The sequence below is a fragment of the Dromaius novaehollandiae genome, chromosome Z (genome assembly GCF_036370855.1).
Source record: "Dromaius novaehollandiae isolate bDroNov1 chromosome Z, bDroNov1.hap1, whole genome shotgun sequence".
In the NCBI taxonomy this organism is placed as follows: Eukaryota; Metazoa; Chordata; class Aves; order Casuariiformes; family Dromaiidae; genus Dromaius; species Dromaius novaehollandiae.
The window spans coordinates 40,984,304-41,128,482 of NC_088132.1; the positions used below are offsets into that span (position 1 = coordinate 40,984,304).

At 42.4% G+C, this 144,179-nt stretch overlaps 1 protein-coding gene across 6 annotated transcripts; it reads left to right on the top strand.

The window, feature by feature from the left end:
• Positions 1-1,575: 1,575 nt before the first annotated feature.
• SEMA6A (semaphorin 6A) lies at positions 1,576-119,940 on the top strand. 6 transcript variants are annotated; one of them, XM_064502336.1, is made up of 21 exons: positions 1,576-2,158; positions 13,517-13,617; positions 53,505-53,642; positions 56,328-56,445; positions 62,009-62,069; positions 63,643-63,705; positions 64,560-64,661; positions 67,468-67,558; positions 70,505-70,624; positions 71,701-71,789; positions 72,694-72,911; positions 76,147-76,278; positions 79,138-79,293; positions 81,091-81,267; positions 81,980-82,120; positions 82,224-82,304; positions 84,059-84,117; positions 85,949-85,969; positions 86,101-86,151; positions 93,372-93,536; positions 115,871-119,940. In XM_064502336.1, exons 3-21 carry the CDS (start codon positions 53,543-53,545, stop codon positions 117,058-117,060), a joined length of 3,135 nt encoding a protein of 1,044 aa, XP_064358406.1. In that variant the 5' UTR covers positions 1,576-2,158; positions 13,517-13,617; positions 53,505-53,542; the 3' UTR covers positions 117,061-119,940. The 6 variants fall into 6 exon arrangements, with proteins under 6 accessions (XP_064358406.1, XP_064358407.1, XP_064358410.1 ...); XM_064502337.1 differs by lacking the exon at positions 13,517-13,617 and having other exon boundaries at positions 1,576-1,885; positions 2,014-2,158; XM_064502338.1 differs by lacking the exon at positions 1,576-2,158 and adding an exon at positions 3,708-3,971.
• The last annotated feature ends 24,239 nt before the right edge of the window (positions 119,941-144,179 follow it).

A 144,179-nucleotide genomic window follows, 5' to 3' on the forward strand; every position in this document is an offset into this window, starting at 1 on the left:
AGAGGGCCGCAGCCGGGGGATTAGCGGCAGCGGAGTGCCTCAGCGCGGGGCTGGGAGGAGGGGGATTAATTTATTAGCGCGGCCCCTGCTCCTGGCCGGACTGATTGGCTCCGAGACAGCGACGGATTAACCCAGCGAGCAACGATCGAAGTGGGATTTGGGTGGAGGAAGTGGGGGGCGGACCTTTAGGGGGGAAAAAGAGAAAAGCAGACGGCTGCGCCCGGCTGCAGCCCGGCGCCCGTTTCCCCGCGGGGACGAAGGATTGCTGCCCCGGGGCCTCGGATTAGTGCGCTCTGCCAGCGCACGGCACCGCTGAAACGCGATTAGCAGGTTACACAATATACTCTTTTTTTTCCTTTCTTTCTTTCCCCCCGTATGAAACGCAAGCTGGGAGCTGCGTGCGGGGCGGCGCCGCCGCGGAGCCCTCGGCAAGTTCGGCCAGCCGGTGCGCGGTGGTGGTGCGTGGATGCGAGCTGGCGCAGCGGCCCCTTCCGGCACCGAGCAGCGGGAGGCACCTCCAGGACAGCCGGGCGGTGCGGTGGCGGCCCGCCCTGAGCACCGCGCCCCCGCCGCCGCCCGGCCCCCGGCACGCCTCCCTCGGTGCCTCCTGCGCCTCCCTGCCGCAGATCTGCGATGCCCCAAACCGCGTCCCTGCGCTTCGAAGCCGCGCTCTCCCGTTTGCTGCTTCCCCGTTTTAAACGAAACGCTGCTACTTCTAAGATAAACCCTATTTTTTTTCTTAGTGGACGCGGAACCATCGCGATGGTTTAAAATGCCATTGCCGGCGCTCCGTATTTATGGCTGCCTCAGCATTAAATCTGATGGAGACATACGGATCCACAGATGGAGCAGGAATAAGGTTATGTCTCTTGGATGGAGAGGTGCAAAAATTTATTGGCCTTTGGCAAGTTTCCACAGTTGGAGGACTTGGAGCGGAAGGACTCCTCCCCTCTTACTCGTTTGCACCTGCTCAAAATAAACCTGATAACATTTAAAAATAGTCCGGTGCCGGTAGCGCACTGGGGTGCTTTTTTTTGGCAGCACGTTCGTTGCCAATAAAAAACATTTAAATAAAAAACCCTCCCCTTGCGTGTAAATACAAAAATCCAAACATAACGTTCAGACTATCACGGCGGATCTGTCGGTAACGTCGTCGGCATAGCCTGTCCTTTGCAGATCATCTGTACGCTGTATTTACATACTTGGGGGAGAGTGTTTTGTGCGGAGGCTATTTTTACCCCGCATACTTTCCAGGCCGTGTGGGCCCTGGGTGCGGTGCTGCCCGCGCCGCCGCTGGGGCAGGGGCGCTCAGAAAGTCTGAGGAATTCGCTTACCGTCGTTCTTTAAAACTTCTCCATTTAAGAAAATCGATGAGCGAACCCGTGCCGGTACCTCGCCTGCCGGAGCGCGGCCGGCCCTATCTGATGCCCCCCCCCCCCCCCCCCCCCGCAAGCCGGGGGCGCCGGGCGGCTCCCCCTCCTTCCCACCCCCGCGGCCCCCGGCGCGGCGGGCGGGGCGGGGCGGGGAGCGGGGCGCGCCCGTCCGGCGCGATCCAGTCCGGGATTTGGCTCCGCCTCCGGCGGCGGAGCGCGTCCCAGTGACAGGGCGCGGGAGCCCGGCAGTGGAGGGAGGCAGGGCACGGCACGGCGCAGCCCGCTCCCATCCGCGCCCGGCGCCGCTCAATGACCGCGAGCCGAGGGCTGGCAGCGACTCCGCTCTCCCGCCGCGGCGCGCAGCGTGCCTCCAGCCTAGGAGTTTTCCTGAAGCAGCCTTCCCACCAGGAGCACTTTTGGTAGAAAGGGAGCAGGACGAGACCCTGAAATGACTTACCTCCTAAGACACGACTGAAGGGGACTTACTGGAGTGGAACCGTAGTGGAATTTGGGTTTGCAGAGGAGTTGCTAACGCTTTTTTTCCCCCCCCTCTTCCCTCCCCCTTTTCTCCCATCATTGGAAATGAACAAATTGCATTTGCAATTCAGAAAGTAGAAATATTAAATTTTCCATCCCTCAGGAAGCACACATGTAGTAATGACAAAGGATTGCAAAGGAGAGAGTGGCACCAGTTTCCCAGAGAGATCCCCTTAAATGGATTACTAAATGGGACACTACAGCAGCTAGTTCTGTCCTCTAGCTGCCTAGATACATGCACCGAAAAGGTACAGTACTCCCCTGTCCTATCTGTATCTGATGCTTCGGGGTTGCTCGGAAGGAAGGCTCCTGGGTCGCCTCGGCAGGCTCGGGAGGAGTGAGGATGGTGTGGTTTAAGGTTGGCTGCTGCTTTCTGTCTCCACAGCGTTTGCAGCGCCTAGGGGAGGAGGAGAAGAGCCGCCTGCAAGTGCATACGCTGCGCTTGCTGTTGCCACTTCCCAGGCATTTCGTGGCTTCGCCTTTCTTTTCTTTTTTCGTCTTTTTCCTCCGCCCGGCCGCTGAATGCGCTGGCGTTTCTCGCGGGCCGGGCGCGCAGGCTGGAGCGGAGCGGGCTGCATGCGCGGCGCGGCGCTGCGCTCCGCCGGCCCCGCGCCCGGCCGGCGGAGGGGCCGCGGCTGCCAGCCCCGCTGCGCGGCGGCGGGCCGGGCCGCTGCGGCCGCCGCACCCGCGGGAGGGCCGGGCCGGGCCCGCGTCGGAGCGGGGAGAGTCTTTGTTGCGGGGACAATGTGGGCGCCCCGCACGTCCGCGGGCTCCGCCGTGTTACGCGGGGGGGCCGGGCCGTGTGTATTGTTCCAGGCTGGCGGCGCGTCCGGAGCAGAGGGGCCGGAGCCTCGGAAAGCCGCGCTGAGCGGAGCCCCGGGCGCGGCGGCGGCAGGGGCAGCGCCGCTGCCGCGGGCTTTGTTCGCCAGCGCGGGGCCGGGGTCGGGGCCGCGGCGCGCCCCCCCCCGCCCGGGCGCCGTCCCCCGCCGGCCGCGGCAGCGCCGCCGCCTCGACCCCGCTGCGCCGCGGGGCGTGCGGGACGGGGCTGCCCTCCGGGCTGCGCGGGAGAAGGGTGGCTCTCCGGCACGGCTGCTCCCCGCCCCTTTCTGCCGGGCGCTGTCAGCCGCTCCCCGGCGGGGCGATGGCGATGGCGGGGCGGGCAGCGCCGCCGGCCCCGGCTCCGGCCGGCAGCGGCGAGAGGGCACCCCGCGGGCCGGCCGCCCGCGCAGCGCCGAGCCGCGCCGCGACGGCCGGGAGCGCCGCGGGGCAGCCGGACTGCTCGGCCCTTGCCCGCCGCCCCTGCCCTGTCGCCGCCTCCCTCCTCGCTCCAGCCCCGGGGGAACCGGCCGAAACGGCGGAAAAAAGAAAGTTTCTCTAACGGGGAGTAACAGGGACACAATGGTGCTCTCGTTCGGCGCGGCCCTCCCCCGAGCGCTGCCGGGCTGACCGGCACCGCGCACCCCCACCGGGCGCTGCCCTTGGCGGGGGCCGCGGCGGGGCGCCTCCTCGCCGGGGAGCCTGCCGAGGGGAGGGACATCCCCTCCCCCCGGTTTCCCCGTGTGTGCACGAGCATGGAAAGCCCCCACTTGAGAGGAACGTGCGCTTAGTGCTCTGGCCGCGAATTTGCATGAGCCGGCGCGGGAGCCTGCAGATCCCCCCGCGCTGTCTCCCTGCCCGCCGGTGCCGCGGGGGCGCGGGGCCGAGCCGGGGGGAGGGGCGGCGGGGCCGCCGGCGCGCGGAGCCCTCGCCGCCGGCCAACGGTCGCCGCCGGCCAACGGTCGCCGCCGCCGCGGGCGGCCCGGCCCGGCCCGGGGAGGGCAGGGAAAGTTTGGGTCTCGGCGTGTGGAGAACGTACCTGCTGCTTGGTGGGGACTGGCTGTCACATCGCCGTGCTGCCCGGGGCAGCTGTTTCCCGGGGAGGTGGGGGGAAACCCGCGGCTCTGGCGGGCATCCAGGTGGCGGGTTAAAGGAGAAAGCAAGCACGGATGGACCCGGGCTGCTTTAGTGGAGATGTCCGCGTAACCGTGACCGCAGCGTTTTTCGTGTATGGCTATTCTGAGGGTGAGTCGTAATGCAGTAATTGCTGGGTTTTCCTTAGGCTGGGTTTTTCTCTTCCTGCTCTTGCCCGCTTGTTTAGAGGGAAATTTGCTCGCTTTTTTCCTCTCCTGTGCTAATTGCTGCTTCTGAAGTTTGTAAACCTGTGCGCTGGTGCCAGCGTCTGTGTAGTGTGCGTCTTCAGTTGCTCTGTACACAGAATTGTTTTGCTAACAGAACTGCAAAAATACAGGCTTTAGCTGTGCTTTAATTGTTGAAAAAAAAGCTAGTTCCTGACTCTGCAAGGTGAATGCTTGCTCCTCCAGGGGGGCACACACAGACTGCAGGTGTTGGTATAATGAAGAGCTAAATCTCCCCAACCGTTTTCTGTCACAGGGCTTCTTGCAGTAGCTTATTACTTGACATACATTCTGCTAACTTGTATTTAGTATCAGCCAGCACTAATATTAATTACTAATTTTATCTCAAATATAGTGAGAAAATCACATATCTAGCTACTCTGCCTTTGCAAAAGTAATTTCAGTGACTGTGTTTGGTTTGCATTCGTTTAATCTAAGTGTCATTCAGTGACCCTTTCTCGTGTGAGTAGTCTTGGCAGGTAAATCCTTTGGCATCAACGTGAGAAAGTCCAGCAGAGTCAGGCTCCTTTAATCACATAACTCATGGAGATTTTGAGGAGTGTGTGGCATCTCTCTGTAAGATTTATGCAACTGTTATCATGTTCAGGGTTTCCTTTGCTGTTTGTTTTCAGACTGGAAAAGCAAAAGGGTCTTGCTCTGGTTAACTTCTCTTTTTTTAATAAGACTAATCTAGTGTATTGTGAGGAAAATTGGGTCTGTTCCAGCAAACCCCTTTCTTCATGGAATAGTTTCATTCATGTTTGAATGGAAATACTAACTTCAGTAAGATCAGGAAGGTTTGTCACCCTTCAAAAAAGTACAGTTGCCAAGGCATTTCACTGTCTATGCTATAATTTTATCCAAAAGGAACTCGTTTTTAATATATAACTTCTCATAAAATATAATACAAAGAGAAAACATCCTAACTCTTTTTAAACTCAGACAATTTCCTATGCATAAAAATGCTGATCTCAGTTTTCCAACAGTCATTATTGAAGAAAATCTCCTTCTGACTTTATGGAAGTTTAGTTCGGGAGCAGACTGCCCAGCTGAGGTTTTTGTCTGAATGCAAAATGGATTTTAACGATAATAATTAATAGCATTAAGTATACTTGCAATGTTTACTTTTCATGTAGTAGGAATCGAATGCCTGAAGCATGGGTGAATATTCTGAGGGAGAATGAATTACATGGTCACAGATGTTCTGTATATTCTCAATTAGTCTACATTAAAACTGTATATATTTACTTCCAATGGCAAAATCAATCTTATCAGCTAAACAGTACTACTTGAAGCAAAAAATAATTGGGCAGTAACATCTACGAGAAACATTTAGTTGACACCTCTAGCTACTTGAAGATGAAAGTAGAGATTAGCAATAGTCCCCTCTTAATGTTTGTAAATTGAGGATTGCAGTTATTGCAGTTTGAGGCTGAAGGAGGTAGGTCAGGCTAAAGATAAATAAGGAGTTGCCTTCATTAAACTGGGGGGGGGGGAGAGGGAGAAAAGGAGAAAGATCAAATTAATGACCTGTGATAAATCCAGAATAGAACTGTTTGCATTAAAAAGGAAGTAGGTGATTGTGAACTTGTTTGTGCATGTTTTGTGAAGGGAAGGGGAAATTTGTCATCTTGTTTTGAAGAGCCATACATAAATACACATGAAAGGAGTTCACATAGTTTACAGCAGGGAAGACATAAAATGTTTTAGGGTTAAATTGACCTGAGCTAATACATGCCTCGCATCTAACTTGTGTTCAGGAATACATTGTTACGCTATGCAAACAAATGTTTTTTGTATAGTACCTGATTCCCATCCGCTATAGCAGAGTGCTGAAAGCAAACAAGAGAGTAAATCCTGGAAAATAGCATTCTACTATATTATACCAGTATATGCAAGAAGGAAGTTGAACCATACAAAAACAGAAGTTCTCACTATCCTCATTTGATACAGATCCTGCAATATTTTAGCCACTACTATTCCCTCATTAAGGAGGTACATTCTTAGTCCTTACTTGCTTAGTTTTACTCAAATTAAAGTCTTGCGAAAGTAACCGTGTTCCCTTCCCTTCCCCCCCCCCCCTTCCCCAGGTAATTTTATGAGAGTAAAGGCAGTTGCTCAAGTATTTTTCAAATAGGGAAGGTTTTTTATGTTTAGGTCCTAGTCTGAAAATACTGTTCTCCAGTAAGAATCAGTCTTTACAGAGGACCTGAAACTATGGTGCAAGTACTTTTGCTGTGGATCAGACCTTTAATGTTAATTCAGACCTAGATCTGAGTGTTCTGGAGTAAGTGGTATCTGACTCAGGTCTACAACAAATTGTGGCAAACTTCCTGTCACCCTTTTGCATGACAGTGATGGGAAAATGGGAGGAAAAAGCAATGCTTTCCACTGGTGATCCTTTCAGTATTATATCATCGTTAATTCTGTTTATCAGCATTACTCTGAGGTGGATGAGGCATATATGGAGATAATCTTGGCAGTAAAATACAGCCAGTATTAGTATGGAGTCCAGTTGGTGACCAACAACATACAGCAAAAATGAACAGTGATTAGAGACAAGGTCAGGCAGCTGGGGGAAACTCCAGGCGTGAGCCTGAAAGCTCTCTATAGCAATATTTTTATTATCAGCCTTGCCAAACAGCTTATATGTGTGTAGGGTCTGGGGAAGCAGAAGTGAACCTCCTAGTTCAGGTGCAACATTGGCAGAACAGCATTTGCGTGTCTTTTTTTTTTATCTTTTTTCCTTATATGCTTTCTTCTGATATAACTGAACCATTATTCATTACGGTGGAAGTAACCGAATGTTAGCATTTATACAGTGTTCCGGGATCTTTAATTGTCCACAGTGAACAAGACCTTGGGTTTAAGTCTTGCCTGTAACATGGCAAGTATGGCAGCACAGCATCAAGGCATTGCTTAAGGATTTAAAGGGAAGAGTGCCACCTACTGTGTCGCAATTATACATACTGCATGTCTTCTGGAGTTCCCAAGCTACTCACTTGCCTATCCCATTTTAGCCACTGGAAGATGTAAAAGGATTTAAAATTTAAAGTGAGAACTGAACAGGAACTGAGAAAAAAAACTTTAGAAGAAAAGAGGTGTGCACCCACCACATTGGAATAATCAGAAGGTCTTGGAAGTGGTCCATTTAAAAGATATGCGTAGAGGCATTTGCTATTTTGTCACTTCAGACTCATAAAAGCTGCTAATGGTTAATTATGGGGCCACAGGAAATCGGAAAGGGAATGAGATGTCTGTGCCTTTCCCCATAAAATAATCATATTCTCAGCTTTTGTGCACCAGATGAACCTAAATGACGCTGCCAGACTTATGACCTCCAAAATCTAAAGTTTAGCTCCAGCTATAGTTTTTAAAAAATGGAAGATACCACTTTTAAAACAGGAAGACGAAAATGAGAAAAACCCTACATGCATTATCCCATAATTTGCTGCAAAATCTTTTGATAGTGAAGTCTTCCATAGTATGGAATTGCAGTTATTTATCAGCCAAAAGGAGGGGAATACTATGCTGTGTGGGAATACAGAGACATTTTTGTATGAAAGGAATGTTTCCCCGATCCCCAAAGTGTTTCTGTAGTGGCTGAAATAGAGATGTAAAATGAAGTAGATAAACCAGCTATTAACAGAACTGCCAGTTGCTGTATCTCTAAAGTGAAGACATATGGTAATTCACTGCATTCAGTGATGACCTTTCCTTTAAAACTATTGTTAATAATAGCCATTTCTATATACAGTATTTACACCAGATACTTGAAATTCACATGTCATGGACTACCCCATGCCTTTTTTTTTTTTTTTTAAATTAAGCTACTGACCAAACTGCTACTGAGGAACTCCCAACAAAAATACGGTTTTACAACATTCATGCCGTGCTGAAGTTAAAGAGAGTTTCCGGGGACAGATGCACAGCATTGCAGCATATTACGTGACACGGAAGCATGTGCACTATCCTCAGTAAAGGAAGCCCTTGGCTCCTTCTCCCTCACCCTCCCCAGGTAAAGCTCTGCCTCAGCATGCCTTCACTGAACGGTTATACCCTTACTGCTAGGGGTTTAAGAAAGAAAAGTTCCTATATCTTTATAGTGGCTGGAGCCAGTTGCCTTCAGTGAAAAATCTCATGTTTATGGAAGTGGAAAAAAATACAGAATATTTTTTATTATGTCATTTCACCTTAGTCTGAGACCACCTAGTGGATGAAGACCACAATACTAGTATTTTTTACTGGAGATAATAATGGAAATTTGATTATGCACTTTTAAAAAAAAGTATTCCTAACCTCTCATCGATTTTGCAATGGCTCTGACAGACTCACGGGGCCTTCTAGTAGTGCAAATGACTGTGTCCCGGTTCAGCAAGTGAAGAAGTACTCACTGATATGAATCCCCAACACATTGGGAAAATTGCGTCCAAATATATTCTGACTGCAGCATTGTTTTGACTTTATCTCTGGCTCCTCAGATTCACTCAGATGTTCTAGATACTGAGTGTTCTTACATAGCCATTCTTACAAAGCCATTCTTATGTATGGCTTTGATACAGTCAGATGGGAAATTTGCTGTATTGGTTCCTTCATCATTGTTAGTGAATGTTTATCCATTACTTGCATTGGAGGCAGCTGATCACTGTAATGTTAATAGGAATTTGAAGTTTATAGTTCCGTAGAATATTTCTTTCAGAAGAAAAAAAATGCCGTTTTGTTGATGCTTTTTGAAATCTACTTTTTATTGGTAGATTGAGATGAATTCTATGCTAATTCCTCTTGCATTCTTGAATTATGGCCTAGCTCAGCACTGTCGCTGGGATCTTCATCTATTAATCATGGAAGCTGCTTTCTTATTCGGTTGCCATAGTTTCAGTGCCTCAGATAGTGTTGGGGTGCCTTGGGAAAGGCTTGAGATATACTCGGACTTGCAAGCCTTGCAGTTATTTTGGCAGTAGTAGTGCTCTGAAAGAACAGAAAACAGCATCCAACATTATTCAGAGTTGGATTAAAAGAGAGAACTTCTGGTTATGTCTCTCTGGACCTTGTTATGTGAACATCCAGCTGATATTTACTCCCTAGATTTGCTTCTTGTTTTGTCTTGCTGGTAAAAATGTACAGTTCAGAGACTAATGGCTACCTTTATCTATTGCAAGAAAGGCTTTTCATTAGTACTTCTGAAAAATGGTTGGGTAAATTAGGGCATGTAGGGTTTCCTAAGCAATCCAGGTAATTTGTTTTACATTCTCTTTTAACCTAGCTACATGCAACATGACATCATATTTGAGACTGAGTGAATGTTTATTGTTTCCATTGTTACCTTAAATTTAGCCTTTTTCCTCCGTGTCCAATGACAATAACTACCCTTTTGTTAGCTGCAGAGCTACAAAGAAGAAAAGGGGAAGTAAACTTTTGTCAGACCGAACTAGCGCTCTTTCAGCACTGTGTTGGCATTGGTAGTATTTTTTTTTAATAATGTTTCAATATCTTTTCACAAATTTAGCATTAAAACTTGCATACTTTTAGAAATGCAAAGCTGTAAGCAGTCAGGAGTAGCTTGTTTGACAATTGAGAGAAGTGGTAAAGTAGTAAATGGGTCAAATAAGAAAGTAGCTGGAAGACTGACTTTTCCATGTAGTGTTGAATATTAATTGTTTTCTGTTAGTTGTACACAATATAAAATAACGCACAGACATCTTTCACTAAGCATATCATCGTCCTTCTTTCCCCATTGAAAAAAAAATTTTCATTGCTTCCCTGTGAGCTGGAGTAAGCAGATATTTAAATCCCATTTCTTTTGCAGTTTATTTTCCAGTATCTCAAGAATTAAGTGATTCCCTCCAGTTTTAACAAAGCAATTTGGTTCTTGCATAGATAAGCTTGATAGGTATTTTCTGATCACAAAAAAAGCCTTTAAAATTCACATAAAGCAGAGAATCATGTTAAAAGCTGTGCAGTTTAGGTTAAAGAAATCAATATAATTGGAACTAATCTGGAAAATTAGCTACTTTTTAACTTTCAAATAGTTAGCTCTCATTCAAAGATGAGCTTGAAAGCTTCAGTTTGGGATTTTTTTACCCAGTCTTGTCATTTTTCCAACGGGATCAATAAGCAGATTGGGAATGTGTGCTTGCTATTTGTAATTGACATCCAGGAGTCCGACCAAAGGAACAATTTCAAAGTACAAGAATTTCATATGAATTTTAAACATAACAAAGCTTTGCCTGCTGGTAGATACACAGAATATCCCTATTTGTAATTTTGCACTCTCACATAGTATGAGGTTTCTATTTTATGGTCTGACTTTTTTATAGTCTATTGTATGTGCGTATTGTATATGAAGTTAAGCCAAAACATTTTCCTGCTAAACCCACAACATATATGTATATACACTGTGCTAGTTTGACAGTCTGATAGGGCAAATAATATGCCCCGGTCAATTTGCAGTTCCCTTTGGAAGGGAATATCTTGGGTCAAAAGCTGTAGCAGTACAAATTCAGTTGTATATTTTTCTCAGAATTTGTAGTACTCTAGTTTCAGGTTAGATGTAGGATCATTCTGTTTAGAAATGAATTTAAGCAGTTCTGTAAGGTATCTTTGTACTTTCAATTAACATTAATGTTTTTTATTACTTATCATTTTTTATGTCCAGGATACTGAGGTGTGTAAGGGTAAGTGTATAGTCAGTATAGAGGCCCAATCTTGTCCCTGTTGGAGAGAAAAGTAGTGTGTCTGCTGACATCTCAGCAGCAAACCCTTATTCCATTCACAGTTCAATATAGTTCATTCAGTTTATTTATGGTTGGTCATAAGAGTTCATCTGCATCCCCAGGCAGCTGAATTTTAGCAACAGGTCTTCTGAGCTCATCAAGAAAAGACAAAAATTATTTCTGGGAGAGTAACTATTACATTTTTATCTGTTTTGCGAAGCTTACACACGTTGAATAGCATCTTGCCGCCTGAATATTCCTGGAAAGCTGAAAATTGACTTGGACTTCATGGGTATGGAGGGGCATGAGAGGGAAGAAGGGTCTCCCTCCCTCTGCCACAGAGCGCCCCTGTAGACGCATCCCGTCACTTGGGTGCACGCAGCATTAACGCCTGAGCCCTGCACGTTTGTTTCTGTTGCTTTGGGGCCAGTGGACGGGGAGGACTGAGGGGAAAGGAAGCTGAAGCCTTTGCCTTGGCTCTGCTTCTCCAGTGCTTTCGCCAGTGCGGCTTGAGTCTGCTTGGGAAGTACTGCAGTTGTAACTGGCACAGGCCAAAGCAGGAAACTACTACATCCTATCCTTAAATGCCAGAGCAAGAAAAAAGGTGGGACACCTTTGTGCCTTCTAGAGGTGCCATTTTTCACTTGCCCTGCGTACAGAGTACAGCTGCATGCCTGTTGCTTGATTGCTGTTCTGTGGCAAAGCAGAGGCTGAGTCCAACAGGGTTATCTTTCTTGAGTAGTATTGCACTCCATGAGCGTGGCTAAATGTAGCCTGATAATTGATTCAGAATGCTTTTTTTATTATACAGAGAGAATCACAAACTTTAACTGCCATCTTGAAGCTCAGGTCATTCTTTATACTACCGGCTTTTCATCATAATTCTAATCTTTGCTAATGAAAGCAGGGCATAGAGCATTAAAATCAACTTCTGAATTTGGTTTTCTGTATGAACAAAAACTTGGTTCTGTCTCTATAAACTTCTAATAGCATTCAACCCTTCAGCTTCCAAATAATTTGTATTTAATTATGAGTGTTCAGCTTTTGCAATTATTACTTAGTGATTTTAACTATCTTAATTAAAAGTTACAGAAGTTAAATTTATTTTTAATATTTGCTGTCATCTGCTATAGGAAGGTGATTATATAACATCATTTTCCAGAACTGTGTCCACCCAGTCAGATTTTTTTAAAATAAAAATACATTGTGCAGAAGATTTTTCTTCTTGGAAAAGAATTAGAGAGGCGAGTCATTTCAGATTTTGCGAAGAAGTGAGACAAAAAACTTTTTATAGTGATTCTTTGGGATCTAAATGCTTTTCTTTCCTGGTAAAATGATTCCTGAATAGGAATTTTGTTTTCCTTTACAAAGAAATTAAGAATCAAATCTTTAAAGAGCTGTTGTGGGAAAAGGAAAGGTTTTGCATGAGCTACTACACTTTTTCATTATTATCTGCAAGGTGTTTCCTTTTATTTCTGTTGCAGGGAAGTTCAGCATGTTCAGATACGCTGATTAATTCCGTCACGAGAGGCATATGTTGTAGGGTGGTGTCTTCTTTTTTTGCTTTATCCTGTTCTGAGCATAAGACCTAGAGATACTGCCAGAACACTTCCTTTCCCAAGATGTACAAGAAAAAAAGGGGGGGGGGGGGGGTCCTGTTCTTGCTCATGTGTGTGTAGTCCGAAGGCATATTTAGCCAACCTGGAGCTAATAGCCTGAAGGTGTGAAATGAAGGCTGCTGACTGACTGGCTGACTGTGAGAATAATACTATTTTCATCTGTCAGAACATTTTTCTTAGTGTACTGCATATACACATAAAAGTATCAGGAAAAAAAATTTTAAAAAGCAAAGTGTCTGTAATGCAGTGAGTTCTCTGACACAAATTCTGAGTCCATTTCAGCACACCCTTTATGTTTTTGTCTGTTTTTTTTGGGGGGGGGGGGTTTGTTCATCTATGTTTATGTGGTAAGCTGTCTTGTGTAGCTGAAATCCTGGAGGTGACATCATTTGCAAAAAACACATATAGCACCCAACTCAAGTGTTGTTTATGTGAGAAAGGCAGTTAGCTTGACCCTTTCTGGTAACATGGTGTTGCAACTAAATGCTGCTGATGTGCCGAAGAGGGGTGGAAAATGTAGGTCGCATAACGACTGCTAATGTCAGAGAAGGGATTTGTAAGAATGCTTGCGCTGATTTACCTTGAACAGCAAATCAGTTCCTTAGGCTTTTTTTTTTTTTCTTTCCATAAGTGGTCACTACTCAGTTTTAGTGTAAAACGGTTCAATGAATTCATTGTTGTCACAGTCAAAGAACCTAAAGAGCTTTTCAAAACCTGGAACACCTACAAGGGTACTCACACCACTGTTTTTTCAGGACTAATTCTGACCACCTCCTTTGTGCCAGACTCCTAAGATCTGAATACTGGGGTTCCCTGCTATAAAATTCTATTCAAACAAATTGCTTTAACTTACATGAGTATTGTCATCAGAACCAATTACATCACTCATGTAAGTAAGTGCAGAGCTGCTGGGCTGAGGCATGAAAATATGGGTTAGCAGGATCTAACATTTGATCTCTTAACATCAAACAGACAAAATGAGGGCACAGTTTTGCTTCAGATTACACATCCATATTTATTTCACCCAGCATGGGATTTGTCTAAAAAGGCCCAATGTAACTCATTCGTATCAGTGACAGAACTCTTTCTGACTTCAACAGTTGCTGTTAATTCCTGAAATCTAACATATTTGGAAGAAATCAGCTCATGAGCAAATGAATATCAAAACCGTCAAGAAGGCGTTGTTCTGCAGAACACAAGGGTATGTTGATGAACTGGTATTTTAGCTTGAAGAGTTTAGGACTGGAACTTTTTCAAAAGTAAAACATCAGAAAACATATTATAGTAGCAAGACTGGAATGCCACTCCACAATTTTGTTTTCCTTTTCTAGACAAACATCTTGTAATAACCTGTTGTAATAATTAATTGGATTTAAAAAAGGGTTCCATAGGAATGAACCAAATATATTTACATAAATACATTTAGTGTGTGGTAGTGTGTGTGTGTGGGGGGGGGGTCTTAAAGGTTTCTACAAGCAGAATTTACTTAGAGTTCATTGCCTTTTTCATTAGTTGTATTGCAGAATCTGGAAAAGGGAGCAAGTAACTTTTCTTACTCTTCTATAATGGCATTAGAAATTGCTAAAGATTTCAAGAGGAGAAAAAAAAAAACTATCACCTTATGATAAAGTTCATAAATCCAGTGGTAAAGCTACAACTCATAATATACTGTGTAAATAAACAGAAGAAGGGCTTGGTCACATTTTTGTGCTGAAAGTGAGTCTCTTTAACTGTTTTTACAGTTTTGTGTACTGGGCTGTTTACATTGTCAAAGCTAATAGGAAAATACACTTTTCTTTTTCTTTTACATGTAGCCTGCCCTCTTGTGTTTATAAATCTCAGTGCAGACGCTTCAGGTAGCCAGATGATTCCTAGGGTAGTGAAAACAGTGGGGAAAAAAAACAGGAAATGATAGACGCAAGCCATACTCTTCAAAGACCCTGAAATGCATTGTCTTGCTGTTTACAGTATAAGAAGCAATATAGTTTACAGTTTTCTTCTGTAAAGACATTTGAAAGTGGGTTAGCCAAATGGACGTGCAGAAAAGCTCTAGGAGCCAATTCACAGCAATGGGTAAAGGCCATAAAGCATATAATTAAAGTGAGACATGCTGCCTACATGAGGAATTGCTAATAAGATTCTTTTACAGTTTTCATGTCTCAGTCCTGCTTTTACAGAAAATAAATTCATGTTTAGTTTCAGTAGTTGCACAATTTTGCTCAGCCCTACAGGATAGAGAAGAAAATCAAACTATGCAAGTGCAACCAGTTGAACACAAAATAATACAATTTGCACTGAGAAGAAACCATGTCTGTGCATATTAGCAAAGCAGTTTCTCAGGTTGACATTCTCTCAGTCTGTCTTGAGCTCTGGTTCTTTTTTATGATTATTAAAAAACTAAGTAGTAAAAGGGAGTCTAAAAGCATAGATGGAGACAAATTAGTTAGATTTTTTGAGAAAGAAGGAAAGATAGAGATTCCAGGTCCTTTAAACAATTCTTTTTTTTCTGTTCAAACAAGAGTTTCAAAATTGCTCCAAGCTATTAAATAGTTTCTGGCAGTAGTCCTAGCACTTGCCCTTACTCAGATGAAGTAAGATTTCTCTAGCTCAAAAGAGTATTTATTTACTCTTATGTGTAAAGAGCTTCTAGAATTTTGAAAAATATATAAAGTTTTTGTAAAATGCAGAAGAGTAGACTGCAGCAGCTGTATATTGTGCAAGTGTTTAGTAGAATAAAGAAATGGTAACTCCTGTAATTCTTCATTTTAAATGTAATTTAGAATTCAGCTAGAGATGGGTTTGACCCACATATTCAGGGCCATTTTAATTTTCATTTTTCCAATCCAGGTTTTAACTACATGAGAAACAGCATTTGGATTTGGGTTTTGCCTCAAGTCAATCCTATGTGAACTCGGTTATTTTTAAACATTTCATTTGTGTCTTGCTGAGATGCAAAATCTTTCAGCCTACATGTAGTTCATTTTCTTAAATACAGTCATATTTTGGATGCAGAATAAGAAAATGGAGGTTAAGGTAGTGGTTCTTTTAGCTATCCTGTAGTGACTTTAAGCATTTAGGACTCAAGCCCAAGCTCAAGTCCTAACAAAAATGACTTGGAGGGGTTAGCAATTTTTTGTTGTTGTTGTTCTTTTACTTCAAAACAAGATCCCCACAGAGAGAAGCTTATGTTTTGGTGTAATTCTGCTCCAACTCCTGCTGATCTCTTGATCTGCCCAGGCTCGTAAGAAATCTGCAGAAGGGCACAGCGGAATACTCACAATGTCTATGGTCATGTGTTGATTCTGCACCCCTTTATTTGCCCTTTGGCTTTAGCGCTGTGCCTCCACTGAATCCCTTTTTCCAGGGTGCAGTCTTCTGGGCACTGCTGCAAACTGTCCCACAGAAGTGGATTCCCAGTTGGAGGAGACATTTTAGAGAAGGTGAGGTGTCTGTATTTGTGTCCTGCGATTGCTCTAGGGGCAGATCATTTAGGAGCTTTTTCTTGCTTATGACCCTGGTTCACACCTTCGCATTCCACTCAGTCCACACCTCAGTCACACATCTGTAAGCCTGCAGGTGGTTTTAGACCACATCTTCGGGAGAAGGCTGCTGGCAAGCAGCCGGCCTTTTGTGTGAAAGGAAGGGGATACATTCACAAAGGAGTCTCTCTGTTCTTTAGTCTCATTGCTCAGGTCTCACTTTTTTTTTTTTAATAAAATACATCGTGTGTGTTTAGAATGTGCCATAGCTAAAGTGTTGAGAGACTCGGAACAGAAACAGCTCAGATGCGTGCATAAGTCAAATGTGCCAAAGGAATTATGAAAACCTCCAAGCTTTCTTTTTCTGGGTACGCCATGAAGGTGATGCATTAGGGCAGGGAAATCCATCTGTGAATATGGATGTTGCCGGATTACTACACTTGCACCTGTTACCTGCGGGTAAGCCAGGCCTTTCAGTCCAGGCATTTGTTTATTTAGATTTATACTTTGTTCTAGCTATGGGTTTGGAGAAGTTAAGACTGAAACAGCCTCCATTTTTTTTCTCAATACAAACCGCAGACTTTCTAGGGAGGTTGTATATTGGAAAGGTCGTTGGATTTTCAGTGTGACCAACAGAAGGTGAGAAGAGGTGGAGAATGTGTTACAGCATCAGGCTTCCTATGGAGGGCTGCTGGAGCAGCCCCAGTGCTGCAGCCACGGCATTAGCTCCTGCCCTGCTGTTTGGGTCTCGCAGGCCCTGATGATGAGGAAAGGTGGTTTCTGTGACCATGCAGCACAGTTAGGAAGAAATGGAGGAGACACTGAGTGAAAAGGAAACTCATGTTCATAGGCAGATTATCTTTTAAGAAATAGGTGGGATACTCCATAAAATACTGTGTTACGCTGTTGTGATGGAACCCGTGATTTCTTAGGAGCATGTGCAGTATTTCTATTGACATCAACAGATGTGAAACAAGGACACTGTCTTTGGCCATGGCTTTAACTTAGAAAAACTAGGACATCTTAAAGGCAATGCTGTCTTTCTCTGCTTTAAACTCGATTGTACCTTTATGTTAGAGTACGTGATATAAAAAGATAAAACATCATTCTGGAACCTGCAAGACTAAGTGGAAAATTAAGGACAAAATGGTTCTGTTAACTGCAGAAAAATCCTTTTTATCAGTGTAAATTAAACCCTTTTCTAGAACTGAGTATTTCATACCTAGTGCATATTTTCAGCATTAACTATGAGCAGGCTCAGAGGTGGGAAACTGTTGTCTTGCTGAAGGATACACTGGAGGAGAAGAAGTAATACAGAGTTTATCCACATCAATATTCGTAATCTCTTTGAAGTGTTTATAATATTTAGAAAAGTTTATATGTCAAGTTAATGGTTAACAGAGAGATTCTAAGAAAGCTATAATTTCCATAAAATCGATTTTTTTTTCCATAGCAAAACAGCTAAGACTATCACTTTATCTTGACCACATTTTTTGAATGAAGTGTCACACAAAGTATTTCAGTGAAAAGAAAGGTATTTTTGATAGCTGCTCCCCAGTCAGTTAAGCTGAAATTAAGTTTGTGGAGGTGTATCACTGCTTTTAGTATGTGTAATCTCTCAAAAACATTATCTTTGAACAGATAAAATCATGACTAAGTCAACAAGAAGCCCATAAACCTTGAAATTATGGGCAGATGCAGCTGTGGTAGCACACTGCTCTTGCTTCATCCCAACTCCACCCACAAGTGGAGGGACAAATACAGGAACGCAGAGGAAGGCATAAGAGCTTATAGGGAGCAAAGTAGCTGTAAGCTCAAGGCTGAGGAATGGAAGGTTTCCAGAAACAGAGGGTTTAAGGGAATAGGTATAGGCCTGTATCTGTACTGGTGTATACATGGATAGAGGAAGGACAGAGGTACAGGAGCAGAGGGCAGGAGGAATGTGCTTTTATTTCATTGCTTTCTCTACCTTACAAACCTGCAGTGTGCCGTAGGGTGATTCCTTTCTGATGAGCTGTCCCCGTCAAAGGTGTTTAGGAAGCTTGAAGTGAAAAAACAGATGGCACAGGGAAAAGATGAAAATGGCCTTGTCTCTATCTGATTTCTTTACCCTTTATATAAAATTCCGTAGGTGGGAGAGAAAGCCTGAAAGGGGAATCTCTTCTGCCCCCATACCCTATTTTCTGCCCCTTGGAAATCTCCTGAGGTTCCTTTAACTTTTCTAACAAGATGTTGGTAGAAAAAGAAAGGGTTTTCCTTCATTGCCAGGCATCTCCAGTGATTGGTTTAGAAAGGTATTTTTCTGTGGAGGAAAAGAGATTGATACATAATACCACAGAAAGAAGAGGCATTGTTCTCCAGCAAGCATTTTGTGTGTGCTGTGAAGCTTGTCAGGGTCAGTGGTTCACAGCAAGACGTATAGCTTCAAAAGTTGGTAACTTTTAAAATTTGAGTTTAGTATCTCATCCTGAACCATGGAAGAAGTACAGTAAGCAATTGTGTTCTAATCTTAAATCTTGCGTAAATAAGTGGAAAGAGGATTTACAGTATATGCATTTTAAGGGAAATTGCTAATGGGATATAGAATTTTTTTACTTCTAGGCCAACGCTGAGTTTACATTGTTATGACTGTGAGTGGAAGGCCTTAGAGTTTGACAGCTGGCTGGTCAACTGTATGAAATAAGTCTATGGCTTTTGTCCAGTTTCCACTGTACTAATAAAACTTCCTTTAAAAAAGGAAAATCACTGCACCTGGCATTGTTTAGGAAAATTGCCAGTAGCCTCAGCAAGGAAGCAAAGGTCTATCTAGATACAGAAGTTAAACGTACTAGAAGTTAGATTTTGATATTTCATTCCTTTTAAATAGTGCCAGCCTCTGTTTCTGAAGTGAGAGTTTTTTTCAGAGGGGTAGAAGAAGGGAGAGGCTAATGACTCTAGAGGCAGCAGGGCACCCAGGCACCAGTCTGGCATTTCTGGTGTACCCAAAATTCTTGCTGAAATAAGCAGGATTTGTCTTTGTAAAGACAATGGATATAGAATTTGTCTTATAGTAGGGGAACAACAACAACAGGAGGGTCATCATTTTAAGGTGTAATAATCTATGTCATGCTGTTGCTGTAAATGGTGATTCGCCAAGACACGTGTAAAGTTCAAAATGCTGTTTTCCGAGCTCAAGGCCTAGATGTCAGCAGAGAAAAGAACTGTTGAACTAGCTGCTCAGAAGTGAACCAAGACTGCAGCATGCTGGCTGGGTAATTCCAGGAGGCAGGGTAATATATGTGGCTGCACTATCTGTTTTGTGATGAACATGAGCAATCTGGTATTTGTCATAGGTCTTAAAACTAAAAACGAACGTAAATAAAGAATCTCTCTGCAGCGAACCAAAGTTTTATAGCAGTTTCCAGGAATGAAATTAAACCTAAACTGCAAGGGAAATATTCTCCACTGTATTCAAAGTTTGTGTACTGAACTTTTCAAATAAATGCTTTGTAAAAGTGATTTAATTCTGCTATGATTATGAACTTTCCCAAACATGCTGTTTCACATTATCCTTTTAAATAAATTTGAGTCATAACAGCTGTGACTCCCCAGCTCCCCAAATTTTATTTTTTTTAAACAGAAGAGAGTCGGGAAAAAACCCTCAGATTATTTAAAATAAAGATAAAATTTTATTTTTAAGCTAAAATGTGCTTGACAATGTCCCATTAATAATTAGATGGACTTGCTCCTGCTTGGAGAGGTTGCAATGGTCTTTAGCTCAAACAGACAAACTATCTTTTCAGTTTCTGGAGCACTTTGTGAGTGTTTTTAGTGTTGGTTGCCTGTGTGTGTTGAACAAGTACTAAAATCTGGCTTTATTATAAAAGATGCTGCTTGGTGCCAAACTGTTTGAACCCAGAGGCAAGCTGTCATAGCTACATTATAAATTAACACACACACCCCCGGCACATGCACATGCAGACACTCAGGCACTCACCCCCCACCCCACCCCCCCACACACACCCCTGTCATATATATTTTCTAATGATAGTGTTTGTTTATGACCCATGACTGAACTGGTTCATTCATGGTGCAATGCTCCATGGAACATGGCAGTGTTTGAATGCTAAGGACCTTGATTGCTTTCCCACCCATTCCTCCTTCACGTAGAAAACAGACCTGGTGAAAGAAGCTGGGACATGCTCCGTCAGTAGTGCTCTGCGCTATTGAATCCATTGTTTGGTTCTTCCCCTAAGATGCCAAATCTCACTTTACAGCACATTATGTGGCAGAATTTTCACTTCATTAGGGCAACAGGCTTCTCTGTCTCCAGTTTTCCCATATATTGCTATTGCTGCCAACACTGTGCAGCTTTCTGCATGTGTGACTACAACCTACTTTTTCTGCAATTCTTGATGTGAGCAAGGGCTACAGGCATAATATCCTATATAGTTGTACGCTAATGAGCTTGTCTACTAATTAGACAAAAAGACAAAGTTGGCAGTGTCTTTGATATTTATTCTCAGTTTGGCCTTTTTGACTTGTTTAGAGTTTCAGGGTGGTCTTGAGGGAAGAGATTTGGTAAGCAATTGCCGAGTGTGTATTATGCTTTATCAACATTGAAATAAAGTTTGTAAAATATTGTTTTGTTCCTTCTAAGCCAGATAACACAACATAATTAAATAAGTCAGACAGAAGCCAGACTGAACTTACTATTTAGAAGGAAAGGAAATCACATGGGAAAGTCCTTTTTTGGAATTTATTAACATTTTTTTTTATGTACCACATATGTTCTGTGACATCCATGATGAATGACAGAGTCACAGGTTAAATAGCATTTATTATGCACTTTTGACCACCTCCCTTGCGCTTCGCCTGCTAATGCTTCTCCCGCGAGGCTCCTTGAGTGCTCTAGCCTCCTTGAGCAGCTTCAGGCAGCTGCCATTTGCTTAAAGGAAAGAGCAGCCCAGCACTGGAAGGTTGCCTTTTTACCCACCAAATCAGGAATTTTGTGTCTGGAATTACATTTTGCCAAGGTAAATGACATTTTTTGCTGAGGTACGAAGTAGGCTTAAAGCTGAGATCCTCTGATCTGGTAAGGTTAGAGGCAGATGGCCAGACTCCCAGGTGATCTGTATCTGCTCACTGATTGCTCCCTATCAAGTGTCAGTGCTTTGCAGTATTCAGAGCAGGGCATTTTCACGCCTACAAGGAGAAACACACCACTTGCCTTCTAGTTACATGACTGAGGTGTCAGAATGTAAAGATGTAAAATGTAAAAAAACTAGACTGTAAAAAAAAAAATACAGACTGGACCATTCTGAGGTTTATAATTTTGAATTAGTTATTGTTTTTTCCTTCCTTTCCCTTAGGTAGCTAAAACGTGATATTCATGAAAGTAAGCAAAAATGGTATGAAATGGTAAGCCAGTTTAAATGTGTGCAGTCCTGAAAGCTTTCAGTAATGCTTCTCTTGTCCATGGCTCTTCTCTGGGGGTTTATTTATGGCTGCTGCTAAAGACAAGATATTCTCAGGTAAGTGAACTTTTGGTCTGAATGGCCAGTATGGCCATTCTTATGTTCTGATGGCGTGGGCAGTTTCAGACGTGGGCCTGCTGTTAGGCAAAACAGTTGTTGGAGGAGGTTTTGTAGGCTGACTGAATGAAAAAATTCAGTGTTGCTGCTCCAGCTCTTTGGAGCCTCTCTGAGGTCAGCAATGTAGTACAGGAAAAGATGAGATAACTCTATGTCACTTCGGTGACATAGTATTTTTCATAGACTTTTCAGACAGTAAAATGATGTCGCCATTTAGTGACTTTGCTCAGTTACTTCGTAATGCTAATTTCAAGCCCAAGAATTAAAATACTGAAGGTCTACTGGTATCAAGTAATACTTCAGAATATAGGCCTTTCTGCAGTCCTTGTAAGTGTTGAATTTGTGGCAGACCGTCAGGCTAGAAGTTCATTTCAGTTGCACACATCAAATGAAAACAAGTGCTCCTTATGTTCCTGTCTTTTGTATGAGGAAATTATAAGTTTAGAAATTGCCATTAGGAACAGATTGTATTAGATTATGAAAGTCTGTAGACAATGAAATGTGTATTCAGGAAAGCTGTTAAAGGATAGATGTACATTATACAGAATGATCTCTGATTATTTCTTGTTAGCTTATTAATATTCAGTATGTATCAGAACTGATCTAGGCATTGTAAAGTGAAATGGAAATATGGCTGGATATTTTTTCTTTGTAGGATTATGTAGAAGAGGAATGTGAGTTAATTATCAGATTTATTTACATGCTGTACATGGGAGAGCTGGACTGGCAGTTAAAGTGCTGTATATAGAGTTATTTTTTTTCTAATTCCCTCAGATACAAAATTACATGACTTGGGGCTAGTCACTAAATATATTGTGTCTTATTTCCAGTTTTTCAAACCTGAAAAAAAAATCTGTTATATAGGGACATGAAGAGATGTAATCATTAATTGTTTGCGCTGCATATTTAGTGGAAAGGCTACAGAGGTATCAGGGTTTTTTTGTTTGTTTAATAATAATGGTTAATACTTAAGGAAATGTTTTATTAGAGATGCATTTGATAATTTTCCCAGTATCACCAAAAAAAGAGATTTTTATGATCTGTTTTCTCCAGGGGTTTGCTCTTACAGTTTAGCATGCCTGCATTTATGGAGGCTTGAAGTGGGTGTCACAACTTTCAGAGCTGCTGATTATTCCAGACTTTCTGGTGAAGTCAGTGACAATTGAAGGTGCACAATACCTTTTGAAAGGCAGGCTACAGATCTGTAGTTTCTGCTTAAAACAGAATAGGTAACACAAGTATTTTCTTTAACCAGACCCTGCAGCTCTTGCTTATGCGTAATTCCCTTGGACCTTTGAATGAGTCAGGGATGAAGACTATGGATTCAGGCCCTTTGTTGGATCAACTGATAAAGAGAAATATTAAACAAAAAAAAAAATAGAGTCCATTACCCCCTTTTTCTTTCAGAAAGACTTTAACAGATGAGTCCCCTGTTGGTCTAACCTAAGCTATTGCCTAGGTTTGTTAGCTGTGGGTGCTGTTCTGAGCGCAGCTACCCTGTTCCCAGTTCAGAACTGTCTCAGAGCATGGGCAGGGCAAGCTTGCTTCTGTCTGCAAGAAATGGTACTCAAAAAGCTCTTTTTTATCAGTGGAATGAATTCCTAAGTCTGGGTCTGACAGGTGGCAGTAAAATATCTCACTGACTCATTCCTAACATCTCAACATGAAAACAAGAGAATTCTATTTTTCTGAGGTCTCTAGAATTACAAAGGGATGTAGTGTGTCAAACTCCACTATTCAAGAACCATAGGTCAGGCTTTCAAAATGATGAGATAGGCAAGCTTAAAAGGCACACTGAAGAGGTGAAGAATTTTCCTTCTCCTGGAAATGCATTTAATAACATGATTCCAGAAGCTGGAGCATCAGAGAAAATACCCAGTGTTACCAGCCTTGTGATAAAAATTGCAAGAGTTAGCAACACTGGCAAATATGGAAACTTTGCTTTAAAGATATAAATACACATTGCATTAGCTGGCAAGTAATCTTTTGGTGATTCTTAAGTTATCTTCAAAAAAAAAAAGCATTTTTTTTCAGCTGTCACTTAACACTAGAGGTGACTTGATGAATAAAGAAACAAATACTTTATAAACTTTTGTGTTATTGTTCACCTGTTGTCAGTTATCTCAAAGCAAACGAGGAGACATCCCTATGAGCAAACAGAATGTGAAACTAATGGTGTGCTTTCAGACTTCAAGAAAGCCTTGGTTGTAGTGATGGATTTCCTGCAAATTAGTTGTTGGATCTAAAACATACTTCAAGCAAGTTTATTCGTAGACTAGGGGAGTTGAAGGCCTGGTTACCGTAGAATCTGTCCTGCAGTTATTAAAGCAGAAGAGCATTGGCATGGTAGAGAAGTGTAAGCAGATGTGTGGTACTTTATTTAAATGCAAATAAAAAAGAAAAGGCATTTCAGTTTTATGGTTTCTTAGACAGTGAATATGTACTTCTATGAGGAAACTAAGAATAATTTAAAAAATTTAGGAGTGCGAGGGCAGCACGAGAGGGAAATTGGGAAGAGCTTGATTCTTAGGAAGTAGGCTTTCTAGAGCTTGTGGAGAGTATGAGGAGCAGTGACATTGCAGTTCAGTTCTTGAACTTTATACAATAAATTTAGGCTGTCATCAGCAGTCAGATTTCCACTGGAAAAAAGAAATATCACCTGCAATGAACTCTTACCAAAAAAAAAAAAGTCTTTAGAGCTTTTATCTGATTGTCAACCCTATTTTATTTGAAAGTAGGATTCAAAGCTATTGAGTCAGATCTGACTCAGACAAAAATACAAGAAGGAGAGGTCACCCTAAATAGGCTGAGGGTAGTTCCACAGTTACTAGCACATCTAATGACCTTATTAAAAAAATCTGCTAAAGAGCAGAGAATTGGTCCAGTAAATTTCCTGCAAGTACATTCACTGGCTGGACATCTGGGTTTGCAGCAGCTCAGTGCCTGCACCAGCTAGGTGCTCTTTTATAGCAAAATGACAAGGAACAGCATCCTTAGCCCTCCTGTATATAAGCACTGGAGTGTAGAAACAGGAGGGGTGTCAGCATGGCTCAGTGTGCAGAGCTTCTCAAATTAGCTCTCATGTTTTGTGCAGAAGTGTTACAGCTGTGTTAGCACAGAGCTCTGCCAGGGTTAATAAACCCTGCTTTTGGGGTCTTGTAATAAATTCCCTTATTTGATGTAGACACACTGTTGTTTTACCTTACCAATATACATGAAGCTTGCACAAATTTCAGTGGTGGGAAGAGTCGGTTTGTTTGCTGTTTCTGTGGAATGTTCCAGGGAATAAACTCATTTGCTGGAGTATTTCTGGATAAAAAGTGAAAAGGAGGATAAAAACAGTGAACAGAAATATTTTATGGTATTTTCCCCCAATGATGGTCACAAGTGAATCAGCTAAGGATGTTAGGGATGAAGATTTTGCACCCGCTTCCAAAAAAAGGATATAGCCTCCGGACAAAGTAGATACATTAAATCGATGCTAAGTTTCTTTGCAGAAAGACCAAATATTTGATAATTGTTTTTGATTTAAAAAATCTTTTTCAGTCATACAGAACCTGTATCTACTAAAAATGTGTAAAATTTGAAATTCTAGGTTCAGGTAAATTTCATGGATTTCATATCAGTGGATCATTTCTAAGAGATTTTATTGCAGCCTGCCACTGTAGTGTATGAACACTTTTCAAATAAAGTTAGTTAGTGGGAGTTAATTTCTTATTGGAATTCACAGTGGTTAGAAGGTATTATTCATCCCGTTCTCACATAGCTAATTTGCAGCTCTTTGGAACTCTTTGCTTTAGAGAAATAACAATACCGTAATTTTCATGGTTTGAGGGGTGCGGGGGGGACCCTATAGACCCTGACTGCAGACTCTATACAGGAATGTTCTTATTGCCTTTAATAGCTTGCAAGACCAATGACACTGGCAGAGCTATACAGCAATTTTGCACACGACGTGTTGAGGCTTTAGAGTAGTCATTGGTTACATAAGCTGGATTCAGGGATGCGCTAGGGCAAGGTGTGCGAAAACTGTGTCACAGCCAGGGGCTGGCCATTCTATTCCTGGAAATCAGTAGGACATAAAGGCACATTGTTCACAACTTCTTTCCCTTCATTATTTCTCTTGCAGTGGTGTCCTGGGAAGCAATAGTTCAGGACACGACATGGCAGCTCTATGCCAACATCAGAAGATAAACCCTTTCAGAAGAAGCCTTCCTGCGGCTCAGCTGTATAGGTTCAGGTCTGGTTACGCTTGGAGTCAGAACAAGAACACTGAAGAATCTTGATCAAAAGCCATGTCCTGTGAGCTGGTAGGAAAAGCACTGGTTGTGCTTTAGCTCAAAAGCAGAAATAGCTCTTTATCATAAAACAAGAATGGATAAGAAAATATTTCTCTTCATAGTTTTTTCAACTCCCTTTAATTTTAGAACGTGTTTTTTGCTTTCATTACTCATTAGACTTAAAACATGTAAAATTGCCAGACTTCATCAGAAAGCTAATTTCAGTAGACCTCAGCATTTTTGCATGCCTTATGGAATACAACACCTGCACTCTACAGCATTGAATTCTTCACTGATATGACTGGAGCCATATTCTGTCAGGGTAAACAGAGACTCCAGACTTTGCTGAGTGGAAGTGGTAGGAAGAACTACCCCAGATTAGACTGTCGTTTGGATTAGCTCTATCGTTATCAGTCTGTTCAGCTACAATCACTTGAGAAAAGGTACTTTATTTTGTTTATTCTATGAGCTTTTGTAGGTTACAGTTGAAAAACATCTCAAAGAGCTTTTGTCTGAAAGGAGCGAGGGAAACAAACATCTTGTGCATGTAGATGTTATATGGGTAGCTGGCAAGGAGTTGGTGGAACTTGCAAATCACCGCTGGCAGGATCAAAGTGGGAAACAAGTTCATATGTGAAGGAACAGGCCACTGTGTGTTAAAGTCCGGCGATCTTACTGCCTCAGCTAAATTATTAAATAACAGGAACAAGGGAGGTGAAATATCCTGTGCTCTTATTTGAAATGCTGCTGCTGCTTTCATTGCTTCCTGTAGTAATGCACAGGATATCCAGCTGATTAGCTGTAGCAGACTCTGTGATCTTCACAATGTCCACGGGAATTTTATAGGATCTCTTGCTGAACCTGCAGAAGACTCTTCTAGGGCTTATCAGCAATGCCAATTATTACTCCTACGTACAAGTATTTTAAAGAAACTGAGTACAGACAAGGATGGTAAAAGATGTTGATATCTAGGATAAAATTTCACCTTTTTTTTTTTTTTCATCAAACAAATTTTTTCAGGTCTCGTCTCTTCGTTGTATCTTTTATCTTCTTGTATCTTCCCTTCTCTGTATCTCCTTGTCCTTGTTCTCCAGGACCTGCCTAGGTAAGACTCATTTGCTACAACCATATTTTAATTAAAATGCATTGATCCTTGTATGAATGATCTCATTCTGAAGTGGCCTTATGTCAGCTTAACTCTGCTTGCTTTAGCAGCTTAGAATGTTTTAGGAATAAACTTCAAATTTACATCTCTCTTCAACTGTCCTAGCTTTTCTCACGGTCCAGTATTGACAAGCTCCTAATCTTCACTGCAGTTCAACCAAATCCTCTCCTCCTCTCCAGGATTCTGATTTGAAGCCTTTCTCCCTTCTTTCCTACAATTGCAGCTGCTTTTCATTCTACATCTTGATTATAGAAGTGCCTGCTCCCCCATATTCTACTTTCTTAGTTTCTGACTCTTTACTTCCCCTTGTCTTTGTCTTTCAGAATGTAACAACATCTCAGGAGGTCTGATCTTCAGGTTCTTTGATGGATTGTACAGTCCGTTCCTGAGGAAAGCCTGAATCATCTAAGATTTAGGAGTTCTCCAGAAAGCAGAGACCTTTATATTTGCTGATCCCCATGTTGTAGTGATAAAGACACTCTCTTCATAAACAGTGGGCCTGGTATACAGATGAAGTATTACTTATGCAGATGTGAAGAAAATGCAGATTGGGTTCAGGATTTGAACTGGAATTCCAGTTCCAGCCGGTTCTTAATTTTTCCCCAAACAAAAACAACCACCCCAACTCAACCCAAAATTTCATGTTGTCTTGAAGGAAGAGACTTGAGTTCATTTTTCTGTATGGCTGAAAATACTTTGATCAACATAAATAACCTACTAATACAATCTGAATCATCTCTAGCAGAGCCATTTTGGTAGTTAAACCATTTTTTTAAATTCCTGTTCTTGCAGCTACAGGAACTGTTAGCTATAGTTTGTGCTTGGGAATGAGCATCCTAAAGAACCAATCATCTGCAGGTCTTTCTACATGGTTAGCTTCAAAAATTGTTTAAACAAAAAACGAAATTGTTTCAAAAAACTTTTTTTAACCTTTTGTTTAGTCACAGGCATTAACTAATGGCTTGTGTACATAATAGGTGGAAATACGCACCATTCTAAAAGAGCAGGTGCTTTTCTGTTGGCAAAAGTGAGACCGAGTTTGAGCCTTACTTCAGGAGAGAAATACTAGCTTTTGTGGAGTCAGTGGGAAAACTCTCACTGACTGATTTTGTTCCAAATTCTTGCCAGGCTGTTCTGAACACATGTGGATTTATCAGGGTATGAAATAGGTTGGGTCCCCTTCATTGCTTGCTATCAAAGTGGTGCAGGCTGTCGGCTCTGTGAATTGGTAGCAGACGCAGCTCTCTGGTGTAGATCCCTCTCTTCCCTTCTGATCTGGATCAAGGCTGCTTTATCTCCTCATCTGAAAGCTAGAATTCTGAGAAAATACTAGTACAGACATGGCGTGTGTGTCTTCAAGAGCAGTGTATCCTGCTTCTCAGACTGGAAGTCTGTGTAACAGTTAAAACATTGTTATATTAACTCTGGTGCGTAAATAGCTGGCAATTTGTTCTGTTGATTTTAATGATGAACAAAGGTGGAAGTAAAGATGGAGGTCATCCTTTGATTGAAAATAAACTCTCAAAAGGAAAAAATAGAAATGGAGAAGAAGAAAAATGGGAAGGGTCAGATCACCTTTCTTGTACCAGGTTCAGTTTGCAAGCGATCATATGAGTAGTCCAGTTAGAATCCCTAGTGACGAGGGTTGTTTCGGTACATTAGCAGGGAGTGTAACCAAGATACAGTTGCTCAAGTCCAGCCAAAAAAAATAACTAGCACACTTTCTCGTACTCTTTAAAGGTGCGCCAGTTGCAGCTGGCACTTAGTCAAAGCTGTCATTGCCTTCACTGCCTTTGAAAGATCATTTTGCTGAAAGGTGAAGGCATATGCCTTTCCCCTTGCTTCATCTGCACAACTTTCCAGAATCTTGAAGAAAACAAAAAAGCCATCTAGCCTCAAACTGGTCTCCAGTCATACTGCCATGATTTGTGGAATCATGCCATGATCATGATGCCATGATCACACTGCCATGATTTATGGAAACTCAAATTTGTTAGCTTGCTTTAATGTGTTGATTATTCATTACAGGCAGAGTCAACAAATGTGGGAGCAGGAAGTCTTGAGAGGCAGTCTTGTAACTGGTTAACTGAATGTTTTGAAAAGCAAAGAATGAAGTTTGAAACCCATAGGGAAAAAAAAAGTGAAATCAATTTATTCTGAAAATACCTTGACGTGGGAAATGCCTTGACTTTCATGTCTGTGATTCTGAAAAAAAACCTCTTTATATGTGAGCTTGTGCATTCTTCTTAGCCATTTATAAAGTAGGCTTTTCGGTTCATTAGACAAAGAGGAAAAATAGCAAATAAGCTGGAATGTGAGGGAGAAAGACAATATAAATTATATTTATTATTTCAAGGAAAAAGGCCCCCAAAGCTGACTTAGCAAAACATGATGTTATTAAGTACTTCAAAGGCTAAAAATAGATGCTTTCTAATTAGGACTGTGGAGGTTAGCAGTCCCTTGAATTATAGTAAAAGGAGTGTTGTACCTCACTTCACTCTCACAGCAGAGGAAATCAGAAATTACACCACTGAAGCCAATACTGTTATTGAATATGAATAAACCTGGTGGAAGTTAGATACAAATCTTTTATTTCAGTTGGAAAATAACGTGGAATTTTCCTGCAGAGCAGAATTTAAACAGCTAGAGTTCATACATAATTCTTACTCTTGCTAGAATGGTATTCTTCACTGGGACCAGCAGAATGCATATTTTTTCAGTAAAATGAAGCTTAAAGTACTTTGGTCTGTTTTTCTACAAAGAGTGCAGTATCATTGAAAAAACGTCTGCAAGGCCTAAGATCATCCTCAGAGCCACTGAGAGCAAGTGTTCAGAAGCACTTTCTGCAGTTCTCCAGTGTAGGATCTGTTGTACATTTTTGAATGTTGTGCCTTTTTTTGATCCAACAGCATTTACAAAATCTGGGAGAGTGGCAAAACTCACTGAAATAAGAGAGTACTAATTTAGCAGTGGAGATTGCACAAAGCAACAAACATGCAGACGAGGGCATAGTATAGCTGTGCATGAGAATTCCCATGTGGATAAATTAAACTTCTTTAAGGCTTACAGAACTTACTTTTTCCCGTCCTAGCTATCCAACCATGTGTAAGATACCAGCAAGCGTGCTAGAACTAGTCCATGTTTGAACCTGTAATGATGATGTGTGCTAAGTACTGGCAAACAGCAGTTACGTGGGTAGATCATCATCAGTATATAATAATTAGCTCTTCGCTCTGTCCACAGTAATCTTATTTCTAGCTGTTATTTCTGTTATATTTTTAGTACGCCATCTTATATTATTCATTCAGAATGTGGATGCGAGGACTGTGGTGTCTGGTTTCACTTCCAACAAGTTCAGAATTTTTAGACCAAGTTTATTCTTGTTAATTAGTAATTTGCTTGAGCAAGGCAAGCATGTAATTCAGAGTTTCCTCAGCTGTTGCACTCTCCCGCACTGCACTCTGCACCCGCCCTCCCACCCCCTGCAAAGTACAAGTGTTCATAGGCATATTCATCCTCAAGTACGTATGGCACAAATCCAGTTGGTGACCTTCAAGCACTTTGTCTTCTTTTAGAGAGCTCCATAAAGAGCTATTGCAGCAGGGTAAGGGAACCGAATTTTATGTTACTGTCAGTATGGCTTGTTTTAATTCCCATAGTTTACACCAAAAACTCTGACACTGATTCAACTTTGCTAGTGGAAATTACATTTGCAAAGAGTTTTTGGCCTTGATTTACAGGCAGAGCTATAAAGTGTAGCCCAAGGGCTAAGAGAGATTAAAAGTAGGCAGGGAAGAGGGAGAAGTGTGCCAACTAGGAAAAGGAATTTCCAGGGAACAATAACAGTACCATACACTTGCCTAGCATCCGTTATTTGATTATCTTGAAGTGCATTATAAGAATTAATGGGGCCTCATAACTTCCTTGTGAGGCAGGTACTGTGTTAGGATACTGATTTGCACATGGATAAACAGAGATCTCATGAAATCCTGGGATTTGCAGCAATGCCGTAAATACCCTCAGGAGAAGATTTGGAAAGGGGAGCAAAGACAAGCTAGCCTACTGTGGACTGGTAACTATCAGTGAGCCACCCTTGCTATGTTCACTCCTAATTCTTAAAGGTTGTTGCCATCCATATCTTGAAAAAAATTAACTTTGAACGCAAAGAAGAGGAAAGTAAAGATTCTTTAAAAAAGACAAATCTGAAGCTCAGGTGTTGAGGTGGCTCCTAGCTTGCCACTATGGACAGCCACTCTAGCCTCTCTCCCTTTCCTGCCCTCCTAATGCTTTATGTTGTTTCTTTTATTGTTAGTTCGGTGCAGTTTGGATTATTTAGCAGAGTGGTGAATTGACGTCATGGCTTAACCACCTCTGCTAGCACAAGGTTTTACTCAGTAGTCTGAAAGGAATTTCCCATCTCTGATTTATTTGACTGTGATTTATTCTTTGGGGAGAAGCGACTAGGAATTGGGAAAACTAATACATTTCCCAATCTTTAAAAAAATCTGCTGCAAGGCTGCTATTTGGCAGCAGCTTTATATCTCCTATGTTTGCCCCTACTGAAAAACCCAACCGTTGAGGGAGAAAATGCTCCACTTTTACCTCAGCACGTAGAGCAGGCTTGAATCGCGCTGTGACTAAATGCTTGATCACTGCATGCCAAAATACTTGCCTTCTAATTGACATGAAAGCTGCTTCTGGCTTGGTATTTAGGATGTAACACAGCTCCTAGTACAGGTTTGGCTTCCAGAATAAAGCATATTCTTTCCTGTCATGCATGTTAATGCATTGTCCTCCTTCCTTCTCCTAATAGCCTGTGAGATTTGAACTTGGAGTCAGCAAAGTAAAGGCTTTGTGAAGCACAAAAGAACACCAGGTTTTTATCACACCATGCCTGTATAAAAGGCTGTTCAACCATTCAGTTGCTGCTTGTATTGTGCAGCTGTTATTTTACTGCTGAGAACATCTTGCTGTCGACAGGGTAGTACCTGAAGGAAATACTGGCACACTGAGCTTTTCAGGAGCCGGGTTTGGGTTTGTGCCAGATTTCTGTGTGGAAGCTCGAGGTATTTTCTCCCCCCTGCCCCCTTTCCCATTCTAAAATCTTTGTAAATAAGTAACAATTTTTTTTCTTCCAGCCAGCATCTGTTCCCAGATTTTTGCACGATGAGGTCTTCCCAACACGTTGACAGTCAGTGCTTTTTGTCTTTTAAACCCACCTCGCTGAAGCTGACAGTGAGACTGTGCTTGGCCATGGCCTGCTCGGAGTCTGCAGCGCCGCGCTGCGCTGAGTGGGTTCCCGGGAGGGCGACTTTCTCGCACAAGGGCCCTTTCTTCCCTGAACCCACGGTCAGTATCTGGTCAGTCTCATCTATTTAAAGTCAGCCGAGCAGGAATCCCAGTGCTCATGGAGAGGGCACTTTGTTTGCTTACAAGTTAACAGGAAATTCAACTGTTTCTAATTAAATACAAAAACTGTGTGAGGACAGCATGAAGGAACTGTCTTAAACCCACAGAACAGGGGGAATTCAGAGAGAAGCTCAGCCTTATTCAGTTGCCAGGGCTAAATTTGGCTCTGAGCTATTGGGGGTACAATTCCCTCTATAGGTCAGGGCTGAAATTCATAGCAATTAATGCATGTGGCTGTATTTTTAGCCTGGTTTCCTAAAGAAACAAGGCTTATATGATCATACTGTCTGTGTGCAAGTGGCTGTCAGCTCTCCCCCAGTAGCATTTGAATGTTTGACCTGGCTCTAGACCCACACTGCAAGCAAAATAGTGGTTTCCCAAGTTCCTGCAAATTTCATGAAACTACGCAGGCAGGTTAGAGTGCGGCTTTGCTGAGGCCTATAGCAAGGCGAAGGGTGTGGGGGATTCAATCCTTTTAAAGCCATCAACATCAAGACACAAATTCCTAACAAACTAGACTTCACTGGTCCCCCTGCTCCTGGAACTGCTTGTTTAGTAGTAACATTTCCATATAAATAATAGAACATTCCTGCTGTAGGGTTGTGTGAGGCTGAATTTGGTATGTCGCATTTCACAGTGCCCAACACATCCTATAACGTAAACTATCAGGCTAGCTAGTGCAGAATATTAATTTCATAAGGTCTGACTTGCTGGCTACACTCCCATTAACTTTATTAAATTAAATGGCAGTTTTGTCTGCCTACATTTCTCAGAATCCAGATCCACAGTTTGCGTATTTCGAACGGTTTGAACGTATAATGGTGCACAACTCCTGATCTTCACCGTATGGAATACTAACCTTGTGCAGGAGATGCAACCCCAATAAAATAAGACAGCTTTAGGGAAAAAAATGCATGGAAAAATGCAGAGAAATTAATGAATGACTGAATGAAAGCAACAGCAGCGTGTTGCGTAACAGCATGGCAGCCTGGTATGCAGTGTACCAGTGTCAAGTATTTATCGTACATGCTCAGGACTTAAATGTTCTAACTTTAAATACTGTGTTTTATTTGTTGCCTTTTTGGTTAGTTGGTTGGAGTTTCGAGATGAAGAAAGCTGAAGGCACGTTATTTATGTTTCTAACTAGGATCCAAATTCAGCTCCTTTTAAATTCGCTGGGACTCCTTCCACTGACTGTAATGAGAGCTGAACTGAGCCCTAGTTTTAAAATTAATCTATTCATTCCTTCACTTTGGAGTGGTGTAGGAAGCATCTAAAACCCTTGAAAATACCTGATTTTATAGCTTGAAATTGTATTATAGATCCTCTTCTCATTTGGAATTGATTTGATATCCGAGACTGCCAAATTCCAGTCCGATACAAATTGGAACAGCTGAGTTAAAATTTTTAAATCAACCCTGAAGTTTACAGATTTATAATGGTTTCATGGGAAGAATGTTTTATCTTTGCAGCTGTATGAAAATGGTGGTCCATTTTATTTAGATTTAACTGATTCCTGTGATACAAGTCAGGTACATGGTATGTTGGGCTTTCCCACTTCCTCATATTTCTTCCAGTTCCCTTCCCACTGTGTGCTTCTCCTCAAACTTGTATTTCTGTCTTCCTCGTCTTGCTCTTCTTCCATCCTACCTTGAGACTTGGAAGTTTTTTCATCTCCTTATGGGCCATTTGTCAGTCCTCTCCTATGCAGCTGCTGTCTGAGGTGTACGATAGTGCTCTGTGGGAAGACATTTTCTGTGCTTTTATAACAAATCCATGTGCTGCAGGCAACAGACACAATTACTGTATAAATCACAGCCGCACATGAATACACACAGGGAGCTGGGCCCAGACTCCAATTCCTTCATCTCTAAAAACATAAGGCCGATTCTCATGCTCAGGCAGAATTCCCTTGGCTCAGTAAGTCTCCAACTTTTTTTAGTTTCAATCTCATAAGAATGAAGTGGTTGTTTTGTGGACCACCTGCCTTCCTAGTCATGATCTAAAAGCTACTTCTCCTTTCATATATGATCAAAATACATCCCTGAGGCAACTACAGTTGCCGATATGGAAAAGTGCATTCAAGGAAGTATTTAATATATTTTAGTTGTTCTTTATTTGATTTAGCAGCTGATAAAAAAGGGCGTGCCAATGGTATGTGACTAGAGAGATACCAACAGAAGCAATAGGGAAGTGTCTTCTGGTCCAGGTGTGACTTACAGGGCACAAACTGTGTTAGTATACAGCCACAGTACTAGGACCTGTCGTCTTCCTGGGAGCCAGCTGATGAGAGGGCAGACTCATTGCCTCATTGATATACAGTGTCAGTCAGTACACAGAGGACTTCCTTCCCTGTGTCACTCCCTCTCCTTTATTTATTTCTATAAGATTAAAAAGTCGGTGAGTTAGTAAAGGAACAAAGTAGCGCACATCCATGAGAGCCAATTTCCAACCACACACTCCAAATGAAAATGCTTAAAATATGTAACGGTAGCTTTAATGATGTGTTTTCTCGCTCTTTTAGTTCCTTGCATCTAGCTGATGTCCTACTCTTATTTCTCTTTTCTTATTCAATCTGTGAATCTTTTCCCTTTCTCCTCCCCTTGCCCATAATTCCCTTTCTTCATTTGTGAAGACTGCTTTACACATCTGCATCTGTCCTTCTGTCCCACATTCTTTTTCCAGCTATTTTCATTTTCAAATGTCCTACTTGTTCTTTATATTCCTCCCTCCATCTCCCCCTTATGTTGCCAGTCGTTTCTCTCCCTCCATGCCCAGATGCCACCAAAGCTCTCCCTCCCTAGCCTGCTTCACCTCTCCAAACCTCCAGCTTCCCCATTTGAGTGTTCTTCGTTCTCTGCTTTCCTTTCCAAGTTCCTATACCCAGACCTAATCCCTTTTTCCACTCCAGTCTTGCTTTTTTCCACTACTTTTCCAGATTCTTCTATCATTTTTGAATGTACCTGTACCCTCAGATGCCTCCGCTTTTGTTGTGGGAAACAACTGCATGAATCTGACAGTAGGATTTCATCTGAAGTATAAAGTTTGTTTTGGAGGTTGTGGTGATTCATGTCTCCGACCTGTTAGGTTCACTCTCAGTGTTTACCTAGGAGTCTTAACAAATCTCTGGCATTGTCAGACTTTGGACCTCGTTTTTTGCATTGATGGACATTCGAGGCAATACTGTTCCAGTAAAGCATGATAGTATGAAAACAGAATAAGCCAGCAGCAATACAACAGTGGGGTGTGGAGGAAAGAAACAGCTGGCATCAGCACAAAGGATTATTGTAACTTGTAATACTGTGTCATCTTTCTGCATCTTCACATATGCTCAGGTATATTGAGAGCTCTTTTTTGTCACTCTTCGCAGTTGTTTCCACAAAGTCTAATAGGAGCATTGCATTAATTTCATCTCAGTGTGTCTGCCACTTGAGACCGTACTGGCTTCTTTGTATGCCTTAACGCCTGCTTCTGCAACTGCTCCCCATAGTAAAGTCAGTTGGATTTCTACATGCAGAATGACTGCCAAACTTCACCACTTTTGATTATATGAACTTCCCAGGAGCAGGAACTGCATCTCCCTGTGTCCGTACAGGGCCGAGCACACAGCTGGTACTCAATAAATAATATATGTATAGACATAATAAGGAGTGACTGTTCATCTAGTACAGCTGAGATGAAACATCCTGTTGTAATAAGAGGTAACACATTATCAATTTTACTGGTATATTTTTATAATTTAGGCTTTAAATAATGAAAGTGTATTAGCCAGCTAGTTCAGGGGAAACTCATTTACACTGCCTTCACACAACAAATCCCATGTTTCAAATGACAGGAAGGGTAGCTAGTTCTCTACGGTAGAATGCATAGTGATTAAACTGTCTGGGCACCAGCAGTAGGCAACCAACCATTGAACAGATCATTATTAAGATGACTATAATTACAGAGCCAAAGCAGTCTCTTGCAGTGCACTGGTAATCTGCTTTGAAAACTGGGGACACAAAGGCATATCTCTTTTATATGTTGAGGTCCAAGCTGTGTAAAGTAGCTGCAGATTTTAATGTTATGTCAGTCATGTCTAAGATTGTTAACTGCTTCTGTCTGCTGTTTGGAAGCTGGCCTGTTTTCATGGCCGGGGGAAATGAGAGAGAAATAAGTGCTGAGTAAAGGACTGTTTAAGAAAAAGTATAGCTATGACATTTCCACAAGAGTTGTCATGGTATTGCTTTAGTCATTAGCTGAGTGGATACTTGAGCTTAATCAGTATCAAAGGGACATACACAAAGTCATCTATTTCATTAAGCTAATTTACATGACTCAGCTTACCTAAGAATCAAATTTTCATGTATTGTCCATCTTGCTGTCAGGAAGATGAGGGGAGGGGAAGGAGTAAATGGTAAGCAATTCAAGACTGAGATGTGGTGGTGTTTATTCCTTTACTCAGGAATACCTGCTAGTCTTTCAGAAGCCTTCATTGCTTTTGGATACCTGAGATACAGACCAGTAAGCTTTATAAAGTATATTTTCAATCACATCTGCTTAGCAATCAAACTTATAGAGCTTTGTTAAATGCAGGTACTTCAGAGCAGTGTGTGCCGAGACTTTTAGCCGTTCCTAGGTTAAGCCGTTCCTAGGTTAAGGAGGAAGGTAAGTGTGGTTTTCAGAGGAGGGGAATGGGGTGTTAGAATAGTTAGTTAAAACAGACCTTCAACCTTCCTTGGTCCCTGAGGGACATCAATGAAGTGTTTTGTGTGTAGCCTCACACAACACTGCAATCCCAAGAGAGCTGCTACTGCTATTTATATCGTACAAGAGCTGGCTATGACTTTAACAGAAAGCTGCAATGTGCTGAGATGGTTTCTTTTCTTGTTTGTCCGTGGTGCTCAGGACACTGTCCTCTTTCAATACTGACTTTTTGTCTCTCTTTCTTTCTTTAAAAGAGAAAGAAAGATATCATTTAGTATCTTCCTTTTCATCACTGCTAGAATTGAAACTTAAAAAAATTAATGACTCTTGACTCTGGAAGCCATAGTCCTTTAGTTGAATCATCTGGTGACTGTTTGCATGTTAAACCTTAAGTTTTTCCAAGACATTGTAACTGAAGTTTGCTTTTACAGGCAAATTTGTAGTGATGATTGAGGCATTTGGACTACATTAAGCTGCTGGAGTCTAATAACCTAATTTAACTTGATTGATTTGACAGAACAAAAGACAACTTTTATAGGACAACTGAAAAAAATGAGGGACATCATTTCTGTTGTTACTGAACTAATACTGATGGTGAATTCTGAAGTTCATTTTCAGACCTAGTTCAGGATTTTCAAACATCAGTGTTTCTGGAGTCTGATGTTTAGGATAAAGATTTGATAACAATCCTTTTGTTATTTAGGTAGCTCTTTTAAGTATATGTAGAAAAAATATAGCTCTGATGAGTTGGTAATGATGAAACACTAAACAAATACATGATTATGGGTTGAATATTGCCAGTGAGATGAATCATCATGTTTGTGCTTCTTGAACTGGAAAACTGTGCTCTGAAACCATGTTCTTGCCGAAACACAAACTCTAAGCAACAACTCATCTATTTTGGGGAATGCATCCATGTGCGTGCATGCGTGCAAAGTTGAATTCTGAAGGACTTGGTGCTGGGCTGGAAGGTCAGTAGCTGAATGTGTTTTTTGGAGCCTAAAGCATTGCTGATCTGAGAAGTCAGTTATTACAGAGGCTGTTATGCTATAGAAGCTACATCAGTATTTTTACAGTGTGATAGTTAAAATGTTTCCTTAAAGAACAGGGCTAAAGAAGACTTCTGTGTTTGAATCAATAGAACTGCAGTTGGGAACCATTTTTCTTGTATTTGTAAAAATTAAACCCTTCTTTCTCCACGTATGTGTGTATGTATGTGTTGTCTGTGGGTTGTAAACTTTTCAGGATAAGCATTTTTTTTCTTAAAAAACGCATGGTATCTACCATTGTTGGGGTAAAATACAAGTTTATAAAAGTAACAACCAAAGGGAGTTCCAGTAGAGTAGTGTCTTTTTTCTTTATATTGGTAGCCTTGTTGATCCAGTTCTATACTTTAATCCCCAGCAGTATTTTGACATGGGTTGTAGCTCAAACTTTGTAATTGTGCCAGTGATAGAAACTAGGTCACAGCCTTCTACTTTATGGTTGGTTCCAGCAAAAAATTACAAGTGATAGCATAGACAGGGCAGCATACTCTAGTGGTTTGTTCAGCTGATGCAGGACATTAGTTGACTATAGATGATGTGCAGTTGGTTTGTGACAAAGCAGCAATCAGTAATCAAATTCCTATTGTATAGATTTTCAGAGTCAAAGGGAAAAGGGTACATGAAGAGGGAAGGGTGGGAGATTGCTGCTGAATAAGCTCAGAGAAGAGATTTCTTATTCTAGCATTCAAAGTTGTGTTACCTCTGAAGTCTTATCTGGCTTTCTAATTAGAGCTGCTTTATTTCAGGCCTGTCATAAAGGAAAGCATACATTTTGTCTGTGTTTACATTAGAAATACCTTGAAAGCAGCATATTGGAAATGAAAGGGGTTTTTTTTAAAGGTTGTGTATGTTGGTTCATGCAGTACAATTAATCCTGTTCAAGAAAATCTAGGAAGGAGGAGAATGCTAGCAAAAGGTAGCATTCTTAAATCAGCCTATGGAGCGTGTGTTGACCTGGCTTTTTTTTCCTAGGATGTTTGACCTCATGCATTTTTAAGTATGCATAGCAAGAGGTGAGATGGAAGTGTAGTTGTTTGGAAAAGATTTCTGTCCCCATTTGCATCTGCAGGCAAAACTCTTCTGGATCACTGTGTCCTGCCCCAGCCCCTGGAGAAGGTAGAACAGAGGCTGCATGCTCAAAGCCTGGCAAAGGGAAACAAGTTATCTTTGATGAGTCAAGGGAAAGCAGCATGCCTTTTCCTATAGACTGGGGAAGAGAAAGGCAGTTGATTTATCTCCATAAAGAAAAAGAAAGAACATACTTGCTGGACTCCAGGAGGATACAGCTTCCTCTCCTTACTCTTCATTGTCCTACCCCTGGGGGATATTACCGACATTTCTCTATCCCAGTTTCTCCGTATAACACGTCTTCAGAGCTTACCAGCATTCATCTAAGAGAAGTAATGTCAGAAGTCAGTTTTATTTTAATGTATGTTAAAGGGCATATTCCATGTTTGGTCATCCTTTGATCATCAAGAGTTGGGTTTTTTATTTACGTGAAGCACTAGCTATCTTTTTAAAACTGTCCAAAAAGGGGGGAAGATACCATCTGTCCCCACAGGCTTGCAGCAGAAATACATTCTCAGCTTTTGAAGAGTGTAAGGGTGTGTATGAGTAAAGGGAGTAATCTGTTCTGGTGTAAGGGAAGCCAAATCTGTTCTTGTGTGAGGGAAGCCAAGTCCTTTTACGAGAGAGTCACTGTATGTGACTGTAGTGATGGGAAGAGATTGTGGGGAGCTCCTTAGGATTAAGATAGGAAGTATACAAGCATTTCTTTTAGCCTGTACTAGAGAGGCACCAGAGTTTTCATTTTTATAAAGCAAACCTGATCTTTATTAAAGTATTTTATAGAGCAGCTTAGTCTTGCTAGTTGTAGGTTCCTGTGCTGCCATCTTCAAAGATGTCCCTGCCTCACTGTGTAGTCCTCCAGGTGGATTCTGCACAGGTTGTTCCACCCTGTGCTAGGGGAGTAAGTAATCCTCTCAGGACATAAGGAAAAAATGCTCAGTGATTTGCTGAGGAAAACAAACATATTTCTAGTACTGAATTAAGGAGGGAAGTTGTGGTATGTCCCAGTATACAACAAGGTAATCATAAATTATCAATGAATTTCAACCTTCTTTTTTTCCAGTTTTTGAAATTTATGAGTATATATTCTACCTCCGAAAGTATTTTCTTATTTAAAATCATTGATCAGCATATTCTGAGAGTGCCATTTGTTCTGTAGCTAGTCATGTTTCTAACTCCATGCTGACTAAGCATAGCTCTTACTGGTAAGTAAGCTACATGTAAGGTCTACGTTCCACAAGTGAACCCAGACAATGCATAGAATAGGTGCCAGGCCAACAAAGCCATCTGTAAAGTCATCACTGTTGATGAGTTTCATCAAACTGACCAGCCCAAGCGAGTATCAGAAAGCCCTGGGCTTTTTCTTCTACTAGGGTACTTGTATGACTGGTATCCAGAAAAAGTTGCCGTTGAGGACTCTGAGGTGAAGTAGATATCAGGTAACAGAGTTCCTCAAAGCTTCCAGAAAAGATTTTCGAAGTTAAGTGCTTTCTTTCAAAGTTGAATTTTTCTATTAGAAGAGGGGAAAATGCCTAAGTGAGGTCCTTCACACCACTTTGTTATCGCAAGTCTTTGGGAACAGGCGTCCGAAAAAACTGTTCTTGAAGATAGACAGGTGTGTTGCCATCTTTTGTACATAGCACACATCCACGTCTTTTTTTTTTTTTTATGTGAATCTTAGAATGAAACTGTTTCGAATAAATCTGTTGACCATACTGTATTTAGATCTGAAAGCTTTTTCACTGAACAATCACAGACCATTTTGTAGCTGATGTTTATGCTGTCGTTCAAGATACCAGAAATTATCAATGTATATAGTCAATGTATGTAGTCATAGCTATTGTGAAACTAAGATTTTCACAAGCATAGGTTGAATATAGTGCACGCGTGTGCAGAATAGTGAATAGTGTTTTAGTTAAAACAAATGTGATGATATTTACTGCAGAACAATGATCCCCATGAGATTCTGTTTTGAATTGCTCACAGGCAGATTTTAATGAGAAGAAACATGGCATGGAATACGATGAAAAGCAGCTCATTCAGTTACTCTAAGAAAGAAAGAACTCAAACCAAAGTGAGACTTTCTTCAGAAAAGTAAGGACAACCTGAAATTTCACAGGAAACTTGAATATGGTATATCGACTTCTCTCACTTCAGATGAGAGACTTTGGCCAAAATCCATATGAAGTTAGCAGAATGTAACTCAGTCCTGTACCTATAAGAAGGTATGCTTTTATAAGGATTTAAGTATTAAATGTATACAGTTCTTTGTAAGGTGAAGGCTTATCGTTAGGTAAGGCAACATCATGTGTTAGCTGATGTACATGGTATGAACCGTACAGCAGGTACAGGTCTCTCTGAAGTCCAGTGGGAATCACGACTGCACAACCCAGCAAACAATGGCAGCATTTCTGCTGGTATTGCCAGAAACAAGCCAATGCCCTTTAATTGTAACTGCTGCTGTGTGATTCTGTTGTAACCTGGAGAATCACTATGCTGTGTTATGGGGAGACATAGGTTTCTGAGACGTCATTCATACATGCAGGCGTGGCTTGACATGGGGCTCCTGGACTGGACTCATGTTGAGAGCATCACACCTTGACGCCAACCTGGAGCTCTTCAGGCTTTTCCGGTTAGTTCAAGCACAGTCTGTGTATACGGCCTTCAGTCTCATTAAAAAGAGATTGGATTTTCTGATCTAATTTCTTTTGTGCTTTTTCTCTTCTATCTGCTGGCAGGAATTTGAGTCTTGGCTGTAGATCAGCTCCTGGCAGCTGATCAGCTGAATGACCACGTTATTGAGGCCAACTCAAAGTTAGAGGAAACACTCTCTGCAGCATTTGATACAAATCACATAAGTAGCAGAACTGCAGACTAAGAAATAACAGCAGCAGTTTGCCAGCTACAATGTCTTCTTCCCTGTTCCTATACAGGAATTTCTGTTCTGTCAGGCAAACTATGAAGAATTCATTTGGGTTCAAAACTACCTGGCAGACTTACAGAAATGCCATAATTGTGTGTGCCTGGTCATCGAGTGCTCATGTGGAATTCACATAGATGCACTCAGGTAATGAACCATTGCCTTTCCTGTGTTCCCCTGCTTTTAAGGATTTATAAGTTGTAGAGGAGAGAAGAAAAAGAGCAGAAACTTTGGAAAGAGATCTTGAGTTATCTGAGAAAACCCTAGTGTTTCAGACCCAAACCTAGCACGCAGAGATTGTGTGTGCATGTTTCAGTGAATGCCAAAGCAAGGAACTTCCCATTCTGGCACTGGTGGATGTAATTTCATCATCAGCATGATGCCTGAGTTCTGTTTGCTGCACGCAATTTTTAACTCTACAAAATTGGCTAGAATGTTAGTGATAACGTTTTCAGCATCAGTCATTAGTTGTGTGCTGGTGCCATGAAAATGGCTTTTCTTCCTGTATATCTCATTATTTGTTGTTGGAACCTGAGCGTAGCCAGTCATTCCTAAAATAACTGTAGAAACCATGAGCGATATAGAAATCTCTTTGTCTTACTGCTGTGTTGTGGGCTGCATAGCTGAGTCTGCCCTAGCACAGGACCTGGAAACAGACTGCTGACTCATCTGGGTGACAGTCTGGATTGGCCTTTGCTAAAACCCTGCACGTGCTACCAAAAAGGCAGAGAATATTTCCCGCAGAAGAAGAGAATGATTTTGCCTTGTTTGACCAACTAGCCCGAGAATGCATTAGAGGCTTTTGCTGTCCACAAGGAAGCTTATCCATCATGCCCCATTCAGGCAGTCATAATCTGTGGACCCGTCCTTTTGCTACACTGAACCTTTTTCTTCCCAGGTTTTCCAGAGAAATAAAACACATAATAACAGAGCTATTACTTACTTTTGTAACTTGTACTCCAGGCATCTGTCAATGCTGCTTTGACTCCCTTTCTATGCTGCTGTAATTCCATCATGCTGTGCTAAGAAGCAGGCGTGAATGAATGCGTAAGGATGCTTGTATTCTCCTGACACACATTCACCCATATACTGTAGAAGAGAGTAGTGTATTTATTTGGTGCAGTGGCTGATCTCTCTCTGAACTGTAATTTTTTTTATTTTTTCTGACCCCCACCACCTCAATTTTAAATTTGCCCTTGAAATCACATGAGATAATGTTGTGTTTTCTCTTGATAGCAGTCTCCCAGTAATTAGAGTGATCTTGCATTGTTCTATTAATTACAGGAATTGCGATTTTTATATTTAGGGGTTAATTGATGATATCTGCATGTATCGTTTTCCCTTAAAATAAATTGAATTACAGTAATTAACCTTATGTCCAGGTTAACAGACAATACTGTTCATCTCAGTAGTATTCTGGAAGTAGCTTTTTTTTTTTTTAATGTAACTATTGTCTTCTCATTTTGCCTTCTATTTTTTTCATAACCCTAAAGTGGAGAAATGAAGAGATGAGTGGAAAACATGTCATGTTGTCTTACTGAGGTGATCATTTTTTCCAAAAACGCATTCTTCCAGATAGGGTTCTTTCTTGTATTAACCTGTCCATAAAGCTGTTAAGGTTATATATGATGTAAAATTTGGGAATTTGTTGGGCATGAATCCAGGCAGAGCAGAGCTCAGAGACTGCCACTTGCAGCTAGCAATTACTAGCAAACTGCAAGAACTGGATTATTGTATGTATCATACTCATCTCAGAGGAAAAGCAAACTACATAGATTTTTCAGTCTCAGAGTCAGATTTATTTTACTCCTTTAAGGTTTCCAAAAATACCAGAAAAAAGCATTAGGCTTGATTATCAATGAAAAGTAATCACAAAAGATAAGAGATCTGTGAAATTTGTCTTGAAAGATAGAGCTCTATGAAATTTGTCTTAGCTTCTAATAAAAACCCTTTCCTGTGATATTTGAGCCTTTTAAGTTTGGGTGAATGTCTGAGTATGTAGGCACCTTTGAAGGGACATGTGTCCAAAGGAGGGAGATGTCAGAGGCAGTTCTGAAAAGTGAATATTCCCAGCTAATTTGATTGTATTCTTAGCACTCAGTGGGATTTTTTTGTGTGTTTTTTTCTTTTTTCTTTTTTTTTTTTTTTGCCACCCACTTATCTGCAGGTGCTTTTGAAACTTGCCTTGGGGAGTACATCTGTTTTCTGGACATTACTCATTTTTGCAGTAATCTCCTTCATGCTCTTCCACAAAGTGCAGAAAAAAATAAGAAAATTGATTTCATAAACAAGTTAGGGGTTAAAATTATAAATACATATCTTTGAAAGCTCTTTGCTTACCTGCAGTTTTTATCTGTCAGGCATAGACATAAATTATCATGATGAATTTTTTTGATTTCCAGAGGGGAAAACCTTTCCTTTCCTTTCACTTGTTGGAGTTCTGATGCACATTAATAAAAAAGTAAGTTTGCCTGACTGCAGTATCTCTGCATTTCCTTGTGCTGAGCAACCTTCTATAGGCCTAAATATTACTATTACCATGATTAGACTATCACACTGGGTTCTCTGGAGGTTGCTATGGAGGTAAGGCACTTTCAGGTAGTATGGAATCCATGGCTGGAATAATTAATATGTAAATGTTCATGTTCACTGCTAGCATTGTGCAGTGTTTACATCAGATTTCATCCACATTTTGAAGGGTAGGGGAGAGAGTTTGGTATTGTGTCAAACCACTTCATGCCAAAGTTGATTGGTGCCTTTTGAAAAATACTCTGACTAAAGTTATTTCACTCAGGGTAAATGAGGCTATGTTAATGAGTCAATTTTCTGCATAAATGGCTTTAGGGCCAGCACTGGCCAGACTGCACTGAAGCTAAGCAGTGCGCTCTAATTACTTAAGTGCTGACTTAAATGTAAAAATTTGCATTTCTCTTGCTGTTTTATCACATTAAAAAATAGACACTTTCACTTCAAATAAATGCGACACGTTTCCTGAAGAAAGCAGCCAGAGGCCGTCACAAAGAGACAACATCCCATTTCTTGCACAAAAAAAGAAGCAAAATTAAGTTGCTTGTGATTACGTTAAGCAGCAATTAGCTGCTCTAAACACAGCGATAAGTTCTATGGAATCCTAATTTTTCTTCAGAATTAATCTGTTCCCTTATATATCAATCTGATCTCTTACCCAGACATAAGTGCACTGGAAATTACCATTATCTTTCTGTTCAGAGGGCTGGAATCCGTTTAAATGTGTACCAACATATACCAACAGCGAAAGGAAGCATATGCTAAGTATCTGAGGGAATCTGACCTGAAGAGTTGTCTGAGCTGGAGAGATTGTTTCAGGATTCCTCCCTGATCCTAATGTTACGTTTACAGCATACGCGTGGCAGCTGAGACAGTGTCTGCAGGGCTATGTCAAACTTTTAATCAGTGACAATTGGCAAGATTGTTGAGAAAATATATCAGGCTTTATGTTTCACCTTTGTTATCTAAAAGAAAAGGAAAACAAAGGGAGGCCACGTTTCATTCCTGTTGGAGCTTTGGGTCACCTGGAGCCACATACTTTTTATTCCATCTACCAGATGAGAGAATGGAAGGTCAGTTGACTCACACTGATATTTCCCAGGCAAAGTAAGGGTCGGGAAGAGTGATAGTGTTGCTGGTAGTGTATCTGTTTTCTATATTAGAGATGGTGTTCTCTCCTGTCAGAAGGCAGTGATTGCTACGTTTGGCTCTTAAATCAATTCAGAATCTTGACAAAGGTTTGCTGAAGTCCCGCAAATAATCAGTAGAGCTATTTTTATCTCTTAAATGACTTAGGCTTTTAAAAATAATAAAGACATCTTCGTAATGACTGACCAAGCTGGTCTGTTGCTCTAGGTGGTGGGAATGATGACAGAGAGGGGTTATTTGGGCATTGCCTTTGTTCCATTCTGCAGGTTTATCACCCCAAAATAAAATTGCAAATGTTTCTGGCAGTCCTTCTCCAAGCACAGATGGCTTTCCTCCCAGTTTTGGCAAGCCTGGTTTCTGTATAAAATTGAGCAATTATTAGAAAGTGAAATATTGCCTGATATAATACCACTACTGCCGCCATCAACATCGTGACAAATGGAGCGTTCATTGTTTCTGTTGCTGTGTGAGAGGGTTTAGTGGCACTGTGTTACTCCTTCCTCTGAAATGTGTACCTTCACTATTCCTGCTAATGTATAAACAGAGGGATAGAACAGAGCAGATGCTTTAGCAAGGAACTGTGGCCATTTTCTCATTTGCGTTGGCTCTATATTTCAATGCAAATATCACTGAACAGGTGGCTGATGAGGCCCCTGTAGACTGTTTACAGTAAAGGTTACAACCAAAATCGATAGGCCTGAGATGCTTCTAATTCCATCTGGGAGATGTTCATCTTCCGTCTGACTGTTCCCTCTCTGAACAACAGCATCCTATTAATGCTGCAGTCATGGGGGATGTCTCACTCAGGTCAGCAGAAGGTTTCTCCTATTTAGGCCTCCGTTTTTTCTTTATATTTTCTTTTTGTACTGCGCTGGGACGAGCAGTGATGTTGAGCTCGACAAGACAGGTTGCCTGCATTAAGCATGCTGAGTTTTACCTACTGACTTGACACCTGCTACTGCCATTCTACAGGCCGAGGCTTATCAGTTCTGCCTGGGGGTTGTCCAGATCTTTTCAGCTTATCAGTTATTGAAGTAGGAGGTAGTAGTGTTGCGTATCATAGGTGACATTATTGTGCCTGATGTATGGCCTTGTACAATTGCAAGTGACGGGGGAGGAAGCAGGTAAGGACTCACATTTACACAAACCTGAACAAAATAAGCAAGCACCCCTGAAACTCACTTGAGAAGTACCTTGCATTTTATCTGAAATTTTATTTTAGCCACGTATTTGTGCAAAACTTAGTGGGAGGTTCCACATGGTCTGTGTATCTGGTTCGTAGAACTAGTAATAGAGTTTGCTTTGCTCTCTTTAGTGAAGATAGGTGCTGTGGCTTACTACGTAAGGCAAAATCATGCTCGTTGGTGGCTTCCCCTTGGGCCTAATCGTCACGTCTGGCGTGCAGCCCACAGCAGCTGGGCAATGAGTAAGCAGTGCTGAATCCAATTAAAATGGTAGTAAAGCATGTATAGCAGAGGGCACCCATGTATTATTCTTACAGTCAGAGAATACTCCTCAATATGCACAAAAGCTCAGAAAGAAGGTGCTTTATACGCATAATTGATTATTGTGGCGGCACCTAGAAACCCAAATCGGAGACCGAGGATCCAGTTGATAGAAATACTGCCTGTAGACCCAGCAAAAGGACAGATCCAGCACCAGAGAGCTAATAATCAATAGAGAAATAGAGTCAACAGGGCTGTAGGAGAAGTGGGAGCGTCCCTTGGTCACTGCCCCCACCTTCTGTTGTCCCTTCTCCACCCCCCTTGCCAACAGTCAGGAGAGATCCCTGGTCACTGGGTAAATTGAAAGAGTGCAAGTGTTTGCCCTGATGCACTCACACGCCAGCCTCTCTGGTGTAGGGGCCAGATACCTGGAGTGCTAGAGTGCTTTTTTGGCTGCATGAAATGAATGGCCAGCTGTAGAGACAACAGGAGCAGGACAGGAGAGGGAAAGATGAATGATGGCTGCACTGTGAGTCACAAAAAGATGTTGGAGGCTGGTAGTGATGGTGGGCACAGAGCTGGCATAAGTCTCTATGGCCACCTGCACCACCATTCAGGTGACTGAGCAGCAACCATTAGGGCGAAAAAAAAACCCCAAACCCAACAGCAACAGAAAAAGAGCTGGCCATCCCCGACATGGTCTTGCCATGTGCCAATTTGGTTGTAATGTCTGGCACTCCGTGCTGTGCCTTGCTGATAGCCACTTTTGTCTCCTGCCTTTTGAGCTCCCCAAGCACCCACTGAGCTTCTGTTCGCTCACATCTGTCCAATCCCCTCGGCACTGTTGGGTCCGGGCATTTTGCGTGATCTCTGTGAGGTGCAGCCGGGCAGGACGGTTGGGCAGCAGTTAGTCCGCCACCCAAGCAGGCACAGACAAAGGATGCTCTCCTGAACAGCTCCACTGTGCCCGCCTAACTTTCCTCTTTTTCTGGAAGCTGCAGCCTGCAGGTTGTATTCCTGTCTTTTTTGTTGCATTATTCCTAATTCCTTTCTCTGACTTTCATAGAACTGTGTCTTTCACCTTCTAGGAACTGTGAATTTAAAGGGGTAAATAGCGGTAACAATAGCGTCTTCCACTCCGAGATTTCCACAGGTTTAGCCAAAGGAGCCAAAGATGCTTGCCAGCATCGCATGGCAAATCTGCACCGTAGCAGGGAATAGAATTCAGGTTGGCCGACTGATTTCTGCGCTCTGCCTTCACCAGGACAAAGGATTTGCTGGTAGACTGAAATGTGTTTGTTTATGTATGGTTAGGTAGAGCTTGCTCTTTCAAGTCTCTTTCAATGAGACATTAACATGGGACTGGGACTTGGGTTTTTTGAATGCTCTTAAAATACTTACCACAAGAGAGTCTTAGATCTTTTTGTTACTTCTATTACACAGCTCATTCTTCTTTTTTTTAACCTCCTTGTTTATGGTTTTTTTTTTTTTTTTTTTTTTTTTTTTTTTTTTTTTTTTTTACCAGTGTAAGAAATGCTGAATGTGATGAGATGGGCTATTTTCTGAATATTTCCAGGTCAGTTCACAGACTTTTTCTCGTCATGCATTTTTCCTTATGCAGTAGTTCAAACTCACCAGACTGAAATTTTTAGTTTTCTCACTCTCTGGTTAAATACCATTCCTTCTTAATAGACGGGCAAGCTTTTTGAAGAAAGGTAGATTATTTCTACATTTTTGTAGAAACAAAGGATTTTTTTCAGTACTATAGTTATGGGTTTTTACGGCCGTTTTCTTATCTTGCTTCATGCATAACACAGACCACTGAATTTTGTCTAGTAGTTCTCACGTTAAGCTTAATTTGTGGATCAAAGTGCAGCTGTCATGTATGGACATGTGCCATCATGATTTAAAGAAAGTTTGTCATAATTATGAATAAAACAAGATCTGTCCATTACTGATGTGACTTACTGCACCATGGGAAAATTCTGACATGGTTATATACTTTGATTTTTCTGGGAATTACACTGGGTTTAGCTGGCTGTACAGTGAGGCTAAAGCAGCTAGATGGGAGGTTTGCTAACATGGAAGGACGTCTTTCCCAATAGCTATTTATAGATGCGTTTAGGCAGCCATTGCTGTTGAATGTGTTCTCAAGATTTAATCTGGCCTTACACTTTCACAGCGCTTACCAGGAAGTTGGCACTTCCCTTAAGGATTTTCCATGTAATATGTATAATCTTGCCAGAACTTACAAGCTCCAGACACAATAGCCTGGTTACTAGAAACTTGTGGCAGTAGCCATGTGAGCATTTCCGTAGCCAAGGAGCTATTCTGTGTATGCATTTCCACCCAGACTGTTACTCACTAAACGCTAAAAAGATCAGACAGGAAAAATCAGAGCTCATCATGGTGTCTTCTCATTGTCTCAGGTAACCGTGGACTTTAGAAACCGTAGAAAGCACTTGGCTCAGAAAAATCAGACCTTTCTGTTTGACTTGGAAACCATATTGGGATGGTCATTACCATCTTAGCTTCAGAAACTCCTCCATGCCGGCAACATAATTTTTAGTAAATCAAACACCACTGTGGCATGTGTGTTTGTATGTATGGAGGCTTGGAGTAATACTAATAGCAACTACATTGCGCTAGTATGCAAACATCCTACTCGGTTCTTGATTGCCTTTTGTGCCGGACTGTACAAATAGAAAAACTTACTCTCCACCCAGAGAGGTTCCCATCTAAGAAGGCAAAATTCTGATTTTCATAAAAGCCAAGGAATCATATGGTTTATTTATATTTAGTGATAAAAAGGGGGGAATATACAATCCAATTGAAGCAATCCAATTCAGAAAGAAAAGTCAGAGCACTGAGGTATCTTTCATCAAGTTGCATTTGCATTGATCACAGGAAAGCAAGAAGCAGATTTGTTGGATTTTTGAGACTTGGAAGAAATCTTACTACTCCATAAAGTCTGAGGCTAAAAGTCATTGCGTTAGGCACAGGTTATAAAACCTGCTGTAACACACTTGCAGTGCTGTATTCCAAGCGTCTACGAGTAAAAGAACCCCACTAAAAAACACACCTCTTGTCACCACTCGTGTCCTTTACGGGAGCAGTGAGCACATTTGGAACGGGAAGAATTGGCCTTCTTAGAGCCAGTTCTCTCTCAACCTGAATAGCTTAATACAAGCCAGATTGGACTTCAGTGGTTTACGATGACTGAAGCTCTCTCCTGTAATGTTGATAAGTGTTATTTGGAGATGGTACCTGTACTTGCTCAGCATCACTATCTACCCGCTTGTGCTTCATCAAATGCTGCATTTAGAAGCGCTTTTGATTAGGAAGTAGTTTCAGCACAATTTTAAGTGAGGACACTTGCATCACTCCCAGGAGCCCAAGTGGAGTTGAGGATGTGCTGAAAAGGAAGTTTGTACTAAAAATAGGTGTGACCTTCTTGAATCAGCACCTTTCTGAAATTCCACTGAAACAAAACAGGTCTTTCCACTGTTGTAAGGACAGCAAAGCTCATATTATGTTTGATAATTACCTCCTCATGAAAAGCTACCTTTGGATGCAGCTTGTGTCCTACTCTCTGTTACTTTATTGGCATAGGCATTGATACAGTTGCAGAGTCAGCTTGAAACACTGACAGGTCAAAATAGGCATGTTTTCCTTTTATTTTGTGTGAATTCCAACAATTGTATTTGCACTACAGCAACAGAGAATTAGGCTTTTTTCTCTCTTCCCTCCCTTCCTTTCCCAGAAAATACCCTTAAGAATGACAGAATTCCATATACCTAAAAACCTTTGTACTATTAATCTGTTAGGAGGCAATATGAGAGTACATTTGTTCGTTAATTTTTTTCAGGTTTAAAAGAAAAAAAAAAAAAGATCCGGTCTCTAAAGTGATAGAGTAAGCATGTTGGATGTTAATAATTTTCCTGGAGGCTGTCTCCTGTATATATTTACGTAGAGCGGTACACATGTCTGAATGAGCGGAAGAGAGTGATGGTGCAGAATTGTCCATTGGAAAAGTTTTTAAAACTCTCTAGTGGAGTGGCTGAGATTTATCTGCAGTACCTTAATGCTTTTCTCGTAGTGTACACACGTTGTTAGATAGCGGATGATGTGGTGATAGGCAGTAACAGAAAGCAGCTATTCTGCTCCAGTCTCACTGTGAGCCAAGTTTGGTTTGAATTGTCAGCCTGCAGACTGATACTGGATGAATAAGGTTTACGTGGAAGAATTGGATTGCTTGATAAGTTTCTTCCCGTTAAACTGTTGCTCTTCATCTGTATTTCAGAGAAGAATTTTGCATTGGATGGTAGTAATTGCAAGAGGGAAAGAATTAAAATCTGTTTGTATATTAAGATAAGATACTTTGTTACTTTACAGTGTACTTAGAGGAGCAAAATTTTAAAAGTAGCAAAATTATGTTTCAAAAAATGGTGTGAAGAGAATGAAATTAATCCCTTTGCTGTTTATGTCTATATCTGATATAGATAGATTTAGATCTTATCTTTAATTCAAACCCTTTGAGGGAAACTGTTTCCAAGTATTACGCTTATATCTGCTGTTTATTTCTACTTTGGGCATTCCTAAGGGCCCTAAATGAGGTTCCGCTGGGCACAGAAACAAATAGAAAGAAACAGTTTCTGCCCTAGAGAGCTCATAGTGAAGACAACATGTAAGAGGTGATTGAAGAGACAAATGGAGGAAACAGGTAAAGAAAGTGTCTGCAGGCAGGCATTGCTGTGTCAGTGGTCATACATTGCTATCAACCTAACCAGTGCTAGATGGAAACGTTTCTCCTGGGGCTTGTATGCGCTATTCTCCAGTATGTATTCTCACCTAAGATATAATAGACAGACAGTTTCTGTATTATGCTGTATTATTCTTGCTATTTTATCTTTGCCATCCTTCTGACATTGCTTAGTTAAGGGGTCATTCAGTGCCTCATATTAAATTTTATTTTTCCTGGACTCAGGCTTTGATTAATGAAAACAGAGAATAAGCCAAGTTTCCAATTTGTGTGTGTGAATAATAATAAGCAAGCACAGAGGGTAATAAATCATTAGTCCTTATGGAATGTATTGCCCTACAATGAAGTCTCTATTCCAATCCAGTTATAAGAGCTGAAATTTTATTTAAAAGCAAATATCCAATAAGGCAAATTAATTATTGTGACATCTTTAATAGGACAAATGCTGAGGAGTCAGCTGTGTCTGTGAAATTGCAAGTCAAAATGCAACACTCAAGACTTGTTAATGCTTTTTCTGGTATAGAGAAAGGAGACATAGGTGTCTAATATTAAATGGTGTTGCAGAAGGGCAAGTTAGCACTTTGTTTGCCAAATTAAGTTTCAAAGACTATGTAGGTTATGAAGTTTGACTTTCTGCCCATAAATCTTGAATGATTGACAGACTACTGTAAAATAGCTTTGTTCAAAAAGAATCTTTGGCAGGTGGCATCAAAGGTTTGAAACTCTGGAAGGGATGAAAAGGAAACCCCACTTTTACACTGATTTCCCCTGCAGATCAGTGCCTGTATGAAATTTGCCTGGGAATTATGAGCTATTTACTGTATTATGTGCTGTTTTCTTTCACTGTATCCAAAGGCCCCTGTGGTTCCTTTTATCTTCAAGATTTAGGGATTTTCTTTTGGTACATGGAATGTGAATGAGTGAATGCATCAATAGAACAAAGGGAAAAAAACATGGTTTTAGACAGTTCTGTTCACCCTTATTTTATCACAAGCTGGAGTGTTCATTTTATGGCACCTAAATTTATGGGTACATATTTTTATGGTAAAGCCCAATGACATGTTCTGCATGCTCTGTCAAGCTCTCTGTGTTTCTTCCCTTGATTCACAACTCTGCAGGATATGAATCAGTCCTGTAGTATAACCCTTAATCTCTTTCTAACATGAATAATGTAGTGTATTTTTTATTTATGTTGTGTGTCATCATCTAATTATGTCAACCTAGCCAAAGAAATGGCAGACTAAATATTTGCTGAAAAACTCTCGTCAGCTGTCAGTCAGTGCAGAAGACAAAGTTTCTTTATCGTGCACAGGCAGCTGAGACAGAAAATTCTCAGTAACACACAAATATTGAAGTCTGTCCTCAACCAAGGCATGGCACCACTGGGGCATGGGCTAAAGAGGAATTGGCCTGGCAGGGCAGTTCCTGCTTGGAAGTACAACATACCTCTTTGATTATGGTGAGAGACTTGAGGAGAAGGAAAGATCCCTTTGTTTTTCATCAGCTATTTTAGTTTTCTGTATGCATTGGTTGAAGCTGAATCGATACGAAGCATTTATGCTCTTGTTTGTCTTCCACAGGGTGAAGTGCAGAAGTAAAGTCTCCCAGCTGAACTACTATGAGGTCAGAAGCCTTGCTGCTATATTTCACACTGCTACACTTTGCTGGGGCTGGTTTCCCAGAAGATTCTGAGCCAATCAGTATTTCGCATGGCAACTGTAAGTATAAGACTCCGGAGGTCTTAATTTCCTTGGTACTGATCAGTGAACTCCCCATTAACAATATTGTATTACAGTTGCAATGAATGAAATTGTCTTTCCCAGTCTCTCCAGGTCAGCCAATTTACGTTCTCCAATATTAGTAGAAGAGCAAGACATTCTCACATTCACTTGTGGTTACTTGGTGGTGAGCTGCTTGTTCCTGAAAAACAGGAGCCTCCTCCTCAGACAGACACTTAAATAGCATAATCAAACCCAATTTTTTGTTTTATCCAGCAGCAAATGAGGGAAGTTTTGTTTCATGATCAAAGAATTCCTCACCTGATTTGTGAAAACCACGTTCTGAATAACCAGCCAAGCACCTCAGAGTATCAAGCGTAGCACACTAATGAAACCAAGCTGTGAAAACATATTTCATTGATCTAAGACAAAAAAACAAACTTATTTCTTCAAGCTCTGATGAATTCCACTTTAGCATTTGGCACTTTTGCCTAGAAAGCTTGCTGGAAATTTTGACTAAAAAAAAGCAAGAAAAAGAATCTTTTGTAACAGAATCTCTCTTCTTTCTTACTACTTACAGTACTTGGCAGACTGTCCAAATCTAGGGTAACAGACAGCTGCAAGTCAGTATTGAGATTTAGTGGCTAAGCAGGTGGAGAGCTTTCTTAGCATATGACCATGCAAAACAGGCTTAGCATAAGTGATTATTCCTCATTTACCACAGCTCAATTATGATTACTCCAAAAAAAAGTCTTCTGAGGTTCCAAGGGTTCAGATATTTTAAAGGAAGCACTTGGGTCTGTAAAAGTGTGCTAATGAGTGGTGAGTCAGCAGTGGGTGGGTAAGTTTATGTTAACATCTTACTTTGGATCAGGAGTTTGATTTTGAAGCGAATCTCCTGATGGCCCTTGCTTACTGTTCCTTGAGGTGGTCTTGGGGCATGTAAAATAGACCTTTTCAGATAACACTAAACTGAAAGACAGACTCCAGCAGCACACTTTATGTGCTCCGACTGCTGATAGGCATCCAATCCATGAGACAAGGCTAGAGCTGCTCTGAAGTAAACCCCACTGAAACATATCTAGTGTGGCTGCTGGTTCTTCAGCACCAACTTTTTCACCCTCCAGTCAGGTGATGCTAATCATCCTTGCTAATGTAGATTTAACCAGTCTTGATCCTTTTGGAGAAATGGAAGCATGGAATAACTTCTTTCTCTCCATCACAGAGTGCTGAAGTCTGCACAAATGTACAGGCCTCTACTCATGTAAGATCAGGGATTTATAAAGGAAACAGCATTGAATAGAGGAAAGCTTGAAAATTAAAACTTGGCACTTTGCATGTAAATCTTGGGCAGAAGGATTAAGCTTCTGAACAAAAATACTGGCTGAACTTTGCTAATTTGTTTCTCCAGAAATACTCAGCATCTGATTTACAGGGAGGTTACTGTTTCTACGCAGTGTTATCACCAGGCTTTCTGACACCTGGCAGTCTCAAGTGCTTTGCCCAAGCCACGCTATGAATCAGTAGTTTAACCAAGCTTAACAGGGAGAATGCTTTTAGAGGACAGTAGCTGAAAACATTGAAGCAGTATCTGAGGTTCTGAAGAAACAGACTCCTTCAAGGTAGCTCCATGTTTCTGGGAAATCATGTTGGCGGGAAAAGGCACAGGCATGGCTAGATGCTAGTCAACTGTATAATACACACATGCAGTGGTCTTGCATTTATGCTACTGCTTATCAGAGATTTGTGCTCCTCCTGTCTTCCAATTGTCTTTTTGTTTACCTAGCTTGCTCTCTAGTTTGTGCATCTAGGTGTCAAAATCATGTATACGTATTTAACAGCAAGATGGCTCCTAGACAAAAATGTTCACTCTTTTTGTGGACAGTACCCACAGATCATCTGGGGAGCACCAGCACACCTTGGGTATGTTGAGGTCTCACCAAATAAGCCATGGGAAAAAGCAAATAAATGTTCCTGCTGACTGGTTGAGTGATGGGAAAAAGCTCACTTGTTGATAGCGTGAACTCAATACAGGGCTTCCAGTCAGAATTGTCCGGTTGCCAAAAGAGCTGCAGTATCAGACTGGCTGCCAAAATAATATGCAGTGACTTTCATTTTATAAAGTTCAAGTAATGGTTACCCACAGTTTCTCAGAAATCCCCACAGCTGCTCTACAATGGCAGCCTGATCCTGTAGGAAACCCATGGAGCTGGCAGTTTATACCGAGCAGAGCCAGGGCTTTTGCTGAAACCACTACCAATCTAGTCTTTGTCGTGATTGATGGGCCACTGTAAAACAGCTTTGTCCTGCTAGATATGCTTTGGCAGCCAGAAGCCAACATTTAAACTCTGCAAGCAGTAGAAGAAAAACTGTGAGAAAGTGCTGAGTACCTGTATGCCAAGAGCTCCAGAGCAGCTTTAAGTTCTAAAAAGTCACAATTTTCATTTTCTGAAAAGGTAACGACTTTCTCCTTTACAACTGCAAGCAGAGGCTATAACCCTAAAGAACTGTTCAGCCCTCTGTGCTAGTACCTTCATGCACCAAGCTGTATTGGTGGGAGAGAAAAGGAACTGTAGTTTTGGGCGGTAGGTTGGCACTGGGATGCTCCATGTTAACATGACTTCACCTCGTGATTCTGTTTTTTAATTTGCTACTTCTTTGTGAACCTTTTTTTCCTTCCCACAGATACAAAACAGTATCCAGTGTTTGTGGGTCACAAGCCGGGACGGAACGCCACGCAGAGGCACAGGCTGGACATCCAGCTGATAATGGTCATGAACAGAACTCTCTACGTTGCTGCTAGGTTAGTAACCCTCAGTTTCTTCACTCCCTTCTTGCCCTTTTTAGAGTGAGAAGCATAAAAAATGGGTATTCTGAGCTCGTCTCAGCCAAACATTTTACTTCTGGATTTTCTCACCTTCATAGCCTGTTAATAAGGCATATTAGAAACCTTGTTAGTCAGTGAACTAAGGCTCAGTCTCGCAAAGTGCCAAGCCATTCCTTTAAGGGCTGGGTCCCTCTGCCTTCCTTTGAATCCAGGGAGAGGAGGTTGCCAAAGGAGTTGTTTAGCACCATTGTGGAGAGAGTTCATCCTCATTATCTCTTTAAGGCGCCTGTAATTTTGTTTGTGTACGCAATTAATTACATATTTTAGGGAATGATTCTGCTGGTGCACAAATGCGTGTTTGAGTAAGAGTTGTTAAACTTCAGTGTTACTGTTTTAGACACATTTTTAATATAAAATTAAAAAAAAGAAAAACATGTTTGCTGCTGTTCTTTTGATGTACTCAGGAAGGTTAATTGAATTTGGTGTCTGGATTTTTTTGGAGAGCAGATACAAACACATGCCTTTATGTAAAAATTGCATATAGAGCCAGTCATTTAGTTTGTGTAGCTCAACATAGCACTATCAGCTTCAGTGGAGCTATACTGATTTATATAGCTGCCAGCCTGACACAGATCAAACATTACCACTTCCTCTCCCTGCCTGTTCTTACCAGAGGAGGTTGACAGTCTCAGGGTGGTAGTTACCTGATGGGCATAGAATAAATGCAATAAGGACCCAGATTAATGAGGGTGAGTAGGAGCTCTTGGGCCCAGATCCTGTTTGGGACCTCCTTACAAGTTGCCCCTCCAGTAGCAGCCTATTTCGTGCCTGCTTTCTGCTCTTTCTGCTGCTGAGAAATACCCGCTTCTGCGTGTGCCACAGAGAGGCAGGCTGTTGCTGCAGATGGGAGGAGTGGCGGGTGGGATGGCCAGGAGGTGAGAGGGCACAGCTGCCAACCAGGCAGCCACTTGCCCAGCGACAGCCACCGGCCCTGTCCTCAAAGCCCTCAGCAGCTCCAGGAACTGCCTGGCTTTCTTCTCAAACAGTTACTCCCTGTGTTCTGGGCGGTTGGATGTATCTCACAGTGGGGATCTTGCCTGTTGACCTTCGCTTGGCATGAAGTAATTAGTTGCTTTCACCAGCAGAATCACTGAGTGCAATTTTTACTTGGTCACTTTTCTGAGTACTATGAAACTGCACTGCTAACTGTGCATGTGCCCAGACATTGCAGCTTTATCTGCTAAGCTCAGGTTCTTAAGGCTTTTCACATACACTAGTTTGTACTTCCTCTGTGTCACTGAGTTTTGGGTTCCCACTCACGCCAAGACAAGCTGGTTTTCCTGCCACGTTGCCCTTTCACAGTAATTACTCCCAAAAGCAACAGTAAGAGCAATACAAGTCTTGAAGCCAAGAAGGTGTGGGGATTGAGGTTTTTAAACAAAGAACATATGTTTTCTAAACACCGCCAATTTATTTTTTTCCTTTTTTCAATACTGTTTTTTCCTGACTAAGTCATCACACTGCTCCTTGCATGTGCGCTCCCTTCTCCCAGGTAGCGCAAGCCGTACTTCTTTGACATGCACAGCTTCCAGGCACAGAAGGCTCTAAAAGCTCATGTCAAATCTGGTATTCTGCAGTGCAAAGCATCCTCTCTGGAAATGACTAGCCACCTGGCCAGCCCCTAGTTTTCCCTTTTTGTCAGGTCTTGGCAAAGAGTGTGTAGACTGAATAATACATAGTTATGCAACGCAGGGCTGTGGTTTCTTTTCTTCCATGGGGTATTTGGATTCATGTTGTGAATATTTTTGTTGGCCAGGCCACTGCCAGACATCCAGACCCTCTGCATCTTCTTCCTTCTGCAGGGAACTGTTGTGGACTTGGTTCTAGGGTACAAAGAATGGGCAGTCCCACAGGGAGGGCTCTTTAGGCTTTACCTCAACTCAGTGCTTAGTATTTTTGCTACATTTAGTGTGATAATGAGCAGCAGGTGGGAGTGGAGTAGTTTGAAGGTGGTGGCAGGATTTCCTTCTTTTCATGGCTGAGTTCCCTTTGCTTTCCTTATTTGTTTTCTTTTAAATTAGCAAATTATTTGCAGCGAGAAGGTGGAAAATCTGCTTTGCAGATTTTGCACTGTTGTACTTATAGCTTGTTCCCAGACTAAAAGATTGACACAATTACAGTGTTGCAGTGCCCAAGCAATTGACTCTACAACAGGAAAAGCCAGCTAAACATTTTGGGATATGCAGCTACTGTGTGTACAAGTTATATAAAGAATGTTGATATTTGAGGGAGAATATGTATATTTGTATGTGTGTATGCATTCTAGCATAATATATAACTATGTACATGTATAAAATGATGTCTTATAATAAGAGAGGGCTTAGATACCCCTAGGAGCTAGTGACCTGCAAAAAAGAACAAAGACCTCATCTGTTTTGTTCTTAGTCAAGCACAAGAAATCTTCTTACACTTTTTTCCTTTTTTCCAAACTCTTAAGCGTATTCTATTCCACGTGTTATTGGAATCCCTGCTGGGCTGAGAAGACTATGTGATATAAGTTACAATTCAAAGGTCATTTTTATCTTTGAGTGATAAACTCCAGAAAATGAGTCATCTTTTGATAATTAGTGTGAATGAAAGTTTATAGCTGTAACACTGCATCTCCTTTAGTGGTGGTAATAAACCTAGAGACTGAAGCAAATGTGAACACAATCAAAGGTGTTTCTCAAAGAGCTTTGTAACAAGATTAATTGAAAACTGTAGTTAGTATAAATCCCTTAGCTGTCATATCAGATGTTGCTTTCATGCTGGTTTTTTAGATGTCTAAATGTAGTGATACTAAGTTAACATGTGTATCCAATTATTTGAAAAGCAGTCAAAACAGATGATTAAACATTGAGAGCTTTTTGGTTTGGGATTATTGGATATTTTTTTCTTGTTTGCTTGTTTGTTTCTTTGTTTTTTTAGAAAACCCAATACCCAGTGTTTGCTTTGCAGACAGTTTCTGTGGGGGAAGCAGGGCAAACTCAGATTTCAGAACCTCTAATAATTTATTACCGAGTGACTGGCATTGAACAAAATTTCTTTGTCTGTCAGGTTCCTCTTTTGGCCTGCGGGGTATGGGACTTCTGTACTGGCTATTACCAAATAAAATTTGGTATCACTGTGGAAAGGCTTCAGTTCATATTACAGATAGAGATATTCAACCTGTATAAACTAACTCAGCTGAAGCCTGTGAAGCCATATTGCTCTGCAATTAGAATATCTAACTTCTAGTGCATAAAGAAAAAACTGTTTTCTTTTTTCTGCTTGGAAGGGGCTCTGTCTGTCTGTCTTTCTCTCTCTCATGCATACACCCTTTTGTAAGTTCGCTATGTCTCCTCCTCCCATTGTATTGTGTGCTGGCTGCTTTTGTTCACATTATCTGTCACCTCTCATATGTATGTACAAAATGGTTTACTGAGCCCCTGAAGCATCGGAACGGTTCCCTCCTCTTTTGCAGTTACACGTTTCCAGACGTTGCACTGAGTGGCCAAGGGTCATGCACAGCCGGTGGCATTATTTAAATTCCCTTCCTCCACAAGATTATGCTATGGCAACAAAATTCAGTTCTGCTGACTGGAGGTGGGAAAAACGGAAGCCCTAGGATTAAGTCAATTTGTGTTAGAATAACTTAATTAGCAGCAAGCTGTACACATACCAGGGCTGGTAGATAGTAGGAGTTAGGCAGTAGTGGGAAAAGGAGGGCGAGGACAATCCCTTATTGTCTGCAGTTAGAGAACCTTCCCCAGAATTTGACAGCTCTTTCACTTTCTGCTGATGTTGTCAGCAATTACGTTTTAAATATGGCATGAGAAAATGATACATAGTTTGCCTGATACTAACCCTCTTTAAGATGACCCTGTAATGTAGCATCTGAATTTTCTTTGAATTGTTTGTTAAACCAGAAAGTAAGTCCCCTAAAACCAAAAAATCCTAACCTCTGTGGTCCAAGATTGATAGTTAAAATTAAGAGCTGTACTGGGGGGGGGTTAGAGGTTTTGCAGCATCTAGTTTTTTATATAGTAGGACTAACGGAAATAAAGAATGATGCACATAAAAAGGAAATTGTGCAGTAATCTATGAAGCTGATATGCTAATAAGTAATTTTATTCCAGCACTGACCCTGACCACTGCTCTGCCAATAAAGTCAGACAAATAATAAACTGAAGCATTAAACCTGTCTTGACAGTAAATGGCAGTTTGTACAGAGACTGGAGGAGAAGAAAACCCACAGCTCCTCAGTTTGGCATCTTAACAAAGCTAACTGCCTCGAGTGCCATAGCAGGCAGTAGGTTTTTAAAAGCCAGTTCCCAGTAACAATGCTGCCCCTTTTCTCCACGTGAGAAAAGTGTTGCTTATTCTTCTTATGGCAGAGTGTTTTGTGTCTGCTTTAGTTAGAGACTAGCACTGTTTCCCCCAGACCTGATAAAATGAAGCTCATCTTGACAGCAGAAATTTCTAGAATGGAAACAGTCTGTATCCTACTTTCAGCAGACTCCTGTGGAGACCCCTTCAGTGCTGTGGATCATTCTCCAGCTGCATGGCTTCCTGCATTTTGAAAAAAGTCAATGTTATTTCAAGGAAAAATGAGATGCTCAGTGTTTTTCCTTTCCTTCTTCCCAGTTTGATGTGGCTGTTACTATAGTTCTGGTGTGTGTGTGGGGGGGGGGGGGGGGTTTGAATTTGAGGCTCCAGACAAAAATGTCCTTGTTCTCAGCTTGCACAGAGGAGAACATTTAAAAATATCTCTTCACCTGAGCAGCTGAGTCTATTTCCTCTTTCCAAGGAGAGATTGGCAGCTAATTGTAAAGAGAGCCAGGTTCTCAGGAAAGCAGGAAGGTAAATGCAAGCAAGAAGCATAAACTTTTTTCAGAGGAATATTTTGCAGTTTAATTTGGCCATCATTGTGTGAAGAGAAGAATGATTTCTGGGAACAGTTTTGTGGTTGTCAACCTTTTCCCTTCCATATTGTCAATCAAATTATCACAGCTGAGGTTAGAGGCATAATTAAAAAAAAAAAAAAAAAGAAGGGAAAAACATTAACCTCTTTTTAACCCTGAACAGTTAAATGTGGCACAATGACTACTATCCCAGGAAGCTGGCAAAGGTTATCTAAGGAGGACTGCAGATGATTTCAGGATATGCAAAAACATCAGCACACGAGACCATAGCATCTGGTATAAGACCCATAGAGCAGACATGATATGGGGCTCATCTCCTTTCCAAAATCTCATTTGTTCAAATAATCACTTTTGGGAAAGAGTCTTGTTTGGAAGCTTTGCAGAATTTCTCTTTTTTATCTTAATGGGAAGGAAGATGGTTTATATGTGGAAGTGCTTTACTGGGAAAAGCAGGCAATGCTGTCAGTATTGTTCCCTGGTAAAACCTGTGGTCTTTCTTGAATGGATTATGGATTATCTTCTGATAGATAGCTCTCTTCATAGAAAATGAACTGACTACTCCATTTGACTTTGCATTCATTTGCCTTTGTTTACAGGGACCATATTTATACTGTTGATATGGACACATCACATACAGAAGAAATTTATTTTAGCAAAGTAAGTAGCTTTTATCATCATCCAGAAACCAAGGACACTAGAACAAGCTTCAAATAAATAGGAAGATGACATTGTTTCAAACAAGTTGCCAGCGCTGCTGTAAAAACTGTAATAATCAAGTAAGATGGCATTGCTAATCATATTTGGGGAAAGCTAGAATAGCAGTCATGTCCTCTGTGAATTTCTGATAAGTTATTTAGCTGGGCTGATAAGCAATCCATACTGAAATGCAGCGAGGTCCCTGCTGGAACATCCATCAAACATCTGTTCATTTATATTCTGCAGCTTTCTATAACTGCTATACTATCCCAATTAAGTACACTGAAACTTTCATCATAAAAAGCAAATGCTATTTACATATTTTCATACACACAAATTGTATTCACTGATGCAAGTACTCTCAAGTAAAATCTTACTTCAGCATCAATTTGTAGATGTATTCACATTATCTCCATGGGAAGTTACATCCAAACTAAGAAGACCTTTGCCTGCATGGCCATATTGTACATTAACATACACATACTAGAAGTAGTCTCCCTTCAGCTCCTCTGAATGGCATGCACTTGTGTAATATGCATTGTCTAATATGTGGCAAATACAGCCTTGGTCCACTGGAAGAACATATGAATTTGGCCACCGGATGGATTGTACAGCAGGAGGGAAGGGTGTTTTTTTGTAGCTGGTGGTGCTGAAGATGAGCTTATGCCTTGTTACTCTTCAGAAAAGTGAAGTCAAAGGCTTGTAATGGAAAGAACAGTGTTGTTACATTCATGATAAATGTTTAAGCTAAGAACCCTTAGTGAGTGCATATTGCCTCAGTTTACTGACAGTTTACACTGTCAGGACCAAAGTCATGGTTATAATGTCAAAGGTGTTGCTATCTTAGACTACAGGTTTTTAGATTAAGTTTTATTATAATTAATCAGCCTATGACATTTGACCACTTCTGAAACTTACCACAGATTTCATGACTTCATAAAAGGGCTGTATCCAGAATACAGTGGAGACTCCAACAAAATTCCAGGCTGGGATTTACCTGTAAGTGTTCCAGAGGAACAATGTTAGCAGATAAAACCAGGAGTATTTTGATAGGTAGAGGGCTTTCTGAGCCTGTTAGCTGACTTGAAGTGATAAGAATTACCTGAATTTGATTTCTTTGCTCATCTAAAATGTCCTCTGCCAGAATACGTATTCCAGTAGCATAATGACAAGGTTTGTAGTCCGTAGATGTTTATTCTGATTTGCAAAACAAATTAAAAGAAGGGAGAATGTAGCACTTCTAAGAAACGTGCATATATTTTTTAAAAATTGGCCTATTGCTAAATTCAGTTGTTTGCAGGCTTCAAAAAGTGGGATCGTTTCCTAGTTTAATGAATAGATAGCAACACAAAATTAAGAGAATGTTTTGCATCACTGATCTTTCATTGTTGTGGTGAATTAATCATGGAGAAAGGGTGCAGAAAGCTTTCAATAAATATATGTTCAGCAGCTAGTCTCCCCTGGGGACTGTTACTTTTGAAATCAAATGCAACAACCTCTGGGCTCTAATTGATTTCTTTCTTGATCCTTGCAGAAATTGACATGGAAATCTAGACAAGCTGATGTAGACACATGCAGAATGAAGGGAAAACATAAGGTTGGCAATTTTCATTTCTCCTACATCTGCCACTTTAGTTTAGTTGCTTGACTATTATCTCAGGCCGCTGTCTGTGATGTGGAATGGATCGTGCCATTCACTTCTTTGCTAGTAATTGCTTTTTCCATCAACTTAGTGAAGGCTTTAATTTGCAAAAATAGTTTGCTTTTAATGTGATAAAACATTATGACAGGAGCTGCAGCAACATCCTGAATTACTGAGAGCTCTGGGGATTTGGGGCATCATGCTAGGTGTACTGATTTTACTTAACGTTGCCTCAACAGCTAAGTGCTGCAGTCCATCCTCCCCTAGGAATTTACAGAGAAGTTTGTATAAAGCATCAGAACGCATGAGTGTTTGCAGGTATAGAAAAACTGAGTTTGATCGCACACTGGTTTTCCCCTAGTGTAAGCTATGACTAACACAAGAGGGATCAAAATTAGGTGCATACTCTTTGTACCTGCTCCCCCTTCTAGTTGTATCAATGCATTGCTTTAACTTAAGTGATGATACTACTCTTACAGCAACATAGATGAGAAGAAAATCATGTCTTTGCTCTTGAGGAAAACAGCAGATTTAAAACAAAATTAATCTATGTGAACAATAGCAAAATCTGAGCTATAATATGAACATCATATCCTCAGTCCTTTGCAACCATTTTTTAAAACAATAGAATGGAAATTAATGGTGTCTTCTTCACTGTCAGTTACAACACAGTTGAAATAAAGCCCAGAATATCACAGTGGCTACCAGCCAATTTCATTTTAGACCTGACGATGAAAGATCATAGCATAAAAATAAAGGCAGACACCCAGAATGCAGTAGCTGAAATACTTTTTATTATTTTTCTTCAGGATGAGTGTCATAATTTTATTAAGGTTCTCCTAAAAAGAAATGAGGATACATTGTTTATCTGTGGAACAAATGCCTTCAACCCTTCCTGCAGGAACTACAAGGTATGTGATCTGTCTGTGGGATTTCATTTATGCCCTTTCTTTCTGTTGGATTTATTGTGACTATGCTGGCAACAGCATGAGGTGTGTCATTCAACAGTGCATCATTCAATTCTGTAGCATTTATCGTGGTTTCTTTCAGTGCTACAAAACTCTGTTGATTGGATTTCTGAGGGTTGTCAGATTGATGACCTACTTCTTTGCAACTCCTCCATATCAAAGTTTATTGTCACTTTGCATCGCCCTCCATAGTTGCAAAGATCCTTAGTTCCCTACATGGATGTGAGGTTGCTACTCAGAATGTCCCTGAATTTGTCATTGACACCACATTAAGATGTAGGCTGATGCTGAGGATTATTACTGAGATAACACATTTTAAATGTCTCCATCATATTGTTCTCAATTGCAAAGCCAGTTCTGAAGACGCTTAAGGACTTTGCACAGTAAAACCCAGAACAATTAGTGTTTGGGACACAGCAGAAAGGGAACCTATGAAGACCCTATGGTACCGCGTACTGTAAAAGTGATCGACAGCAGATCTCTACAGGGAAAGGCACAGCAGGAAGGAGAAATGGATGTATTCCTCACCAGTTGGGATTCTACAAAGCCAGAACATTATCTAGAGCATTATAGAAAACTATGGTCCGTGGATACTGGCTATTAATTCACTGACCCTGATTTCTTCCTTAGACCTAGTGTATCCACTGCATCTGCATATTAAGAGAGCCCATTTATTCGACTGTTTTCCATTTTCTCAGGCTTGCACCCATATAGTTTGACATAACCTCCATCAGTATCCATCCAGTTTTTTGAGTAGCTTTGAAATGAATTGAGTTAGGCCATTGATATCCAGACTCTGCTTTTCCAGATTCTGCTATGTCCCAAAGGTCATTTCTTATCCTTCTTCAGGTAGAAGAAAATTCATGCTCCTTCTGATGAAGTCATGGCACATTTTCATTGACTAAGAGGTATCAGAGTTATCAGAAGAAACAACATAAAGATATTAACATCCAGGAAAACATCTTTCTTAGTGGTATTGCTTGTAACTGCTACTCTTCCTTCCTTTCTCTGCCATGCTGGTTTACCTCATTTACCCACCGTAAGGGCTGTAGTCTAGGAAACAAGTTAGAGAAGTTGAACAGAGTATTTTCTTTCAGTCTGTGAAGGAAGAATCTTATTCAAGTACAAGTTTGCATTGTGGTAATTGGTTGGTGCACGTACCTGGTGTAAAGCAGCAAGATGACAACAGGTGTTCTGTTAATAGCCATTTCTTCTTCCTTTCCTGATGTCCTGTTTCTGGCATGCAGCTAGCTTTTCTGTTTCCAGCACTGTATTTAGTATTCCACCACTGCTTGTCATTGCTTAGTGCTCAATACAACTAATGCTGCTAACAGGTTTCAACCAATCCTCTTGCTAGAAGGCTGTCTTTTAATACAAATACAGTTTTCCGTGGCATCCTAATGTGAGGGATAGAAATGGTCCTCCTTTCCCTTACCGCAGATGTTTCATTCCCCATGATATATGGCCTGTGCAGACTGCCTCACCTGTTGCTGAGTTGCCGGAGCTTGGATAGTAATACCTCTGGGAGTCTGCAGAAGGTCACTCAGACACCTGCCCTGACTCTTCTTTCTATATTTCTCGCAGTAGAGACAGGGCACTGAAGATGTGTCAAACAGAAGATATGTCTGTCCCTCAGCACTGTAAAGTGAAAGTGCAGATGGGCTTGGAATGTCAGGCTCAGTACAGGGAAAGTTGCTTGGGACTGTAACTCATTTCCTTTCACCACCATTTGAAATGCTTTTCCGTTCTAGAGTAAACACAACTAATTCCCTTCTGTGGGTCTTGACAGAAAAGATACATGACAGAAGACAAATGATGGTTAATTATCCACTGAATGACTTAGGTTCCATAACATAGGAGCTAAAAGTTGATTGGAGTAGCTGATGGTGATGGATGGGTTATTTTTTGTGCTCTGTAATTCTGAACTGTACGTGACTTATACAGTATAAACTCTTCAAGTTACTTGAATATGCTAGAAATATTTTTACCCCCTAAATACTGTAATATAAGAATCTTAATCAGGTAAGAGCTGTACTTTTCCCCTGTAGCTCAGTAAACCTTCTTGAACTATGCGTAAAGTTGATCTGTATATTTGTATAATTATTAGTACCTGGGGTGAATTCATTTCCCAGGAGTTACACTTAAGCCTGAGATATTGCAGTTTCTGCACAGATTAATTCTTGCCTGATAGTAAGAGGATTTCTCCGTGACACAGACTCAACTGATACAGTTAGACTTGGAGAGCATCCTTCTAAGTATGCAAATCAAGAAAGAGAGCACCACTGTTGTGACTAGAGCAGAAGGATCTCTGGACTTAAGGGAGAAAAATGCACACACAGATAATTGTCCTAGTGTTGTCTCCTCTGACTGCTATGGCTCACAGTCTTTTGCTGTGTATAAGAGTGCTTCTGTTGAATCACTGTTGAGGATAAATTTTGCATCGTTGCCAGAACTGCAGACCACATAGCCTGCTACAGTTCAACAGGAAGCTAGCATACAGATAAAATATTAGACTTTTGTTAAATGTATTGGGGTTACCTCTAAAGGGATGCCTGACTTACAGGACATGCTTTTCCAGGCTGGTTTTATTTAATGCTGTGATTTTTGTTGGATTTTTAATTCACAGTCAGGAACACAGTTACAGAAACAGTCTTCTTCCCTGCCCCAAAATGAACAAACAGTGTCCTAAGTCACATCCTGGGTAATAAGTTCTGTTTCTTCGTCTGAAGATCTCCCTTTCGTTTTTCAGATGGATACGCTGGAGTTCCTGGGCGATGAATTCAGTGGAATGGCTAGGTGCCCCTATGATGCAAAGCATGCCAATGTTGCATTGTTCGCAGGTAAAGAAGAATGACTGTGATAATCTTTTGGCTTTCTGTCCTGCAGCCCAGGCTTGCCATAGCACCATATCTCTTGAATCCAGAATGCCGAAATCTGAAAGGTGGCAAAGGGAGTGGATAATGACTAAAAATAGGGGCCGTAAGGAAATCATTAGCACAGGAAACCTTGCCTTCTCTGGGATTAACTTCACTACCATAAACAACATTGCCTAAAGCCTCCGTTTCCTGATTCAGTATTTCAGTATTTCCTGGATTCATGATAATATAATGTGAGATCAGTGTGAGGCCTAATTTCTGGCATCCTGCTTCTACGAAAGTCAAGGATGAGGCTTGTGTGAACTTTAAGGGGGAGGGAGGCAGGATATGCTCCTTTAACATCTCCTAAGTTAATGAAAGGAAGTTAGGGAATATGCTGTGATGTCCCCTTTTCTAGATCCAGAAGGAAAGGGAAGGTGATTTTATTTTAAAGCAGAAAACATCTTGACATTCTGTCACCAGCTGTGGTAAACAAATGAGAGGTCTGTTGGTTAATAATGATTTATGCTGCATGCAGTGAAAGGCAGTTAACTCTGATTTCTTTTACAGTAGTTAAAAAAGTGAGTGCTTATTAATGGGGTTAATTTGGGCTATTGATTGTGAAATGGTATTTTGGTACCTCTCCTCTTCATGGATTCCTGATTAAATTGTTTCTTTATTGAACTTCTCTTAGTGTGAAATCTGCTGATCGTTTCTTAAACTTGGCTGTATAATAGATGTAAAAATAAAACGAAAGCCACCTGTGATAATGTCACTCCTTTTTAGCAGGTGTGTTGCTAGAAAGCATGGCCCGTAACTTATGTGGAAATATTTTAGGAGTTCCTCTGAAAGCTTAAGAGTTTGTATGTATTCCAGCCACTTTTAACTGAAAATGTTTGTGGCTGTATTAACCACGACAGTGTTAGAGCTGGCGTGACCTGCCTTACAACAGAGAGATTTCATAGCACATTGCAAAAAATTGTTTTGCTCTCAATAGTGTAAGTCAGGTCCATTTGTTCCAAAAATAATAATGGTGATGATGATAGTGATGATATTTAATTTCTTAAAGTCAAAAGAACATCAAGTAGAAATTCTGTGATTGTAGGAGGTAATTCATAGACCATGGAAATAGAGAGATGTCTTCAGAGAATGATTCATCCCGTACGTCTGAGATCTGTATCTTAGGGCAGTCTGAATCACCCTTCGGAAGTGACTTTGTCTTCACACTGGCCAGAGAAGGAATTTTTGACCAACTTAGTCTAAACATTTACCTAACATGCAGCTAAAGTTAGGTGAGCTGAATCCCACTCTGTCATTGAAGAAGTCCTCTCATTTTTTGAAAAGAAAATATTTATAGAAGTGATCATACTCTCTGTTAGGATAATTCAGAATATAGATTGATTCTGACCAAATATATTCTTACAGAATATACCCAGTAAATCTACTAGCTTAAGAAAATCACTGTTTGATATGCTATACTTATTGATCCCCATGATAATTTTTCACAGTGTGAAAAGCACTTTCATAACAGTTTAGGGCACTAATCCAGCTCACCTTAGTCTGTTGGGTGCAGCTACATGAATATGGTTCTTGCAGCCTGTGGTTGTCATGACTGATATGTGCAAACTGTAATTGGTCACATGGTCTTCAGGAGCTTGGCAGAAAGAAAACGAATGTGTGATTATATTAACGTGAGCTCAGACATCCTTATCTAAACAATTCAGCTTTTTATTCTATTTTAAATTGGTCTTAGTATCTGCTTTAATTGTAATTCTTTTTTTCTATTTTGCTAAGAAAGCAAGCCCATTTGTAAATAGCCAAATAATGATAAGGATTGTGGGATTCAGAACAAAGTGTACAGTCCTGCTAATAAAAAAAATCTAATTTTTAAACCTTGAGTGGAAGTTAAATGTTGTCTATAGTTGCAATAAGAAGCGCTTGACCAGTAGAAGCCCCTCACGAGAGCGCCTTCAAGGCCTAATAAGCAGCATAATCTCTGTCAAACTAGATGTGGGTGATTCTGAATTTTTGTAGACACAACTGAGACCCAAGTTACTAGTCTTGCCTTGCGATGTTTGTGCTCCCAGCAGACATCATGGTTCCAAGATGTATCTCACAGCTGGAATGACCCTGTGTTACCACGACCCACAAACATATTTGGCAACAAACAGCATCTTAAACTGTTGTCAGAGCTCATGCTTTTACCTTGAGATTGTTTTGCAACTTTTTGCTGTCCTTGGGGTGCCATTTTGTAGACCCTTTCTGATCATTTTTCTTCCAATGATATTTCAGAAAGAAGAATGCATAATTCATGTGGCAGATATCTAAAATGCATTTTAAAAAAGAAAAATAGATGGGAAATCCTCCTCTATCTCCTTGCATCCATTTTGCCTGGGCTCCCTGCACGCTGTTTGGTTTTTTACTAGTGACGTTTGAGAGAGGAGTTACACATTAAAGCTCACAGAAGGAGAAATTTGAATAAGCACCAGTTAGCTGACAGTACCTAAGACTTGTCTAGTTTTCTCTCCCTGTTAAAACTAACAGTTCTCTTTGGGCAGTCCCATATTTATTTTGCTCAGATCTGTAGGCAACTCTGACTTCCAGGCAGGTTAGAGAATTTATGAGCATCGAACTAGAGGTATTTACAGAGAAACTGGATGGGGGAGCTTGGTTTGACTTACCTAAACTGATAAAGTATTATTTCTTAGGCTTCTTTCTCCCACAACACTCCTCTGAAATTATCATTTTAAAGATTGGTTACTTTTGTTCAGTGTTCAGTCCCATTTATCTAGCTGGATTTTTTTCACTTCAGTGTTTCTAAGGAGATTTCTGATCATTTCATTTGTCCCCCTTCATTTGATTGATGAGAGAAAATAATTACATGATTTCTGACACTCCTCTCCTTTTGCTTCTTCTTTCCTTTTTCCTCAGAGGGAAAGCTGTATTCTGCCACAGTGACCGACTTCCTTGCAATAGATGCAGTCATATACCGAAGCCTTGGAGATAGCCCAACCCTGCGGACAGTTAAACATGACTCAAAATGGTTGAAAGGTAGGCAAATAAACAAAATAAAACAAAAAAGCAGCACCTCTGATGAGAATCTTGGATTCCTGACAGACCTCTCTTGTCATTTCATTTCAGCAACACTTTCTGGCAGAAAGAAGGAACTAAATTATGTCTTTTACTTACACAGATTTATTTATCTCTTTTCCTCTTCTCCTGACCCCAAGTTACTGCACTTGACAGAAACTGTGAGCACAGTAGAGTAAAATATATTCCAACCAGCTTTCCAAGCTGAAATCTGTCAGTTTACAGCTATTGGATGAAAGAGTTGGAATTTGCAGGGCTTAGTGTACTTGGCCTGTGCTTGAAACAATTCCTTCCCTAGGATTGTGTCAGGTAACAGTTGAGGCTTTGTGAAGTATGGAGAATTTGTTCTGCAGCATTAAGATTCATCAATAAAAATAAAATTATGGGAATTTTGCACAGGGCCTTCATTTTATAGCCCTGAGGTACTGTACAGCTGCCATTGAATTAGGCAATTTGTGTGCTTTAAATACCTTCATTGTTAAGAATGGTGCTGTTTACTTTCACGTAGGCGTTATGAATAGTTAACATTTGGAGTGATTCTAAACAGTGAGCAAAACCGTAGTTTGAGGGCTTTTTCTGCACGCAGAAATGTTTTGCCAGGTGTCGACTTTAGCTGTCCCACTTTGCTTGTTGCTACAGACACATATGGGCAGAAATAGCTATATGGTTTGTTTTTCCCTCCACATACAGCCATCAGGCCATAAAGGGCCCTATTTGGACCCCTCAGGCATACCATTATATACCGCCTCTTTACCTTTTCTTGTCCACTGTGAAGGGCAGACGTGTTAGTAGCAAGTACTTAATTACTTTGCCTGGGTTCTCCACAGATTTGCCAGCAGGTATCCCGTGCATCCCAGACATTGATTCTTCTGTGGTGGTTACGCTGCCTGGTCTGAAAACTGAGCATATTTGCTTAGTGTGGGCACTTAATCTTAAATGTTTAGTGTGGATCTATTTGGCTTCTCTCTGCACCCTTATTGTATTTGCACGCTATATGCTATGCCTCTTGCCTACACAGAATGTCATGTTTTTTCCAGAACCATACTTTGTCCAAGCAGTGGACTATGGCAGCTATATTTACTTCTTCTTCCGGGAAATAGCAGTGGAGTACAACAGCATGGGAAAGGTAAGAGGGAAAACATTGCCTTGAATGTCTTTGTGACATTGAGGAGGAGAAAAAAATACGCTATTCTTGAACCAATGCTGTTAGGAATGACCTTGAAATAAGAACCATAAATCATGATGACAAGGTCATCATTTTGAGAAGATTCGTATCGCTCAAGCCAAAAGGTTGGTTGGAGTGAAACATTGCACTGTCTTGAAAGCAAGCAAGATGGTTTCTTATGGTGATGATGTATATTGGAATCTCTTTTGTCAACCAAAAAAAGCATAAGGCAAACATACTTAATTCAGCGCATCAGGTTATTTTTAAACCTGGATTCTACAGCAAAGATGTATTTTTTCATTAGGAAATCTTAATTGGAGTGCTGAGTAAACAGAGGCAGAATTTTGTTCTCTGCCATTTTGCGAAGAGTAATTAAACACTTACTGCATTTTTGATAATTTCACAATAGCTTTCTGACTAAGAGGTCAGAAAAGCTCACCAAGGCCACAAAGGTGGAGGGCAGAAATAAAAGCCCAGCAAGATTTGCATAGTTTTAAGTGCTGAAAATACAAGACTTGGAGCAGGCAGTGTGGGTTGCAGGGATTGTGAATATAAAATGTGCTTTTGTTTGGGGAAATAGAAAGCTAAGCAGTCTGTATGGAAATGAGTTTATATGGGTTGAGAACAGATCTCCTGAAGGATTTATGGCTGTGTATTAAATGCCACAGCCTTATCTTTTATAGCACACTCTTCCAAAAGCTGAATTTTTCTCTGTTTGTTATTTGTCACAGATTATGGAAACACGGGATTAAATTAAGCACCTTGCTGTGTCATTTCAAGTGATTTAAGGACAGAATTGCAAAAAAGTCTTTCAGATCAAGCAAACATTTCATTTTCTCTGTTATTTTTGCTCTGTTCCTTCCAGGTAGTTTTCCCAAGGGTGGCTCAGGTTTGCAAAAATGACATGGGAGGATCTCAGAGAGTGCTGGAAAAACAGTGGACTTCCTTTCTCAAGGCTCGTTTGAACTGTTCAGTTCCTGGCGATTCACACTTTTACTTCAACATACTGCAGGCGGTTACAGATGTTATACATTTCAATGGCCGGGATGTTGTTTTAGCAACCTTCTCCACTCCATATAATAGGTAATAGGCACAGTAACCTTTTGCTTTCTGTTTCCTTTACATTTTGCCTTTCATTGCAGTTTCTTTTTACTTTATTAAACTACAAGCAGTGATTGCTCATACAATGTAATTATTATATATCATGCACTTACCGATAGTTGGTGTTTCATTTTAAAATACCCTGGTATTGCTTACTGCATTTTATATCGGATAATTTAGAACAGCTTTAAACCATTTACTATGTGGACATGTTCCTTGGACATATTTTCTTTACATGAGAATAATTTAGGCAGGAGTTCAAGAAGCTTTGCAGTGTGTGACTTGCAGAATGTTATTCCAAAGAGAAATAAGATTTTCCGTCCTCTAAAGAAAGAATTGGGTTTATCCTGTGTTTGTCAGCAGCCTCAAAAACTCTTTTAGGATTCTTCCCTCTATCTCATGCATCCCTACTGACTCTCGTATTTTCTCCTGGAAGAGCCAACATACTAAGGTTTCCTGCTGGCTGCAGAGGACAGGGCTCCAGAGCATTGAGCTCCGGAGTCTGTAGAGGGAAGCAGTAGAATTGAATAGAGCTTCACAGTCCCTGCTTTGCTCATTGTCATAGAGGAGAGTATTGAATTCTTCATACCTAGTCTGCCAGTCTGCTACCCTTTTACCTCTCTGGAGCTGCACCCATGATGTGCTCACAAAAGGGTTCAGTGAGCAAGGAGGAAAGCAGGAGCTATGCTAAATAGAAGGTTTCTTTCTTTTCCCGGACACATCAACATATCTTCCTGTTATAGAGCCTACACTCAAGAGTCCCAATCTTGCTTGAATACAAACTACAGATACTAATAAGAGGACCCATTCTTCAAACACCTGTATTTCATTGTTCAGTCCATATGGTTTCCAAAAGCATCAGTTCATCTACTAAGAATTTATTACCATTGGACATTATAACGTGTTTCCCCAGAAGTTATTAGAATAAAGTAACTGTATCTAATTATTGAATCTCACAGAGAAGTTAAAAAAAATAGTAACATTCTAATTAAAAAATATATTGCTGTTTCACAGAGTAACATTTGAGCCGAAACAGGATTTTTTTTTTTTTTTGCTGAAATTCATCTGTTTTTGTTGTTCACTTGCCACCCCTCGTCAAAGCCTCACCTCAGTGAGGTCATGCACAGACCTGACTTCAAATGAGAGTAAGCCCAGGCCTGTGCTAATCACCACTTTCAACAGTAAAACAGGAGGAGCTGCACTGGAACAGTTATGCCACCAATAGGGAATACAGTTTTAAATTAGGATGATCTCTTTTTATGCAAATTAATTTAATAAAAACAAGCAAACAGAGAATCAGCATCAGAAAACAGGCTGTATCATTGAGATTATCTCTGAATCGAGATTGTCCTCCTGCTCTGCTAGTATTTTCTGTGGTGTGCCATAAGTAATCCTTTTTCTTAGGCCCCACCTTTTAAAAAGTAAGTACTTTATTTTAAAATCAAGGTACTTTTTTATAGGCTCTGTTTTTTGCAAGGTAGGGGAGATGAGAGGAAGGCACTTAGGCTTGGAGACTCCTCATTTGCAGAGCTAGCTCTGGCATGGACAGATCTCTCTTTCCCCCTCCACAGAGGAAAGGCTTAGCATCTCTGATCTTTGGAGCAAGAAGTTCCCACTTGAATGAGCTGGAAAAGAATCCTCAGTGTAACCTGAAATCACCCAGGGTGGGAGCTGGTGATGGGTTGTAGTCCAGTGGCTGATGGATTTTCTTGGAAGTGACCCTCAGTTCTCCACCTGTATAGGTTTATGACGCTGTGGATCCACAAATTGATGTCCTCAATAGTGGGAGCTTTTGCACTCTTCTCACCACATGATCCCTCCATCACTGTGGAGATGTGTGTTGAGTGCAGCCCTCAGTGGTTTTAGTTTTGTACAGTAAGACTCAAGCTTCTAGGGTTCTTCTTTATTTAAGGCTTAATTCAGCACAGCGCAACACCTTCTAGCTGAAGTAGGACTTGCAGTACCTTTCACGATTAGGTCCTGTGTGTCCAAGATCTCTGTCAGTTAGCTATTAACAGCCAAATATACTCCCGACCAACTTGTACATCAGGACACTTTTGTCTGCCTCCATTTAGAGCTCTTGCTGTGCGCTATCATGTTAATGTAGAGCTCTGAACTAAGCCTCCATCCATATAAAGAAAAAGCCTGCGGAGATTCAAGCAGGACTATTACTGTCTCCCTACTTGTTATTTCCTTCAGTAATCAGCATTTTGAAACCTTTTCATATTTATACAATTATTTTCAAATCAATTTATATCCCTTTTGAGTTTAGTTTTATTCTCTATAATGATATTATTGTTCCTACATTTTTTTCCTTTGGTGTATAATAACCTACTAGCTAAAAGCATGATTGAAAGTCTCAGCGAGCTGGGTTCACACTATTTATCTGATAAAATCAAGTGAAAGTCAGACAGAAATACAGTAGTTCATGTATTATAAAAAGAAAAGAGAGGTGGATAAATAAATAATTCATGCTTCCAAGTGGCTGACCATGGGAAACCCTTAAGCCTTTCAGAAAGTATGTAGGTAATAATATAATTATGTTTAGACAATGCTGCCATGTAGTTGCATGCAAATAATCAGAAAGTTGAATTTACACTCTTACTATCTAAAAACAAAATTGAATTTGCTTCTATGAGCTCTTTACACCTCATTGAGTTAAGCAAATTCCTGAGCATAGTTAACTCCTTTCCATTGAGAAAAGCTGATGGAGATCAGGCTGTGGGAGGATAGGGTAATAATGTGCAGATTCCAAGCTAATGGCACATTGCAGCATGCTCCCAGTTTGATTAGCTCCAACCTCTGAACTGTCTGCAGAATATATTTTTGAAACAGGGAAGGGACTGTGAGAATTAATATTGGGAAAATGTGACTTTCAGGAACTTAAAATTCCAAATAACAGGCTCTAAACAAGATCGACTTCATGCATTACCAGTTGTATGCAGAGTTTCCCAGATTATTCCCCTTCTTCTAGATTATTGCAATTACTTCTTTCTGTAGAGACTTTGAAACAATTTGTGCTGGCAGGAACTGTCTGCTGATTGGTACTTTTCAGTCTTTTCTGTGGGGCTGGCTTTTCCTGTCAATACTCAGAGGTTACAAAGTTCAGGATTGAGTAGCCTGTGACAGGAAGACTTCTATACAGCATGTTTTTCACTCAAGATTTTATGCATAACTGCAGAATGAGTAACCATTTCTGGGAAATGTCGCTTTGCAGCATCCCTGGCTCTGCAGTCTGTGCCTATGACATGCTTGACATTGCCAATGTATTTACTGGGAGATTCAAAGAACAAAAGTCTCCAGATTCCACATGGACACCAGTTCCTGATGAACGAGTGCCCAAGCCCAGGTATGTTGCATATGCACTGTTGCGATAGATTGCTCTGTTCCTGCACAGAGCACGCAACTTTTGACAATTTGAAAGCCTTGTAAAGTACAGACAGAGTTGAAAATATATATTGTATCAGTGAAATAGGGATTGAGTTGGATTTAGATTTAAGGTATATTGGTGCAAGTGAGAATTTTTTCACTTAAGCCAGATCTCTGTGATGTAAATTAGGGCAGGATCAGATCTACTTGGTCAAAATAATTGATAACTTAAGGCTTGTATGAGTTACACACCTGTTGCAAATTGGTTTGGTAATGGATGTGTTTGGTAGCAAAGCCTGTCGCACCAGTTTGCTGTTCTGGAGTTAATATGTAATTTATGTGCCACAGAGGATGCAACAGGGGCAAAAAAACCCAGCCTTCTATCAAAATGGAGATTTGCTTTACCTAATTCCTCCTGCAAGTTTTTTCCTGCTTCCGCTTCCCTCCTGTTTGTTTCTGACCCCTTTTTTGCAGTCTCTTTGTATTCCCTATAAGCACCCATTTCATCTGAGTCACTAGTGACAGCCATTTGTTAGCCAATTTATACCCATGGCCAGATTTTGCTCTGAGAGTGTGATATAAATGTAGATAGAACAAGTTCATTTGTCTCAGTCAAGCTCTCCACTGTAATACATGATTTACATTGCCTGTGATATCTTAAGGAGCTATTCAACCTATCTAAATCTCTGAAATGGCAACTGGGCTTCTAAGTCCAAATTTGGCCCATGATGTTTCAGAGAGTTGCTGAGTCTAGTATTCCCCTGCTGTCTTTATTCTGAGATTATCAGTCATGAGAAGAACCTTGAAGTGACTGGAAAATCTTTTAAATTCTGTGTCAGTTTTCAGTCTGAGCCCGCTAGCATTATTCCTGGATTTTCTTCTGCTTTTTGTAGTGTTCCAACAACTCACTGACATGACGGGCTGCCTTGGTAATACAAGGCTGCACACAAACTCCAAGGCCATTCATTTGGAACTCATAATCATAGAGGAGATCTTGCAGGGAAGGGGGAAAAAGACAATTGGGTTTTTCGGTGGGAAAGGAGAAGAGAAAGTTGCACTGCAAGTTTGTGGTCTGAGCCAATAGCAGGCTAACAGTTACACTGGAAGATGGGATAATACTGCGTCTTCTAAGTCATTAGCAGGTAACATAAGCTGAATTGGTGAATAATGTTTCATATAAAATTTGGTCATCAATCTGCATAATAGAAATAATCATTATTTGTAACATGTTGAAATTCAGAAGAGATGGGAGCACAAGATGCCTTTGAAAACAGAGTAGTTTTTATTTGGATATCTCAATTTGGTGCAGAAATATTAGTGCTTCTATCAATGCTAGCATTTCTCAGAGTCATACTGGAATCTTTCAGGTACTTAGCTTCTCTTTTTTTTCTGAGGTGGACAGCAAGGTTTACTCAGTTTAGTGTTTACTCGATTAAACCAGCGGTGAGATTAAAACAGGGTTAATCCAATAATGTGATTAGGATTTAGAAAGAAATAGGATCAGATTTACAGAAACCCCAGGAACCACAGTAGCAGAAGACATAGTCTGCTCCCTAGAATTCTCTGGGAATTTCACCTAATGAATCGGTGTCCTTGGAAGGACCTAGGAGACTGGTGATACCTTTGATTTCTCCTTCTCTCCCCTTATGGCTAATTGTATACGCAGTTACAAGACAATCGAAGTATTTTGTATATGGAGAGGCAGAGCGCACAGTCTCTGCATGTAATGTCTGTTGCATAGTTGAGTGGAACCAAATTCGCTGACCCAGTTAGTCCCCTCCAGTTCTGTGTTATCCTGTGTTACCTTCCTACAGAACATTTAGTAACCTAACGTTTGAATATTTTTCTAAATCTGAGCAACAGATGTGACAGGACTAGCGTTATTGTTCAGGGTGGCATTACTCTGTTGATGTCAGTGGCTCTACCCACTTTAGACTGGGTGAAGACTGGGTACTACAGCATAATTATGAGTGAATAGTCAGTCTTTCATCCTCCCATCTCCTAGTGGCTCTAAACTTGAAGAAATATACTGGTCTGGGAAAAGAAGCAAATTAACCTTCTGTTGGAGAAAATAATACAGAAAATGATAATGACAGACAAAGAGTTTTGCTACTCCCTGTTTAGAGATGACCTATGCATGCAGGAAGTTAAGTTGCCTAAGAGGAGCAGGGCTGTTTTTAGGAATATAGTGTGTAAATTTGTATTGAAATTGTCTAAGAACAATTAGATAGCATCTCAGTGAGAGTCCTGTATGTGCTACAGCACTGAAGTTCTCCCATCCAAATGGAAAGAAGGGTGAAACCAATGTTTATGTGAATGCTTGCTGGATTGTCTTCCCCGATAGTCCTCTTTCTACCAGACAGTACTGGAAGCAGTGTTACTTCACCCGTGTTTTAAAAAAAAAAAAAAAAAAAAAAAGGCCATTTCTTGTGTTTACTGGGGAGACTGCTTTTTTTCCAGGAAACAGCAGTAAGATAGAAAGTTAAAAATCAGAAAGTATATCTGTGCTAGTGAACTGTATCAAGCCAAATATGTATATACGATGATGAGGTTCCAAGTGAGTAGATGAACTACAAACTCTGGGTCAGATTTCTGCTAAAGAAATGTCTGTGTGCTTTTACGTGGCAACACATGGAAGTACTTCTGAGGGGAGGATAGAGCAGGACTTTAGGCTCCCCTGAGGGGCTGAACGAGTCCAACAGATGCCTCGATCCTCCATTTAAGCCCTTCTAATGCACTTCAGATTTCACTGCAGGGCCTGGTCATGGGTCTTATGGAAGGGAGACTTCCACCTAGGCATTGAATAAGTGTTCTGGCTTCCCTCTCTTGTTTTGTTTAGGCCAGGTTGCTGTGCTGGCTCTACGTCATTAGAGAAGTACGTAACCTCTAATGAGTTCCCAGATGATACTCTGAACTTCATCAAAACGCATCCACTGATGGATGAGGCCGTACCTTCTATTGTCAATCGACCTTGGTTCCTGAGAACGATGGTCAGGTAAATACCTCCAAATGAACTCTTCTCATCTTAACATGCTGTTGTGCTAATAACCATGCTTAGAATACTGTTAAATTCTGTAAACATCCCTGGTGTGCTGGGCCTGAATCCAACTAGGAAGGATGACAGTGCTGAGTAGAAGCCATAGAACTCCCTGAGCAGCTTTCAAGATTGGAAAAAAACTCAGTCCTTTCCAACCATGCTGTTCTGAAACCGGATCTTGGAGGAAATACAGAGCAGGGAAGGTTGCCCTGCCTGTTGGCTTATGGGTTAGTGTTTGAGACAGCTCTGTAGAAAACTTTGGGCAAAGATCAACAGATAGCTCAGGGGTATGTACACAGGATACAAAGATGTCTGCCAGGATATGTTCACAGGATATGAAGACGTCTGTCAGGATATGTACTGGTATGTTTCACTGTTTACACAAGTGTGCAAGCAGAAATAATCACATAGTCCCTATCCGTTCTGTGGCAACAAGAGAAAAATAATAATGAAGAGATTTGAACAAAGACTCATAAATCAACAACCCTCAAACATGCCGTCTCCTTCCTCTGAAAATATATTCCCACTCCTGTATAATGCTGTAGTCACTATACTACTTGTCTGCCCTCCAGCTGTGAATGAAATAATGTGACTAACTTTTGCCACATTTTTGTGTCTCGTACAAGGATAGAGTTTTGTGCTTAGTCGTGTTTACCTTTGGGAGGGTATGGTTTAGTTTTAATAACATACATTCTGTTAGGTGTTTATGTTAGATAAGTCAGGTCAAAGAAACTCACTTTGGACTCTGAGCAAAAAATGGTGACATTTTGCTCTTATGGAAATTGATTCTAGGATTTTAAGCTAGTCCTGGACAAGCTGCTTCCCATGTGGGTGATCTTTAACTTCCAGTTTTCTTGTGTCAGAGACATCACTTGGGAGCAGATGGGCCGGGACTGGGGCACCTTAAGATTAAAGCAGAGACTTTAAATTTGATTCTGTACTCTATGGACAGCTGGTACAAAGAGGAAATGTAAGGTGTTGTGAGGGCACAGTAAACCATGCTGCTGAGGAGATGTGCTACAAGAATGTAAGTGCAGTTTCCAAAGAGTCCGTGGTTTCAAGCTCAGGAATATTGTCTTGCTCTATTCTAGGTATGCACCCCTCGCCAAAGGAGAAGACACTAAGTTTTGCAGAGTGCCTTCCTTTAATCATCAGTACCAGATCACCAGTACTTGTTTTCAATTAGTTTTGTGATGCCAAGATTCAGTATCATCTCAGCACTGAACACACTCAGTGGCTGTGGTGTGATTATTTTCCGTCAGATAAAATGGCATTTAGCTCCTCAGTATTGCACTGGTGCAGCTTTTCCTGCGAAGGAGTTGACTCTGGATCTGTTATCACAGTTGCTGCTTTTAATGTGACAGAGCTTGAAATTAAAAAAATTTCACTGCACTGATTTTCTTTTCCTGCCTATAGAAGTCATCAGGCTAATACTTTGTTTTTGATTGGAAGGATAATTACTAAGTGGTTTCAGACTCTTAGCACCCCCGTCAGCATTCTGCTTGAGGTGTGCTGCTGCAAACGCTGTTGCTAGCTATTTGACATATGGACATGCACACACATGAAAATTCCCCACCATTTGAGGAGCCCAACTGGTACAGTCTGTGTCGACTTACAGGGTTATTCAGCCAGAAGAAGTGCTTAAATATGTTATATGGTTGCTAGAAGGCTACCACGAAGTTATTTGAAGTGGAAAAAGGTGATGTAATAAATAAACTAACCCAAGTGATAAAAAATGCTGTATTGTTATTCTAGGTACCGCCTGACCAAAATTGCTGTAGACTCTGCCGCTGGGCCGTATCACAACTACACTGTGGTTTTCTTGGGATCAGAGAAGGGAATCATCTTGAAGTTCTTGGCCCGGACAGGAAACAGCGGTTTCCTAAATGATAGCCTTTTCCTGGAGGAGATGAACGTTTACAATCCCGAGAAGTGTGTATCTGATTCTTCATACTCATGTATGGGCAGCTTTGACACGTCCAGTTTCCCAGAGAGCAGGTTGTCCCATGAAAAGGAAAATGGCTACAGAAGCCAAGTTTTTCGAGTCATTTTAAATGTTTGTTTGGGGGGGATGTCTGGTTTTGAGTCTCTACATGGAAATAAAATATTTTTTATTCAATATGTGTAGAAAATAGAGCATCCTACGCAGCAGTTGATGGATAATTAAAAGTGAAATTCAGCAAAGAAAAGATTAATTTCCTAATCCTATAAAAAACCTGATTCCTCGCCAACCAACTCACCAACCAGCAAGCCACTCTCCAAGGGATATTTCCTGGATTTCAGCCTTCCTCAAATATGCCTAGGGAGTTTTTGAAGTGTACCATAAACATGCAGACATTTCAGCTACTCTGAGTACTGGAGAAGAAAAAACACAAAAGCTGAAGGGCCCTCAGAGAGCTTGTGTAGTGTACAGTCCCTCTCTACTACTTCTCATTCCCCTGTCCCATGCATTTTTAACACTTGCTTAAATATTTTTTTGACAGTATTTCTAATGCCTGTTGTGTGTTCTTCTTGGCTTGATCAGTTCTCCTTTTCTCGGGATTTTTCATTTGTTTGTTTGTTTTTTAGCTTAAGGAATCATGAAGTTGTCATCTGGTTTCCCAGCAGAACTCATTTATAACATTATCTCATTTTGTCAAACCAGGTGCAGTTACGACGGAGTGGAAGACAAGAGGATTATGGGTATGCAGCTTGACAAACAAAGCAGTGCCCTTTATGTTGCCTTCTCTACCTGTGTTGTAAAGGTTCCCCTGGGACGTTGTGAGCGTCATGGCAAATGTAAAAAGTATGTGTTTTGTGGTAGCACTTGCCCTGTTGTCAGAGGCCTTAGAAGCCCATCAGAACACTAGACAACTCAAGAATGCCTCCTTGTTTCCTTCTCTCCTAAGGGCCTGCATAGCATCCAGAGACCCGTACTGTGGCTGGGTGAAGGAGAGTGGGGCATGCACACAGCTGGTGCTTGGTGCTAAGTAAGTAATAGCTTTCACTGGATGGACTGTGAGACTCTGACAGTGGCGCCAGGCAGATTTGGACAGAGTTGTTTGAAACATGGGGCTCTTAGGGAAGAAGAATGTGTGAAGTATTTGTTTCTGCCTTATTTGCATTCTCTGAAATTTCTTGGTGTTTTTTCATGCTAACTCTCAGCTGATTGGTAACTGTTGAAAGAGGAGGAAGAAGAAAATGAAAGAACCATACTAAGGGCCACGTGTTGTTGAAAGGAGGGAACTTGATAAGTATGTCTGGACCAGCCCACACTGGAGCCATCACAGCTGATTACAGAGGCAGTAGAATCCAAATTAGGTTACTGAAGCAGTTTGTCCACTGAAAACAAAACCAGTCCTTCTAATTTACTGTGCATTACTAAGAAGAATCACAGAGCACAGTAAGAGCTGAAAGCAGATTCAGAGAAGTGCTGGATCTCCCTTTGCTTAACAGTAGCATTTAATTTTTTATAATAACAAAAGGCTCTGAGAACTTGCTTAAATACAGTTACTAAAGCCTCCTTGCGGGGAACAGATCCACTTCAGAGCTCTCTTTTCTTGGCCACATCTGACATACCTCACACTCTCCCACCTTAAGGTATGGTTATATTTCCTCAAGATAGTAGTGTAAGTGTGGTGTAAACATCAGAAAACCTCAATAGCCCTACACCAGCCCAACTTAACCCTACTTCTGTTTTGGTCTTCAGTAAACAGGATGGATGAGTTATCATTCATATGCTTGTATCAGGTTCTTAATTTGCTATTTTAATTTAGATTGTTTCATTAAAGATCCAGTGTGGATATTATAGCGATATCTATATATGCATTATTACAAGGAGTGTGGATTGTTTGTGACAGATCATTTGGTAGAATAATGTTAAAGTCCATCTGTGTGTGTATCAGTTTGTCTCAAAAGCTTACCAACATTCTCAAAGTATTTGAGGGTTTTTTCCCACTTGCCATAGCAAGACTTTCAGGATTTCTGTACCTTACTCGCAAAAGTGGCTCCCGTATTTACCAATAGATCCCTGAAGACAGAGGCAGTGCAGCTTGCTGTGGTGCAGTCCACAGGTGAGCTGGGCAGGTAGCTCTCAGTCCGGTGCATAGCTCTTAGGAAGGAAATCCAGAACAACTGTTAAGCTGGCTGGTAAGCTTCTAAATTATCCAACAGGAATAGACTTTAAGTGTCCTTCTGGAGTACGTGGCAATTGAACAGCAATTTTAAGAACCTAGAGTCTGGAACTAGGTGCCTAGTAGAGTAATTAGGCCTTAAGGGCACTATCCTAACCAACATAGATAAGAGCTTGTGCTGGAGGTTTTCCAGGGCTTTTGTCACTCACCGTCAGGGAACTTGGAAGAACAGCTTCGCTAGTTATCAAAATCACAGGCTCAGGTTAGAAGCCTAAATTGGAGGTGTCAGCTAGAAAAGCCTGTAAGTATTTATAGATAAAGTTTAAGTTCAGTGGAATTCCTTTTTCAATCTGTGCTTTAGGCCTTGCAGTTTTGTTCCGTGCAGTATCTAAATATCCTTTAAAATGCAGGTTGCATCATCAGAAGCCAAAGAATAATTAAGAGATGACAAAATAATGCCTATGTTGCAATTTTTCAAGCTGTGTGTGGGAGTTCCAGAGAAATGGCCAGTTTCACTGTGTCTTCATTTCAGTTGTAGATGTGATAATTTCTTTCTGGTAGTGTCTGTGACTGTTGTTATTCATACCGTTACGTTTCTTTCTGTTGTTTAGACTGGCATTTGAACAGGACATAGAACATGGCAATACAGATGGCCTGGGTGACTGCCAAAGTAAGCAAAGCTTTTACTCTCCATTTACCATGTGTTACAGAATCTTTCTGAATGCCTCAAATCACCATTACCTGTCAGGTGTTCTGTCGTAGCAATGTAAGCCACAGCAGGGACATTAACTGTGGCTAAAGAAGCAGGTTCAAGAGGAACACTTGTTTAAACATGTTTGAAGAAAATATCCCAGTTGGTGTGATTTATACAAACACCAGATTTCATAATGGCTATGTGGTGAGAAAACCCCAGCTTAGGAGGATATTGATTATAGCAATGACACAATGAACTGGATGTTCATTTTCTTTATCAGCCACAGTAGATGGGCTAGTTTGTTTATGTAGATGTGCAGAAAGGGCTTGGTTTCTTGTTGTAGACAGTGACTTGGACTGCACTCCCATGCAAGACAGAGAGACAGCAAGAATGCCTCTTTGATTTGGGATCCAGAATCAAGAAGTGGGAAATACTTAATTTGTGAATCTTACTGGATTTTTACCCATGAGCTGGACAAACTAGCACTGTTAATGGTGAGATGCTACTGATCCTACCAAAGGAACCTTAATGATAAAACTTAGGTACTAACAAAGTGAGTGGGAAGTGTCCTTTAAACATTCATGTTTTGCACTGAGGTACTTAAAAGTATCTCACTTGCATTACAGCAAAGAAACTTTGCATGCTGATTTCTGAGCCTTCAGGAATACCGACAGCTGTGTTAAGACAGCTCTCATTCCGAATGTTCTTGCCAAGTTCAGTTTAATTCTGGGCCCCAAATATTATTTATAAACTTTATGACACCAAGAATCACATTCTTTTTGGTGCAATTTGCACTGGTGCCTGTAGATGCAATAAAAGGGCTGAAGCTGAGGAGGTAAGGTACAGTGAGTCATTACTTTTGGAATGGAGAGCAAAATAACAGAGGGCTAGAGTGTGCCCCAGGATACAGTGCAGGCCAGCTTCTATGGGGAATGCTAGAGCCTTCCCATGCCTTGCGCATCCTTATTCAAGGGTCATTTATTATTGTGTTCGCCATGCTTGAGGGAGTTCAGGGATTTCATCCTCTGTGTGCCTCCATTTTAGCTACACCTCCCTCTGTTTTTGCACTAAGATAAGATTACTTGGGCAGTCTCTGTTTTTTGAGTGAGGTGAACACACAGTCCCTCCTGTGTGCCCCGGAAAATGAGATAGCACCAAAATCAGGTCAGTACCCAGCTGGTACAACTTTGTCCTTTTCAGATATCAGCTTAGTTCTGCTCTTCTTGGCTCAATAGGTTAGACAGGAGTAGACTGTATGTAGTATCAGTTATATATGAAAGAAGAGTAGGAAATGATTCAGAAACAGCAAGTTGTGCTCATGGAGAGAGATCCACTCCTGTGGAGGGAACAACAAACCCAATCCCCTGCTTAAATCCCTCTTAAGACCTGAATGATGCATTGAACCTTGGCATTGCACAGGGGTAGATTTCACTCTGTGCTAACCCGGCTGATCTTATTACTTCATGTGATCTTGTATCATGTGAGTTTTGTCCTCATTGACTCACATTGCTGGCTGCATCGCTTGATGTGCTTTGTGTTAAATTAGGACTTGATCTTGCAAAGAAAGCCATGGCAGGGAGAAAACTGGTCTTCTGACTTGGTATCCCTGCACAGGGCCAGTCATGAACACTTTAAGGTCAGACATTGTTTCCAGGTATGTCTGAATGCTGGATTTGCCTGGGTCCTTAGGATACTAATCACATACGTATAAAAATCAGCTGAAGCATAAAAGGTTGCTAGCAGCAAACAATTAAAAAGAAAAAAAGAGTGAGAAATAATGATTTTTCCCCTGTTATTTGTCTTTCAGATTCCTTCGTAGCCCTGAATGGTAAGGACGTTCTTAGTTTCATTATTTATTGTCAACAAATCAATTCTGGAGGAATCATTTTTACTAAACTTTGAAGTATTTTCACACTTATGTTTTATTTAATGTTTCTTCCTGATTTATTTTTTTCATAGACATTTCAACTGCTTCACCTGATCATGAAATGTCTTACAACACAGTGTATGGTCAGTTTATGGATGTTTTAAAAAATTCTCCCCAGATCCTTGTGTTAGCTAGTACTTTCTGTCCTCAAATAGTCATTACCCTTTTTTGTTTGTTTTGTCTTGTTTTTGAGGGCCTGATTCACTAATCACAAATAGAATTAAGCCATACTTCTTGATTTTCAATCCCTCTTTTCTTAGTCCTCTCTCAAAACTCAATTGAATTAAAGTCATGTGTGGCCAATTTTAACAGCACTCCAGCAAACATGATAAAGAGCATGCTTCATCTGAACACTTAGGTATAGTGATATATCTTATCTGTTCACTGGAAAAAAGAAGATAGCACCTTGGATCCCACTCACGATTTGTCCAGGCTGGTGTCTTGACTGTGACAGCAGCCAGTCATAGATACCTCAGGGAAAGGAGCAGAACAGTCCCTGAGTTAAAGAAAGAGCTTTCGTGAGGAAAATTGCGCTGTTAACCATGTCAGCTGTGGCTGGATTATGCCTTGAATCCTAAAGGTTTCTGTCACTACTAGAGTGAGTCATTTATGTCATCTGCACTTGCAGTATCTTAATGCCCTGATGGTGCCTGGTCTGTGAGAACAAGGGGATTCACACAGCAAATTAAATGACCAGAGCTGAAGAGGAGCATTCCTGGTAGCCTAGAGTAGTAGTCTCCCTCCAGGCGACTGTTAATCTGCACTCAGGGCAGATTTGCCCCACTTCGCTCAGTCTGTTTGGAAGTGGATTGCACTAAAGTATAAGTAGGCACTTGGAGTGCAGAATAAGTGTCTACATGGGGAATTATTGCAGAATAAATAATTGCTTTAAATTCAAACCTAGAATTATATTGCAATAGCTTCTCTTTGTAGACAGCCTGAACAAAGACAAACACTCACAGGCTAAGAGGATGTGTAGTGTTGCTCCCAGTGAAGTCAGTGACAAATTTCCGTATGGGATGGGAGCTTACTTGTGAGGTTTCTTTGAGGCAGTACAAGACTAACAGTCCATCAAAGCTGGGGCAATTACCATATGTTTGGCTGAATGTAACTAGATACAGGTTAGTGTGCAGTTGTGCACATTAGATTGATCTCTTCGTCTTGTACTTGCGAAATATGTAAGTACAAAACAGAACCAATGACAGCTCAGTAAAGCAGAATATAAATAACTGCAGGCACAGTAATACTGCTCAGTGCTAAAAAGAAATAAAATAAAATTCCCCATTTTTTTTTATTATCAGGAAATGGAAAATGTGCAGGTGAAACTTGTTTGCAAGTATGATAATGAAAACCAGTGAAGGCAGTATACACAAAATCAAAGTTGAGATTTTTGTTTGGAAGGCTGATGGTTTCATCTGAATATACAGCTTGTACTTTCTTTCAGTTGAAAACTGTTACATTTCCAAAGCACAAAGCAGCAATTAAAGAATAATAATAATAAAATCCATACTGCTGAGTCTGAAGAAAAAGAAAATGGCCTTGGGCATAGTGCTGATGTACCAGGAATGTCTTAGGATTCCCACTTCTAGATGCACCCATAGGCTACACAGTTGCAGCTGTGGGGCTGTGGTTCTGGATCCCATCTGCTACCATAGTAGTGGGGACTCTAGCAAAAGTGAATCTTTTCATCTGACCATAGAATCAGGAAAATGGCCCAAATGAGAGGCAAAGTGGAAAAAGCTGCAGTCCCAAAGGGTAACAGAAGGAGTCTATGCTACTGTCTACCCATGTCAAGCCCAAACACAGATGCCATTTACTGAATTCAGTCCTTAAAATAGGATCCTACTACCAGATGCAATGGAGAAATGCTGAGCCAACATTCTTTGGTTCCCATTCATGCCCTGTCTTTCACAGGTGATTTCACTGACGTTCCTCAGGTAGATCATGATACATGACCACTAGGCAAGACAGCTCTTCTTTTATGAATTTATTTGAAATACCAGTTCTAATGTTACTGCATAGCTGGCAGTCAGTCTTTTCACCTACTACAGGCAGGCAAAATACATAAGGGAAGTGTGTTAGTCACCTCTATTCATCTTCCACATGAGGAGTGTAAAAAAAATGGCACTATTACTCAGTAAACCAGTCTCAGTAAACATGCTCATGTTTGCTAACTGTTATGACTGCTCTGAGTCTTTTTTTTGCATGAGAAGGCTGAATTTTTATAAATGGTGCTTTTTGTGTTATTGATTACAATTAAATGCGTAAGTAAATGGTATTTCATAATGGATTAAACCTCAGAACAGTGAGGTATACCAGCATGCCAATCAAGTGAATGCTCAGGGTGCCTTTGGATCTGACGGGTTAAATATATCCAAAGGCATCTGAAACTCCAGATGCAAAAGACGTTTTAAGGCCTAATTCTCCTCTCACTTGATTTATACCAGTATAAATCAGCTCACTTCAGTGGACTTACTGCCAATCTGTACCAGTGTAAATGAAAGGAGAATCAAGACCTTAATCTTTGTATTTTTGGCATCGGCCTCCTCCTGAATTTGGCAGATGGGCTCCCTTTTCTGGGGCAACCTCACATGATCAGTTGTAAAAAAGCAACAAAGTGCAGAGTCCACAGATGACTGTTCACGTACATTCCCTTTTCACACCCGAGGAGAAGACAGCATGCTGAAGGTCTGGCTGCAGAAGGTCAGAGAGAAATGATGCAAGAGCCACAGACTAAAATAAAAAGATTAGGCTAGATTCCTCTGCAAAATTGTAAGCAGCTTCAATTACGTTTGGAAATATCAATTCTTAGTGAATTGGGCCCTTATTTTACACCCTAGCCACATTCCTTTCTCCCTCTGTAGTATTGATTTAGCCTTTCCCTCTAATTGTCTAATTAGGTTGCTATAGCTGTTAATAGGATAGTGTGTGCACATCTTAACCTCTAGTATCCTAATGACTTGTGCGTATTAGAGCAACTATCAAATACATACTGAATCCCTGTCTTTGTTTTAAAGCAGAAGAAAAAATCTCCTTATATTTTACAAGTACACTTCAGAACGAGCTATAGTTACAGAAGTGCAGCCCTTCTGAGTCATTATCCATGCTCATAGACATGAAGTGTTTTTACTCTCCATGTATTACTGTGATTACAGCATTCCAAATGGAAAGTTTTGTGAATAATTGAAGCACCTAAAATAGTTTTTTTGGAAGTATATGTTGTTTTTACATATTTGCTTTAAACAGGTAAGTTTAGAAAGCACTATATCTGCAGTTTTTTTCAGAGGGATTGTTTTAAAACAAAGGCAGAATTGTTATTTTAGATGTTTAGGTGTATTAAAACCTAGCCTGTGTCAAAATAGAGGTATTGGCCACATCTCACATATGCTAAAGCCACCTTGAATTACAGCAAAGTCTGTTTATGTAGTCAGTGGTAAAAATGGTGTAATGAAAAACAGACCCATTACATTTTGCAAGCTATATGGCACATTGCGAAGGTTTAATAATGGCTGTGAGTGAAAGGACCAGGACTAGGTTGCCTGCCACTTCAGTCTTTTCTCTGCTTACGAGAGTAAGTTAACTAGCTCATACATCTGTGGTACCACTCTGCGTAAAGGTGAATTTCACGCAGTGGGACTGACTATGCAAACACTTACAAGACACAGTAACATTGCTTATGGGATCAGCCACTGCCCAGTAGTAAGTGTTTGCAGAATATGGCGCTCTCACAAGTGAGAAAGGTTATTAAACTCTAATCTGCTCCTGCCCTGCTTCCTCTCTCTAGTAAATCAAATGGAAGAAAGTTTGTCTCAATACATGTGGAAAATTGTTTCTTGATGTGTACTAGACTAACACATTAGTAACAGAGCATATAGTCTGATTTCTCGCATTTGTGTGAAACGCTGCTCTACCTAACTACCATCTGGTATACATTAATATCGTCACAAAGCCTTAGCTTTCCATTACCAAGGAGTTCTCCGTGTACTTGTAGCATATGGTTCAGGAAATCTTTTTGCAGAAAATGTGTCCCTAAGGCATATATTTCCTCTAGATTACTGTATTAAGAAATGTTTTTCTTTAACCATACTTACGGCTTTTCCTTAAAGTTGCCCCTTGAACGCACCTAAACTGAAAGTGTCTGGACAGAGATAGGAGCATAAAATGCATATCAAACACACATGACTGCTACTTGGCAAGACTTTCTTCTCTTCCACTTCCTTATCAAGCTATGACTAATTGCTTGCTTATGTTGAGTGCAGCACTACTTGTAGGCTGACCAAATATTGTACACATTATTGTGGTTGTTGAATGAGGTATTAACTTGGAGACTGGAACCCCATGAATGTTGGCAGTATGGTTTAGTCTTTAGGGAAAAGACGACATGGAAAGCTCATAATTTCCACTTTCTGGCCTGTTTTCTGTCCCATTGTTTCTCTTATTTGTTGCGGATGAGTACAGGAGTTGACAAGCATAAAATGTGAAGTGAAAGCTTTACCATTTCAGCGTATTCTTGCTTCAAGGGAGCACACGCTTTCTCTAGCTGGATCTGTACCAGTCCTGTTGGAAATAGGCAGCCATGTGGAACTGCTGCAGAGCAGGCAGCAAATTCGGATCAGAATCCATCCGTCTCACTGTTACCAGTATATCCAGCCATGCTCTGCGGCTTATGAAAACCTTTTAGAAGTGGATAATCTGCTTGGCTTCAGTTTTCTATTTGAACAACATTTAAAAACTTCATCTTCAAACAAAATACAGCCTCTAATTTGCAGTGTTAAAGAAAGACGGCTGGTGGAAAACCACACTTCCCGTCATGAGGGACAGAGAATAATACAGTGCCCTTGTCAATTTAAGCCTTCAGCCTGAGGTCCATGCTACATTAATCATGTTAATGATCAGCTGTAGTGTCTGAAAGCTGGATCCATGGTGAAAACACTGTGAACCTGACCAACTTTCCCTGCAAAGTGTAACAAAATGCAAAATTCAGTCCAGAGTGCTGTCCAAAATACAATTCAGAGTATAATCCAGTGCAGTAAATCAGAAAGACCCCTCAAAAGTATATGGAGGAGCACAGACATCTTCTTTTCCAAGATCATTAATATTCAGCAGGACTTCCTTAAATCACATCAACATCTTAATAGAAGCCACAGCTTTTTGGCGGCTTCATTGGTAGTTCAATCTTGCGAAGCTGTTAAAAGGGCTAGATAAAACAAAGGACATGGGTGCGTCAAAAAGCTTGGTAACATTGGTGACTAACATTTAGATTTTTGTTTGCTAGAATGGCATTGAGCATCCTAGGTACATCAACCCTCTACGCACAGCAGAGAATTAAGCTTCTCAGAGCAGGGTCCAGAATAGCGAAGATCCAGAAGCCACCAAAATCAAGTTTTTCTAGATACAGTTTCTCAAAGCTTTATTTTTATCCAGTGACTGTTTAATATAAAATACTGAAGCACAGTCTCCTTCCTTTGCAACTCTATGCCTTCACCATGAGGCTCTAAATTTGGGTTCCCTGTGTTGCTGCCATGAGGCTCCAAATTTGGGTTCCTTTTGTTGTAGTATCTCTGCCCCACAGAGTTGTGAATTCTTTTTCTGAGCAGTGGTACAACATAAGGGAAGGAATGGAAAGCCAGCCACCCTGCTAGAGCAGCCTGTAGCCTGGTGAGTGGACTCTTCTCTAAGGGACACTCCCATCTAAGGAAAGAAGACTAAGTTGCTAGGCTGTTCAAAAGAAGTGGGGAGCAAAAGAAGGCTGGTATGAGCCTATCTAGCAGGATCTCAGAAGAAAGCATTATCGCCATTTCTATCTGCGAGTAATCTGATTCTGTTAGTTTAAGTCTGAGCATGTTTTGAAAGTGCCTGTCTTGCCAGGTTTTTTCAGGAAGGTAGGTAAAGGGAAATGTAGTTACGCCAGGTTAAATTAACTAGGCCCAGAGTGATCTGAATCCTGCTAAAAATGACTCATTTTGATCACATGCCAAAAGGGAACTTTCAGAGACACCCAGAATTTTAAGGTCAAAATGTTGTGATGTTAGTGGAGTTTGAGGGTTCCAGACTGCAACTTTAGATTCAGAGACCTAGACACCAAATACATCACACTTTGGGTGCTGACATACTTCTTGGGTTATAGCTATAAAGGACACATTCATTTACAAATACCTCTCTGCCTAAGCCAAACCGCTGTTAATATTGCTTTGTGTTTCCAGCAGGGCATGTTCTGTAAACATGGTGTTTGTTAGGGTGTATTTGATCAGAAGAGATTTCCTCAGCATGCTTATTAAGAACAGCAATAATGATGTCTAGGACAGTTGTAAAACTTAGTGAAACAGGGCTATAAGCTTCTCCTAAACTTCTCCAGTGAAGATGATTGTGCTGAACTCCAGTACCTATGTGACAGATACGAAGTGGATTAGATTCTAAACATTTCTTCTTAAAAAGGGCAAGTGAATGTTCGAAGGGGTCCAGAATGAATAAAAATGTCAAATATCTGCTTGAAGAAGGCTAATAGCCAAATGTGATTTGAAGGCTGTAGCAGTAGCCGCTGGAATCATTGAGTTCTTGAACAGATTCACGTAGTAAGGTATTGCCTTCACTGTTAATTCGAGCAGAAATAATGTTCAGTTTCTTGCTGGCTCTCCCTATCTCAGGGCCGTTTTAGAACATCTGCTTGGACAAGACCCGTGGAGAGCGTGCGTGTGGCTATGAGCCGCTGACAGGCCCTGTACATGTGCCATCTAAAAGGCAATGCCCCAGTGCGAACACACAGGTTCTGGGCAGCCTTTTATTCCCTCTGGGACTAGAGACAGAGAGCAGCTGGTGACATCATTTTGTAGTTCATGGGGCATTCCCCTTTAGTTTTGGCCTTATTCAAAGTTGTTTCGTTTTAATGCTTAAATTGTTTTTTTTTTTAGTTGTTTCTTAACTAAACAATTGCCAAACATTGTGGATTTACACTTCAGTGTAAGTCAGGCCTGTATACTGAATTCAGCTGAAAGAACATTTGACTCAAATGAAGTGTGCTCACACTGTTCTGCACTCATTCAACTCTGTTGAGTGAAAACACACAGCTTTGAATTCAGCGGCAGCCAAAGGCATGTGCCTACGTATTAACAATGGTTTGTCTGGCTGATCTGAAAGGTTCAAATCCTCTGCTTCCTTTGGTCAGTGCTTTGAAAGACTTTTAAAACATTGCTCAATCTAAGACATCCATCCATCACTGAGGAAAAGCAATGCTTACACTCCTGAGATAGCATGGTAAGTGACTAATGAGACTTGTCTTCCCTAACTGTATTTATAATGTAAACAGGACACTCCAGTTCACTAGTTCCAAGCACCACCACTTCTGACTCTCGCGCTCGACAGGGTTATGATACTAGGGGACGCATGCTGGATTGGAAGGATCCGATTGGCTCATCTGAAAATACAGATCCATATGTGGCAGTTTCATCCCATAACCATCAAGACAAGAAGGGTAAGGCCTTGGAAATGACTTCCTGTGGTGGAGAGGGAGGGGGGGAGGACTAAGGTGTAACTGCTTCCAGCTGGCTCAGAATAATGTAATAAACTCCTTCGCTATAGTTGAAAGCTTATCGTAAAGCAGAAACTAGATAGCCAATCTCAGACTCAGTCCTAGATACTCACTGCCTGAGGAAACCACACAAAACAAATAGGAGTGTATGCCTTTGCAGTGTGTTGTGTATGTGGATGGAGAAGGGGAAGACAGTGGGGATTTAACTGCTTAAACTTGATCTTCCCCATTGTCTGACTACAGAAGATTCATGGCTTTCCATCATTCTCGAGTGTGCACTTCTACATTGCCTTTTTGTCTGAATTCCCAGGACAGCACAACAGATCTCTGCTATTTTGACATTATTTCTGTTTGAGTTAGGGCAGTAGTAGTCTCACTGCCAGACAGAGGTACTGCGGCACAAAGCTTTGCACTAATTTAACTCAGTGGAGTTGAAATAACACAGGTCCTAATAACTGGATCCACATCCCAATGTCTTCAGTGAGACCTGAGCATCAAATACTCCTGAGAATCGGAGCTGAGGAGATCATTAGCTTATTTCAAAAGACACTTAGGTGACTATTGGTAGAGCTGGATTCTGTGCAGCATTTTTAAAGCCCCAAAAGGTTAGAATTTAGGTGGTGTTTCATAGCTTTCAGTACTGTGCTCCACTCTGAAGCACACTTCTGTCTAATACAAGGGACAGCCCTGTCACTTGGCCTCCAGTCTTCTTTTGCTATACATGAGGAGAATTAGGCAGAAAATTGCCTAAACTTGCCACTTGAGCTGCTTAGAAAAGGAGTTCTTCTTCTAAATAGGGGTGATGGTGCTCCATCAGTCTATCATGGCCCCCATCATTCTCTCGGCTCCTTTTAATCAGAATCTCAAAGAGATTAAAATAGTTTCTTTGTAAATTGGAGACTTAGATCCAAATAGCCACTCTGCCTGGCGAAATTTGACTCCCTGTTCTTCTTCTCTAGGGTGTTCTCAGGTCTGTTCTTTCAGTCTCTTCTCTGTTGAAGATGTTCCACCCAGTATGGACTAATTAAGTACGCAGTGGGCCAGAAGGAGGATGTTTATAAGCAAAACTCGCTTGCCGAGTGGTTAGGGCATGCACCACGGGTGAGAACACACATGGGCTTCAGTCCTCGCTGCTATCATATAAAACACTTAAAATATTAATTGAAATGTGGATTCCAGTCTCTATTGTTCATGCATTTTACATGGAAAAGTCATTAGATAAAAGCATCAGCTGTTCTTAGAGAAGCTACTAGTATGCCGGACTCTTGCTCTGAGTTGTCTGCCCAAGCTACTAGGTTACTAAATCATGCTCCTTCCTGTCTCTTTGACCCACTGAATCTCTGAATTCTCTACATGTGCTGTGGAGACTTTAAGCAGAGAGTAATAAGCATATTAACATTGCAGAACAGCTTTTAGCAGAGCTGCACAAACAGCTGACAGCAGTCTGGATCCAGACTATGAATTCATAGTGCCTGGAATTCACAACTGCTCCAGCCGCACAGTGCCTCCCACGGTCCTGTGAATATCCTGGATTTCTCACTGGACTCTCCAGGATTGACTGCAAAGAATCATCACAGTTCCCAGCCATGAAGGCAATGTTTATCACCTGGCTGGCGCTGCAGGGCTGGAGCCTGAAGCATTTTTCCAGCTGAGGAGACTGGTCAAATTGGGCAGGAGATCCAGTAATATTTCCTAAGAGGCCATGGTGACAATTACTCTAGAAGCCCTAGCTTTTAGGCTTGGTGGCAGGAAATGGGATACAAAGGTTTGAATTCCCTCAGGCAGTGGATGTGAACTTGTGTTTCCCACCTTCCAGCAATTAGCCCTTCCTGTAGAAAAAAAAGGGAGGGGGGGAAGAAACTGCCATTTCCTCCTCTTCCTTCAGCTGGGATTTAGAAGTGGCTACTGTTCCAATATATTTTTCAGAGCTTGATCCTTTAGACTTATTTGGAGGTAACTGCGAAAACTATGGGGCAAAACCAGTAAATTTCTAGAACATGATCAAGCTTAGATGTGAGTTAAGCACAGGCTCCTCAGCACTCTGAAGACCACTGGGCTGCTGAGCTTGCGCAGAAGCAGAATTTCAGGCAGTTGCAATACCCAAGCTCAAAACCATAACGTAGGTGGTAAGAGACTGAGGGTGTTGAAGGGAAAAGCTCAGATTCCTGGTTCCTACTTAAGCCTAATTTGAGATACCAACCTTATTTTTTTAAATTTGAACCCTATTCTTCAGCCATTACTCCTCAGCTTCAGATGGGCAGTTCAGAAAAAGCAATTTCTGCGTATTATGTATGTAGAGAAGGAAAGGCAAAAAAACTCGTATGCCCTTCTAAAGATGGCATGTGGTTTACCTATCACTCCTCTTTACTCTGAGAAATACATCAGTGACAATGCTGGCAGCAGAAAAATAAGCATTTTTTTTCTGTCCAATCTCTTGGTAACACCTGGTATTCAAAATGCTTGAGATGAGAGGACATTTCTTAGAAAGTGCAGTGTTCTGTGTTCCAAAAGATGGTGGTGTCTTTCTCTCCTCCAGCTGAGAGCAGGGGATGTCATTAAGCAGACTTGGTGAGGAAGGAAGGGCAAGATCCTTGAGCCCAGTTCTTCTGCTGACATCAGTCGCGGAGCTGTGTCAGAAATCGCCAGTAGTGGAAGATCTGGCCCTTAACGTACTCTAGAGAAATGCAGAGATATTTATGCATTTTAATGGCACTATTTGTTGTGTGTGGTTCCATACTTCACAAATCTTTTGCAAAGCAGTGCTTAATAGATGGAAGGCTACCTCTTAAAAGCATCTTGTATGCCAGTAGCAGCTTTCAGAGGAGCATGCAGTGAAAATATTAATAAATGTATAGCTGTTGGATTCTAATCATTTTCGCTTCAATACACTGACTGATGAGGTGGCTTACATTGAATAGTTCCCTCCCCAGGGAGTGGTGACTACCAAAGAGCCTTATTAGCACTTGACAGGGTCATTTAAATATCATGCATTCTTTGGTGCCTAATTATGAATATTGACAAAGCTGGAAGCAGTCTACACACAATCAAAACAATGGCGGCAGAGGTGACCGCATGGTTGTTTACCATTACCATCTACTTGTGTGCTGTTATTCCTTGCCTTGCCCAGTCAGAGCCGGTCGGCTCCAAAATTACTATTGATTTGTTGCTTTAAAAGGGCAAAGGAAAGAGTTCTTATGCAAAATTAAATCAGAAAATGTTAAGCTTACTATCCTTTCATGAGGATTTTGTTTTCACTTTTGCTGTGATTTCTTTTACCCTCACACATTCACAAAGAAAAAAAAAACTTTTTTTTTTTTTTAACATTTTCTCTTTATTTTGCAAAGTGCTTTGTGGTATTCTTCATTGGTTGTGTTTAATCCTTTGGACAGTGTTTTCTTTCTTTTCCTGCACTCACAAACGACTTCTCACTGATCGTACTAATTGTACAGAATCCACTTGCTGCTTTCTTTTCTGTGACATGGGTGCTTTGGTGATGTCACATCCATCCATATGCTTCACTTTTAATTCAGTGCAGGCATCTTGGGGAATATCTGTGGGGGTGTGAAGAGGGGGGTTCTTTAAAAGGGTTGACTCATGGGAATGTGACATTTGTGTGCCACAGCTTTCGTAGCTAAATATACTCTGGGATTGTTGTTTCTGAGCTACATCACATTTCTTGCCAAGATGAAAATGTGCAGTGCAACCCATAGAGTGGTAACTATGTGTTGCCATCCCGCTGGCATTTTCATTTTGGCCATTAAGGAATCCGCCCTTTGTATTGCAGAATGAAAAATCAGCTCTGATTGGGCAAACTGCACCCTCCTTTTCCTCTTCCTCTCCATCTCCTCCACAAAAAAAACAAAAAACCAAAAAGCCCCATGTTCCAGAGTATGTTTATGTTTTGTTTTCTTTCTTGCTGTGTTTTTAGCATTAATTTAATTGCGTGTTTCTCACCTTTGTCCAAGCGGTTGTCCTCACCTTGCCGAGTCTAACCTCCCCTTCTGCTGCCATTGTACTTAGTGTCCCTCCCCCGGGAACGAGGAGCTCCCCGCGCGGAACCTTCCAAGGCTTTACCCTGTGCACTCTGAACAGCACCCTGGCGCTCTGTCTCCGTAGCGTAGTCCTACTAACGAAGCGGGCAGTACCTACACGCAGCTGTCGGAGAGGCCTGTATGAAGAAAATGGAGCGATTTTCTTCAGGAGTAACTGGCCTTGCCCCCGCATTACCCTGCTGGCCCTTCTCTACTGTCTCCTATCCGTCCTGCTTTTCTTTAGAAATGCCTGATGCTTTTCAAGCCCTGGATTCATTAGCACAAACATAGCCAACTGTTCGGTTTTCTCACTCACTCCCTAGATGTCTGGAGCCTACCCCTTAGTCACAGTGTTGATAAATTTGTTGCAAATGTGGCTTAGGGTGTCTTGGTTCTGCTACAATTTCTATTCTGTAGTATTCAGATGGAGATGGTTTAGCTGGGCACTGAAAGGTGAAAGTGCAGGGTTATTCTCAGCAGGCTTAATACTTGTCATCTTTCTTGTCTCAGCACTCATGTAAGCAAAGATTACAATGTGGTCTCTCCTTTCTTTAACAAGCCTTTTGTCGATATCCACTTAACGAAGGTAGAAAGCTGATTGGAAACGGGACGTGATGCACACAGTTTATAGAGTTTACAGTTGCTGGTGTATTTGGATGTCAAGAATGCTACTACAGCTACTGTGTCTGGTGGAATCTTCTTTTACTCTTCTGTTAACAACAGCAGCCCTTCCTCTGATACAGAATTCATAGGCATCATTAGCAATATTCAGCTCATGTGTATGGAGAGGACTGTTATTGGGGAGCCCAAGGGCTGTTCGTTTCAAAATCTGGCTCCAGAAAATGTTTTTTATTGTACACAAGTGGCAGTGTTATTAATTTTTACTGTGATTATCACTGCTTGAAAGGTTTGCCAAGTGCTGACAATGCTTGTCTCTGGAGAGTTTGCAAATGTTAGGGCAGATTCAGCTCCAGTGAGACAGAATTACGTGAAATTTCAGGTACCGTTATGATAAAGAGTGTAAAGTGCTGATTTAACAAGATACTTTACAAATAGAGATGAAATGAGAGAAAAAATTCCATGGTAAAGCAAAGCTGCAGACTCTTTTTGCATTAAGTAAACAACTGGTGTTCATCACGGGAGGGCTGAGTTCTGCACCAGGAAGTCCATTTGCAGAGCATATTTTTACGCAAAATGTTGTTATATGCTAAACATACACCTAAAAAGACCTAAAAGATTCCAAACATGTTTTATCAGAGGAAGCAGGGAAAAGTCATTATTATCCTGCTGGCATTTTATAATAATTCAGAAGGGCATTTGAAGTGGCACAAAATTCATCAAGACTATCTCTTGAGTAAGTGTTTGCAGGTCTGAGGGGAAGGGTTGGATTTTCAAGGCGAGGCAAGTGTTCTGTATTTGATTCCTGTCATAGTTCTGGCAATCTCAAGTAACTGACAGATCCTAAAAAAATGTGTTAGGCTAATCAAAGAAGGAGCTGCACTGTAGTCAGTTTTGCGTCGATAGGGCCAGGGAAAAGCTGTAAGCTCAAAGCATATGTGCTTGGAGGAAGTTACACAAAGGCACATGCTGTTGTTGCTGCCCTCTCCCATGTCTCAAACCATTGTCCACACAAACAAAACTGAACTTTGCAGTTCACTAGCCCTCTAAAGTGCCGAGGAAACAGTGAAGACAGATCAGACCTGATCCTCCACTTTCTATGCTTTTAAGTATTTTGCCAACGTTCTAGTTAAAAGAGTGGCGTAAGAAAGGGAATGGTGGAATTAGTCCTTACTATCTATGATTCTGTAGCATTTGTCTGAAATTTGAAGTGAGAGAGTTGATTACTCAGAGCTGTAATGCTCCACAAAAGGATTTCATGTACGTGATATAAAGTGGTGCAAGACTTAGTCCATTTAAACTTTTATAGATCCACATCTAGATTAAAACCTTTTCCCATAGGATTTAAACAGAGGTTGGTTGGATGAGTCTGTGCTAAACAAAGCCCTATAGATTTTTTTCTGAAAATGTTCTTAGATTATTGTAAACATCCCTATTTATAGAGGGGACCTTATTTATGTTTGTCATGTACAGTAGCTCCTTAAGTGGAATGCTAAAATTTTTTCTGTTAAAAACCACCCCATATTTATCTAGAATGGCTCTAATGAGCAATTTGTCCAGGAATAGGATGTCTCAGAAACCAATCATGGCATGCCAGGCTCCTCTGCTGCGGGATACCTATTTGGCTCGATGTCAGATGAGCACCAGAAAAACATTGTTAACAGTTAAATGGGACCAGATTTCTCAGTAGAGTTTATAGTAGTCAGATATCTGTGTGACAAGACCAGGCTAATAACTAGCAAAGGTGTCAGAAGGCCAATGAGCTCGCTGTGCTGGAATTGCAGGTATCCTGTGACATATAAAAGGGGGCTGTGCAGTCAGGACTAACGTGACAGACTTGTCCGGAGAAATGTATACTGATCCTTCCTCTGTTCTGTCTGTCTTGCATGTACAAGCTGTCTGTTCACAGAGCTAGAGACAGCTAATTATCTCAGATTGCATATCCAAGCTTAAGCAGCAGCAATAGAAAACTAGGTGCTAATTATTAAAAATGGAAATTGTATACAAAACTGATGAAAGATGATGGCTGCTGGAAGAATGTTTCTGACAACAGACTTTCTTCAAACCTGTTTTCAGTATGTTTTTTTAAGTTTGTATGGGAACAAGAATGAAGAGACAAAGAAGAGGCTAATGCTAGGCATGCAGAAAAGATAACAGAAACCAAATCCATGGGCAGGGCCGTATCCTTAAACCAGTTTTAATCCAAAGATGGATTGTAATAGAATACAAGGCAGTGGTTTAGTGTGTCTTCTCTGTGGCTCATTTTCATTTCAAGCCTTAAATAAAAGTCCTCAGCTCATTTACTCACAGATTTTCCGTAAGATCCTTTGAAATTGTAAGGAGCACTTTCCACGATGAGAGATGGTCAAGGATCAGGAAAACAAGATAATGAAGGGGGTTTATTCCAAAACACACCAACTGCCTCTCCCACTCACATAAACAAATGCCTACACGTCATCACTGGAGCTAACTTAAAATTTTCAGAAATGAAAGTGTTTCTGCACTCCACTGGCAGTGAGCTGTAAGAAGCAACGGATTTCAGGTATAGCTAGCAGAAGTGGAGCCATGAATAGCAAGGCTTGAATCAAGAGGCAAGAGACCTATCATTTATTTAGTACCAAAAAAAGAGCATTGATAATGGAAGATGTTGTCTCGGTGTGCGACTCCTAGTTATGAAAATTATTGACAGAGCTTTTCTTTGTGAGTATATCTCCAAATTACTGGATCCTACAAGTATAAGAAGGGTAAATTTTAAAATAAAGCTCATCAAATGTCAGATGTGGCTGCGGGAAACAGCAGGTATCCTTGACCTGTAATTGTCCACCTGCGTAGATTTAAAGTCAGGCTATCCATTTACAGACTGGAATGAGAAATAGAGGCCTGCCTTTCTCAAACAGGGAAAAACTGTCATTGCCCCAGGACCTTGATCTACTTTTTTGAATAAAAGAGGCCACCTCTAATTTGTCAAGGCAGCTGCTCAGAGTTCAGGGCATTAGCGCTATTGTCTGCTGGATGCGATTCTCAGCTGCATTCATCCTCAGTCACCCTGGGAGGACAGCCCCGCGGAGGAGCACAGAGTGCCCCCCGCTCTGGGCTGACCCGTGTCATGCTGATATATTTCTCAAGAGCTGGGAATTCACTGTAGGGTACGCTGGCCCCACAGGGCCACTACTCTGTTGGGAAATAGTGGGGAATAATTGGTGGGCAGGATGTTAAGTAACACCAAGTTCCATTTTTATGGCATTTATAGTCAATATAGGGAAACTTTGTGCAACACAAAGATGCTGAATTGGCAGAAAAGAACTTAGTCTTTTAAATAAAGGATTTCTGAAACAGCTATGAAATTTGAAGGGATTTAATAGCAGAAAATCGTAGAGTTGAAGGAGTCTTAAAGCGCCTTTTGGTATTAATTTAATACCAGTGTATAATTAAAATGTCAATACACTGTTAAATTGAAGATATTTGAATAATTCATTTTTCTTATATAGGATGCGCCTAGATTCAATAAGTGTATTAATTAATGGGGAAGATGTCCTGTAGTAATTTCATGACAACGTAAATGTTGACTGTCCTGGTTCAGAGTACTTCTGGTATGATCTATGGACTGTTTATTAATTGCATGCCTCTGTACAAAATACCACTTAGGTTCTTTTCATATAGATAAGCCTTGAGTGAACAGTATCAATATCCCATTCTCTGCCTAGGATCCTGACTCTTACTTTTTGTACTTAGTTCTCTTTAAGACTGTAAAAAAGGCAAGCTTAGTTCTTTCATGTCAGGATGGACTGGTGCTTACTGATTAACAGCATGCAGTTAATTAAAAAATTGAGAGGGCATAATTTAGATTTTGCCATCTTAATTTTATTTAACATTAAACACAGATAAAAAATGTCATTCCTTTTGGAAAGTAGTCTTTCCTACGAATATCCTTAGTTTAGCAAGGTGGTTAGGTATGTGTTACTTTGAGCTCTGTGGTAGTCATTTAATGAGACACTCTAGTCTCTGGACCTCAGTTTCTATTGCTGTGACTTTTGCTAGATTTTAATCATGTGTACTGAGATTTTCTATGACAGTGTCTGAGAAAGAGGGTAGGGAAAAGATATGTTGTTGTTATGTTACAAAAAGTCATCAGTGGATTTTATGGAGAAGTTTTGGAGCAGATAACTGCAACTTTATCATTGTATCAAGAACGTGCATTCTTCTGACATCCTTGTGAGGGGAAAACAAGCTGAATTTGGCCAAGTTGTAAGTTTTTGAAAAACATCAGTCTGCCCATACCCAGAAAAGACTTGTCAGAGTTTGGCAAGTAAATACCTGAACAATTCTATGCTCATTGCACATTAGTGCTATGACTGCTACGTGCATTAACCATCCAACAGCTCTCTCTGCCCCGGCAGTTCAGATAGGTCAGAGTCTCTGCTGAAGCAAGTTTTAACAGCTCCATTGACTTTAGGAGAGCTAGGGCAGTTTATAGAGAAGTTGCTTAGGGAATATTAAGGCACATTTCTGGCAAAGCTATACAATTCAGCAAACATTTTGAAATGGCACCGTATAGCACGTTCATCAGTAACTTTATGTTGGCAGGAAAGAATATCCACGATACTCTGAAACAGTCCCAACAGATAGCCTCCAGACCCATTTCAGCCTCCCATGTCTGCCAAAATGGTTAGCCATGGATATCAAGTTATAACTCTTCCCATAACAGCCAAGGATTAGTATTTTCTAGGAAATAAGATTTCAGATGAAGTTGCAACTTGATAACATTGACACAACTGGGCATAAACTAGACAGCTCTTTCATATGCCCAAGAAGGTTTTTTTTAAATTGGAAAATAACACCAGCTGCATGCTGCCAGTAATATGCCATCTTGTTAATGCTCTGTCCCATCTTACCCACAATTGTGATAGAAAATAAAAGAACAGCTGTTTTTTTAAAAAAAAAAAAGGAAAAATAGGCACATTTTTAAAGCCCTACAAAGATACTGTTATTCACCATCATGTTCTCATAGGAAGAAACAGAGGGATTTTTTGGAGAGCCTGAAGTTCTGCAATTACTAAATGCAAACAGTACCAGCTCAGACAGTGAATTTAAGAGTGCAGAGAAATGCCTCCCAAATGGCAGCACACCCAAGCCCTCAATAAAATAACTCCAAAAGTCTTTTGAGAAGCACATATTTTACAAGTGTTTCCTTATTCTTAAAATCAGAAAACTTCACTGAGTTCCTGTTTGGAAGCAAGCATAATTGTAATCCTGAAAAAAAAAAAAAAAAGACCAAACCCAATCTAGAACAGAGTCATTCACATCAGTTAATATAATGAATGTATTTTGTAAGAAATTATAGGAAAAAATTGAGCAAGCTACCTGTCTCCCTCCCTCTGCTTAGCAATTCAAACTCATCAGTCTGGCTAGCTGATCTGGGTGAGTGAAGCAGAAGTTATAATGCTGGGTAAAGAGTGAGCACCACTGACTGCATTAAAGAAGCTAACAAAAGTGGTCTTGTCGCTTGATGCAGAATAGGCAGTTGGTAGTTTCTCTGAGCCTGTGGTTACCACTGGAGAAATTTAATTTCTGCCATCAGTTTATAGCTTCCATCAAACAGTTCAACAATTCGTCATGTGTATTCGTTGCTGAATGGCTCCCAATCAGATGCTCTCAAACAAGGGCACAGAGCAAGGGTGCCCTCTGTCCCCTCTTCTGTGTCCTTTCTCCATTGAACCCCTTGCACTCACCACAGAGCCTGCCCAGCGGTTTAGGCGATCACAGCTCATAATAAAGAACATAAAGAACATTGCTCTTTTTTTGCAGATAACATCCTGCTTTATTGCTATAAAACACTAGTCTCTATTCAGTGCCTTAAAGAGGTCTTACAGTCCTACCACGCTTTATATGCTTTTTGTCTAAATATGGCCAAGCCAGAGGCAATGCCCCTAGGCACTCATCCAGTAAGACTAATTAATTTTCCATACCCAGTGGACCCTAGGGGGATTTGTATACCTCAGTGTGAAGTTCTCACCCACTGAACTAAATAATGCCACATCAGCAAGTACTTTCAATTATCCAGCATCAAGACCTGCAAAGACAATAGTTTATCGCTACTTACTCTTGGCAAGACAACTCAATAACACCAAATATGCTTCCCTGCAAAAGTTTTGGTCCCACCTGCACTGTATTTAGAAAGAATGTATCACTGAGAGAAAAGAGATTGTGTTACAATTTGTTAAGGCCCCAATGCCAGGAAAGGAAGTGAGGCTTTAATCTCGCATGTAGAAATTTGTCTATCTGTAGATCAGTAAATGTATCTTGAGAACTAGTCTACAGATATGAAAAGAGCCAGTTAAGATTCTGTGTTACAACATCTACCTTCATGTTGATTAACTGGTTATGCAGGCTGCTTGGCTCACCTGCAGTAGGGGAAAATACTGGCTTAATAAAGAGCACAAGCAGAAGATGATCAAACACCACAGTAAATCCAAAAAGGGGAGATTGAACCAGTATCAGAATTGAGTGGAAGACTGGGGCAGTTGTATTCCAGAAACACTGCAGTCCGTGCGATGCCTTATAAAGCAAAGCTGCAGGTACAGCTGCCTGGCCTGCCACTGGACGAGCTCTGAATGTATGTTGAAGAAGAATTCGGTTTGTACACACTGCTGTAGCTAGATTGCTGTTGGCTCCAGGCTAACACTCTTGGAGCTTGGTCAGGTACCTGCATCCCATAGTATGTCACCTGAGACAGTGTTACAATTTTGCCTCATGCAGAGAAGCAGGTGGGCCAGTGTAAGCCCTCCAACATATTTAAAAATGTGTGCAAACAAGAAGCATCAACTAAATTACATGATCAAAGTATAAATATGCACGCACTGCATACAAGAGGAAGAAAGTAGGTAAAAAAAATGCAGAGGACTATAAATTTGACAGACAAAAGAGAGAATGCATGAAAGAAGCCACCACCGGAGATAGAAAATTATGTGAGAGAGAGATGATAGGAGCACTAGGACAAGAAGTCCCGCAGGGAGATACTGGAAACAGAAAAAGGACTAGAGGTAGAAATGTTCTTGCTGCCTGTTGTGGCCACTGCTTCAGACTCGTAGCAATTCCTTGGTCACTGATGTACTCAAAGGCAGATGAGGCTATAGGACCACAAGACGGAGAAAAACAATAAACCTAATATCAGATATGTATAAGCTTCTTTCTACCTACAGCCCCAGCACTCCAAGTATTTCTACAAGAAGCAGTCCTGTCTTTTACTGAACCCTGGGAACATGTTTTAATTCTTAAATCCAGGTCTTCTGACTGAACTTGCAATGTTCATGAGTATTGCAGAAATGAATTAATCCACAGTGTTCATTTTCTGTCACAGCATATACAGCGCTGGGATTTGAATGACCGAACTGATTTGATTCTTTCCTCTTTATAAGAGCAGAGCTAACACGCAGTACAGCAATATTCCCAACATGCACCAGCGGCCCAACAGTGGGCAGGAGGACCATCGCAAAGAAGGAAGGTCTATGTAAATGAGTAAACATTGTTGGCTTGGTCACGTAGTTGTTTGACAGCTTAATAATTCTTTCCAAGGACCTCGGGGAATAGGATATATAGGGCACAGTCTTATTATTTAAATGTCCTAGATGTTTAATAGATGGCTCTTTTGTTAGTTCAACTATGACGTGTTCAGTTACACAAGTAGCTTAAAACTAGCATTTCCATTTTTGTATCTTTAAAGAAGGTTGGAGCTGATTAAATAATTTGTGGTTTTTGGCCGTATACATAATGTTTGAAAATTAGCCCCACTTCTTCCATAAGGCTGCCTTGAGTTTTAGTCTGCTAAGCAGAGCTGCTTATGTTGACATTCAGCAAACTTGACTTTTCCCTCTTGTGCAGAGAGGCCATAGTTCAAAACGGGCTGTAAGAAAAGAGACGGAAAGCCACGGAATTTCTCAGTGACAGCTTTGCTTTCCCTGATGCTGTACATAAAAACTGCTTCCAGAAAGGCACTGGGCTGCCCAGAATACATAATGCCCACACTAGAAAAAAAAAATACACCATTTGTTCTGTGCCATCAGAGGAGCTCCATGCAGTGAAATGGGAACTGCAGAGATGAGAGATTCACATTACAGGCTACAACAACTTCTCTGGTGCCCTGAAATCATGCATATTCAACAAAACATATGTAAATCTGGTTTAACCCAGCTGTGAAAGATCCCCTGAAGTAAACTAATAAAGAGCAGCTGGATATGTTTAAGCTCATCCTAGGCAGAGTAGAAAGGTCCTAAAATGTGTACTGAGATTCTTTTACGTCACCAGAGGAAATGCAGCAGACTTTAAAGGAAACTTGTATTTTAAGATGCAAAGCAGCATAAAGTTTGCCTCTGCTGAGACGAGCTACAAAAGAATTAATTTTCCTTGACATTTGGATTTTATACATCTCATTTTAACTACTGCAAATGCCTGTGTTTTACTTTTTATAAGGGACCTGCTGCATCTGCCTATTGTCCATCACACACAGACATCTAAAATTATCATTGCTCACTGGGAAAGGGTGAGAGGTGACAGAAAGTATTCAAATCAGGAAAGTTCAAAATGAACAGCCACTGAGTACCACCTACCAGTGGGAGAAAGGTTGTCAAGCACTTTCTAGTGCAGGAGCTGGCCTTGAGTCTAGCCACTGGGACAAATTAAATTGGGCTGGCTGCAGGACTATAATCTCTCTTATTGTTATATAATAAATCCAGGAAGTTGTGTATCTCAAACCTCTCATACCTGCAAATTTACTAAATTGGTTTATTTACAAAGATGCTGCTTACAGATATCAAGCATTATTTAAAAGCTCTGCAAGCTTACTTGCAGTTTTTTTCAGGTCTGCCTCCCTCTCATATTAAGGCAGGGTATGGGTTGTCTGAGCATGGAAGAACCTTTTGGAAGAGAGCTGCTTCTTTCTAGTCTCTCAGAATTCACAAGTGTGACCATAGTATAGGTATGTAAGGCCACCGTGACATGCAGAAAAATTAGATTGCATGCCCATTATTGAACTAAGAACAGGACACTGAAATCACTTTTGAGCAAGTTACTTTGAGGTTCATATGTCATCTCATATGGACACAGTGGTGTCATTTCTTTAAGCTATCTTGCTTAACCTATCTGGCTTATAAGAAACACAAGAATGAAGTCTTCCCATTGTGAGCAAAGCCACGTGTTGATCTCATCCTTGCTTAAGTTGCAACCCTCTTTGTTAATGGAGAGTCGTGTTTATAGTCATTCATCGAGAATGGGGAGAGGTAATGTAATTTGGACCAGTTCAGAGGAGAAGTAATAGCACCTTCAGGAATCAATCGATGAACCCATCCTTAAGTGATTGCTTCTGGAATCAGTCTGATGAAGGGCCAGAAAACCCTGACAGTGGCCTTTATGGCTGATCTGATTGCTTACATCCTTTTCAGGCTTTGTTACGTGTTATTTCAGACATGTTATATATTGATTTTTCTTTTCATATTTTTAAAATACACTTCCTCCTCATCCCTGGGCCTCTTGTAACTTAATACTACTTCTGTACTAAATTCATTCTTCTCTTCAAACACATGCACCCTCTTTTTCTGTTGCTGGGTATCTCAGACTATTGGCTTGGGCAGTTGCCTTCGAGAGTCTTATGGAGGAATTTTTTTGGAGATGATCGCTCTCCCCTCTCAACATAGTCACACAAAACTTACATTTGCAGACCTTTACAAATCAACAGTACAGCTGTTAAAGGGGGTGGGGAGGAAGCATTTGCCAGCAGTTTTAACAGTGAGTTTTTGAGATGGTGTTTTTTCTAACTGAAAAGAGAGTCCAGAAAAATAGTTAGCAGGGAGAATTGCACTGAACCAGCAGAACAAGCTCCTGCTAGCCAGGAGGAAGATGAAGGAGATGGGTTGCTTGCTTGTTTCAGCAAAGTAGAAGTTCCAGTGAAGTGTCAAACATCAAATCATTGGATTCTAATGCAGTTGTTTTGCATGAAGACCTTGAAATTACTGTTTGAAGAAAAGCAATGAGATAAGGTCTCAGAAATGCATGGGAGACTCTGCTTATTCCTGAATTTGCCGTCACTTTAAATCTTTAAATCTGTGTGTCCAGTCTAACTTCCTTTCTTTTTTTTTTTTTTTTTCCCCATTCCAACTCTTGGTTAAAAAGGAAGAAGAAAGCTTGGTAATACCTGAAGGGATTTTCCAGGTTGAAAGAGTCTCTTATCAGCATGAGACTGCGTGTAAACACAGTTCTAACACCTGGAGACACATGTTGAAAACGTATTCAGTGGTATTTAAAAAAGATATTCTGAAGCCTGTAAAAACCTCCATTCATAATGAGTTTATACCAGCATTCTCAGTTATCCCAAGTCTAAGGAGAGAGAGACGTACATGAGACAGAAAAGCTTGCTCTGAAAAAAGAAATGAACTGCAAGGTTTTCCCCTTAAACAACAATAACAAAGAAACTATGAGGCCTTGCGGAACTCTGACTTGTTTTGTGGAAAGTCCCAAGTGATTTTTGTAGTTGTTGGAGATAGGAGTGGGCTGATTCCTATTTAGCTAGAGAGGTGAAGTTTAAGTGAGCAATGGCACTCACTCCCTGACTGCTATTATGTGTGGTTTAGGCATAAATATTATCTTATTCCATAGTAGTCTTTCCCCCTACTTCCCTGCCAAAACATTTTTCATTTCCCACCTACTATGCTTGGATTTTTTTTTGTGCTACCATTTTGGATTATTACTGCACCGTCTGTTGCAGATGACTTCGGAAAACTAGAGTAGGACAGCTTATTGCAGAAATGATCACAGGGTGGTCTTGATGCATGTGGCATGTGGTCATCTTAGTGTCGAGGGTGCACCTCCTGAGGCCATCAGCCATTTCCAGAACAGAGGTGTCTTTGTATCCACCCTGTAGCTAACTGTAGTACTCAAACAAAAACCATTATATTTGGTGATAGGTACACACAGAAACTTGCAGTAATGGGACCAGATATTGCTCTCTGGCCTGCTCTTGTTATTCTCACCAACTTTAGCTTGGTTGTAAAAGAGAGCAGCATCTGGCCTATTGTATTACTAAAACAACCTCACATTAAGCTATTCAAACCAGGAAGGAGAGTCGTTTGTTTTTGTTCTTCAAGCAGTTGTGAGGGTTATAAGCTGGAATTTCAATTTGTGTTCACTGTAAAGCATACACCAGAACCTAGATTTAGAAGAATGTGACTGTGGGGCTTTTCTTGATATTTTGCCATCTCTATCCTTGATCACAGTTGAGACAAAGAAATTTAGGCTTCGACATGGGAGATTTCTCTTTATATTGCATGTGCTAAAAAGGATATAGCTCTTTTGTTGGATCTCTGGACACGAGGTCCCTTTCTGCAGATGCGTGTTAATTGTTGTTCTCCTGAGACAGGCACATTCATCCAAAACAGAAATAAGGAAGCTAGTGATCCAAGAGTAAATAAATATCCATATGGAACCTTTCCATTTTATAATGCTGCTTAGTCCTTGTTCAAAGTTATGATTTTGGTTCTTTGTTTAGTCATACGTGCACCATCTGGTGCTGATTACACTCCTGTGGAAGTTTGTACCAGCTTCAGCAGAATCAAAACCCTTAAGCACAGGTTAACAAGGATTCCTCAGATTTTCTTTTGTCTAATGCAGGGAACATGTGAAGGGCACTTTACTGCAAATCTCTTTCCAGGTAGACCTTTGATCAATACTTTTCAACTGCAACTTTTCAGCAGGTTTTGGGCCACTATCATTTGCTTCTGAGAAAATGAGTCAAAGCCTTTCAGAAGTCAAAGTGTGTCATCATTAATGATGTTTCCCCTTAAAAAGTAGGCCATTTATCTTGTTCAGGAAGGAAGTTTGGCTGGTTTAGTGTAATTTATTCTTGGCAATTTTACTTTGGCTTTTTTTATAATCACTTTATTATCCTTTAGATGCTCATAAAATTGATTGTTTAATCATTTGTTCTAATGTCATTCTCACTCTAAAAATTAGACTGACAGGTCTGTCATTTGCTAGGTCCTCCCTTTGGCCCAGCTCAAAGACAGATAATATGTTTGTCCTTTTCCAGAACTCTTGATTCTCGTACTTCCTCCAGCATTCTCCCAGATATTCCAGAGTCTAGAGCTTGCTTTGGCTCGTTCCTCATGTAGTCTGGGGTGAATTCCATTAGACACTTTGAAACATCAACATAATCTAAATATTCATGCTACTTTTCTTATGCTGGTCAGCGCTCCATTGCCCAATTTTGTTACATTTCTGATCACAGGTAAGAGTGGAGATTTTTGCTGAAGTGAAACAGGGAAAGCAGTAAATGCTCCAGTCTTGGTGTCTCTCATTTTTTGTCCTCCTTTATTGAAGTTTGCTGTTCTGACATCCGTTATCCTTATTCTGTTATGCTCGTGCTATGTATTCTTTCCTTTGTGATTATTTCATCCTAATTACATTTCTGCCCTCAACAGTTCTTTCCTATTAGAATTAGATGTAGCAGAAGATACCCAGAATAGCTTCATCAGCATTTTCATACAATAATACCTTCAGCGCAGAGCAAATCTTGTCATACTGCTTTTAAACAGGTATATAGGTAGAGTCCTAACCATTTTGAATACCTTTGTTAGTTGCTCAAGAGGAGAAACCTCATCTCCTTCCTCCTTATGATTATCTAGTCTACAGTTAATCTATACCATTGTATCACCCCTGTTCTTTTCTTTTCTCTTTTATCTTCACCCACATTCAGTAAGTAAGTCTGCTTCTCATCTTGTTGCAGAACTTCAGAAAAAGTATATGCATTATTGACATAAAATTGAACATCTCCTTGCTTTTTCCCCAGCTATCCTTAGTGAACAAGCTAGATCAATATTCTGGTCTTTGATTTATCCAAGCATTAACTCATGACAGAACTGAAACACTTTGAAGGTTTGAAAACATTTTTCTTAATGTCCTCTCAACCAAGGTACTTGTCCGTACCTTACTGACAAGTTCTGCCAGAAGAAAGAATGAGTCATATACAGCAGAATAATACAATGCCATGTCAGGTCTTCTCTCTCATTAGTTGAGTAAGAAGAGAGGATTTTGCATGTTCCAGACTGTGACAATACAGGGCATACAGTCTAAGAAAATGAATGAGGATGTTTGGAGATGCAGAAAAAAGGACCTGGGATAGCATTACCGGAAGTCGGTGGAACAGGAGGATGGATCAGGTCATCTGTGAGAAGCAGAACAGCCATGAAAAGTGGAGGATATCAGGTGACTAGCCTGGCTCTTTTGGTAGCCAGAGATAGTAGTACATCACATGTGAGAAGACCACGGAGTAGTAAGCCCAGCTGTGATTTGCAACGGACAGAGCTGGACTTAACTAGAAAACTTCAAGGAGATATATAAGTGTCAGCATGTTTGTGGCATTAGCTACATATAAGGTCGGATCCTCGCAGGTGCAAAGTTTTAACCTCATTTGTCTTTGAAGCTTGTTGAGTTTTACTATGACTGTTACTACTAGACTGTTCCCAAGTGTAGTGTTCATACAGGTAATTCTGTAAACAAGATCCATTTCCAGAGACTGCAGGTTATTATCTATGGTGATATGTCTCCATAAACTACAGAAAATAGTGAAGAGCATATATGAAAAATCCAAACCACATAAAATCAAATGTTATGTATTTTCACATTTGGAAAGAACAAGTTGCAAAGAGCAAAGTGCTAAACAGAATATTATAAAAGTAGAATTGTTTTATTCAGAATAATTGTTTTATTGTTCATGATAAAAATATCATAACAATATCTATATCAATCATATTTTACGGTTTGGTTCAATACCATTTTATGCAGCCAGCCCAGTCAGTTTTCCAATTTATAATGTGTAAGAAAGATGTCAGAAAACATATAGCAATAAGACTTTTCAATAACAGATGTTCCTCAAAGCTGGGGGTCTGAATAATTTGTACTTTATTTGACTTTTAAAAAGGTTGGGTCTACATTTTTCCCATGAGTTTTTCCATTTATTTTAGTTCTTTGAATAATGAATGCTAATGAATGATGCTGGACTGAGCCTAGGCGACTGCACTTTTTCTTTGCGAACTGCAGGATATGTAGAAGCACACACAGTGCAGGTTGTAAAGCGACACAAACACTGTTTGTTTGCTTCCAAACTGGCACATTTTGGGGGCATAATTGGGATCACACACTCGCTTATTCATCCTAGTCTGTGAAGGCAATTACTAACAATGCTAACAATTTTGGATGTTGATTGACATCAACTGTGATTGTCAGCCTATTTCACATTAGATTTTTCCCCCACTATGGTCTTGATAGTAGGTTGTTGAACATTCCTCATACTTTTTCATTACTTCATTTTATCTGCTCCATAAACATTATTAATGCAGGATCAAATCTTGCCCATCTTACATCATTTGATTTAAATTAAAGTTGTTGGGATTGCTTACATAAGTAAAGACACTTGGATGTAATCCATGATAAAAATAAATTATCTAATTAGCCTGACATTGTGTCCAGGGAGGATTCCCTTGCCTAGAGCAAAGCCACTAATGTTATATATCCTTTAATCTATTATATGTTATAGAAAACATCATGCACTTCAGGAAGTTTTGGGCTCAAGAGGAACTAGCTGGAGTCAGGCTGTTTGAAGGCCCTCATAAATTTCTGTTCATAAAACATGTGCAGGATGAGCTACATAATTTCAGCTACCCTTGTGTTGAATACACATGATCACTCAGTCTGCATTGTGTGGTAATTTTGTAATGCAAGTTTGAATAAGTCAGTCCATTGGTAATGTAAAACTGATTGCAAGGTCTCATGTTGTTTTTGCTTGTAGTGATGCTGGCTTGCGTTTTACATGCTACCATCCGTAGACTAGGACTTGGCCTAAGGTTCAAAGCTGAGCAGGGAGAACAACCTCAACCTCACTTAGCCAGTAGAAAGCGTGAGGAATGGAACATCCATCCATGCATATTAGTTTAACACTGAGCTCCAAGTAGGTTGGGTGAGCTTCCTGAGTGCATACTGCCTATTCTGCTGTAATCCCTTCCTAGAAAGAAGTAGAAAAGAAAGAGAGAAACCTCTCTCTCAGTGACTGGGCACTTAGCTTTCATCCCATGTGGGGATTAGAGCAACATTCCCATACCTTAGGTCATATGGGTTCCAAGTTCCTCTGCAAAACTAGGCAGAGTGGCTTTTTGAACACAAGGCTGCTGTTTTCTACCTCTGTGCCACATCTGCAAATGATGACTAAAATGGAAAAATACATAAGCTAGGAGAAGTCCTGTCCGTCCTCTTGGGCCATGGATAGCTTGTACATGCTTCCAGATACAGAGATCCTTAAGGACTGTAAGTATTTCCACAATTAGGTGGGCATAGGGCAGGGATTTCGAAAGTCTTTGTTATTCAAAAACCATTGGACTTAAGTGCTGAAAGTGGCATTTCTCTGAGAGGTTTATGCACATGAAGTTAGGCTCTGTAAGTTGAAGCTTTCCTTAACTTCATGCCCAGCAAGGCATTTCTGGACAAGACTTAAGATTTCCCTGACCATCCCAGCCATCCATTCAAGATTTTCAATTTCTGATTCTCCAGCTAATGGCTGCAGACAGTTTTACAAGCGTGAATAAATTTGGTCTCAAAATGCTGGAGAGTCAGGCATGTAAATATCAGCTGCCCTAGGGCCATAGGAGACCAAGCCTATGCAGTGAAATGCAGTTCCTACTAATTGTGCTTTAATCACTAGACCGTGCTTCTTGTCTATATAAAGCAACATTGTCTGTGGATTTAAATTACAGGGCTGGATTCTGCTGCCTTGTGTTAAGTGCTCAAGGCAAAGAATAGAAAAATCTGCCTCTTAAAAAGCTGCTAGGCTTTAAAGAAGGATACCCACAGAATCATTTAATTTGAAGATTTGTTCTACTCATATATTGTTTTCTGAGGTTTATTTTCTTCCCGTTACTCTTTTGCTGTTAAGACTTTTATATGAATGCAGGATCTTAGTTTCTTAAGGGGTCATCTGCTCTTGCTATTTTTTCTCCTTGTGAAATCATAATCCTCTATTTGTCACTGCACAATAATTTCCATGGCAACCAGCTGTGATGTCACAAGCAGGGGATTACGATTTCAAAAGCTGTTCTGCTTTTAAATATAAAGTTCCTATGCTGTATGCAAATATCACTTGTCCACCAAAATGCTATAATTACATAGAGACAGAAAAATATGCTATAGAAGCAATACTGTATCTAGACAGAATACTTATCCCAGGTTTCTGTAAGCCAGTGGCAACTTTTCAATGGTCTTTTAACATAGTTTGCTGAGGAGTATTTTGCATTTGGTTTTAATTCCGGGCCACTAATACCTTGTCTGCCAAATACATAAAAAGACATTATTCCAGAAAGAGCTGATTTATGACATGAAAGATTTGTATCTTCCCAAAGTCTCAAGAGGGCCTTTGAGGTACATTTTCTGTCTTGCTGTCTCTCCTGTAATAAGAACATGGTCTACATTTCTTCCGAGCTTGTGGGGCTTTTAATGCCCTTGCATTTGCACACTCTCTGGAGAAGAGAGTGGAGCAGACACTCCTTCAGCTCCTTGTCAGGCACTGACTGCTCTCCGTTCAGCAGAACAGAAGAACAAAAACAGAAATGAAAAAAGCAAACTAGATGCTCTGCACTCATATTTCATTAACGCTGCTGGCTTAGTGCATAACTATGTCAGAAAAACAACTTTCTTCAGAAATTCAGGGTGTTGATTAATGCTCTGTTAGAGACTTCACATTGCAGAGATGTACTCTGCCAAAGATGCCTTCTCTGATAGTGAATGCTAGCAGGGCCAAGTAAGACTATACAGTAATCTCTGAACTCAGCATGGGGCCACAAAATGAGCCCCTCATGGTCAGAGCTTTCAGCTGAAAAAGCATAAGCTTCAGCACAGAGGTCAACCTGTTCACCTATCCAGAACAAGAGAGAGCTTTTAAAACTAAACTAGCAAAGACAACTGAAATCTAGAAGGTGCAATATGTTTCAGCACTGTCCTCTCTCTTTGGTAGTTATTCAGGCATCCTCCTGAAGCTCAGGCATGTGACACTGACTTTTAAAACACATGACAATGGTAACAGACTGACGAGGAGAGAAAGAAGCCTGAAACAACGTGGGATGCTCTTTTCTGATAGTTGTAGAGCTTCTGTCTCCTTGATTTTTTTCAATGTGAACGATTAACAGTAGTAAAGATTAGATTATATTAGCTGAGGGGAGAGATCAGATGGAGGGGGTGGAGGAATGAGCAGTACAGCAGAGGAGAAGAAATAATAGCCCTGACCCTCTTGAAGTCAGGGGGAATTTGCCCAGGCCTGGGGCTTCAAACTGATTGCAGCTTCTGTGAGTGATTTTTCCCTCCCCTCCTCAATGTTGTAGTGTGCAACACTAGATCTGAATGCTGCAGTGAAAGCCCAGTGCTGCTCATGTGAGACCTCTCTGGGAGGTACAGTAAGTCTCTAAATTTGGGCAAGCTTATAAAAAAATCACCTTGCAAAATGCAAATGAATCTCCCAGGTGCTGCCTTTGAATGGAGCAGCTAATGATAAGTAGCGTTTCCCTGTCCTTGGCTTGTTTAACCACTGTGTGCTGTTTATTGCAGGAGTGATTCGTGAGAGTTATCTGAAGGGTCATGATCAGCTGGTGCCGGTCACCCTGTTGGCCATTGCAGTTATTCTTGCTTTTGTCATGGGGGCCATCTTTTCGGGAATCATAGTGTACTGCATCTGTGACCATCGCCGCAGAGACGTGGCTGTTGTGCAGAGGAAGGAGAAGGAGCTGACCCACTCCCGCCGCGGCTCCATGAGCAGTGTTACCAAGCTCAGTGGCCTCTTTGGAGATGCTCAGTCCAAGGAGCCAAAGCCTGAAGCTATCCTCACACCTCTGATGCACAATGGCAAACTGGCTACTCCAGGCAGCACTGCCAAAATGTTAATCAAAGCCGACCAACACCATCTGGACTTGGCCGCCCTGCCAACCCCTGAGTCTACTCCAACCCTGCAACAGAAGAGGAAGCCCAACCGTGGCAGCAGGGAATGGGAAAGAAACCAGAACCTCATCAACGCCTGCACAAAAGATATTCCCCCAATGGCCTCACCTGTGATCCCGACTGACCTGCCACTCAGGGCTTCTCCTAGCCACATTCCCAGTGTGGTGGTCCTGCCCATTTCCCAGCAAGGCTACCAGCACGAATATGTTGATCAGCCGAAAATGAGTGATGTGGCTCAGATGGCTGTGGAGGACCAGAACGCCACCCTTGAGTACAAAACCATCAAGGACCATCTCAGTAGCAAAAGCCCGAACCATGGGGTTAACCTGGTGGAAAATCTCGACAGCATGCCACCAAAAGTACCCCAACGGGAAGCTTCCCTGGGGCCCCCAAGCACCTCTCTGTCTCAGAGTGGGCTGAGCAAGCGGCTGGAAATGCACTCCTCTGCTTACAGTGTGGACTACAAGAGAAACTACCCTACGAACTCGCTCACGAGAAGTCACCAGACGTCGACTCTCAAAAGAAATAATACTAACTCCTCTAATTCGTCCCATCTCTCCCGAAATCAGAGCTTCGGCAGGGGCGACAACCCCCCGCCTGCCCCGCAGCGAGTGGACTCTATACAAGTCCACGCTGCTCAGGCACAGGCCGTGACTGTATCTAGACAGCCTAGTCTCACTGCATACAACTCGCTGACGAGGTCGGGGTTGAAACGTACGCCCTCGCTAAAGCCAGACGTACCTCCCAAACCTTCCTTTGCCCCGCTCTCCACATCCATGAAGCCCAATGATGCATGTACATAATCACAGTGGGGTGTGGGGGGGGAGAACAGCAATTAAGCAGAGGTTGCCCTTGAAAGCCAGTGTTCTGCAACTGTATCGCTCACACCTCTGAGAAGATGGTTGTGCTAAGCTGAGGATGTGTTGATTCTGCTCTCTGGGAAAAGTGGAATATTTTTTTAAACCCGAGCCATATGATCCGTGGTTAGAGGTTTGCAATTGCAGGACTCGCCCCCACAACCCGCCAGTTCTTTGCTCAAAAGACTAACTCTCCATCACAAACATTGAGCCAAAAGCACACAGGTGAAAGATGACTGTGACATTTCACCCCCCCCAACTGCACAGTGCATTCCTGAACTGGGAAAGAGTGCTCTGAAAAGCAAAACAAACAATTAAAAACAAAAAAACAAGAAAATACAAAAAAAAATACAGAATCCATTGATAAAGCTAACTCTGACTTCTTAACAATGGCAGAAGTTTACTATGTGCAGGTACTGTGAAATGCCCATCAGTGTTACAGCCATTTGGTTATAGCAGTTAAATGCCATGTTGGGCAAACTATGTCGTAGATTTCTGCTACTCTTCTCTTTTAATGAATAACATGTGACTGTTAACGCAAGTAACTCCTATTATTTATTGTTCAACTTTTGTTTTTCCTAAGGAAATGACTTCTGCATATCATCCTATGAGCAGCTCTTCAGAGAAGTACATTGAAAGTTATACCTATTTAACGTGAAATCCATTAACTGGAGTAATTAAAACTCTTTTATTTTTCCAATAAATTCACTGAGTTAAATAAGATGGAGCTGGAATTCTGAACTTTGTGTTTGGGCTGTCTGATTAGCTGAAAAAAAAGGGGAATATTTATTTAAGTCTCTCAGTTAATGCGCTGGCTGGGCCTCTGACCTAAGACAGCACCAAACAAATCCCCCAAGTTCATAACTTCTAACTCAACTGCAAGAGAAACTCTTAAAAGCCGCACGTTTGTGCACCATTGCTATCAACATGGCTTTGTCAGTAGCTAATACTTTCTGTGAAGGCACCAGCTTGTGATGTGCCATCTCATTTCACCTTGCATGTGAGACGGCAAACAAAATCCACAAACGGTGTGAACTAGTTAATATGCCGGCTGTTACCATGCATAAATTATGGTCTTATCACACGGGTTTTTCGTGGGAATATATCTGTGAATAGCCTGTTTTCTTCCACATGTAAATTTGTGCCTTACACCCTCAGTTGTGTATAATTGTGAGCTGTAGTATGTAAAACCTTTTTCTTTTCCCCTTTGAATAACGCAAATATTTATTGATCCTCCCTCCTCCAAGCCCCCTCAAGAATTGGAGTAAAGACATTCAATTTGAAGAATGTAGTGGTTATTGTGATCACACCATGTCCCTCAAGAAATCAGGCTAGTGCCGTACCCTCCGATTCAGTTTGACTTTCTAGTCGTGCCAATTCTTCCCTCAAGCCCCCCCGCGAGCCGCGTCGCCGCGGAGGCGCTGCGCCCTGGGTGCCGGTTCTGCCTTCCCGCCTCGCTCTGCCCCCTCACGGCACGGCCGCGGGGCGGTGGGTGTCCCTGGGCAGCAGAGCGGCGACGTGCACCCGCGGCCCCCGGTCCCCTGGCTGGACACGGGCACAGGGCTCGGGCAGCTGGAGCAGGCAGGCGGGCTCCTGCTGCGGCTCCCTGCTGCCCGACAGCCGGCCGGAAGGATGCTGCATACACTTCTTTGGGGGAAATGACTTTTTTTTCCCCTTTTTTTCTTAGGTGTGGCTGTGCATGTAGCTAGCGTGCGTGTGTGTGTGTGCGTGCGCAGAGGGGGTGTCTGTGTGCGCGTGCAGGTGTGTAAGTTCTTTTCCGGTTTTCGAGTTTATGCACAAAGCTAGATTTGTTTTTAATCTGTTATAATAACTGTGTCAACATACTGTAGAAAAATGAGGGGGTTTGTTTCTGAGCTTTTTTTTTATATATATATCTACTGGACAGTATGTTCGAGTAAGGTGGTTGTTTTGTTTCAATTTTTTTTTTTAATTTTATACTTCATTTGTTTTTCAGGGTTTCGGTTTTGTTTCTGAATGACTGAAAAGAAAGATCTCAAGTCCGGTAGCTTGTAGATGGTATATAGAAAGTCTGGATGGTCTAGACCAAAGTGTGTAACAAGGGTGCTTGCATGTTCTTTCATTTCATCATGGCTTCTTTTATGAAACAGATTTGTTCACCCGTAGTGAACTATGCAGACTGGAATAGATAGATCTGTATCCAAAGCAATGTTGCTGTTTTTAATAAAAACAAACAAAAAAACCCTTTGAAAATAGTAGGTAGCAAGGTAATTTTTTTTTTTTTTTGTAAGAGCCAACTTGCAAAACCTTTTTACCGAGCGCCGAACCCCTCGAGTACCAAATGTGCAGAGCCCGTTGCTATTACGCAGCAAAGCATTCTGTCAACATGCAGAAATGAATAATCACTGCAACAGCTTGTACAGCGATCTGCCTTTGTAATACACAGCACGCCGGTCACTGGGCTGACCTTGAAACGCTCATTTTGTACTCAGTGGGTCTTCCGGTTTAGTCCTTCCCCAGCCCCCGTTCCCCTCCACCCTTCAGTGTGAGGGGCTCATAAACCTACGTGTGCCTTTGCTTTTCACCCTTGCTAGACACTGGTAGATACAACAGATTCGGATTCTCATTTGTTGTAAAGTTGTAAAATATTGTGATGTCACCAGTTTCCCTTCATTTCCATGTTCCCCCTAACATCTGATTCACAACTTAATGTATGTTGTAAAAAAAAAAAAAAAAAAAAAAAGAAAGAAAAAAAAAAAGCAAGAAAGGAAAAGAGAGAAGGAAAAGAAAAGGGGAAAGAAAAGCTCTTGATTACATAAGGTAATAAAACCAGACTGTTCTACCTTAGTTCTTGTGTCCTGGTTCTTTTGTTTCCATCATGATTTTTCTTTTCCTTCAAAACCTAAACAGATGTGATGCTGATCTTTGAAAGCAGGCTACAGTAAGAGAGAAACTTCTTTGTTATTTTCTGTCTCTTACAGAAGATGAACTTGACTTTAGAGTGAGGTGATGGTAATTAAAAATTGAATCACACATTTGCTCTCCCTCTATTCATATTCTGCATTTTCTTTTTATGAGCTTGTTCATCATCAAATATTTATGGCAGACTTGATAGTTTAAGAGATCAAGGCTGGGATTTAAGCACGCATGGTCCACCAAAATAGTTCATCATTCAGCTGTGACTTCTTCTCCATGTTTTACATATTAATAATGGGGGAGTCCGTGTTTTCTCCTAGCAGGCATAAATCTACTGCGCTTTGTAGGCCTGAGCTAGAGGATGTTGCCTGAAACTTTAATTTTGCAAGAAGATGGTAGTAAACAGATAAATAACAAAAGAGTATGTAATCCCTGGTCCCAGGAGTTAGTAAAACATGCCTGCATACTCTGCAGTAAATTTCGGTAAGTAAGTGCAGACCACTTACACAGAAGCATTAAAGTACAGCGAAACACGCAGTTACGTTAGTAACCAGGCTTGCTGGTTCTGGTTTGCAACGCGAGCTTTACGTCACGGGCTGCCCTGCGGTGCCAGCACACCTTACTGCAGCCCCGCAGCCCTGGCGTGCCGTTACGAGTGCGGCCCCGTCACCCACCTCACGCCGCCAATAACCCCAGCAACTGCTCAGCGGAAAGTAGTGATGTGCCAGCCTTCCTCACGGAGGAAGAGACCGTGGGTTTAACGAGGGCCCTCACGAAGCCTCGAGGCGCCCTCGTCAGTGGAAAGCGCAAGGCTCGCTCGCAGCTCCCAGCCCCCCTCTGTGCCTTGAAGGCCACCAGCCTTCCCTGCTGGGACATGCTAGAGCAGAGCGCTGCAGCCATCATTTTTCCAGCTTCGGTTCAGGGCCTTGCCCACAGGCGCATTTCCGTCGTCTTCTCAGGTGCGGGCTTCTCCCGGGCAAGGGCTGCCAGGCAGGCAGACGCGTGGCACGGACACAAGCGAGGCTGGCACGTGCTGATGTCTGCCAGGTCCCCCTGGGCACCGCGCAGTGTCCCACGGTGCTCACACCACCGCCGCCAACGTGCAGGCTCCTGCAGTCAGCGAGCAGCAAACAAAAAGCTCCCTAGGTACCCGGAGCTGTGTCGTCTTTTCAATCCAGCAGCTGAGTCTCTGTGGAGTTATTTTTGTTCAGTTTTGTTTAAAATGCTGCAAGTAAGCAGCACCTAGGGAAACTGTTCAAAAATTAAAGTTTCACACTGTTCCTCTATATCCAGTCACAGGCTGCTGGTTCTGATACTGGCACTCTTGCTCCCAATTCCTTACTGTTTGTTTGTTTGTTTGTTTGTTTCCCTCCTTTTTTTTTCATGTTAAATAATCCCAGGGCCTGCCGGACATATCCGTGAGCTGCGTGCTCTGTTTCCGGACAGTTTCTCAGTCGTTCCCAGCGACAGTGCTCGGCCTGGAGGAGAGAGACCAAGCGTCTCCAGCAGTGCTCGGACAAGCGGTGGCAATGGCCAACCCCTCGCAAAGCTCCTCCAGCTCCTGCCTGCCCAAGGCAGGGCACCGTAAACCCTGGGTGGGAAGGAGGGCGGGCGGGAAGGGGGATGCCTTGATGCATGAGCCGTGCGGGCTCTGTAACCGTGCTGCCCACAAATTGCTTCCCAAGCGAGGGGGCAAACCTAGCCCCTTAAAGCAATCTCCCTTCTCAATACTGCCCTGGATGTCTGGACGGCACAAAGCGGCCTCCGCACATCGCTCTCCATAGGGCCGACCCAGTACAGCAGCTCTGAGCAGGAGAGAGAGAGCTGCGCTCTGAGCTGTCTGACACGCCAAGGAGACCAGAAACCTACAGGAACCGCTGCTGCTGCCTGGCAGAAATCCCCTGCGTCCGTACAGGTCAAAGAGGAAGACACCCAGGAGAAGGCAGGGGTGCTTTGAGCAGTTTAATCAAGTTAATGGCACAGTACTCATTGCATTAATGGTGCTCATGCGGCCCTCCTTTTGCACGTCATTGTGGCGGCAGGACCGTTCCTTGCCGAGCTGCACTCATCTGCACACACGTTTTTACAAAAAAACATAAATAAAGGTAGCTGAATGACTGAAAACAATAGGTTTTGCAAATAAATCCTGATCCACTTTCATATCCCCCATCTCCCGCCAGCAGACCTAGCTTTTTAAACTAGTTTTGGCAACACTTTGCAAAGCCTGTCCCAGCGTAGAGCGTACAACAGGGGCTACTTTGCTTCTGACCGGTCCTTACATGAGAAAGTGCAGCCTGGGGGCTGTGTCTGAGCCAGGCAAGGGCAGCTGGGGGCCCTTTACCGCCGGGCAGGATGGCACTAAACGGGGCAGTGCCAAAACAAGGTGCCAGAACAGTAAGGCAGCAATGCTGGGAACAGCACAGCAGTTCAGCTGATGGCCAAAGTCCTTTATGGGATGCCACTCCAGATGGGTATGACACAAAATTAGCCCTGGCAGGATTACCTTCTGGTCTCTCCCAGGGCTGGACAGGGACCCTCTCTCCCCACACTTGCATGTAAAGCTCATTTAAAGCAACGGAGGGGGGATCTCATGTTGTCGTCTTGTCCACTCCACTGCATTAAGGCAGGATCAAGCAAATCTAACAGCTTCTTGACAGCTGCTTGTCTAACTGGTTCATGTGAACACAATTTACTCTGGGAAGAAGAAAAGGGCCCCAGGGGAGCAACATCAAGCTCTTCAGAGTGTCACAAGAAAATAACAATAAGCGAAGAGAGGGGGCTGGGCCAGCTTAGTGCAGGCCGTTTTTCTATTTATCCAATTAAAGTGCCTTTCCCAAAAGCATGGCACCTGCTCCAGCCAACAAGTGTGAAAAGCACACACTGTGTTGTGCAATGATCATATGCTTCCTGCCGACGCGGGTAGCTGCTAATGAGCCTCTGCGTAGTCTTTTTATTATCGTTTTATTCCCCTTTTTTAAAGAATGGAGTTACTTCTCTTTTCAGACCACCGGCACATGCCTTGTGCAGGAAACGGATGATGTGTCAGACGTCTTTGTATGAACAGAAACAGGTAAACAGTCATCTATCCCCTGACTTTGTAATTTAAACAGTGTAAGTCAGTAGGGAAAGGCTATAATTGGAGTCAGAGTAAGTGAGGTGAAAATTGCTAGGTGGCAGTACCATCTGCATCTCATTTTAATTAGCCAAGTTTTTTATCAGGATGTAAAACTTTCTGCTATTTGAGTCTGTGGCTTATGTGAACCATCAGCCAAAGCGACTGGTACGTCTAGGTAAGCCCAATTACTGCTCGGCAAAGGGGAATTACCCTCCCCACTGATCTGGCTAACAGTTACCATGGCTGGGAGAGGGGACAAAAATATGACTAACCAAGATCACTGTCACATCTGCTTAGTGTTTCACGACAAACTCTATTAAGGCTAACAGCACCACTGTTAATTCAATTAGAGCGGTGCTTTCCTTTGCTGGCTGCGATGCACGTGGAAGGGCAGCGACTGCAGGCAGAGCGCGGCTGGCAGGCCGCGGCGAGGAATAATAGCATCGTAAATAATATATGAAGGCGAAGATGAATCTGGCAGGCTGCAGTCAGAGCGCATCAGCCATCTAGCTGAACCCTGCAATATTACCGGGGGGGGGGGGTAGCTATGACAGGAGGTTGTAACAACTATAAGTGACAGGGGATGCGGGAGAGACGCAAACCCGCTGGGTCAGCTCTTTAAGCAAAGCGCAGGGGAAGCAGAGGCCAGCGCGCCCGCAGCAGCGGGGCACCGCGTGCCCTCACACTCGTCCTCTTTGACACCAAATAGGAGAAGTCGAGAGCTGGGTTTGAAGGAAGGGTATAAGCACGGAAAGGCGAGTGGCAAAGAGCTCAGCGGCCGCCCAGCTCGTCTCTGCCCCAGCATTCAGCCTTATGCAGCCCTCTAAGCACACCTACACATGCACATGCACACACATATATACGCACACCCCAGACGCTTGTTCCAGCCTCTTCCATTTTCACTGGGAAGAGAAAAAAAAATGCACGAGCCTTTCCCGCAGCCAACGTGCTACTACAGAGGTGTTGATAAGCGCTCCCAGAAACATTTTCCTTTTTTTTTTTTTTCCTCCATGTTGCCTTGCTGTGTGGAGAAAGTCTCTGTAGCAAACGAAAAGCAAGAAAGAAAACCAGAAGATTTTATTTCACAGACTTTTAGAACTAATGGCATAATCTTACCAGGTCTCAGCGAGTATCATCTAAAGCATTCAAGCCGCTGATAAAGATATCGCATTTGTTGGTGCAGCAAACCTCAGATTGAGCCTTTTTTAATGCAGCTGAAATTGCCTGTGAAGCAACCTTTTATGAGATATGGTGGTTCAAACAATTTTGCAAAGAGCAGGAGACAAAGAGTTCGTTTTACACTAAACTGGTTTCCTAGGAAACACTGCAAAATGTAACACGATAGCGCTTTGTGGGAGTTCAAGGACTTGTGTGTGTGCATGAGTGTAAGCGCGGGTCTCCTGACCCAGGTTTTTGGCGTGCCGTATAGTATCACTGGCTGATTTTGCCTTTTGATGGAATCGACACGATCCGAACAAGTTTGTGCTACAGCAGTGCGCTGTCCAAAGGGCGCCTTTTGCTTTGATACCCAAACGTCTTCTCTAAACAGCAAAGAGGGATTTTGATCCCAGCCGAGACTTGCTCGTCTGGAGCGCCGCGGTTTCGGGAGGAAAGCCCGTGCCTGAAAAATCACCAAGGAAAATTTCCAGCCTCAGACAGCCCTCGCTGCTGAGTCAGTGTGTTTTCTCACCTGTACGGAGCCCATACGCTGCGACATGAATCAGTGGGAGGAAAGCAGGCGCCAAACCCCACACCGCTGGCCAGCGGTCCGGCCACGCGCGTTAGGAAAACCAGAGCATTCAAGCCCAATACGCTGCCCCGTCCCGCGTGCCGGCAGGCAGCCCCAACAAGGTGGGTGCCATTCCCGTTGCTGGACAAGCACTTTCTGTGTAGAAATACACTTCACCTCCCCACTGGCCTAAACTGTTTATTCTGGGTGCCCAATCGCTGAATATTTAAATAATCCACATCTATATTGAACCAGTGCCCCTTGGTTGTAACTTATTTAAATACCTCCTAACTGCGGCACATTTGCATTTGGAGATTAAAAATCTCTATATGAACAAACACGTTACAAATGTGACTAATTCATACTGCAGCATTAGTCAAGGCAGTGAAAGCCGACTTTCAGGCCAGGACCCTGTGAGGTGGGGGGACCCGTGCAGGTCTCAACCCCCGGCGCCTGCGCTTTGGCTTTCGTTTGCCTCCTGGTGTAATCAGGGCACCAGGGATTTTATTTCGGCTTTCCAGAAGCCAATCTCGCCCATAATCATAAACGATACAAGATCTTCTCTCATATTCAAACGCAGACTGTGAAATGCATTAGGCCGACTGGCAGAAAGCTAAATAGTCTCCAAGGCATTTGCTTTAAACAAACACAGTATTTTACATAACAAATACAATTCAGTAGTTTCTTTGTTCCGCTTAATTTTTCCATACAAGTAAGCAAAAACAAGCCTATCCACAGCCCCAACTACTAGCTGCTACAGCCATGCTCATGATTAGAGTTGGTCCAAAGCAATAAAACAATACACCTTTGGTTCTGTGGATATATTGCATGGAAATTAAACCAGGAGAGAAAAGGTAAATTCCCCCAGAGGTGGAGAAAGATGCACAAGACGACTGGTTCCCCCCCATTCCTTCAAAAGCGGTAATGAAAAGCAACCCGGCTTGCAGTATTCACCCTGGCAGCACGCTGGTGCGGTGCCTTTGCTGCTGTCTGTGCATTGCCTGTAACTCATTAAATGCCATAACTAAGCTCATTTCACATGTCTGCGGGCCCCTTAGGGGCTGCACTCGGGGTCTCCCCCTGCCCCCCCCGGCCTGGCCGCCTGCCTGGCCGGGACCACGCTGACGACGAGCCCATTTTATGAGCAGGTAGAGTGGGGCAGAGGCACGCCTGCCCCGGGCAGCAGCAGGGGCGCGGGGAGGCTGCGGGCGCCCGGCCCCGGGCAGACGTGGTCCGAGGGGGCCGGGGCTCGGGCTGCCCGGCGGGGGCCTCTCCTCCGTCTGCCCCGGCCTCCAGAGCGGCTGGGCCAGGTCTGCGCCGGCCACTGCCAGCGCGGTGTCCCCAGGGCCCTTCCCCAAAGAAGTGCACGGGACTAAAACGCCGTTTCCTTCCCACAGAAGCAATCGACCCCGCAGGGCTGGGATCTGAGTCATTTTGGGAGAGCTGAGACGGTCTTACTCAGGCAGCTAATTAAAGGTTGCCTCATGTAAGGGGGAGGGGGGAGCGTAACATTTCCAGCAATAAAAATGTTGAGTGATTTGTTTCCAAATTGTGCCAAAGAGAGAAACCCGCGGAGTCAGCAAAGTTTTTTTGCCGGCTCCGTGCGGGGCGGACGGCGGCGGTGGGCGGCTGCCCCTGCTGCAGGGCCTCCAAGGGCATGGCTGCCCCACTGCCGCCGCCACCCGCCCTCGCCGCCACCAGCAGCCACGCGCGAGCCTGGTGGGTTTTTAATATATATATAGAGAGAGATATATTTATATTTATTTGAAATAAGCCCCTGGCAGAGATGCCTGCGTTCCCTCCGGACGAAGCCTGCTAATATTACAAACAACAAAAGCCCAAACCCAGCTTCTCACAGTGGAAAATGCTGGGCAGCCTCCAGTGCGAGGCCACACTAACCCACATCCTACCCAGTCCATGAATGCAGGTAATGTTGTGGCAATTAAAAACCTTGCCTGTCCCCAGGGGAGCCACGATACCAGCTCACCCCATCTGCTCAGAAAGCCCCTCGCAGGAACCGCTCAGGCGCCACGCTGTGGTAACCGCTGGCAGGCAGTGATGGCTTTAACGTCGCGTACGGCATGTAACAGTCACTTGAAGACCTCTACGCGTTACGGTCTATTAAGGTATTTTTCTTCTGAATAGCTCATTTAATTTCTGCATTTGCAATTAACTCAGTACACAGCAGAAATACTAACAAGCCAGAGGCAGGTGCTTTTATTACCCTCTGCTTAGGAGAAAGGCTTACAGAGAAACAGCCTCGACATCGCGCTGGAGGACACCTAGACTTTTCCCCAGGCCTTTCCCGAAGCCGCCCCCCATGGCCGCCGGTCCCGCCTCCCTCCCCGCGGCTGCCTGCTTATCGGGGCCCAGACGCCGCCGCTGTGCTGGAAAAGCTGCTGGAAAGCTTCGATTTTGGTGCAGGGCCTCAGACACGTTCCCAGACAACCCCTCGACGATGGGAACCCCGAGACCTTGGAGGCAGCTCCGGGGAGGAGCGAGCATGCGGCAGCGGGTGCTCACGGCCGTCACATATTTAACATTTGGGAGAGAAAGCCTTCACACATAATCTCATTTATTGGCAACATATAGAAGAAAATATTCGCAGATGAATCGCCTCACAGCGCTAGAGGCTTCACATATTGCCGCTTTATGCCAGGGTAAAACCCTGTCCTGCCGGCAAAATCCACCGCGCACAGGAGGCCTTGCAAGCACTGTGAGCAATAAATGCCCGTCATGTGCATATTTTTGGCAAAGTATGGAATAATTCTTCTGCCTGAAGCTAAGCATTTCCTCAAAAAGTTTACGAGGAAGAGATGGAAACAAAGCGGTCGGCTTTTATATCCCGCTCTGTTACGGACTCCCTTTTTTTTGGTTATAGATAAAACACTTCGTCTTGCTAGGAATGTGTTTTCCTCGCACTATTTATGGGCATGCAAAACAGCTTTATTGTAATAAGACATCATTATGTATGTATCACTTATTGACATCTCTAAAGCGCTTTAAGAACCATGGATGAAAGGTGCTATATAAGTGCCAAATACATCATAAATTATTAAATGTGTCTTCAATTTCTGCTTGCTTGGCCTTTCTTTTATCTACCGATACCAGATTTCCTTGCAGGATACATGAAAAGTCATGATGGGCTTTTGCTTTTCCCCTCCTTCTTGCCGCCGTGCCTGTGCGGTGCAGGACGAGGCACCTGCCCAGCCTGCCCGAGGATACGCACCCTCCTCTGCAAGGCGTAGCGGAGACCCTTTCCAAGCCATCTGAAGCCATTCTCGGCCTCTCAGTCTTCTCAAAAGTCAAAAAAAGAGAGAAGTGAAAAATAGATTATTTGCAGAGTTACAGCATCTGAGGATTTTCTTTCAGCCCGTCCCCGTAGGAAGGGGCTGGTGAAAAGGGAGCCCCTGCCACGCACAGCCCTGCCTGCCGCTGCCAGCAGCCTTGCTTGGGGAAAGCAAATTATGCAGCCACTGCTGGGCGTTTAAGGTGTATGTGAGCAAGCTGTCAGCCCAAGAGCTAAAACTTATTCAGTTATTCAAACTAATGCAATCCCATCACGCAGCTGTGACATCCCCGGCACCATCTTAATGGGGAGCGATACGTGAGCACAAACACCGAGGGGCGGCGGGGGGGGGTTGCCTTCTGCCTAACGGCACGGCAGGCGCAGGACGAAGGCCCCGGGACGAGCCGGGGAGCAGCAGGCAGGACCCGCGGGTGGGCACGTGCCCCTCCGGGGAGCCGGGCCCGGGGCGCAGGGCGCGTCCTGGGGAGGCCGGGCCCGGCAGCCGCCGTCGGGCTCTCCTGCCCCCTGCGCCGCCTCGGCTCCTCGCTGCTCTTAACGAAGCGGATATAAAAACAGGCGGGTTTCTCACATGCAACCGCAGCTTTTTGCGACTTGTGGAGCAACGCATCATCTGCTAGTCAAGGGCGTCTCTGCCATTAAGGGGGTTGGTGGGGGTATTTTGGATTTTCAGCTGAAAACCCTTGAGCTGCAGATTTCACCTTCTTTGAAGCCGGGAGAGGAACAGCGTCTACACCAGCGGGCGAAAGCGCGCCTGCCTGTGCTTTGCGCTGCGCCGAGTGGGGCCAGCGCTCATGTTTGAAAGATTAGATAGTGCAGAGCCTTCGGCAGGAGTTTTGCCGATGACAAATGACTCCTTTTTGGTATTTGTTGTGCATCCCAAGCGACCCAATTACTGGAACGGAAAAAAAATGCTCCTGCTTGTTTTCAAACTGACAGCGCTTTCGTTTACCATTAACATCTTGTAGCTGTGCAAAAACAGTAATAAACACGATTGCGGGAAGCCGTATGTTGGGTTTGTTCGCTTTACCTTTCTGTGTACCTAAAATATTCTCAAAACTACGAGAGATTCCTGTGCAGGTGCTCTGAAAAGAGCCCAGCGCCCTTCAGCGGCGGTGTGGTTACACCGCGTCCTCGTGCCGAAGGCCTCTATTTGCTTAGGTCCTTCTAAACGATCGCGCTGCATGTAATAAGAAGCAGCCACATCATTAATTCATTGCATTACTACGTGCATATTTCAGCAGTGCAAAAAGGACCTTATAATGCAAATATCGGTGCTTCGGGGATGCAAAGCACGTAATCGGCTCATTAGGGCAACGAGCGCCAGAGCACGGGAGGACGAGCGCGGCCTGCTGCTCTCCGACCCCACGATGCACAGGGACATGCGACGGCTGCTCGGCGACACCAGCTGGTTTCCATCCTCTGCAGCCGAAAGGGGAAACCCTAAAAAGGGGTAAAATCCTCCTGGAGCACAGGTTCCTTTAGGAAGATTAAAGAGTACATTTACATGCCCCATCTACTCGCCATCTCTTTGCAAATCTCATCTGAAAACATATTTTTTTCTCCTTCACCTATACCTCTTAATTTCTCAGCCCCGCGGATACTATTTATTGCTCTGTTTTACCACTGCACTACTTAAGTGCAAAGAAAGCTGTAATCATAGTTTGCACAGAAGATTATATATAAAATAAGATGGTATTAAATACGTTACCCCATGGCACTGTATTAAAGATGAGCCCATCACCTCTGCCTCCAACCGCGCTGTGCAGCTGACTCACCGGTGTCGATCTTGGGCACGGAGCGACGTCTTGGGCTGTCGAGGCACGTGAGGGCTCCCGCTCCCTGCAGGGAAAGCGCCGGCTTCCCGCTTTTCCGCCACAAATAGACTCTCAGGCCCAAGCCAGCGTCCTTCCTTTTACCCAACTACTTCTAAGCAGGGTGTGAACAAGGCAATACACAGCGCAAAAGTGGCTGAATTAGGCCCTCGGCAAACGTGGCAGACGACAGAATATTGATGGAAAAAAGAGCATTTTATAATTAAAGAAAAAGGTGGTGTGGATAACTACCCGGATGCTCTGCTTTCCTTTGTGTTGTAGCACACGAATATTTGGTTCCCACAGCAATTTGGGAGCTAGAATTCTAAGACCTACTTAAATAAATATTCATTATATACCATAAGCCACATGCTTACACCCCAACGTACAGGAGTTGCCACTGCACCCCGCCACCCCACTATGACTTCCGACGGCTCCGTGTTGGGCAGCGCGATGGTGCCCCGCCACCCCACCGTCCTCCCAAGGGCCGGAGCCCAGCAGCACCCTGCGAAGGCCAATGCGTCCTGCGGCACTGCAAGGGGGGCGAGCCAGGGCCACGGGCTGATGCAGCTTACACCCGCCGAGCCTCCCGGGAGGATGTCTAAAAAGCCATATATTTCACATAACTTTGATAGTCCCTGTAACAAAATACTCTAAAATGCACCACTGGAACCAAATCTGCCTCGGCAGAACGGTAGAGTAGAAATCCTGAGATTTCTTTCCGTCTCTGCAATAACCACACTCGCTTATAAATGCGGTAACATATACCAGTAAATGCTTGTTGCATACCTATGCATTTTTCTGAAGGACAGAAATATTTCACAGTTAACTTTTGCTACTACTATTCATTATGCTGTTCAATTACATTGTGTCCTAATTACTTATTTACGAAGGCTTAGTAACACTGTACCTGATACATGTATGAACCCGGTGTCAACAGAAATATTTTACACATTCGTCTCTTTTTTAGTAGCTGTTTTCAATAGTCCTTTCCCACATGGCATCAGGTCGGCAAAGGTTTAGAGGAGAGGCACGGCTTCCAGCTGCCGGCCGAGCCCAGGCTGCGGTGGGCCCAGGCGGGCTGGTGCTTTCCCATACGTGGCTGTGTTTTTTGCCTACGCATTTCTGCTCAGGAGGTGAGGGAGCCCCGGCCGGCATCGCTCTTGCCCGGGGGGGGTGGGGGAGCAGGAGGTCCCGGCTGCGGCAGAGGAGGGAGCTGAAACATTCACTGCGCCAGCGGGTGCGCAAACGGTGGAAATCTGGTGATCAGACTCATCCTCCTTGCCCAAGGACGTTGGGCGCAAACAGTTTCTCCATCACAGCTTGCTTTGGATTTGAAGGCTATCCGACCTCCAGTCAGGCTCTTCTTCTCTAGGCCAAAGACATCCAGTTTGTTCAATTCCTCTCATGGTTTCTTGCCTTTTGCACCACTGCCACTATCCTCTTGGCTCTCTCCAAGCGAGCTACCCCACCTCTGAGGTCCAAAGGTGGACCTGGTGGTTGGAGGTGCTACTAACTGCTGGGCAAAGCAGAAGCCCCACATCCCGCGCCTCGCCTGCTGACGGTGCTGGGTGCATGTTGTGGGCACCTGGGTAGTGACTTGCACCAGGGTTACGTCCTACTGTCTCTTTTCGTTGAAAGCAGCATTAAGCCAGGTTTCCCCTCATTCTTGTTTGTGCGCTTGATTTCTTCCTTCTTGAGCGTTAGCGCTCACATTCATCCCTACTGAATGGTAGCCGATGTAGCCTATTCTTTTTCACTCCCTACCTCTGATTTGCTGCAGCTCCACGTCCCCGGGGAGCTTGGCACGGCTTCCCCGAAGGCGAACAGGGCAGATGGCCCCATGCTCGTCCTCCTCCCCAGCTGGCCAGGACAGAAGCCTGCTAGTGCAATACACGTGTATGTATATGTGCATCCGCATACACACACACGCACACAGCGGGATACGGCGGGATTCCTGGGGACTGCGGTCCAGGGAAGGCATTTCTTTGCTCCTGACCCATGCTCATGTGCCAGCTACCAGCCAAGAGCCACGTAAGGGAGAGCTGGACACTTGCAAAGGCATCCCAGTATAGATTTGCAGCACCTTGGTGGAAAACATCTTGTTGTGCAAGTACGTTCAAATCACCCTTAAATCAAGCAGGGTTAACACAGAAGTATTTATTCACAGCAGCCAGAATAGATGGAGCAATTGATGCTTTTGAAGACATAGTTAAAGAAATGAAGAAAAAGCATACTGACCTTCCACCAAGTAAAAAATGAAAGGTCTCTCTGTTCCTCCCTCTCTCCTGACCTTTTTCCTCCCCTGACTCAGAGAGCACCTGGCCTTGGCGGAGCAGGGGAGCTCCTAGAGTTAATCTCATCCAAAAGAGACTTAATCTTCCCTTTGATATGTATGTGCCTCTGCTTCCTCCCGCTGGACTGGACGGGGTCACGAGATAGCCCTGCCACCCTCTAACCCAAATAACCTCCTTCCTGACTCCTCAGAGATGCAAACAGTGCTTCGGCAATGCCGAGCGTTATCATCTCCCGTGCTTGGCGAGTCAGTCGACGACTCCTGGAGGTGAAGGAGGGCCCCTCGCCCCAAGCATTCACCTTTCAGCAACCGCGTCTCTCCACTTGCGCCTCGTATTTTAGATCAATTATCAAATATACTTGACTTGAAATAGCTATATGGGATAGAGGTATAAGGCACAATGCTGATTTTCACCTGGCCATAGGTGAAATCACTCACCGGTGTGGGCTTATCCTCCTACAACAGCTTTCTTCTGGCCATGCCAAGGCAAGAATATAACTGAACGGTTGTGCCTCCGTAGCATAACTGTACAGGAGGTTCAAAGGGCTGAAAAACCCCTTTCTCCTTGCTGGAGCCCCAGGTAAAATTTGGAGGGTAGAGCAGCAAGTGCCTGGCAGCAGCAGAAACCCGTCCTCATGCACGCGGCTGCAGCGCCAGCTGCAGTTTTCACATCTCTAAACATTTCTCTGAACAAAAAGTCAGTTTATTTCTACAAGCAGCGGCTGTTTGCACATTATTCCCCAGCATGCGGTAGGTGAACCGGCAGGCCGGATCCTTCACGACACCCGTGTAAGTTCCCCAGACAATAACACGTGGGAGGGGGGAAGCGGGAGCATGGAAAATAAGGGCATGAAGTGTGACACCTACGCCGAGCAGAAACACTAAAGCACTCTGGAAATGCTAATGCAAATTTTAACAGAAATTTACTGAAACTGCTATTATTTCATTATGTGGCTTTGTGTTGTGAAGAGGATTGGTGAAAGAATTACTTTGGGATGTATTTAAACCTTGTATACAGGGTGAAGCCCCAGCAAATTATAGACCTATCCAAAGGGCAATACATTTAATTGGGAAGACACCTTCCCCACTATGCATTCACACATACCAAATTGCACATCACCGGCTAGCAAAATTCTTTAAACAGTATATATTTCACTTGCTGAAAATATATCCATGCAAATGGCCACAATGGCATACACCTAACTGTAATATATAACTAGCTTAGTTATAAAAATAAATATCAATGGAATTTTAATTCATAGAGGATGCTGTGGAGAATGCTAATTTGAGAAATGTCTGATACCAGATCACAGTGTACTTAAAAGGTCCCTGCTTCAGCATGCGCTGGAGAGGTGGGGGGAATTCAGAGCAAACTGACAACATTTGATTTATTTTTCAAAAACCTCTGGAGCTCTGTCAACGTATCACAATTAATGCCAAAAGCAAGAAAAGCTAAATACTGTTTGTGTGAGGAAAGAACTGGTTGCCATCTCTGACTATCTTGTGACAGGAGAGAGAGAGAGAGAGACCGTTTCATTCACCGTTTGAGCTATTTCGGTTTCATTCCTCTGTTGCAACAGAGGAGCACAGAAAAAGCATCCTGGGGTGGTGGGCTGGCTTGTTTTATACCACCAGCAAAGTGAAGAAGAAATTGCAAATATTTTTGCCTTCTCATCGTCAACAGTGACAGCTTAAGGAAAACAGGAGCAACTCCTCCAAAAGCTCCAGGCAGGGCTACTCCATCCCGCCGGCAGGCTCCTGCACGCAGGGCTTCTGCGCTCACTCGTGCTGCACAAAGCACGCGCAGGTCCTTGAATAATCTAGACAAATATGTAGACACCCTGTGGGCTTCTCCCTGTAATTATTCAATGTTGATGTGATCCCTTCCAGAAATCTCAGAAAGGCTGGCAGGATATATCGGGAGCTTGGGCGAAGCAGAAATGTCTATATAAAGGAATCGGCCCAAAGAAGTTGCTCATATTTGCGTTATACAAATCTCCTGCATCCTTTGCGGGTGGAGAGCATCCTGGATGCGTAAGATAAAGCAGTCAATAGATTTAATTTGCCTGCCTGGCACTCGGATAGCAAATCACTGCAGACCTTGAAAGCATAACAGAGGTCATTAGAAAAATGAAAGAAATCCGCTCTCCAGTGTATTCAACAAAAGCAAGCCCTTTTTTTCCGAGCAGGCAGGTGGGTCGGTCTTTTCTGCTCTTGTTTTGCTTCAGGAGAAACATCTGCACTGTGAGGGCAGCACAGGGAGCTTCTAGGTCTCTCCGGGTGCTGGGATTTATCTAGGGACAACAAGGGCAGAGACAAACTTCGGGGTATTTCCCGTGCCCCTCTGGAGCCTGTGGTGCTCCAGCGGTACGGGCCGCGCTTCTTGAGCGGTGGCGCTGCCGGCAGCAAGGATTGCTATCGATCGCCTCTGTCCTCGCATGCAAAAATCCACATTATTATTTCGTCGGGAGCCTCCAGAGAGGGAAGTGACACCAGCAGCAGATGGTAAGGGGGTAGCAGCTTTCAGAAAATCAAAGGTGGCAGCTCTGCATGACTAAAATGCTTTGAGAGATTTCAGAGCCCGCACCTCTCCCACAAATGCAAATTATTCCCACTGCCGGGCCGCGTCTCGAAGGGTGAAGAGCCGCCAGGGAGCTGGGGGAAGGGGTGGCAGCAGCGGGCGCTGCGCACGTGGGGCAAACACAGCTGCTCGTGGCCTCCGCAGCTCCCCACGCTGCAAGGCTGCGGGAAGCGCCTCCCCTTTGGGCCTGAGCGCAATTAGCTGCGGTCTCGCTCATTTGCTCTTTTGCGGAGGAGATCAGCAGCGGGCCGGGGGCTCAGCAGCGCTAAGCAACGCAGACTGAGGGGTTCCCAAAACGGTGCGTCCAGAGGAGCCTCCCCATACGCACTTCCCGCAGCCGCCCGCTCCTGCATGGATTTCGTTAAGGACCGTGTGCATGTGGGGGCAACTCTGCTGCAGCTTTAGCAGCAAAGTGCTTGAAATGCTTCCCTTTGGCTCGAGGAGACTGATAAATGCAACAGGACAAAAGGACGCCAAACTAGAATGGACATAAATTCAAGCCCTTCAGATGGCCCGTTTGCTGCCGCCTGTGTGGGGATGAGCCGTCGGGTGCTGAGCACCCCGAAGGGGATACTCCAGAAGGGACACCCACGGGAAGCGCTGGACGTGATCCAGCCCCCGAGGACTGTCCCCACCAGGGCCGTCTGCTCCCTCAGCCAAACTTGGCCCATCTTCAGTCTTTCCTGCAATCACTACGAGAGCATCGGCTTTGGGACGGCGCGCCCTCCCGTCTGCCCTCCTTACAAACACAAATTCCCACCAGTGGGAAACATGGGAGCCAGAGACCTGGGGGTCTTCAGTCCCCACCGCCTCCCGTGAGAGCTGCTGCTGCTGCTGCCCGTGCAGCGTGCACCGCACCATCTGCAACGCTACCGGCCGCGATCTCAGCTGGGAAACGCCTGGCCTGCAGCGTAAAGCTGCTTCTTGTATCATTATGTTCGCTGGTATCTAACACCCATATGTTTATTTCCAAAAAACTACGCTGAAATCATAATCCTGACAACACGTCCCTTGAAACCATAAATGCATTCACATTCGCTGCACTTTATGCCTGTTTATGTACCCTTCATCTTAACAAAATACCGAACTGTGACTGTGCCGCCCATGTCTATCATGATTATGCGATTATACTAACCACCTTAATATATATTTCTTTACATAATAAGTTAAATAGAAACTTCACACCCTGGCAAACATTCAGCAGAGATGTGAATCCCCACATCAGTGCAGATTAAACTGGAGTGCCATAGAAAACAGCGCACAGTTGGTGCAACTCAACCAGTTTCAACAGAAATTACCTCTGGCCCACACGATACAGAGGAGCTGCGAAATGGCTTAGCTGAAACAAGAGGGGAGAGACAAAAAGAGACAGGAACAAAGACAAACAGAGACTAAACTAGAAAGAAAGGCTGAGATAGAGTACAGATGTGTTTTCAAGGGCGCCGGGGCCACTCCAGCAGTACTTCTTGACTTTTCCCACAACAAACAGTTATCTTAAAAAAAAACCAAAGCAGACAAAATGTGCAGCTCATATTTGATGCCAAAACCGGTTATCAGCAATGAGGCCTAATGTTCCACTGAGTACTTGTAAATTTGCTGTCGGCTTTACCTGATACGCAGATAGGCTCTTTGTACGGGTTATCTCGCTGAAGGCTACCACTGGTTTGGGGGATTTACAGGCCTGGCTAAGGCTGTGAAAATAAAAGCCAGGGCCTGGGACAAAAAATATTAACCGCTTAGGAGCCAGTGGGATCACTTTGCAGTTTTGTATAGGTTCCAGTGCAGAAGAAAAACCTCATTTTTATGTGATTCACGCACAGTCATTGACCTACGTGACCTAACTAAAGGCCTGAGCTTGATACGTTACAGAGACCTGGCTGCGTCCCATTCAAGGTTGTGGAACATATAAACATACAAGCAGTGACTCTTTTGCAATAGATTAGATGAGCACAGCAAACACCGAGAGCTTCCAGCAGACATGGTTTCATTGCCGCCTTCACCCTGTCACACGTGGTCTCCTCACGGGCACAGCGTCGGGCCGTGTCCACCACTGCAGTCGTCTTAAGTGCAAGAGGACTTCACGGCACAGTGATTCCCAGAGCAGAAGGCTATCTGCGGCTGTTACTTAAACATGTCATTAGGGCTTTTATGCAAATATGAGGCAAGCAGCAAGAGAGCTATCGAGTTTTGACAATTTGAACGAGAGAGGGTTTTTTTTAATCGTTGTTCCCAATGTCTCTTGGAAACAGTAGCATGTACATCAACCCCTCGCGCTCCCCCAAGCTGCCATCGGGGCTGAGGCGGGAAGGCGGGGGATGGTGTGACAAAAAATACGGAGACGAGAGGGACAGCAGTTCTCATGGGAACAGGCGCCGGGGCCCTGCTTGAGATTGCCTCCCTGCGGCAAGCCACAGACATTCAACACGACGATATTCATCGCAAAAACCGGGGCTAACACTGCCCGAGGGCTCCTGAAGAGACCCTGTCCCCAGGGAGCCCACAGCGGGATTAAAGCCCAAACCTGCCACCTGGACCTCGGTGGCTCCACCGCATCCCAGATGTCCCCTGCCTATTCAACCTCCCCTCCCTCCCGCGTGCACATCATTGCATGCGTGTCCTCGCCAGCTCCGTGTTTCTCCGGGAGGTTGTAAGGAAGAAAGCATGAAACATCATCCCTACTACATCCACCCGGCGATATGTGGGAGATGCTAAGTACTTGCATAAGGGGGTTCATGTAGGAGATTACGTACAGACAGAGATGCACGGTCACTGTCTCCGAAATGGAAATCGGAGCTCATATAGCTCCGGGGAGAGAAGTACCCTCTCCGAGGGTGTTCACATCAAATGTAGCCACGGAGAGAAGAAAAGCACTAAAATATCTTCTTCCAACAAGCAAACCCCGGGCTACTGACAGCCTCTGGAATATTAGAACATCCACAAGAGTTTTTCCTTCCCAGTATCTTGTATTAATTTGGATCAAATACATAGAATACATCCTAATTAAAAAGGTATATATTAAAATACAGTAGGGGACATCACACAGCATGGACAGCTGCAAACAGAGTGGTCTCACCGACCTTCTCAGGAGGAGCTGTATGGAAGTCAAGCGAGTGTTGTGAAATCTGGTTCTTTGTGGAAATATTTCTTTATCTCTATGGTATTTCCAAGGAAAAGAGGAGTACGATTTAAAAAGGAAAGCTTGAAGAATTCTACCATCAGTAGTTAAACGTTTGTCTCTATTGCCTAGATTTGCATTTTATTTCAGTATTTTCATAGTGCTACCTGCAGAACTACTTTGATAATACAAGTCTGTGCTAGAGGAATGACAGCTCCTTGGAAATGCCTTCCCAAGAAGCATCTGGACACAGGTATAAGGAAAAAGGAGTAGAAAAAGCAATCTTCCTATTGATGTGAAGTTTCTGATCTGCCACAAGGGGCTGCAACTTCGCAGGTGCCTAAAGCCATATACAGCACATGGCATGGCAGCTCTGCCTGTGTAAGAATCCGGATCCTTTAATCAACTGGGAAAATGTTATCTGCTAGCCCCGGGAACCAGAGGTAAGATTGCCACTGAGTATTCCATGCTACAGAATAAAATGAAAACGCCCAGCTGAGGAAGCTGGAAAAGTAGACCAAGTGGAAGAATGACGTTTGCAGATTTGTAGAGAGGCATATGAGCAAGGTGGGATGAGAGACCTGCTTTACCTTACTGCAGCTTGCGAGCGAAAGGCTGCTTGGCCAGCGGGGCAGGGGCATGCTCTCAGAAGGTCTGGGTTCAATCTGCAGCTCAGTAACAGGCGTTGTGTGGGACCTGGAGCAAACTCAATCATTGGACCTGAGTTCAGCCCTCTGGTTGTTGGACACTTCTGTCTCTCCCCGAGAAAATCTGGTGCAAAATCTCTTTGGCTACCACTCCTACAAAAGCAAGAAGAGGCCGTCCTGCTGGTCTGCCCGCTTACAGACTTTGCTCTGAGGAAGGAAAATACCAAGTGTAAAGGCTGCCTTGCTAAAACAACCATCAGTCTGGCATAAGTGCAGGCAAACAGAGTCTAACCACTTCTGATCCTGACTTTACTCTCTTTTCTTCAAATTTCCCAAGGAGGGACATTTAACTCCCCCCCATTTTGTCGACCACCAAACCACCAGTGGTCAGCCCCAGCTCGCTGCAAGGCAACGGACAGGGATGGGGAGCAGCGGCGGCCGCTCAGGGCAATGTAATTCCCATGGGATTACTTGCCAGTCCGTCAGCAGCTTGATCCCACTCAGCGCAAGCAAATATCAAAATATTTTGTTTCTAAACAGAAGACTGAAAACTATTATGCAAATCATTCTTATCCTAATGCACAGGCAAATGATTGAATTAGGGCAATAGGATTAGATGCTAATTTGTCAATAGGATAGTTCAATTTAGAATACATTAAAACAAAAAGAAAAAACAAACAGCTGACAGTGGAGTTTCTGGTCTACCAGTCAACTGTTGAAGGGGTGACGTCTTCTCCTTCTGGAAGGATTCCCCTAGAGGAAGGTAATGGACTAATTAAGGCAATTAAGGGTGAAGGCGTCCCTCCAGCTCATGGAGAGGTCGCGGGAGCACCGAGCCCTCTGTGTCCCTCAGCCGACGCTGACTCCAGCGGGAGGGGGGCCACGCTCTGGCTTTCTCTCCTCCATTAGGATCCCTCACGGGGCTGAGGAGGGCCCACCGCTGTCCCGCATCCTGGTGTCCCCATCCTGAGGAATAGCCACCTTCGCACATGGCTCTGAGATGCACGCTGCATTTCCAGTAAGGATCCCCTTTCACTAGTCTAGAGCCACATAGGAACGCCAACATTTTACCCTGGTGTTAAAATCTCCGCGCCATAATACCCACACCTCTCTGCAAGGTACAGCCTCCTGCCAGGCGGTCCTTTCCCTGTCTTTTGTCTCCAGCTGCGGAGGAAGCAGAGCCTGCTGCTTCACCTTCAGCAAAGGAAGATCAGTGGAAATGCCTGATTGCTTAAAGTACAGCACAAGTAGCGCTAGGCTCTGATACAGCAATTCCTGTCTGAGACAATTTAGCTTTTGATCTCTGGATGCAGCTAATTGCTAGCTATGCAGACGGTCGTGGAGGAGAAAACAATCACACGCAATTGTAGAAGTGAGATGCTTGCTTGATGCTTAATCTTGCACCTGTCCTAAGAACTAAAATGGTTTTTTTTCTTAGCCTGGATCATGCTTGCAAGGAGTTGCAGATCAACAAAAGACACAAAACATTTCAAATGTCAAATAGATGCAAATCCACTGCTTCTCTCTCATGACTAAAAAGGCAAAGTCACCAGGATAAAAATAATAAGCTGTTGCAACCAATAAACTCTCATTAACAGTATTCTTCATCTCTCAGATAATAAGGCAATACATCATATACAGAATAATTGGAAAAAGCAGTTATGCTCATTGTTCATTTGGGGCTTTTTTTCATTTGGACAATACAAGGACAGGAGACAGCTCAGTCCCACTTCTTCAGGGAGAAGAGGGGGCAGGAAGGAAGATGAGACAAGACATCGGGAGTGACCTAATCTGGGTTCAAGATCCTGCAGACAGAACAACTGCTGGCGAAAAAGCTCTGCCTAGAAGAAGCTGGTTAGGTATGGCTCACCTTCCCTAAAGCACAGCTGTTCAGCTATAGGCATGGTCTGACGGACATCCCAGTACCCAGTTCCAGTTTGCTTCTATTTCACTGAGCATAATAAAGACAAACTTCAAAGCCTTGAAAAGCATGGTTATTGGGAACTGCCTTAAGAATAAGTCAGCCCAAAGCTCCATTTAGCCCCCAGCCTGCTGTCAGTCAAGGCCAGCAGTGGGGGCTTTGAAGGGGTATGTGAAACTGGACAAGTGCTACTTTAACCTCCATGCGTGGTGGGACTGGAACCACAAATGAAGCCTTGTGTGACAGCTAGTACAAAGCTCTTAACTGTTTTGGTCTCTATCCTGGAAATGCCTGACACCCAACTTGCCTTTTAGCCTGCTCGCTGAGCACTGCTTGGATGTTTTTAGCAGACTCTCCACAATGACTCCAAGCTGTCCTTCTTTTTTCCTGAGCTAAGAGACTATACTCTGGTATAGGCAGTCATTTGTCCCATCAACACAGATTTACATTTTAGCACTACGAGCTACTTTGGCATCCTTGCACAGCCAGTCCTCACTTTGGTTATCCCGGATAACATTTTGTCAGCCATAAACTTTGTCACTGCTTGCTTCTTCCACCTTCTCTAGGTCACTGAGGAAGATGCTGAACATCAGACACCAGGACTGGTGCCTGTGGGGCCTCCTCTTACTGTACAAGGTGACCATTTTTCCTATCCTCACTTTTCTGGGGTTTGGTCCACAGGAGAATCATCTCTCTTGTTCCATAATAAAAGTGCCTCCTTAGGAGCCTTTCTTGCTCCTTTAAGGCTGCGTTGAAAGCTATTCAGCCCAGGTGATCACAGTCTATATGCTCATTAAATCCTTCAAAGACTTCTAGTGGAAGCAAAGCCTGATATTCCTTTTGAAGCCCAGGTTTCTTCTCAAACCTCCAAGGTGTTTTGTTTCCCTATATTTCTGTTACTTCTGTACCAGCAGTGCCCCTGGCGCGGGTGTGGGGTTTGGGTCTGGCTCCTGGTGCTGGGGACAGAAGGGTTCCCAGGCCCAGCCCCGGCCGGCTCCATGACCACCCGTGGCACAAGGAGCACCAGAGCCAGCGCTGAGCCTCCCTGAACTGCCATGTCCCGCAGTGTTAACGCAGCCCACCCCGGCGCCAGCCCACACGCATGCACCAAGCTATAGTCTGGTGCTGCCCTGGGCGGGAGCCCCATCTGCGTGGTATCACCCTTGCTATGGCAGAGGGATGGACAGAAGCTGGGTCCCTTCAGCGACTGCAGCCAAATCTACCCCCGCTATGGGTGAAAGCTTTTGCCAACCCCTCATTCCCAGCACCACTCCTGGCGCCCGGCTCGCAGCCTGGCATTGCATTTCCACTTCATTCCCCTGAATCCAGAGCTGATTCTAGTGCTAGATTACACAGAGTTAGTAATTCAGAAATTTCTTATTTGTGGGTTTTTTTTTTTTCAGGACTCCTGGGTGAACACCATCTGGTGCTGAGAATTTGTTAATGTTTAGTTTATCAATTTGTTCTAACATGCCTTTTCCTGACATGTCGATTTGAGACAGTTCCTTAGGCTTATTCCCCATTAACAGTGTCTCTGTAGTGAACACCAATGCAAAGTATTCACGTAGCTCTTCTGCAATGGCCTTTGTGTCCTCCAGGGGACATCTTCACACTGGGGTCACTTATTGGCCCTGCCAGCTCCAGATCATCTCTTGCACAGCAAAACCACTTCTGTTAATATTTATACAAGGAGATAAATTTTAAATGCATTTTTATTTTAAATGCATGTTGCTAAGTTTACTATGAAAATTTCAAATGGGAAATACCAAATGTGATCTTGGTACACATCCAAACACAAATGTGAATTCTTTTGAGTATTTCCTGAAATGGGAGCAATTTTTATCTCAGAGATCTACCAAAATGAAGTGGTAACCAGCCCACAGCCACATTGTATAGCCTCCAGTCATGTCAAACATTTGCTATTGACTGAGATGAATGAAGCCTGGAATAGCACCTTTCTTTGTGTTAAATGTTGCATTCAATCCCTGAAACCACTCAACAGGAGAAAGAGAAACCAAATACAAGATGACCCTTGCCTAGTCAGGCATGTTTTTTTTTAAAAAAAACCCTATTTTTGTGAAGAGCTGTTGAGAAGATTTATGTGCAGGTGCTTATGAAAATTCATAGCTAGTGTTTCAGTGCTGCAAGGTAAAATATTTATTAAAGATGAAAAGAGAAGCTCACCCCTGTGATCAGTTCGTCTTACACAAAATAAGCAATAAAGGTTAGCGCCTAGCGTTTACTTACAATCCCACCGTGAGCCATTAAAAAAAGAGAACCTTATCTCCATAAGGGGCAGTAGTTTCTACACCACTGAAAGAGAAGAGAGTGGCTTCAGTGCAAATGAGAAGGAGATAGGGAGAGTGATTTATAAGTGCAATGATTAATCTCTCACTTTATATGGGATCAGACTTCTGCAATTGATTAAATACCCAAGGTAGGAGAACAAGATCTAATAACATAAAATCTTGTTTTGCAACTGCTTCCAAGCTCTCATTCTCTCTTCCCTGAAACTGCTTTTTTTCTAAATTAAAACTGATGTCTTTGGAATAAATTTAAGCGCAGAAGTATGGAAATCATAGAAAGAGTTTTATTTACTATCCAGTATAGTTCCTTCTTTTTCTCCTCTTCCTCTCCTGTTTCAGCAGGTAAGGAAAGGAGTCATAATGATGAGCAACACGCTTTTGGTCCCAGGGCAAAAGACTATAACAAGCAAATTAATTGGGATGCTGCTTTGAGCTGAAATGTATCACTGTGTATTCATCAGCACTGGGCATGACGACACATAAGGAGCATTACTCATGTAGACATGGTTAGTATAATAAACCAGCAACCCATGTCTGGGAAAATAAAGCATTCCTTGAAGGTTCACCTGTCAGTACTCAGAGGTGAGCGGATGGGGGGAGGAATATAAAAGAACCTGAAATAACATGGCTTCGTGTGGGAAGACAGTACCATCACAGAGCTCTGAATGGTGGAGACAGACATTTAAAATTCTCCTTCCTCATTTCATTAAAGAGCATTTTTAGATGCTCAGCTATTGCCTTTTTCTTCTGTTTTCTGGATATTATTTTAATGAATATGCATATTTCTGAATATTTTATTTATATACGTTCATTCCTCCTTCATCCTAATTCTACCTTGTTACTAAGTGACGAAGAGCTGCTCTCTTGCTATGTTTTCTTCCTTCAAAATCCTGCTCATTTGATGCTGCCATTCTTTTCCCAGCACAAACAGGCCTCAGCCAACAACTGGGAGAAATAACTGGTTTTATTTTAAGGTCCCAGATTTTACCTGTGTTAGTAATTGTATGAGCTATCTTGAGTCCACGAATGTATGGAGAGTCTGAGACTTTCCTTATTACTGCTATACTGCAAGCTGCTGCCTCCCAGAACGCCGCTGGGCTGAAGGAAACCGAAGCAAACCACGATGAAGAACCGAATGATACTCTTTTGTCTGTCAGCTTTGATAGGGCTACTCACCCAAACGGAGAATGTTTCATTCAGAAGTCCATTAGTCTACACGCACATAGGCCAAAGCCGTACCACGAGACTGTTTTCAAACTCAGGCATTTTCCTGGACTGCACCTGAGATCTCACACAGCCAAACAATTCAGACAATAAAGAGATTAAACAGTTAAAACAA

Bases quoted from the DNA above. Each gene is read 5' to 3' on its own strand.
- SEMA6A (XM_064502336.1), top strand. From the start codon at position 53,543: ATGAGGTCAGAAGCCTTGCTGCTATATTTCACACTGCTACACTTTGCT. The intron at 62,070-63,642 runs GTAAGTAGCTTT...TGATCCTTGCAG, and splicing joins AAGAAATTTATTTTAGCAAA to AAATTGACATGGAAATCTAG. The intron at 82,121-82,223 runs GTATGTGTTTTG...TTCTCTCCTAAG, and splicing joins CGTCATGGCAAATGTAAAAA to GGCCTGCATAGCATCCAGAG.